Below are 113356 nucleotides of genomic sequence, written 5' to 3'. Positions count from 1 at the left end.
GTTTCCACTTGGGTAATTGTGTCTAACTGAGCTGAAGAGGTGCTGACTTGAGTGAACAATATTGAATGCTAGTGCTTTCTAAATGACAACATGGAGTAGGCAATGGGAAATGAAGGGATTGATGTGTAGAGTTTTGCAGTGACAGTTCAACAAATCTGACTTATGTGTCAAAACAGGGGAATAGTGTTTATAGTTTAGGGAAATGGTTGTGCTTTTTGATAAATGGTGTTATGGTTTTGAAATTTTAGTTCAAAAGCCTGGTTATAGTGTTTAAGCAATCAAGAAAAACGTACTTGGTTACTTACGTAACCTCGGTTCCCTTAGAGATAAGGGAACGAGTACTGCGTTGCAAACGCTGTGGGAAAACTCCTTTTCTCGAGAATATTGAAGCCTTTATTTTAAAACGCATTGCATGCAGCACAGGCGAGAGCATCAAGCTCGCGCGAGCGAGCTGATAGGCTGTGCTGTGGGCAACTGCACGAACCAATGGCGGATCGGCAGAGGCGCGCGAACCAATCAGGGAGCTTGGCACACTGCCAGTGTCAAGCGCGCGAAACTGCACGTGACCAAAGCATATAAATATAGACAATATTCCGCCATTTGACAGGTATAATCGACTGAAGCGAAAACACCTGACATAAGAGAGATTGCAAGGCAACGCAGTACTCGTTCCCTTATCTCTAAGGGAACCGAGGTTACGTAAGTAACCAAGTACGTTCCCTTACGAGAACGTTCTCTCGTACTGCGTTGCAAACGCTGTGGGAACGCTTATTTAAAACGCCGTGCAATTAATCTCTTATGGCCGCTCTGACTCACCAGAAGTTCCGGGAAGTTACAGAATAGCCAGGATAAAACGAGACCGAATTTCGGGCCCAGAAAATATCCAATAATAAAGATCTGGGCCAAGGGCCAGATTAACTTTACCAAAAGTCCAGTGACAACTGAGTGTCCAATTTCACAACTAGTCTGGGTCCACAGAGCCAAAGTCTAGAAGGAAAAATTGTGTCTGCAAAGCAGAGACATATAAGTTGTAAAAACTCACAAATGTGGACGGAGTGGACTTAGCCGGCCGCCACACAAATATCCTGTATAGGAACACTCACGTGTTCAGGTCTGAAGTCAGACTGAGTCCGCAGAGCCAGGTTCTGAACAGAAAAAAGCTCGTGCCTGCAGAGCAGGAACATCCAAGCTATAGAATCTAACAAATGTGGACGGAACGGACCAACCGGCCGCCGCACAAATGTCCAGATAAGAACACTCATGTGTCTAAGTCCTAAAGTCAGCCTGGGTCCGCAAAGCCAGGGTTTAGACAGAAAGAACTCGTGCCTGCAGGGCAGGAACGTCTAGGTTATAGAATCTGACAAATGTGGACGGAACGGACCAGCCGGCCGCCGCACAAATGTCCCCGATAGGAACACCACTCGACCAGGCCCACAAAGAGGCGACACCTCTCGTGGAGTGAGCTCTAACACCTATGGAACAGGAAAGGCCCAGTGAAGTGTAAGCCAGAGCAATGGCGTCAACTATCCACCTGGACAGCGTGAGCTTAGTAACAGGGAGGCCCTTGGTTCGGCCCCCGAAACAAACAAAGAGCTGTTCAGACTGTCTGAAAGAGGCTGAACGCTCCAGATAAATTCTCAAAGCTCTGACGGGGCAAAGCGTGAGAGAATCACTGTCCTCTTCGGAGGAGGGAAGAGCTGACAGAGAAATAACCTGGGCTCTGAACGGAGTTGAGAGCACCTTAGGAATATATCCATGTCTTGGCCTAAGGATGACCTTGGAGTCATTAGGGCCAAACTCCAGACAGGAAGCGCTAGTAGAGAGCGCCTGCAAGTCCCCTACTCTTTTAACTGACGCCAGTGCTAGAAGCAGGGCGGTCTTCAGAGAGAGGGGCTTGAGATCTGCCGACTGAAGTGGTTCAAAGGGAGGTCCCCTAAGAGCCCGCAGGGCCAGTGAAAGGTCCCAGGCCGGCACAGACGGTGGCCGAGGCGGGTTAAGCCTTCTGGCACCCTTAAGGAAACGAACTATAAGGTCGTTTTTACCTAAGGAGGCTCCGGCTTCCAATACGTGAAAAGCAGCGATGGCTGCCACGTACACTTTGAGAGTGGAGGAGGAGCGACCCGCGTCCAACATCTCCTGTAGAAAAGAAAGCACATTTGGCACTTCACAAGTGTGTGGGTCGAGGTTTCGAGCTAAACACCAGCTGGAAAACACTGACCATTTTAGGAGATAGAGGCGTCTAGTAGACGGAGCTCTAGCCTCCATAATAGTGCTTTGGGACACCTTCTGGGAGATCCTGGGGTACCCGTTGAGTGGCCATACATGTAGGGCCCACAAGTCGGGACGAGGATGCCAGATTGTCCTGTTGGCCTGAGCCAGAAGGTCGCACCTCAGTGGAATTGGCCAAGGGTCTGTTACAGACAGTTGCATCAACTCTGGGTTGATCCAAATCTGGATCAAATCTGGGTCCGCCAGAGAGGAGCCACCAAGAGGACCGCGCTTTTGGTGTTCCTGATCCGTTCGATGACCTGAGGGAGCATCGAGACCGGAGGAAACGCATAGAGAGGAAGGTTGGGCCAGTCGTGGGCCAACGCATCCCTGTTCTTTGAAAAGAATATTGGGCAGTGACAGTTGTCTTCTGAGGCGAAAAGATCTACTTCTGCCTTCCCGAAGACCTCCCAAAGCAGGAGAACCGTCTGAGGGTGGAGAGACCATTCCTCTGGGGGAACTCTGCCCCGAGAGAGCATGTCTGCTCCTGTGTTCAACGTGCCTGGCACTTGAGCTGCCCTGAGCGAGCGCAGGTTGGTGTGAGCCCATAGCAGGAGCTGCGTGGCTATGGCAAGCAGGTTGTGGGACCTGAGGCCGCCCTGGCGATTTATGTAGGAGACCACTGACATATTGTCCGTTCGGACCAGCACGTGGTGTCCAGCCAGGTGAGGGAGGAAGGTTTTCAGGGCTAGAAAAACTGCTCTCATTTCGAGGCAGTTGATGTGTAGGCGTTTCTCCGAGCTCGACCAGAGGCCGGAGGCAGGCCTGCCCTCGTACAGCGCTCCCCAACCTGAGTTGGAAGCGTCTGTTGAAATCACCCTCCTCTCTGAGACCACCCCCATGCTTACGCCCTGCTGGTACCAGCTGGCGTCTTCCCAAGGGGCCAGGGCTTGAACACAGCGCTGGTTCACCTTCATAACCAAGTGGCTTGAATGCCAGGCGTGGGGTGGCACCAGAGGTGCTAGCCACAGCTGAAGAGGACGTATACGCAGTAGGCCGAGTTGGAGTACTGATGATGCGGAGGCCTTGAGGCCAAGGATCCTCTGGAGCGCTCTGAGGGGTACATAAGAGCCCTCTGTGAACGATGCTGCGAGCTGCTGAATCGTTAGAGCACGGGCCGGTGTGGGCCATGCTCTCATAAGTACGGAGTCGAGAACTGTTCCCAGGAACGTGATACGTTGGCTGGGCAACAGAATACTCTTGGCAAAATTGACCTTGAGCCCTAGACATTCTAGATGTCTGAGGAGCCAGGCTCTGTGAGTATGTGACTCCGCCTCTGACTGGGTCAATATGAGCCAGTCGTCGAGGTAGTTCAGGATGCGCATTCCCCGCTGTCTCAGGGGGGAGAGAGCTGCATCCATGCACTTCGTGAATGTACGAGGTGCCAGTGCCAGTCCAAATGGTAGGACTGTGTACTGGTATGTCTGCCTCTCGAAGGCGAATCTCAAGAATGGCCTGTGGTGGGGGTTCACTTGAATGTGAAAGTAAGCGTCTTTTAGATCTATTGAGAAAAACCAGTCGCCTGGGCGAATTTGCGCCAGGATGTGTCTGGTCGTGAGCATTCTGAACGGCCGTGACATGAGAGCCTTGTTCAGATGTCTCAGATCTAAAATGGGTCTCAGGCCGCCGTCTTTCTTTGGAACAAGAAAGTAACGGCTGTAAAAACCTGACTCGCTCTGAGAAAGGGGGATCTTTTCGATGGCCCCTTTGGCCAGCAGACTTAACACTTCGGTGCGGAGGACATGACTCAGTGTGCTCCTTAACGTGGCTTGTATAACCGCACGGAAACGCGGTGGTCTGCGGGCGAACTGAAGCGAGTAACCACGCTTTATGATGTTCATTACCCATTCTGAATCTCCGGGGATAGCTTGCCAAGCTAGAGCCCGCAGAGACAGAGACATTATCATATCTGGAACGCCCAGTGTTGGGGGTTCGAACTGACATGTATGTGAGGGAGAAATTTTGCTCGATTTGTGCTTTTTGTGGGTCGCTGTTAAAACAGCGTTTGTGTGCAGGGGTGCGTGACAGGTGACGGGCCCATGTTCTGCATTTAATACTGCTCCAACCGCCTGAACTGAAGAGGGGGCTGAGAGTAGCACTCGAGCGATCTTCGGGGCTGGTCCGGCCGCGGCGGGACAATGACCCCTCTTTAAGCCGGTTAGGACGGCTTCTTGGGCTCGTGATCGAGCGTGAGCTTCGGCCGCGGGCCCTGGCGCTTAGGAAACGGGAACCGTTTTGCAGGCTTCATGCGCTGGCTAGTCTCAGCCACTGGGCGGGGCTGGAGGACTTGTGAAGCTACCCTCTCAGGTCGCAGCGTGCTCTTGGGGCGCCGTTGGACCGAACTGGAGCGTTTAGGGAGGAAATGCTTCATGGCGCTGGAGGCTTTCTGAGCCTCAGTGAAGCGTTCTGCGAAGCCGCTGACAGATGGGCCGAAGAGACCAGATGCTGTGACCGGAGAATCGAGGAAGGCAGTTTTGTCTGCGTCCCTGATTTCGGTCAATGTCAGCCATAGGTGGCGCTCTAAAACTACTAGGCTGGCCATGTTGCGGCCCAGTGCTTGAGCGGTGGTCTTAGTGGCCCGTAGCGCAGATCTGTCGCACTTCTGAGGTCCTTAAAAGTGTCTGGGTCAGGGCCTGACTCATCCATGGAGCGGAGGAGCTTTGCCTGAAACACTTGGAGGGTCGCCATGGCGTGGAGAGTAGAGGCGGCTTGACCGGCGGCAGCATAAGCGCGGCTGGCAATGGCCGAAGTAGTTCTGCACGGCTTAGATGGGTGCACAGTCTTAGACCTCCAACTTCCTGCAGTGGGAGGGCATAAGTGTGCAGCGACCGCTTCCTCCAGTGGGGGGAGACACACATAACCTTTTTCTTCAGCGCCGTCAACAGTGGAGGGCGTTGAAGAAGCAGATGAGCGCGTTCGCGCTGAAAAGGGCGCGCGCCAGCTTTTAGTGAGCTCTACGTGGACCTCAGGCAGAAATGGAGCGGAGCGCTGACGAGGGGCCTGTTGGCGCCCCGGCAGGTACCACTCGTCGAGGCGGCTTCTGGCAGGCTCAGCTGGAGAAAAACCAGTAGAGTGCCAGCTCGTTGACAGCGTGAGACATGACGCGGAAGAGTTCGGCGTCGATGTTCGCTCGAGTGTCAGAAGGGTCTAACTGAGACGGGGGGGAGGGGTCCGCGGAGCCCGACCAATCCTCGTTCTCAGATGCCGCCACGGAACTGCGTCATGCATTAACATCAGCAGATCCGTCAAAAGAGACGAATCCCGCCGCTTCAGACAAGGGGCGTTGGTCGCTCTGAGAGAACAGAACTGAGAAGAGCATGGGGGAAGCACGTGGAGAAAAGCCCAGCGTGCATCCGCTAAACTCACCGCGTTCAGGACGCCTCATGATCGCGCTGCTTCTTCCTACGGGGCTCGCGGGGCGCCGAAGACGGAAGATGGGCGAGATAACTCACCGACGACGCGAGAGCGAGTCTCGAGCGGAGAGTAGAAACAGGCATCCCGTCGCAGAGAAGGCAGCCGCCTATAGTGATCAGCGACGAGGTGAGTCGAGCTGAAGGAGATAAAATCTGTCAAATGGCGGAATATTGTCTATATTTATATGCTTTGGTCACGTGCAGTTTCGCGCGCTTGACACTGGCAGTGTGCCAAGCTCCCTGATTGGTTCGCGCGCCTCTGCCGATCCGCCATTGGTTCGTGCAGTTGCCCACAGCACAGCCTATCAGCTCGCTCGCGCGAGCTTGATGCTCTCGCCTGTGCTGCATGCAATGCGTTTTAAAATAAAGGCTTCAATATTCTCGAGAAAAGGAGTTTTCCCACAGCGTTTGCAACGCAGTACGAGAGAACGTTCTCGTAAGGGAACTATACTGTATATATACATATATACACAAAAAAATATATACATATATATTTACACTATACAAACAGAAATTCAAGGGGGTAAAAATAATTTATTTCTTTCTCAAAACACTGAGTTTCGATTTCTAAGTGATCAATCTATGTACAAGTGTTTTCACGTCATCAGTAAATGAGTGTGGCATTTAAATGGCAGCGTTTCACAAATTAAACAAAAGAGCTGTTAGTTTTGAATGATGTGTGAAATGAAAAGAAATGTGTTTAGACTTTTTCAAAAAGTTTGTTTTACACAAATGAAGTGCAAACTGAGTGTTAGCATGTAATGTGCTTGTAGTTTTGCAGATTTGGTCTGAAGATTCGGTACATGAGTGAATGGTTTCACTGAGTGAGCCTCAAGTTCCACTTTTAGTGTCTAAGCAATTTAAAAAAAAAAAAAAAAAAAAAAAAAACCTTTAATAGATCATAAAGTTTAATGGACTTCACATAAATATCAATATTGTTTCTGATGTTTCTCATTAGGCCTGCCTCAGGAGAAGAAAATAGACACAATAAAACTATAAAAACTCAGATAATTTGATCTTGCAAGAATTTGATGAGAAATGTTCGAGTTCATATTTGGATTTTGATTGTAGGCTCATTTAGTATTCGCGGTTCTATGAATATGCAGAATAGCCCCGCCTCCACTCACTCACTCTAGCTCAGAGATCCACTCGTTGACGATCACATGCTGATCTGATTGGTTACAAGGTAGTTTGTGACATCAGAAACACCAGCGTATATAAACACAGCTGTAACGAGGTTTAGATGTTATGGGAAGAAGGAGGCGGGAACCGGCGGACATTCAAACATATTTAATCAAAATAAAACAAATACAAAATGAAAGTAAAAGCCAGCAGCCCCTCACGGACGACTGCTGGCAACACCAAACAGAAAACAAAACACAACATCAAATAAAATCAGGCCTGTCCTCTCTCCCTCTTCACTGTCGTCGCTCCTCCTTTATGCTTCCGCTCCTCCGTGAGAGATGCGAGACCGGTGCGTCGCGCAGGTGTCGCTCATTTGCAATCACGCCACCGGCCTCGTGCCGTCCTCCCACGGCCCTCGACCTCGTCCTGCTCGCCACATACCCCCATCGCCCCTCGCAGGCCGGGGGGTACCACCGAGGCTGCGCCTACTCCCCCCCCCCCTCCCGTGGGGGGACCGATCACGGCGGCTGCGGTACCTGGGGGTATGGACAGACGAGGCGAGAGAAAAGGAGACGGAAGCATGAGGAGCGACAGAGACGAGAGAGGGGAGAGAGGAGAAACAAACAAACAAAAAAAAAAATTCTTGATCCGGTTCCCGGACACACTGCCGCTCGGTCCTCAACCAGCTGAGAGTCACTCGCGGTGCCATGCGATGGCACTGGACATCCGTTGGGGGACGGCTCGACGCTCCTCCGCCTCCTGGCGGACGGCGATGGCTCCTCCGATCGAGGGCAGCTGGCAGCGAGCCTCCCGTCCCCTGCTCCGCCCCCATCATGGCCGACGGCAACAGGCTCCGGCCCACGGCGAACGGGAGCGACTCCTCCGCTCCCTCGCGGATGGCAGCCATCCCTCCTCGACCCAGGAGGACGGCAGCGAGCTCTCCGTCCCACCAGATCTTCTTTCGATCCAGCACCATCGCCTCGGGCAGCAATCGGCGGCAGACGCTCCCTCGTGCTGCCCGACCTCCTCAGCACCGCGATACCTCCCAGCAGCGAGGGCTCTCCGACAGCGTGTCCCTCCTTCCTCCCGGGTTTCGGCACCAATGTAACGAGGTTTAGATGTTATGGGAAGAAGGAGGCGGGAACCGGCGGACATTCAAACATATTTAATCAAAATAAAACAAATACAAAATGAAAGTAAAAGCCAGCAGCCCCTCACGGACGACTGCTGGCAACACCAAACAGAAAACAAAACACAACATCAAATAAAATCAGGCCTGTCCTCTCTCCCTCTTCACTGTCGTCGCTCCTCCTTTATGCTTCCGCTCCTCCGTGAGAGATGCGAGACCGGTGCGTCGCGCAGGTGTCGCTCATTTGCAATCACGCCACCGGCCTCGTGCCGTCCTCCCACGGCCCTCGACCTCGTCCTGCTCGCCACAACAGCATATTACAGTTTTTCTCAATTGTTTACACACAAATTCTGGTACTTGAGACACAATGACCACAACATGTAACTCATTCACCAACCCCCCGAACCAATTCTGCTAAACTACAAGCACAATTCCTGCTTTACACTCAAATTGCAGTTCTAAAACACACTTTTTTTCAAAACACTACACACAATTCTCTGCTTTTGGCACACTTTTCATGCAGAAAATCTCTTGTTTTCACAAGGAACACACTGCCATTCAAATATGCACACTGACTCTTCACATGGGCAAACACCCGTCACACAGTTTTACAATTAGCAATCAGAGCTTTAGCATAAAAGGGCAACAGGTGAGCTCTTCAATGGAGCAATGGATGACAACATTGGATTTTTTATTTTTTTTTACTGTAACTGTATACAGTCAATTCTTCTGTTGTTTTGTATGTAGACCACTGTATGTACAACTTTGTGTTGGTTGGGATGTACACTGTGTACATTGTTTTTGTGGGGAAAATAAAATATATTTGTTACCATGTTTTTGTGTGTTCTGAGTATAAAAACAATATTCTCAAATATTTTACAACACATTTATGTATGTACTGTCTGTAGTAAGTGTAACACTGAACCAAAAAGGCCTAAATCATTATGATGAATGGAGAAGAAGTGTTTTCCATTCATCATAGTGTTTTACATTGAGCACATCAGTGTTCAACTGGTTCTTATAAATGTCTATTCATATGATGGTTTGTGTGTGTCATTTGAAAACAAAATACCATTTTGAGAAGAAAAAACATTGTTTTGAATGTAAAGCTTCATTTTGCAGGAGAATTGAGGGGTTTTGCCCATTGTGTGTGTGTTTTTTGATTTGTGTGTAGAGTTCTGAGAGTATGAGGCATGCTTTCAGAAAATGTGTGTAAACAATTAAGAAAAACTGTAAAACACCACAGAGACATATAAACAACATTAAAAGATTGATTTTCTCCACAAGGACTATTTTCAACTTTTTTTTTACAACTTAAACAAAATTCAACCAATTTTTTAAGACAGTTTAATGTAATTTAAGTTGAAATAACTTAAACATCTAAGTAGAATGTACGTAATTTTTTTTACGCAGCAACTTTTTTTTACAGTGTAGTTGACAGTTGTAAAAATTACTTAAAAACTAGAAAAAAAAAAAGAAATAGTATTGGTACAACACAGGGAAATGTGTTGGATAAGATATGTTATGTGGTTGTTAGCATTTATGTATTAGTTATGGTGCATCATCTACAGGTATTACAATACAACAATGCAAATATTTAAAATTTCTTCCCATTTTTGAAAGAAGGCAAAGCACATTTCTCACAACACTAATCTTTGCAATGTATCAACAATTAGTTAATTACAAATAAATTCCATTTGTATTTAGCATTTTTTTTGTGTGTGTGTGTGTGTGTGTGTGTGTGTGTGTGTGTGTGTGTGTGTGTGTGTGTGTGTGTGTGAGTATGTTTTAGTGCATTTACCCAATTTAAATGGATCTACGGATCATTTGCATGCGTATGTGTGTGTCTGCAGTGATAAATTGTTCCCAAAAAACAAGGTACACACAATGGCACCCAGTGCGCTATAACAGTGCTCATTATTGTCTCATCAGTGTCACAGTGAAATAGCCACCATTTACATCAAGAACAATTGCATTAAAACACAGATGATTCAAATGATAATGACACATTTCTATCTCTATTTGACATGATGATCTATAAAACTGCCAGCGCTACACGTTCCCCATTCAAACCGGTGCTGACAGAGGATCTATTTCTGCGAAGAAGCTTGTTTGCTATGAAGGGTGTAATTAACAAACAAGATGGCGTGATGTGCGTGCTGTTTTGGCAGATGCACAATAGGAGACACCTGTGACAGGCAATGGGCCCTTTAACAAGCCAGACAGTGGCGGAGCCCACGTCATTCGCTCCGCATGACCATGTCACATATACACACCTGCCTGATCAGATATTAGCAAAGTGCATCATTTGTATGAAAATATGTTTTTGGCAGACATTTTGGGATAATTGTGGGGTGATAAGTCAATAGAAGAGGGGATGTTTGGTGTTTGGTCTAAATATGTGGCGATGGTTGATGACAGTTGAATGACATCTTAATTTGTCAAAGTGAAGGGGTTAAGCAGATAGTATTGCACTTGGCTTCTAGTATTAGTAGTATTGCAATAGTGATTGCTAGGCATCAAGTACACGCAAGAAAGAAGACACAGTTTAGTGTCATCATTTTACTATGATGGTGTTTATAGTTGTCCGTTTGATTTTGAAGTGCAATGAAGTCAGTTGAATTTTGAATGGCAAAAATTAGAACATTTAATGTAATTTTGGCGATTAATTCATCATTACCGACTTGTTGGTTAGATTTTGAATGGCAAAATTGTAACTACAAATTCCATCAAATTAGGTAAATAGATTCATTGCTATTGATAAATGCATTGAGACTTTGCAAGTTAGATTTTGAACGGACATTTTTTTTTTTTTTTTTGGTAAGTATTTCTACCAATGAATTCCTTGAATTTATGCACATTTTGCTGTTTCAATACAGTATATATTTTTTTTTATGCAATATCCCAAAATTCACATAAAAATAGGTGGATGGAAACATAGTTACACTTACTATATCCACACACACACACACAAAATTGGAATGATATCTAGATTAGTCTGACAAAAAAAGTCACACTCTCAGTTTTTGAAATGAATGTACTATATCTTAGTTCGATAAGGTTTTTTTATTTAATATTTTGTATTTTTAGGAGATTTTTATCTTACTAAATTATATGTACGCTGTATTTATAATCCATTTATTCAGTTATTGAGCATAGACCTGAAAATTTAATTTCCAACTTTGTAAATCTTTGTAAATCTTGAATGTTTTAAAGCACAAACTTAAGTTTGATCTCTTTTCAAAGACAATACTTTGCAGATTATTGCTAAGGTGAATTTAAAAAAAAAAAAGCGAACTTAAAAAAGTTACAGAATTTTACGTTTATTGTGATAAAAAGTGCACAAAAATACTATTTTAAATTTTATATGAAATATATATTTTCAAAAACACATTTTACTCTAAAACTGCAAGAAAATCAAAGCCATAAATCTAATCAAGTTGTGTCCCAATCTTGAGGTTGATATTTCAAGAAATTAGCTTTCAGTAAGATTTAGTTTGGCCGCAGTACTAATAGTTTTCACTAGATGAAATTCGTCTCCCGTTTATTTCCAATGTGCTCATTTTTGACTGCGAGGAGCACAAACAAGTGAGACTATTTTTTCAGGACCATTTAACCTTTCCGAATCATGTCCATTATTTTTTTGTGTGTTCATTTTGTGAAGAGCATCAGAGGGTTAATTCAGCTAAGAGGCCTTGCTGTGACATTCACGAGTTTCTTTACCCATATAATCTTTAAGCTAATAAGGTTAAGCGTGTTTGGCTTGCTGTCTGCAATGGAGGGGCTCGAGGAAGCAGCTTTAACTCGAGCTTAGATAAACCCCCCAGTGGGACTGGTATATCCAATGCTTGGATGATGAGTACGGTAGCAAGATGCCTAAATTATGTTGGTGGAGTTGGAGATGTGGAGGGATGCCAAAACAGCTGATGCCAGAGCAAGGTGAGCGGCTGCAGTTAATTGAAAAGATTAGATGAGTTCCCTCCTCCCGAAATTAAGTTGTGACGTACGTATTTTACGAGGTGGCTAATTCGTACGAATTCGTACGAGTGAGGTTGTACGAATTCGTACGAATTAGCCACCTCGTAAAATACGTACGAATTGCCGCGAGATCAGGTTTTCAAAGATTTTTGCTAAATCGTACATATTTTACAAGTTGTCCAATTTGTTTGAATTCGTGACCTAACCCTGACCCCGCCCCTAAACCTACCCATCACTGGGGTTTAGACAAATTAGTACGAATTAGTACGTGTGAGGTCGTATGAATTCGTATGAATTAGCCATCTTGTAAAATAGGAAGTGGTCATTATATTGGAGTTTACCCAACTTGGTCGCATTGCAAAATTGCATGACATTGCTTTTCCAGTCTCCTGAATTTGCACGCGTATGAATGGAAGTCAATGGAACAAAATGTACGACACAAAACGACCCAGAAGCTGCATGTGCTGATGCTTGTTCGCAGCATGCGGAAAACCAGCACTATTCTTTTGCTTCCTTGCAGGATTTCCCTTCAGGAAATGCTAATTGTCTGTTGATTTATGTGAATGAATCCGTAAGGTTGAGGGTCGTACATTTGATAAACGGGACTTCTTCATCGCATTAGAAGTTCAAGAGATGGCAGGTTCCTCTGTTCCAGGGTCAGGTCAGACAGTAAGTACGCAGTTAGACTGTCTCAGATCCAATAAATACATTTGGCTCCGTTGACTCCCTGATGCGATAAAGGCTGCAAAAGCCCTCAAGCGCTGATGTCTGCGTGACCCTCGACTCCATTGGTCAGAGATGAGACTGAGATTGCGCCTTAACACACCCACCCTCTCCAGTCCTCCCTGCATATGCAATTGGAGAGAGGAGTACAATGAATGTCAGCCCAATTTATGTTTACTCGACCAAAATTGTTGACGGATGTGGAAATCGAAACCGTCTGGCAAATGTTGCCCGCCCTGTATATTCGCTGTTTTTACATCTAATGGTGGAATTGAGTTTGACTGAAGTGGGCAAACATGAGAGATCGGATTATTGATACAAACAGACTGTAGAGTATGAACTGCCTGTCTGTGCATCCCCTGGTCTCCATTAGGTCCTCTTCAGCCTAACTCTGCAGTAATGGCTTTTCTGGGAGACTTGATGAGCCCCCGAGCCACTTGTGTGAGTTTAGGGGGCTGGCGTGGACTCGTGCCACAGCTGCAACCATTATCGAGAGGAAGTGGACGTCGTTCAGTGAGAGCAACAACACCCATTGCTTCCACGTCACAGCCACAGACTGCCATGTTTACCGAAATGGCATTGATTCAGCTTTATGACGGCGTCAGCTCTCCGGTCACGGCACATTTCGGAGGCAATTTACTCGCATCTGCTCCGATAAGCAATTTGAGACACAATGTCTTATTTGTGTTGTGTCGTCTCACACATTCCATGACAGAAAGCCTTTTATCGCTACATGCAAACATCATTCTGCCCTCTGCTTTGGAAATGATCTGTCTTACCTTGTAATTCCTCACAATTGTTTTGTCACTCAAAACTGTTGGAATGCTAAAAGGATAAAGCATATTACCTAGTGAGACGTAGATGGTGTAAAAAGTTTTTTCTGTGTGTGAAAACTTTCATATAATGAAAGTCAGTGGGGTTCCAGTTGTTTTGGGCTTATTGACTTTCATGGACAAAACAGTTGAAACATTCTGCAGAATATTTTCTTTTGTGTTCCACTGAAGAAAGAAAGTCATGGTTTTGGGATGACGTGAGGGTGAGTATGGCAGAATCATTACATTTTTGGTTGAACTAGCAAGCAATATTCGTCATTTCACCGTCTAGGTTAACTATAGACCCAACAGTCCAGCTTTGAGTAACCCACTTCTAGCCAAAATAACCTCGAATTTGGTTACATGTAGTTTTTGCCAAAAATAACATGCGAGATGTATAATATTCCATCATGCAAGCAAAGTTTGGTTTCATTTCTTTGACATGTTCTATGCATAGCCTGTGCGTCTATTCTTGGGCTATAGTTATGTCTATTAAGCTTTCACTGACAGCCCAAATTTTGCCTTGTTTTAACCTAGACGACAGGACGACAGCTATTAGATGTCTTTTAAAAGCAAAATTGCTTGCTGGGATCCCTTTAACAATATGATTGTGCCACTTTTGTATTCGGTAAATCTGATGAGTAGCTTATTAGTGGTGTTTTCTAAGGCAAGCATGACCATTGTTCAAATTTAGGACTAGGAATTTGATAAAAAAAACTTTGCATGTAAAGCTTCCTGGACCATTTGTAGACATCAATGATGCCACCAATAATAGCAACAAACTCTATTAACCACATAGCAACATGTTAAATCCCTATATTTTCTGGTGTGGCTATTCTAAGGGCAAGCATCACCACATTTGCTTTATAAAACATACAGATATTCTTTAACTGGAATCGGTATGATTTGTGTCTTGGCTAATGTCACTGTCAATTCATGGCTTGAGGGTGAAAACTCATTCCTGTTATTCTTGAGAGCTGTAGATTTGTCTCTGTGAATTATGGCAGACATTTTCTTGGCTCATTAAAATTTCAAGAAAGGTATTAAAGAACATTTTTGTTGCTGTTTTGTCCTTGTTATCATCAGAGCTGATTTTGAGAACAAAGAGCAAGAGGGAGGTGATAAGACAGAGGAAAACAGTGTGTGTGTTGAGTGAAAATGTCAGAGTTTAATTAGGAGGTGCGTCTGTGGGTTTAGGGTGTTCGTAATTATCACATCCAGTTCCATCCTCGCCTGCGGCAGGGGCTGCACATGGTGCCATTACAAAAGGTAAATTCAATAACACGCTCCCTCTTGGAGAAGGTTTAGGACTAATGGGAGCCGGGAAGCAGTGCTGTTGTACCAAAATAAACCCTCAGGTGAGAGCTGTTGTACATATGATGTATCTTATGGGTTTAAGTTACAATGTGAATGTATTCAAAACAAGGTTTCTATTTCGAATGGATCCAGACAAGACAAAGAACATAAATCGGTCAAGTGTTGTAAATTTCTCTTGATTGATACATATTAATATGAGTTTTAGGCTATGTCAAAAATCTTGTCCCTGATCAAATATGACACATATCTATTAAACGTACTGTCATTTAGACACTAGACAGATCATCAGTGACATAAAGTTACACTAGAGCAAAATGCAAATCCCTGTGAAATATTTAAAGCTGCAGTCCGTAACTTTTTTGAGTTAAAATTTACAATTTTTTTATAATAAGAGAGTACATCATGAATCCATTTTCAAAAGCGTGTTTTTGTCTTATCCTGAATCACTACGGTACACCTATAATAAGTGTTTATATTGGGACTATTTTAGACTGGTTCGGGTTGTACTGCTGCCGTTAAAGGTACAATATGCAAGATTTTTTTTGCCGCTAGAGGGCGCTACATTCCAAACAACAACAACGGCGTAGCTTGATGACGATGTGGAGTGTGGAATGATGGGAAGTGTCGTTTTAAATTCCACCGTGGATGTAAATCAGTCAGACGGGAATCGAAAAATCATGTTCATGGATGAGGTAAAGTTCTATTTTTATAAATGTTGCGTTTAATGACATGCTTTTTGTGGCGAGCGGGGCGTGGCTCAGCACGGTCTGTGAGACGAGACGAGCGGGATGTAAATAGGTCAAGTGCAAATGACGAACACCTGTGTCTTATTGCAGTATTATTGGCGTGGAGAGACCGCTTATAAGCCGCGCTGGAACGAGAGAGAGACTGGAGAGAAAATTGGACGCAGAAAAAGAAAACCGGTGGATCCGAGCTCTCATTTTTGAACTGTTTTGTGCCGTCGCGGTTGCCCCGGTGAATGTGCGTTGTGCGCGACTTTTGTTTGTTTTGTTTTATTTTAATAAAGTCCCAGTCACGCCGATCCCTGTCTTCTTCCTTCCTGACTCTTGAACCTCATCACACTTTTATTTCATTAAAATGAATTAACCGCAAGAAAAGTAAGGTTTAATACTATATTGGTTATCATAGATGTTACTGTATGTCGAATTCATTGTTGTGATAACGCGGCGCAGTTTTACGTGTTCTAAACAATTGTAAAAGTACATTCGAACATACCCACATCATTTGTACATTATACCCACACATACTGATTAATCTTTATGTATAACACATGCTATATTTATTTACATTGCCATAAACACCAGATAAACAATGTCAATAAACTAAGGTTAAACACAAATCTAAAGCAATAATACTTTCCTTACATAAACATAACTATTACCGAATGCTACATTTGGAAAATATAAAATTAAGCATGCTTTTTCGACAGAACTAGCTGCAGTTGGTAAAGATAACTACAACTTCCGCATTTTGTCCAGGACTCCACGCAGCGAAAACCGAGGGTAACACGGATATGACGCAATTGACTGGCGACTCCCAGATCTCCCCTGCTCTAACGCCCCGTTTCCAATTTTCTCACGATTGAAAAATAGTTGGAAACATTTGGGATATTGTAAGTAATCAACTTAACAAAATATATAACACTGGCCTTGAGATTTTGGGATATTTTAATGCAAAATTCTAACATATTGTACCTTTAAGTAAAAAAATTAGAAAAAAAAGTTTTTAAAAAGTTTAAAGTAGAAGTACATGTAACATGGCAAGTTCCTAACACTAAATTTTAATCTTAATAAATGTATTTAATATATGTCATACATTTATCTTAATAAATATTAATCTTCATATTCAACAATGTTATTGATCTGCCTGCATTGACACCATATATGAGAACTGAACTGAGCTGGACAAGACATCACTGTTTTCTCCAGAGCGGCTGTATAGATAAATGAACTAAATTTATTACTTTTTTACAACAGAAATGAACCATCACTGAACTTACTTAAGATGGATGACACTATTTACTTCTAGATCTGCTGTACAGCCGAAACAAACTTTGTTGCATTATTTTCATCGGTGTAAAGCTGCTTTGAAACAATCTGTATTGTAAAAAGCCTCATATAAATAAAGGTGACTTGACTAGACTATTAATGAAAATAGAAGTAAATTATTATTCACAATTATTAAACCCTCAATTACTTCAATATATTACAATACATTTTATTTATTTATTTATTTTGAAATGCTCTATTGTGGGTTTCTCTATCTGTCTATGTCCGCTTAAATATAATCTTGCACTTTGGCTATACTCAAAATAGATGGCAGTTCAATCTCAAAAATAGAATCATCTCATTAAAGTCAAAATGAAAGGTTTCAGAAAAGTAATTACACAGTACACATTACAGTACTTCATGCTAATGCTTCAAAGAACATTGTGTTGTTTCCTTAAAGGTTTGCTGATAAAACCGGCACCAATCATACATAATGAGCATTAAATATATTCCCAATGTTTGAAATTTTTGTATATTTTACACTATACAAATAAACACAACAGTTACTACAGAGCATCAAACTGCTCTAATATCGACTACAAGGTCGTTTTTGAGACTTTAGGCCGTCACGACACAACCATAGTCACAGCTCAAACCACCTCTAACAAATTACATGTGCAAAAACTGACGGAGGTGCACTCTACGTGATTAGCCATTTTGCTTGGCAGCTGTATTTTGACACATTTAAGCGCAATTATGCCAATGGGTAATTACATCCACACCATAACCAGCAAAACACGCATCTATCTATAATCCATCCATCAATCTATCTCTTATTTCAAAATAGTTTCATTGCAAATTTTCTAATTAAAGGTGCTGTATGTAAGTTTTTGACCGTACTAAAGCATAAAAATAGCATAAAATGTAAATGCAGATATTTAGGAAACATGCTGAGTTCACATGATCGTCAAACAATGCTACAGCCAGTTATTTTACTTTGAAACATGCGTTCTGTGTCAGAATGTCTGTTTTTGTTTTGGTCTGTGCGATATCGCACGCTGCCAATTTACCCAATAGTATTTCAGCACCACAGGTTGCCAGTTGGCGGAAAACACAGCCTATTGCCCAGCGAACAAACTGGGTCAGAGATCGCAGATTATACCCAACCTAAAAAGCCTCAGTACCCATCTAAAAATCTCTATGACCGGGGGCACATCAGCTCATCATAAATCAATAAATCAACATATCAACTTACAGTGTGTAAGTCTCCTCGCACTCCATTGTCAATTGCGCTCATTCCTGTTGCATGTCCTCAAACTGGCAACCCGCGTGTGCGCTGAGTCTAAGCAGGAGGGGCCGGGGGAAACAACTCTCTCCAGTATTTGGGAGATAATATATTTTGGAGAATATATTAATTTGGACTGCAGTACCCATTTCAACCGCTAGCTGTCAATCTCACATACTGCATCTTTAAAGGCTTTTTGAACTTTTTGAACGATAACCAGATTGCTTGCTTTGCATTATTTATTACAATAGCCTCAGCAAGGTCCAAAGCACGCTTGCCTGTGGATGTAGTCTGACTACGTCAGACTTCGTACTTCCGTTCAATTTCAGTTCGCTTCGGTACTCAGTCTGAGACAGCGACCTATCTCCCAGTTTTCCTCCGGCCTCAAAACAGCCGGCCAATCAACGAACAGAGGGCGGGCTAAGAGCCGTGACGTAGACGCTAAGCGCCGAGTTTAAGATTGTAGTTTAGGTTAGGGAAATCGAAAACGAGCGCGGATATGGAGACACGGGATGCAATTCGCTCTGTTGTGGAGAATATTCCCGGCATTTGCAAACTGAAGCCCGAACAAGAAGAGTGTTTGTTAAACATTTTGAATGGAGGTGATGTTGTGGCCCTACTCCTGACAGGTTTTGGGAAAAGTTTAATTTATCAACTATTACCGATCATCAGCGAGAAACTGGGGAGGCCAAAGGCCGGCAAGGCGATAGTTGTGATTGCGTCCCCCTTGGTTGCACTCATGGAGGATCATTATGTGATTGGCTTACGGGTAACCAATGATTTTAAAATTCAGACAAGCGCCCCCCCCCCCCCCCCACACACACACACACACACCTGGCTACTGTGGATGGTCATCAGGGAAACTTTGCTGCCTATGTGGAGTGGGTGCTGGTGAATTGTGGATCACCTTTCATCGTCTGGAAGAAGACCCTGCCAGCCCCACTCCAGACCCAGAGCCCAGCCAGTCATCAACACTGCACAGACCGGACATACCACCCGAGCCAATCGCAGACCCGAGCCTGCCACGGAGCCTGAGCCGAGCAAAAGCCGAACGCCATCTTTGTCCCGGAGCTGAGCCCAACAGAGAGTCTGATCAGGTACAAGAGCCGGCAACAGCGTCAGTGTCAGTAGGTGTCCTCGTGGACACCTCTTTCGGCCCCACCTCCGCTAGTCCCTTTAGTCCCTCGGCTCTCCCTATGTTGACTCCACTCTGCTGTGTGGATCTGCCTTGGGTTTTACGGTCTCCAGCTCTCCGCTCCAGCTTTGCAGTTGGATCTCCTGTCTCCACCTCCAGCCACCGAGCCCATCACTCCATCTTGGCAAATCTGTATTAATGGCAGGTTATTTTAAATTTTTTACAGGTTATTTTTATTTTACATTTTACCTGAACATTTTACATTTTATCACTCGGCTTCACTTTGGCTTCTTCCTCCCTCGGCTCCACCTGAGACCATCGTCCTTACGGTTTCATCGGGCTCCCTCATCCCTTCGGCTCCACCTTGGTCAGTCGTCGCTCTGCTTATGCCGTGGACTTTCTGGTCTTCGGCTGCACCTTGTCCCTCCACCCCTTTGGCTCCGTCGGGCTTCGCCTTCCCTCTGACTCCTCCTTGTTCCTTGGCCCTAGCGTCTCTAGTTCTCCTGGGTTCATCGCTGGTGGTCAGACCCCTGACTCCACCGTGGCTCCTCCCACCATCAGTTACGCCATGGGTCTTCATCCTGGCTGTACTCTGGGTTGCTATTTGGATCCTCTCTCCATCAGCTCCTCTCTGACTCCGCCAGGTCATGTTTTTACCAAAAATGAACTTCTGGGAGGAGGATGTAATGTAAGGGTTATGTTTAGTTCTGTTAGTTCATTTGTGTTTTAGTTTGGCTTTCCCTGTTTCTGTTTTTCTGAATTCTAATTCCTCATTCATTTCTATGGTTTCTGATTAATCACACAGCTGTTCTAGTTCATTGGCTCTCCCTGTGTATTTAAACCCATAGTTTCCTTTGTTTGTTGTTTAGTCTTTAAGGTATCTATAGTGGTTGTGTTATTCTGTCATTTTCTCCTGCATGTTTGTTTTGTTTTTGAAGTGTTTCTTTTGGACATTCTATTCGTTGTGTGTTTGCTACAGCCACACACCTCATTACACAACGGCTTCATTTAAAATCGCATACTTCCCTACTATATAGTAGACGAAAAACAGTATGTGACAAAAGCAGTATGTCCGAAATCACAGTACTCTTTAAAGAGTAGGCAAAAAGTTCCCGGATGACATACTACTTCAGGCGAGATTCTTAAGTGTGCATATGATGGACACTGTACTATCCCATGAGGCCACAGGAGAGGATTTATGAATGAAAGTGAAATGACGCTACTGACGCTGGTAGGTCACATGATAATGACAACATGGTGAATAAAGTACGTCCAGATTGCATTCATACTACAGACATTCATACTGTGTAGAACATACTTTTTTTTTACCGGTTTTGAAGTAACTGTGAAGTAAAGTACAGTTATTCTGAATAAGTTCCTACTAAAGAGAGTATGCAATTTCGGACACAACCCCTGATGTGAAGTACCAACCTGATCTAATGATAATTCTAGTGTGCGATTTTATTTGAATTATTAGGTAAAACATGAAGGTCCACCCCTAAACCAAACCCTAATGTGGGCATGACCAGACTGACAAAAACGTACAAATGAGATCTTATGAATTCACAACCAATTTAAAGGTGCTCTAAGCGATGTCACATGTTTTTTAGGCCATAACATTTTTTGTCACATCCAGCAAACATCTCCTCACTATCCGCTAGCTGCCTGTCTCCTGAACACACTGTAAAAAAACGCGGTCTCTGTAGACAGCCCAGGCTCAACTTACGGCAAGAAAAACAAACTGGTCCAGCCTTGGCCACGAAACATAACAAACAGTGTTCCAGCCAATAACCGACAAGAATGATTTGAGGGTGGGGGTTGGAGGAGAGAGAAGCATGAAGAGGGAAGTTAGCTAGAAGAGAGATGTCCTAACAACGACTAACGTTAAAATTTTATATTTTTGAGAATTTTCAAGAAAGAGACGACGTTCCGATGAACAAATAACAAAGAAGAGGGAAAAGGAGAATGAACGCGAAGTCCTGAATTTACATTGGAAAAGCGTTCAAAAGGTGACGAGAACATTCGCTTCCAATCCGACATTCAGGTGGCTCTGTTTTTGCTGGACTGGTGGGTAAATCCAGTTTGTTTTTTCGAAATGGTTCGTGACTGTTTCAGGAAGCACGGAAGGGAGGTGGAGGGGACGGGATGAGGAGGAGGGAGGGTCGAGCTAGCCTCCGTTTTGTTTGACAATACTTCGAACGTCAACAAGAAGTGACGTCACACAACATCGCTTAGAGCACCTTTAACAAATTATTAAGTACTGACAAATTGTGATAATACTTTTCATTGTATGAAAAAGACCACCTGGGACATTCTGCTAAATGTCTCATTTTGTGTTCCACGAAAGAAAGAAAATAAGGGTTTGGAACCACATGAGTATGTATGGGTAAGAAAATGATGACCACATTTATATTTTATCCCTAAAAGTTTGTCTTTGAGTAAAGAAATTAAATCCTTCAAAATGAGTACTACAGTACAGAGTCACATTTGAATGCCTTAAAATATAGTAAAGAATGAGGTTTTGGTGGTGCAGGATGAAACTCACAGAAGAAATGTTTCCTCTATATTAAGTGCGGATGTTTCTGGAAAATTGATTTATGTGAACTTCCAAAGTGACCAAGACAAACCCACAACATAAAGTATGTCACCCAAAGGTCTCACAAATCTGATATTCGACATGAAACCTGTCACATTCATGCGCTATTGTCAGCATTTGTTTCAAAATACTCATTGTTATGGTTATTAAATAATGTAGTTGATTACATTTAATAGAATATTTATTTGTTGTCGCTCCCAATGACCCCTGTTGAGATGAAAGGTAACATTCAATGAAGAAAAATGAGAGAAAGGACGATGAAGGAAAGAGAAAAGAATTGTGGGGGACGAAGAATAATCGGCCAGCTGTGAGCGTGCTGCAATTACTCTGTCTGAAGTCTAACAATTATGCCGCGGGCCCCTTCGAGAGGAGGCTACCATCCAATCAATACGTAATTGTGATAATTGTTGTCAGTGTGCCGGTGTAGGTTCTTCTGTAACTTACAGAAAAGGGGGAAAAATGAATAAACAGTGCACATTGAATGCCAAAGTGGTGTCACCTAGTTTGGAACGGCATTTAGAACAAAGGCTCTCAATTTGCAGTGTGGAGAAATGGGTCGTGAACGACGGTGAGTCAGCGCAGGGTTGATGGGTAGCCATTGTTTCTACATCCGTCTGTTAATATCTGTGTGTTGTCCAGAGCAAACCGGGACATGTTCCATCAAGTGGTCTTAAGGATTGTTGAAATTTGATGCCATATATATATATATATATATATATATATATATATATATATATATATATATATATATATATATATATATATATATATATATATACAATTTTGGGGGTTTATATATTACGGTAATATTTATGTTGTGGACAGATCCATCAATATACAACACTTCGATAAAGTTAATATTATATATTTTTTGACTGTGCAATAAGTCCATTCGAATTTAAATTCAAAAGAAAGGCTTGTCACCATGTAATGATGGATCCTCCTTGGTGTGATGTAACCTGCAGAAAGAGCTAATACAATGCAAATCCTCACTATTAAAGTCCCCCTGTGGTGAAAATCAAGCTTTTAATATTGTTTATTTGTCTATGTGGTGTTTTTAATATGCTATAAGACAAACCATGTGTAAATTCATAAGTCAACACCATTGCTGAGTATTTACTCTTTAAAACTGTGGTTTGAAATCGCTGGTGTTTCTGACGTCACAAACTACCTTAACCAATCAGGGGTGCGTTTCCCGTACAACTATATAGCTCTCTGCTTAACTACCATAGTACGATGCATCGTTGGAGAAATCAACTAGCTAGTCACGACTGTTTCCCGAAACCGTATGTCGCAAAGTATCGTTCAACGTTGGTTTATGACGTCTCGCACGTGGTGGACTAATAACATATTTTAATTAATCTGTTTGAGATCGAATTAACGCTAGATTTTGTCATATAAGTTACAGACATGGCATCTGAAGACCATTTCTAATTTTTTTCAGTTTTCTAATTTTCTCAATTATTACCAGACTCAATATTTGGCTCGTTCTTACATAGTAGAGCACGTTCGCACATGCGCAGTCTTCAAAAACGGTGCTTTAAATCTCTTGACAAACGTAAAGACGTAAATTACATATGTATGTATTCTAAATAAATAACACGGGTTGTACTGAATGTCTGCTTGCTTATTTTGCTAAAGATAAGGATTTATTCAGTCTACATCTCATGTAAACTAGAAACTATGCTTCTAACCACAGCTCGAGAGCTGTCGTTCCAACCACACAAGTTTGCGATGCTGTTTGCGAACGTTCGTTGGAACGATGGTTTCGGGAAACACCAAATCGTTGAACTATGCTGATAACGACGGAACTTGCGACCATAGTTGGCTAACGATGCTTTCGGGAAACGCACCCCAGATCAACGTGTGATCGTCAACAAGTGGATCTCTGAGCTGGAGTGAGTGAGTGGAGGCGGGGCTCATTTGCATATTCATAGAACTGCATATACTAAATGAGGCATATGTAGAGTTACATTCAAGCAATTTCAAGACATGACGGATATTTTTTAAAGAAAAAAAGTTTAAATGTGTCATTTTGATGATCAAAGATGAGTTTTAAGGGATCAAATGATTGACTACAGGGGGACTTTAAGATTGACAGAACACATAAGATATAAGATGATATGATGCATTCAAGACCTCGTAGGAAGATTGTATTTATGAACTGGGAAGTCCTAAGTATAGTATTTTTATAAATTCTAAGTATAGTATTTTTTTTACAAATATGCTAGCATATGTGTACAGCCGAACGTAAAGTCTTTCAAAGTAAACTCAATTTGAAAGCATATGCAAACGGAGTATCATCATCGTTCAGTGTCTGTGCTATTTCTCTCCAGAAGTTATAACCAATAAAAATGCCTTTGTACTCATTTGAACTAGTTGCGTATATGTCTTAAACTTCTCATAACAATATGTCAATTTGGGCATTTTGTTGTTGGTTTGAAAAATCGAGCTATGTACAGTACATGAGTACTATGGTAACGAAAATTTATGTCACGTGCACTGCACTTGTAGCATAAGTTTTTGCGCTGATATTTTAATGTCAGTGGAAGTTAATGTCAATGACCCTTCTCTTTGACTCTACAGTTGCTGCTGTTCCTAAATGCTTCCACTTTCCAATAATACCACTCACTGTCGAATTATCTAGCAGGGATGAAATTTCACGAAGTTGAACTCACTGAACTCTTCAGAATGACCCATTTTCATTGAATTCAAGAATTAAGAGGTGTGTCCCAATACTTTTGTCCATATAATAAAACTGTAATTTCATACATTTCAACAAATTTGCCATCAACCACAGCCATTGCTTCCACCATGTTTTCTTACTGAAATATCCCCAACTCTGGGCTCAAAGACAATATTGAGTTTCCCACTCGTAATTACGGCTTTGTGGTGGCGTTCGTGCACGTTCATCTTCTAAATCCAATCAGTCTGTCATGACTTGAATGCAAACAAACAGAACAGAACTTGAACAAACAGTGATGTTTGACAGATTCAAGGTCCAGAACTAACTAAATGTGTTGTTTCATGATTCATTGAAGAACTTAAGTGAAACCCATTATCACTTTTTGAAGCCACAATTTGAAAACAGAAAACACTTAAATGTCTGCGAGACCTGTTATCCAAATCACTATCCAGTGCCTTCCATGGAGAGATCACTAGAGATCAGAGAAACACAAGTTCAGCTGCATTTCATACTCAAACTGACTGTGAACAATCCAGAAAATCTGTGTGCTTTCTTTTAATGTCACTAAGCGTTATCTTTTCCTGTCCTCCACCCCTCCCAGTGAAGAACACTCTTTCGGCACACAGCCCTGAGGGTACGCAAGTACTCTTTAGCATTTCATCTCATCCTAGAGACACAACCCCCCCTGTGACCGAGCGCTTTTCCAGCTGTTGCTGCATCTGAGGCTGGAACTGCTGGTAATCCGGACCGCAGGGCTCTGTGCATCATGACTTTAATCCATTTACACATCAAACTGTTCACGGCTGGATGGATCACTTGATGCTCAGGTAGAAGACAGAAAACAACTGGCAGGTTTTAATCGCAATTACATCTGCTGAGGAAAATGACAATGGATTTTCGGTTGAGCTGATAAAGTGACTCAATTTACCACAGTTGACTTTTGTTTCCTTTTGTTGGAAGGAAAGACATTTTATTAAGTGCTAGGCACGTTGCTTGATTTTGAATGTTGAATGGTGCATTAGAAGTGTGTTTTGTAAAACGGCACTTATCCTTTTTATTTAGATAAGGACAGGGGCGTAGCAGCCATTATAAAAGTGGGGGGGACAAAAGCTGTATGTGACCATAGGAGGTGACCCAAAGGTGATGTTCATTTTCCTGGCTCAAAACGAGGCGGAGGTGGTAAAATCCTAATAATGTTTAATAATAAGATAATTAAATGTGTATTTTTTTGTAGATCATCATATACCCTAATGTGTTTCCCACATTATTTTTGTTGGTGGAGCTTGGTACCTCTAGGGGGGTCCGGGGGCATGCCCCCCCGTAAGAAAATTTTGTACATTTTAAAGATAAATTCATTAATCTGGTGCACTTTGAGTCACCCGAATCCACTGTTAAAAATAAATAATCCACCCGCAAACCGCCCGATGATATTCTCTGATTTAGATATCTGCATCTGATCATCACATTACAATTATTCAAATTCTGGTATCAAATTATTCAAATTATGGTAACATATCACACTGAAGTAGGCTGATTTAAAATGAACATTTATTTAAAATAAAAGTTCTTCTTTTGGCAAAATTACATTTCCTTATAGCCTAAACAGAGGCTTTACTCCCTTCAAACTTAAATTGTCAATGTTTCATTACATCACTGTTTGAAAACACAATTTTTTTTGTACCTTTTATAAAGGCATTTTCCCCCTAATTTTATGCTCCATCTTTCATTTTAAATTCTTAAATTTGATCAATATATTCAATTAAAATAATAAGACACTAGGCTGTTACCAATCAAATTAAATAATTTACATTGAAAAAATATAACTGTATTAAATTAGATTATTTTAAATATTTTTGAATATACAAATAAGGCCGGTGACACACTGGATGCGTGGCGTTTCTGTTGCGTGTCAGCTGCGTGGCGGCTGCATCGCGTTTTCCATGTCTTTGCACACCAGAAGCGTGTCTGACGCGGCGCTGCTGCTGCTAGGTGACATATTGGTGACATGGGGAGAGAGTTGTGGAAGGCCTATACTTCATGTTAAACATAAATATATAGCAGCAAAGACAACGTCGGCAGTGTTGACGGCAATATAGACTATAGAATATTTCGTTCTGTATTGACAGGTGCAGTATTTGAAAATCGATAATATTTTTTAAATTGCATTTATATTTGCATTTATGTCAAACCCTAGACACTTTCAAACATCAAAATGACATTTATTAATATGTATTCGTGTCAAAATGTCATATAAACATCTTTTCCTATTCAATTTTGCCTGGAAACGCTTCCAAGACGCTTGCGTGTCGCGTGAAAAATAGGCGTCGGTTCTATTTCTAGTAGGCACGCGTTTTCCGCGCGGCTCGAGCCGCGCCTGAGACGCGCGTGTCACGCAGGCAGTGTGCAAGCTCTAACCTGTTAACATGGGAGCCGAAATAAAAACGGACACGCCACGCAGCTGAGACGCTCACGCCACGCATCCAGTGTGTCACCGGCCTAAGGAATGTTGAAAAGAATGATACTTTATGAAACTAAACCGCCAGTAGGAGGCGGCAGGCGACCGTCTTAATGAGCGAGTCATTGAGTCATTCATTCAAACGATTCGTTCAAACGGCTGATTTATTCAGAATGAGGCAGTTTATGAATGGGTAATTGAATCTTTGACTCAACCGATTTGTTCAAAACGCTGAATCATTCAGTAATGCAACGAGTGTTGCTGTGAGATGCGCGTTCTGCTGTGATCTTTGTTTGGGACTATTTTCGCTGATGAAACAGAGCAAAAACAGTCATTGCGACTAAAATGTAAGTGAGTACATTTTTGAGTACATCAAGTAAAATTATTGTAAGTTAATTTTAACTGTTTGTTTATTGAACTGTTATGAAACCAGTCACGGTTTCAATCTTGATGGCATTCAGGAAAACAGCTGGTCGTGTGTAGCCTAGCTATATATTGTTTCTTAACTAGGCTATATTGTTTCTAAAATGTTATAACTTCACGAGCCTCGACAGCGCACATTAGGCCTGTATTACCAACTATAGGCTATCAATCGCCACTTACATCAAATGAAATAAAACAGAATCATCCATTCCTCCACACGCATCCATCCATCCATCCACACACGTTTTCGGTGATTGCCTGGTTATTTTTTATTTTTATATTAAAAATTGTTTTAATCAGGGCATTTGTCCGAAAAAAAAAAAAAAATGCGGGGGACAGAATCACCGGTTTCTAAAAGTGAGGGGGACGTGTCCCCCCCGTCCCCCCCGGTTGCTACGCCCCTGGATAAGGAATATAATGAGCAACATAGTGTCAGCCCAGATCTGGCCCACATCTGGGCCGGATCTGGGCCGACACTATGTTGCTGTCCGTGATAGCTGAAGTGTGTACCATTTTTTTTTTATCTAAGTTGCAAACTGATTTGTATTCAGCAGGGTAACAGATTACATTTTAACGTTACCCAGTCGAGCTCTGGCTTATGTCATTTAACATAAATGTTAGACCCTCAGGGTGACTGGATAATGTTTGAGGGTCTGGGCTGCTAAAACAAAGGTTGGAGGTTCAATCCAAAGTACTGAGTCCTGTTCTATCATCATCATGCCCTTGACCACAGCTTGCTCCAGGCTGACTGTAATTGCAGTTGGTCACTTTAGATTAAAAATCTTAAATGCCAAGTATAAGACCTACAGAAGCATAACTAGAGCTGCATAGGCAAGATAAAAAAAAGGGGGAAATTAAACCAAGGCTTTAGTAAAAATGGATTGTGGAAGAGTTGTCAATTAATTGGTAAACGTCACAAAACTATTTATTTTTCAGATGTTTTATGCAGTAAATTAATTAAAAATAACATTAACAACAATAAACATTTCAGTTATTTTATTTAGCCACATACTGTACCTTCATTCCAAGTCTATAAGCTTTTCAGCACAATTTAGACAAAAAAGACAAGAAAAGAAACTATGAAACACAATTCACAACATGGCAATATAGCCCACAAATATTGTTAGACCAACAAAAATTACTATGAAATGAATAAATTCTATAAAATTACTTACTACAAAACCACTTCTAAAGCAAACAAACATTTTTGTCATTACATTTTTTTAAAGCTCAACAAAGCTCAAAAATATGTCAAAATGCTAACCTAAAAATGGTAACATCTAAATTAGCTGGTTTTATTTGAATTAGATAAAAAATATATATTATTTAGCACGTTTTAATGGATTAATTCAAGTACAATCGCTCTTTAAGGCAACAAGTGCAAGTTTTTCATTCATACACTAACAAGTGACAAATGTAAATGACAGACGGTTACGTAGCAAAGAATCGAATTATCAGCGAATGTGTTGTGAGGGGCTTCAAGATGTTCAATGACGGAGAAGGAGGGGGTCGGTTTGACGTCAGTCAAGAGAAATTATCTCTATAAATAAAGGGGAAAGAAAGCTACAGATGGAAGTAAGTGAGCAGTCCCAAGAGAGCACAGTAAGATACCTTGATCTGTCCCGTGCGCGCGTCATCTGAATATGCCGAATTCAAGCAGCTCCACGTCTTCCACGAAGAGCATCCGGAGAGCTGCGTCTGAACTCGAGCGCTCGGACTCTATCACGGTAAGAATCTTTAACTTCATTGTGCGCTCCTCCTAGCTTTAGAATGAAGAAAAAAAAAAAAAAAAAGAAAGCAAGAATAATTTGACATTTCCTCCTCGTCAATCTTTGTAATAAAATTGAGATGCGTTTACGCATTAAACTTCATGGGAGTTTGGTCATGAAAATCTACACTCTCTTCGATTAGATTAATTAATCTATACAGATGGCCAGATTTTGACACTTAAGACTCACTTTAAAATGTATGAATTTCATTTTATTAAAAAACAAGATACCAAACCAAGTGCCATTTATTTATTAGTTTAAAAAAACAAAACAAAATAAAGACAGATGTTTATAAATGGAATTATACATTATATTATACAAACATATTTCTGTATAATATACTAATATATATATATATATAATTTAAAAGTGAGAAAACTTTTAAGAAGTTAGAATTAAGTAAGTAAGAAAAAAAATCGTCCAGCATTTCTTTGCAGATGCCAGTTAGTTTGGTATCTGATGCAATTAAATTCATACATTTCATTAACTTAATTAATAATCTGAGAAATAATATAATTAACTTCTCGCATGTAATGTGTAGCATTTGAGATGCACCTACATCTCTTCCGTTTTGCTGAGTAAACAGAATTTCCGTTGAGAATTACGCACAGCATTACGCAGTAATTAGTAAAAGCAAACGCTTTGAAAATAAGTGGCTGTAACATTGGCTCAAGAGCAAATGATTAAGTCTGAGCTATATGGCAGGTTTACATAGACTGCATTGAAGTTCTTATGCGCTTTTGGAGATGTAAATCACCTCCATCCGATGTCCAACAGGTAAGCAGGTCTACGTTATTATTTATAGATTAGATGCATCTGAATAGACATGAATTTGCTCGTCTTCAATGATGTGCGGTGTTGTCTTCGAACAGTCTCAGAGGTTTGTGGGAAGGCGGCAGAGTTTGATCGAGGACGCGCGTAAGGAGCGCGAGGCGGCGGCGGCGGCAGCGGAGGTTGCGGGACTCAACGAGCAGATCGTGTTTGAGGAGAGCGATGGGAAAGCCTTGCTCAGTCTCTTCTTCTCTCTGAGGAGTTCAAAGAGCCCAGCGCTGTCCCGCACTCTCAAGGTTTTTGAGGTAAGACGGATGGGATTTGATTTTTTTTTGTTCGAAAAGATTTTAGACCAGATATCGTGAAGAAAGAAACGCTAAAATATGGATTTTGAAAATATCTTAATAAGAATCCTAATGGGCACAAATAAGAATCCATTGTGAATCAATTAAGATCCTGAATCAATTAAGAACAGCTATTTGGGGTTCTTATTCTAGCCTTAGATCCTTTAGGACCATTTCAAAGGAAGATGTTTCAAATTTAGTTAGGCTACTTTTTTCACTTGTTTTGACATTTTAAATAGTTATTCGTCAATTAGGTTAAATATCAGACAAAATTAATTTCAAAATGTATGGTACTAAATTGACATGAGTTACAAAACTAGAAAACTTAAAAAAAATACAATTCTAAATATCCCCAAATCTTTGTTTAAAATTGTCTACATGTACATTTAATCTACATTCTAAATATGTTTTTCTTCATATATAATGTTCTTGAGGAACAACAAAATGCAAGAATGTTGCAAATGAAATGATCTACTTATTAATGTATGACATTATATGTATTAATATTTAAAATAATAATATATCAATATGTATATTATGACATTTATTTATAAGTATTTAAATTGCTAATTCATCCAAAAATCAAATGTTATAAATAGTTTTGGTCACACTTTAGTTTGTGGAACATATTCACTATTAAATATGTCTTTTGCCTCAATAGACTCTTAATTACTGCTTATTAGATTAATGATCATGCAGAATAAGACATTAATATGTGCTTTATAAGTACTAATAAAGAGCCAATATTCAAGCTAATAAGCAACTATCAATGGTGAGAATTGGTCATCGTTTTCATATTTGAGAGTTCACTAGATTAAGAATTATTTTTTTTTTTTTTCACTTTCTTAATGGCATTACCACAATATGCGGATTAATTTTTTGTATTTTCTTTGGGATTTTATTGTAACGCTCAACTACTGAACACCACAGACGTTTGAAGCCAAGATCCACCATCTTGAGACCAGACCCAGCCGAAAACCAAAGGACGGCTTGGAGGATCTGGAGTATTATGTCCAGTGTGAGGTGCACCTGTCAGACGTCAGCACTCTGGTCAGCTCTCTGAAGAGGAGTGCAGAGGACGTCAAAACCACAAAAGAGGTCAAATGTGCGTCTATTAATACGTACGGTTGCTACAGTATGTTTTTCTTTTCCTTATTTGAATGTCATTTACGCTTTTTAACTTTTGTCTTTCTTCAGTTCATTGGTTTCCCAGAAAAATTACTGAATTAGATAGATGCCATCATCTTGTCACCAAATTTGATCCCGATCTGGATCAGGATCATCCAGTAAGTGTTGGAATAGTTCCTAGTAAAATATAACTACATTTGATTACCCAAACTCTGTCATGTGTTTCTTATATATGTTTCTTTATGTCTTTGCAGGGATTCACTGACCCTGTTTACAGGAAGCGACGGAAGATGATCGGAGACATTGCCTTCAAATATAAACAGTGTGTTGAAACAGCGTTTATAATGCAATGTTTGCCTCTCTGGACATGTAGGCACAGATATTTGACTGACACTTGTCTCTTTCCAGAGGAGAATCGATTCCTAGAGTTGAGTATACGGAAGAGGAGATCGGAACATGGTGCGTTGTGCTAAAATAAGCAACCTATCCTTGGTGAACAAATTAGTTCAAATTTCTCACATGCAACCAAATGTGTGTGCAGGCGAGAAGTGTACTCCACCCTCAGAGATCTGTACACGACCCACGCCTGTAGCGAACACTTAGAGGCTTTCCAGTTGCTGGAGAAACACTGTGGCTACAGTCCCGATAACATCCCTCAGCTGGAGGATGTGTCCCGCTTCTTAAAAGGTACCAATCAAATTATAGCTCAGCTAGACAACAGTGCAACCCGTGCGTCATTCAACATGTTATTGAATATAACAAATCATGTCTGGTTGCTGTAAATATTCTTCAGTATCTCCAGTAACAGAAAACACTAGCAATATGTTTAACGTTTCGGAAAACACCTCAGCAACCACCTAGAATACCTTAGCAACCACATTGCCATGCCACAGCAACCACCCAGCAACACCCTGGCAACCACTTAGAAGTCAACACTAACACCCATAGCAACCCCATAGCAATGCATAAGAAAACAACCTAGTAACCCAGACAGCAACATAGTGTCGGCCTAGATCTGGCCCACATCAGGAATGTGTGGATTCCAGATGTACCAGATGTGGGCCGGATTTGGGCCGACACTATGTTGCTGTCTGGGAATGCCAAAACGTCCACCTACAACACCCCAGCTACCACATATTCACCAATTCACACTGCACCGACAGACACAGACCAACGCCGAGAGTCACCAGATCACAGCACGTTCTTCTCAGCATGTCCTGATTTTGCCGATTTAGACACTTTCATATTTTGTTGATCCTGGCACAACATTCCTGTCCCAAAATGTAGTCCTAACCCTATCCTTACCCCTAAACCTAAGCCTGCCCATAACTTATGCCTAAAATCAGAGGGAAATGATAGGTGAATAACACTGATCTAGAAGCATGTAACCCTGGTTGTAATCCTAAACTTGACATAAATTGTAAACTTGTGCCTCAAATCTGATTGGTTGATTGGGATGTTGTACCAGGATCAACTAAGATGCAGGATCCAGAAACATGTTGTACTCTGTGAAATCAGGTTCTGTGTCAGTTGCCGTCTGTAGGTGCGTTGTGAATTAGCCTTTAGAGACCACCCAGAGCATCCACATAGCAACACCCTAGCAACCCACCCTGAGAATCCTAGGAACCACCCAAACACACCCTAGGATTCACATAGCAATGCCACAGAAACCACCCAGAAATCCTCATAGCTCATAGCTATCACATAGAACCACTGACCCACCCTAGTATCCACATACCCACACCCTGGAAACAACCCATAATACCTTAGGAACCAGCTAGAACACTGTAGCAACTCAGCAACTTCATCCTACTACAGTAACACCCTGGCAACCACCTCGAACACCTTAGCAAACCCATAGCAATGTGTTAGCATTCTCCTTGTAATAGTGTGCAACAGTGCAAAAAAACAAATTTAAAAAATACTTCCGGAACCTTTTTTATCGGCGCTGGTTCCAGAAGTATTTTTTCTATTTATTTTTCCTATAGGGATTTAAAAAAAGTCTTCGTTAAAGAGTTATAAGCAATGAAACACACCAACCAGCTATAATATATATGATAAATATGTATGAGACAGACTTGATGACATCATTTGCAATGCTTCATGGGAGTGGGTGGAGATCTTTTGGCACGTGTCGCTTGTTTCGACTCTCTGATTGATGTAATTTTCTGAACAGCATCATGGGTAATGTAGTTTTTCACCAGAAATTCTGTTGTTAAATATGATTATTTAAAAATAAATAAGCTGAAATATTTAGGGCAAACGTCTTCAACAGAGGCAAATACCATTGATTAACAACCTAGTAGCTAAAGGATTATACGTTTACGTTCAAAATCAGTTTCCCTATGGAGAACATGAATGGAGTTTTTACATCCAGAATCCGACTGTTGCAAAGTTGCCGGATCAACTACCCAGAACATCCTTGCAACCACATAGCCCATAGCGACCACCCAGATCATCCTCATAGCAACACCCTAGCAACCACCCAGAGCACCCTAGAAACTGCATAACAATGCCATAGTAACCACTCAGAACACCTATGTCATAACAGTCACCTAGATCACCCTAGCAACCACATAGCAACACCTTGGCAACCACCCAGAACTTCCTCACAACCACTTAGAACACCTTGGCAACCTCGTAGGCATTTCACAGCAACCACCCAGCAACTATACACCAAAAACCCTGGCAAACACTCAGGAAACCTTAGCGAATCCATTACCTAGTAATGCCATAGCAATCACCTAAAACACCCTAGCAACGAATATAAACTACCCAGTCCCAGAACATCCACATAGCAACGCCCTACCAACAACTCAAAATACCCTAGGAATGGCATAGCAATGGCAATACCATACCACTCAGAAAACCTGCATAGAAATGCCATAGCACCTAGGACACTCTAGCAACAGTATAGCAACACCCTAGCAACCAGACAGAAGGATGGTGATGAGTTTGGCACAGTCAAGCACCCTCTCTCTCTCTCTCTCTCTCTCTCTCTCTCTCTCTCTCTCTCTCTCTCTCTCTCTCTCTCTCTCTCTCTCTCTCTCTCTCTCTCTCTCTCTCTCTCTCTCTCTCTCTCTCTCTCTCTCTCTCTCTCTCTCTCTCTCTCTCTTCTAATGTATAAAGAGCGCACAGGTTTCCAGCTGAGGCCAGTGGCAGGTCTCCTCTCCGCTCGAGACTTTTTGGCCAGCTTGGCCTTCCGTGTGTTCCAGTGCACCCAGTACATCCGGCACGCTTCCTCCCCCATGCACTCGCCTGAACCGTAAGAGACTTACTGTCACACATTTTACATTTATGAAGACACTTCCTGTTTATTGAGCATTTGATTTACATCCAGATGTAGGCTGACTGCCTAGTACACGCTGATACACTACAACCCAATAAAATTGTATGTCAAATAAAATAAAGGAGCTTGTAGTGAAAAAGGAGTTCAATATACAGTAGCATACTTTTTAAAATAGTACTTATAACAGAATATTACTTTTTAAAAGAATATACTTAAGTGCGAACTGATTGCAATGTTTTTGGACACTTAACTGCATGTAATTAAAATTTAATTGCATATTACTCTTAAAAAAAAAAAAAAACTTAAATGTGAGTAGCTAAACTTTAGAGATTTTTCATGTGCACTGCTAAAATGATTATGTGGTAAGTAAATAAATACTACAGAAATGTACAGAAATTTCCACCTGATAAGTAATCAGGCAAGAATGAAAAAAAGCTACGTAAATTCTATACTCAATTTAAGCTTGTAGAAATTAAATTGTAAATATCAATGCTATAAAATGAAGTAAAACCTACTCAACTTTCTGATACTGGTGTTCCCATCATGCACTGGGGCATGAATAATTATAAGGTTGCATTTTTCAACAACATAGTCTTGCAATAAACTTCAACTATTAGTAGAAATGACTCCCCAAACTTTAACTGGCCAAGTTAAAGTTACTTATTTTCTTTGTTTATATTACTTAACTCAGTTAAGTAGATTTTACTTAATTCCATTTGTGAAAATAACTTAAAAATATGCGCGCAAAAAAAGAAAAAAAGTACATTTTACTTATTGTTTTCCATGTGATATGTATTTGTACATTGTATAAAGTGCATAATTGTCCATGCATTATATAAATACTGCAGCCCTTGTGAAAAAGAAGTGTACTTAATTGTTTTCAATATTCACTTGCAGCATACTTCAAATCTTAAAAGTATTTGTAAACAACTGTACTTGCAGATAATATAATATTAATGAAATAAAAGTCCTCTTAAATGTACTTAAAGAGAGAAGACATCCAGAACTGTTTCTTAACACGCTTACAGTAAGTACACATTTAAAAAGTGCACTTTATAACAATGTCAAATTAAAACTTTTACTTTAAAGTACATTTTAAAATCATTGTTGTAATCTTTTGTCACACTTTATTTGTTAACACTTTATTTTACAGTGTCCTTGTTACATATGTTACATATGTGCTTACCATAGTAATAACAGTAAATTATGCAAAATTATATGCAACTAACTCTAAACCAAATCCTAATCCACCCTAACCCTATAGTAAGTACATGTAGTTGCTTAATATAACCCAGTAATTAAATATATAATTGCACCTTAAAATAACCTAGGTGTCTTTGTTACAGTGTAATTATATATTTAAGTACTGAGTAATATTAATTAACTATATGTACGGGTGGATTAGGATTTGGTTGAGGGTTAGTTGCATATAATTATGCATAATTATGTGTATAACTACAGTAAGTACATGTAACAAGGACAATGTAAAATAGTGTTACCAAGAGCACAAATTTTGATGTGTTGACTGACATAATAAAGCACATGTATATAATTATAAAACTGCGTGTGTCGTTAACTTATACATTTAACATACATAACTTTCAAAAAATGACATTAAAGTGTATTTTAGTTTATCATAAATGCTTGTCAATACATTTGGCAGTACACTTTAACCATATTTCAACGATATAGTCCTACTTAAAAAAAGAAGTAAAGTCTGCTTTAATGAAAATGATGGCACAGTATAGTCACAAATAATCATAATTATTTTGTATCTTTTCCGTTCCAGGGATTGCGTTCATGAACTTCTTGGACATGTGCCGATATTGGCTGATAGAACATTTGCACAGTTTTCTCAGGTAAAAAACACAAAAACTGCTTTATGTACATATCCCATATTTCCTAACATCTTTGATCTTGGATCTATGTCCTGAAATGTCTCTGTTTTGTCAGAGTATCGGTCTGGCCTCTCTTGGAGCTTCTGATGAAGATATTGAGAAACTGTCAACAGTAAGTGCAAAGCATCTCATCAAACTCTGCCGCTGTACTGTACACACTCAAAACCCTGAATGTGTTTGTTCTGAATGTGTTTTCCAGCTGTACTGGTTCACGGTGGAGTTCGGACTGTGTAAGCAAGGAGGGAAGATCAAAGCGTATGGAGCGGGACTGCTGTCGTCTTTCGGCGAGCTGGTGGTTGGTGGCCTTTCTCGAACGAACTGTTTTGGCTGCTTTTTATGATGACATTTAAAGTTGCCCATTGTTTTCTCAGCATTCTCTCTCAGATGAGCCAGAGAGACGGGAATTTGACCCGGACATTGTGGCTGTTCAGCCGTACCAAGACCAGACGTACCAACCCGTCTATTTTGTGTCGGAGAGCTTCACAGTTGCTACAGAGAAACTGAGGTGAGCTGCATCAAAAATACTGTACGTTTGGCCATCATATTATTTTGGCCATCATATTATTTGTTTTAGTTTTAAAAAGTGTAAATAAACATTTTTCAAATTATTATAGTGGTCCATAAAACAAATGCTCGCCATAACAATAAAAATAGGATATTTATTGCATACATTTGCTTTTTTGTCTGTATTTTTATTTTATTTGCAAATAATATCAACTGTTACTTATTTATTGATTTATTAAAGGTGCTAAAATAAAAGATACTGTAAGCAATTTTATATAATGTATGTATGATGAACATATAGTACACAATTACATTCTCCGAATGAATTCATGAATTTATTTATTTATTATAAAATAAAAAAACAACTAAAATAAAAGATACTGTACTGTAAGCAATTTTACATAATGCATTTATGACAAGAAAATATATAACAGCGATTAATTACATTCTCTGTAATGAAAAATGTAATTAATTAATGAAAATACTTAAATATATATATATTTTTTTTATTTGTGTCAAACTAACTAACTAATTCAAATAGTCAATAAAACAAATGCTCACAAATAAAATAAAAATAGGATATTACATACATTTGCATAGTTTTTGTCTTTATTGTTTGCAATCAAGTAATTTACTGTTTGCTTATGGTACGAATTTTTTTTTTTATAAAAAAATGTATCAAAAAGTTTTTCATTAAAAAGTTCATGGAGACGTAATGCATTAAACAAACAAACGAACAAACAAACAAACAAACAAACAAACAAACAAACAAACAAACAAATAAATAAATAAATAAATAAATAAATAAATAAATAAATGTATTTATTTATTGCATTACATTTCCATTAACTTTTTAATGAAAATTTTTCATTAATATTTTAACCAAAATGAACAAGACTTTTGTTTAAAATATGAATGAAAATATAAGGCAAATTGTATATTTATGACTAATTTGAAATGAATGCTAATTAATATTTGAAATAGTTTTAGCTTGCATTTAGCATGTCACACCACAGGACATGGCAACTTTTAAAAGTATTTCATTCAGTCATTAATTCAACTTATTATACTCTATAAAACTCGGTTTAAAAAAAACATTTTGCAAAGATTAAATTATTCCTTAAAAATCTAGCAGGTATTGACTAATAAAAGAAGGAATTTACTGCATACATTTCATGTAATTTATTGCGTTAATTATTCGCTGTTAAATTAATTTCAGGTGTTTCTATAACGACAATAATTACTTCTTTTGTTTTTTGAAACAACAGAGCGTACGTGACCCGCATCAAGAGACCATTTTCTGTGCGGTTCGACCCGTACACAGACGGCATAGAAGTGCTGGACAACCCTCTGAAGATCCAGCAGGGGCTGGAGACCATTAAAGACGAGCTGAAGATCCTCACGGACGCCCTGAATGTGCTGGCTTAATCCTGTCTCCAGGAGCCGAACAACTCTCCTGTTCCTCTACGCTTCATATGTGACGTCTCATCGTTATGCTGTGCGTCTACGTCTACATCTGCTGCTATACTGGCGTCAATGCTATTAAAACACTGAGTGCTAGCCTCAAAACCTCATTTTGGAGCTCCATACCACAAACCTTAAAGGGATAGTTCACCCCAAAATGAAATTTACCATCAATTACTCACCCTCATGTTGCTCCAAACCTGTAGAACATCAAAAAGATATGTTGAAGAAAGTCTGTAACCAAACAGTTTTGGTTCGTATGGACGAAACATACAATGAAAGTCAATGGGAACCGAATCCAGCATTCTTCAAAATCTTCTTTAATGTTCCACAAAGAAAGTCACACAGATTTTTGGAACAATGAGGGCGATTAAATGATGACATCATTTTTATTTTTGATCTCTGGATTAATGGATCGCTCTGTAAATTAAGCTAATAAGGGGGGCGTTTACACGACAGCGTTTTTCAATTAAAAACGTAACACTTTTTATGCGTTTTGGCCGTTCGTTTACACAATAACGGCATTTTGGGGGCCTGAAAACTTTTGAAAACGGGATTCAACGAACGATACCGTGATCGTCTCTCTGTAAACTATAAATTTGAATTGTGAAAACGGTGACTTCATGCTTTACAAAGTGACATCGCCATCTACTGGCCTGGCATGAATAATACCGCGTTTTTAGCCGTTTTTGCGGATCCGTGTGAACGGGATCGTTAGGCGAATTCTTTTTTGGTAAATCGTTGTTGTGTAAACGTACCCTGAAGCTATTGAAGACAAAAGTTATTTATGAAATATCACAACAACAAAAAATTAAACGAATATGTACAATATATAATCAAATGTGTATAATCAATACAAATTGAATGTATTAGCATTCCAAATATATTCCTAAAATAATACATTGAGCTGATTCTTCTACAGATGGTAGAACTATTTTATTATTAACAGCAAATCGTTCATAAAAAGAAAATCCTGGCCTACTGATTGGTGCCTGTTTATTTTCAACTTTCTCCAGAAAATATGAAATATAAATATGAATAGTCTCTGCAAACAATGCATAAAAAGTGGACATACTATTGCTGTTATTAAGCGTAAATAAAGTTGCAAGAAAACTGTGTAGTGCAAATTGGATATGTGCTATTATAAAGAAATATATTTGAAAACATCCCAAACTGTTCTTGTGGTTTACTTTCTGAATTTACATTAAATCGACCCTTTCATAAATGCTTTTTACAGGGCAAGTATGCTGGTTTCAGAGGACTATTTGTCCGACCGAACCTTAAATAAAACAACCACCACCAGATGGTAGTCTAAGCATATATGTAGGTGAGGCGTCCAACACCAGCACTTTTTGATGAGGGACGGCATAATGACTAGGGATTTTGTAAGGGTCGTGTCATGAGGTTAGAGGTTAGGATCGGGATGAGGATTCTGATTTTGGATCCAAGTAGTGGGAAAGATCTACCATTTGAATACGCAACCAACCACTAAATACATTTTAAAAATCCCACAGTGGAATACGTCATGTAGTAAATCAGTAGGTGTAGGATATTACGCTAACGAAGACTGATATATTATTTTACATAATTTTAACAATTAAACTGAGGTCACTGAGTTTAAAACAGAGAGCTATTCAGGTCAAACACTGGATATTGCTGACTGCACATATTGGTTATCTCAAAACCTCCTGTGCTTTTTATTAATGACCTCTAATGTTTTGTTGTGGACTGGTTGGTCCTGTATCATGGGCAGTTTTATCCATTGTTGTGCATGGCGAGGTGAGTAAGATGAAAATGCAGCTTACTGAATGCAGTGAATGATTTATTGCAAGGCCCTACAGATCTTTTGGGTTTCCTGCTTCCTTCATCTGATGGATAATAGGAGACAGAGGAAGAGAGGTTTAATGTCTTTATAATGGTGCTTCCAGTAACAGAGTGCATTGATAATTCATGCCAGCAGCAGCAGGCCCCCCTTTTTTTTCACGCGCCGCTATTATTCATCTTACCAGCAGGGGCGCCATTTTAATCAAAGAATACAGGAGCATTGCTTTCCTCTAATTTTCTCATCAATTTCTACCAGACTTCGCGCTGTTTATCATCACTTTGCATATCTAAACGTTTCATTTGCGTTGTTTTTGGCAAGAAGCTGTTAATTTTACAATGCACGGTTTGTGATCTCCACATTTTGTCATTCTCGTGTTTGCCTATACGGAATATCATTTTTCCAACCCTGAAAATTTCAAGATTTCCAACCCTAAAATGAGTTTTCATCAAACATTTATTGGCCAATCCAATCACACCATTTAAAAGATAAAATAAAAAATAGCTTACATTAATCTTAATGATCATGACATTCAAAACAATGAACAATTTGCCATATCGTTAGCCTCATAGCATAATTGCCTAAGTTATATTTAAAGGCAATTATGCTATTAGGCTAACGATATGTTTATTGTGTATAGTATAGGCCTATATATTATATACATATATTATGTATTTAGTTATTATACTGTATTACATTGATATTATAGTCTATTATATTAGTTTCAATATATATATATGTGTGTGTGTGTGTGTGTGTGTGTGTGTGTGTATATATACATATATGTGTGTGTGTGTGTGTGTGTGTGTATATATATATATATATATATAGCCTATATATATGTATACCAATGACTTAAACATCCAACTTGATTATATTAAAAAATGTAAGGCAGAAATGTAAACTTTTTTTTACACACACACACACACACACACACACACACACACACACACACACACACACACACACACACACACACACACAATATATAAACAGGTGGAAATTGCTGAACTTCTTTTGATGTAAAAACATTATGTTTTCATAACGTATTGATCATATAATTTTATATAACCTATATATAATTTATTGTTCACATGATAATTATGATTTAAAACAATTTCAAAAGGTGTTTTAGTAAGGCAGTATTAGACATTTTGGACCCTGCACTTAATATCAGATGGAGACTAGTGTCCACGAAGAATAACATCTGCATCAAATAATGGCCCTTATTGCTTTGCCAGGTGATGGATGACATTTCCAAGTAATTCAATCAAACCAATTTAAGTTCAATTCAAGTCGAGCTAATTGTTCATTATCCTCTCAGTGCTCTGAATGGTCAGCCTGTAAAGTGAATTACCATCATTACAGCCACTATTCGCGTGAGGATCGATAAGGCAGGTGGAAATCAGAGGAAATGACGGCGTAAAGCGTTTCATCTTCACTCCTTATCATCCGGGCACTTTCCATTGTACAATTTTACACATCGACTGTCCTGCCAGAACTCTGTACACTGATACTGATGACGTGTGCGTTTCTGAAACCTCGAACGTTATCTTATTCATCAGTTTATTTAGGCTACATATGTTTTATGTATTTAGGCTATTAATGAACTTGGAACTTAACTTAAAATAATTTGTGAAATAACGATGTAGCCGTCTTAATATTTTAGGAAAGCATATAGGCTATATTTTAATGCTCATTGACCTTTTAGTGATCTGGGATTCTTGGAAAACTGCTGGAGATTCACTGACCACTTCGAGTTTTACCTCACGGACATGCGCACGAGAGGGGCGGGGGGTGGAGGGGGATGTTAAGGGGCGGGTTTGGGTATATAATAGTTCTCTCACAGAACTTTTGCCTGTCGCCTGATTTTTGGGACAGCTCCACACAACATCCTAACACCAACTGGGGAAACTAACAGACCTTTTCAACCAAATACAACAGCACCGCATTTTTGTACGTTGTCATGGAGGACCAACTAAAACATCATTCTGTTTGCCATACCTGCTTGAGAACGGACAGTTTGATAAATAAGGTAAAGGAAATATTTTGACAACCTTTATGAAATCTTGGACTATCTGAAGAAATTCTCTTAAATTGAAAAAGAATAAACATCAGAAATTGACACGTTTGCAAACGAAAAGAGATTGTTGATGCAGTCTTGTGCACGATCAATTCGCGTAATGCAACGGAGATGTTTTTGACACTCTAAACTGCTAACAGCTCTAAACATCTTGACAGCTCTAAATGTGAAATATAAGACATTATAGAAATTTACATAATGAATTTCTGTAAAGCTGATTTGAAACAATGTGTAGTAAAGCGCTTTACAAATAAAAATGGACTTGACACTTCATTCAGGATACGCGCGCACGGGGAAGAAGTTGCGCAAGGGGGCGACAGCACTTTAAATGAGCTGGGTTTAGGGAAATTATATGCTGAGTTGTGTGGAATGAGATAGCTGGGTATATTGAGCAGTCTTGCAACTTGTTGAACGTTGTGTAAGAGTGTAGCCTAAATAAGGGAGATAAAAGCTCTTTTTGACGTGGACAAGCAATGCATATTCTAGCGTTAATTAAAAAGTCGATGCATGCAAGTACAATCCCAGAGTGTTTGAAGAATTGCATTGGCGATTTGGAATGGACCGAAGGAACTAATGACTATTACCAGAGGAAGATCTTGATCAGCAGGTCTTTAGACTTTAAAATATCATCTTTTTAGTGAAAAATTAAATGCACAATTTCCCAGGGTGTATTAAGTATTAAGAAATAATGCTGCAGTTCCTCAAAAATCTGACCTTGTTTTGTTTGTTGCTAAAACAAAGGCTACATGCATCAGAGAGAGAAAAAACACGATTCCAGTGTTGCATGTATACATTTAACTTATTGTTAACTACACTGAATGTTTTCCACACTGTACATTGACATACTGGTTTAAACCATGTGATCAAGCAAGTCGATGGCCATGCATGCAGACATTTTATTGCATTACTAAATTCAATGCCTTGAGGAAGCTAATAGTAGTTGTTCAGTATTATGTTAAGTATTTAAGGTATACATGATATCTTTATATATAAAAATGGCATAAAAATCAGCTTTGTACATTACAAATGAAATGCACCATCTAAACTAACTAAACCACATTATCTCTGCAGGTCATAAAGATGTACTGGTCCGTACGGATGCCCATATGCATACTGTTTTTAACCCTGTCTGCCTTCGAAGTCGCTTCAGCTGAAACGTTATGTGGTGGAGAGCTGGTGGACGCGCTACAGTTTGTGTGCGAAGACAGAGGCTTCTATTTCAGTACGTACATTTGGACATCTCTGTGTTTTCTTTTCTTTGGTTGCAAACCCTGCCAATTGTATGTCACGAACGGCCAGAGTTACGAGCGAAGTCTCTGCAGATTGTGCTGACTGGGCGCATTCTCTCGCGATATCTGTGATTGCATATGAAAGGGATGCTAAATGAGCCACAATGGCCTGGTTGTTTACTTGCACATTCCGCCAGGGAAAGTAATAGTACCCAAGTGGCATTCCATTCACCTCTCCAGAAATGTTCCCAGGCTACACTCAATTGAAAAAAAGTTGTTTGTCCTCTTACACGGCTGGATGGATTGAGACAGCTTCATTACTAGTTTAGCGTAACAGATACTAACCAATTGATTTGCACTAGTTCGGTGCAATGATTGCCGGTCGTTCAATCCAGAACCAGATACATCTGCTGGTTGTACACCGTTCACATGCACGGAGGGGGTCGAGAGCACAACTTTTTAAATATTTGTCGTCTTCCTCACGCCAGCACTGACAAACAGACAAGGCCTTTGTGTTCTCTTGTCCACAGAAGCCTAACTACCCCGAAAGATCATTATCCAATTTGGGCCAGCGCAGATTTTCCCCCCTCTATCCACCAGATCCACTCTTCAATGTTTCCCATCCTACAATCAAGAACACCCTTTCAGATCATTGCGGTTGTGAGAAGCGCCAATCGTTCGCATAATATTTGATTGAAAATCAATTGTTCCTTCCTTTTCCCCGGTCTGGCTCCCCCACCTCCATTACTGTGTCCTGTATCTTCGCTCTTTCATGCCAAGTCTGTTCTTCTACCCCTCCCCCTTCCTCTCTTTCATGCTCTCTTTATCTCTGCTGAGCTGGCAAAGGACAAGGTCAAAGGATATCCACCATTTACTCATCCAAACAGAAGCGAAGACTTTTGCCCTTCAACACTCTAGCTGTCTTATTTGTAGGCTTTCGGTCTTCCAACCCAGTGTTGCTGGGTTGTCGGCGAATTCTTCGAAACCGATTTCGAACAGCTCAATTAGACGGCATAACGAGATCAGTCCGGGCGAGAAAACAAATAAACAGACTCCATTTTATGCCACAGATTTTGCCTTTATTATACACCGCGGATGCATCCCAGTCAAAACACAATGAATCGATAATGGAATCTGCTTTGACAATGGAATCAGGCCACTGTAGCTTGATTTACATTGACTTGTTTGTAGAGTTTGTTGAATGTGTTTGCATGTTTGATGGCAACTGTTTGGAGAGTTTGAGCCAAATCTCTTCTTCTTTCTTGCTTTTCCCCCCCTAGTCTTAACTGGTTTGAGATGGTCAAATGGCCTTTCAGCATGGCTATGTTGGTGTTCAGCTGGATCTCCAGCTGAAAAAATAAAATAAAAAATAAATCAGTCTATGCTAGTTGCTCGTCTGTTGGCTGGTTTTAATTAGGGATTTTTTTCCACCTTTCAGCTGTTCAGGCTGGATGCCTATTTACCCAGCTAAACACCAGCTTGACCAAGCTCAGTGATTGGGAACTTAAAACATGAATGATTATCAAACCAACTTTTTCAGTAGAGTTACCTGGTCAGCCAGTTGGAGCATTTGACAAGTGCCCCAAACCTGGGAAACCAGCAAACCAGTTTAGACTAGTATAGTTCAATCAACATTGTATAATCCTGTCAACATTTACTCCCCCTAATGTCCTTCCAAACCTGTATGACTTTCTGGAATACAAAGTAATATATTCTGAAAAACTGTTTTTGACCATGCAACAGAAGTCAATGGGGTCCAAAGCAACATTGGTCACCACTGACTTTCACTGCATGGACAAAAAAATGGTTTTGAACACAGGTTTGCAATGACATTTTTGGGTGAAATTAATCAATTTTGTCTGACATGTGACCATCTAAGCGCTTCAGCCGTAAACTTATGATCTTTATTTGTATCCCTGCAGGTCGACCAACTAGTAGGTCGAATAGTCGGCGTTCTCAAAATCGTGGGATTGTGGAAGAGTGTTGTTTTAGCAGTTGTAACCTAGCTCTACTGGAACAATACTGCGCTAAACCTGCCAAGTCAGAGAGGGACGTTTCAGCCACATCCCTACAGGTCATCCCGGTGATGCCCGCATTTAAACAGGTATGTTGACCGTGGGAAACAACAAAAAACTCTCCAGCACTTTATCACACGCACCATCTTGATTGTCCTGTGCTTTCTGCCAAACTTGTCCATCCTGGCATGTGGGTTTAAAGAAAACAATGAGCAAGAGTAAGGAACTAGTAAGCAAGTATTGCCCTAAAGCTGCTGACCAAGTGGAAAATGATATGATAGAAGTGAGAGGTCATATCTAGGTTGACATTTTCCTAAAGATTTACATCACATACTTGGATTGGGTTACGAAACCAGTGTCTCTCAAAATGACCTGGATGTTGACTAGCTGGTTGGACATTGGGGACAAATGGAACAATGCCCATATCTCCTTCCTTGTCATTCTTCAGTGTTGAGTTTTGTTCTTTGTCAGTTTTAGAAATTGATAGCACTTTAAATAACATCTGGTAAAGGATAGTTTGCACCAAAATTCATCATTTCCTCAACATCATGTCCTTCCAAACCTATATGAGTTTCTTCTGCGGAGCACAAAAGGAGATATTTTGAAGATTTTTTTTATCCATATAAAGAAAGTCAATGGGGTCCAAAATTACAGACTTTCATTGTATGGATTTTAAAAGGAGGAGACTGTTTGGAACGACATGAGAGTGAGTAAATAATGGTAGATTTTTCATTTTTGGGTGAACTAAGACTTTAAGAAAGACGAGGATTGGGCAAGAGAATTTCAAGTGGGGTGTTGTCTTGGTAGTTTAGGGTTTTTGGCAAAATATCTGCAAAATCATTCAAATCGTTAGTCAAAACTTTTGAGTTTCAGAGAGTTTAAAGTCATTTTTAGAGATCTTCCAAGCAATCGTAGAAGATATCTGTGAGAATTTCAAACTGTTTCAGGAGTCATTTTCTAACACTATTATTACTTTCGCAACAGGATGTCCCAAGAAAGCACGTGACCGTGAAATATTCCAAATATGACGTGTGGCAACAGAAGGCCGCCCAGAGGCTACGGAGGGGCGTCCCTGCCATCCTGCGGGCCAAGAAGTTTAGGCGGCAGGCGGAGAGAATCAAGGCCCAGGAGCAACTGCACCACCACAGGCCTCTCATCACACTTCCCAGCAAGCTGCCGCCCATCCTTCATCCCACAGAAAACTACGTCAGCCACAAGTGAAACCAGGATCATTTGCACAGAGTCGATAAAAAAAGACTAGGGGATCAAAGCTTTTTGTCTCTGACGTCATTTCTGTGGCAGTCCTCAACAACCCTTCTTCCTTCCCCACCAGACGTGCTCACACGCTCTTCAAGTTTCTATTCTTGCTGTTTCGTTCACCAACAAATCATAAATGAGAGGAACACAATTCAGGTGAAGAAGCAAAAGAAAGAGCGACGAAGCTGCGGAACGTCGCACGTTTTCGCCAGTTTGGAGGACGTCAGAACGCGAGGAACAGCTAGAGCTAGCATGAACGAACCCATTCCACTGTATTCTCCCGAGACAAAAGTATCTCTCTTTTAGTCCTTTTTAAATATTAGTTTGCACCTGTAACTATAAAGGGACATCCACACTGTAAGGAATTGTTGTAAAATTAGATTCCTGTTCCAGCACCTTGTAATCACAAATGAAAAGCAGAGAAGAATCTGCGAATTGCACATCGCCACGGATTACGTCAAAGTTCTTGTTAAGTAATAAAAAAGGCACTATTTTTTTATGGACTATGAACATGTAGCTCAAAAAATGTCATGGTGCTAGCTTTGGGAATGGACTCAAAGGAGAAGGGGTTGAAAAGCATGTTTTTTTTTCCTTTGAAACTTTATTAAACTTTCCGTTTTAAGGAAAGTGTGACTTTGGAAAGAGTAAACAAGAGCATATTGGCTGCGGGGATTTCAGCTGCGTATACGTAAGACACGCGACGTATGCCTTGGGTCCCGGCGCTGCCGTTGCGATAAAGGAAGGAGCTGTGTGGGGACGCTGAAGGGATCATGTTGAAATGCCTGGACGTGAAGAACTCGCCTCCTTTCGAGCGTCGCTGCACAAAACCCCTGCTTTGCACTGCAGGAAGAGGGACATTGTGACCTTGAAAAAGTGGGATGTTTGTATTTTCTATGTTCTTATTCGTTAAAACGCTTCAAGGAAAAAAAAAGAAAAAAAAAAGAAAAAAAATAAGCCCAGTTTGGTTTCTGGTACCGTGACATTCTTGTTGTTGCAAAATAGGCTTTGTGTTTTTGTAACGTTATTTTACAGTTCTGAAAAAAAGGCACAAATATCAATTCAAAGGGAAAAAACGCAATAATGTCAACTAACATATATTTTAAACGTTTATCCGTAGTATTCACATGCTTTTGCCTGAGAAACAAATACTTGAATATATATATATATATACATATATATAAATATATATAGAATAAATATGGAAATATATATTATAATTCGTTTCCAGGGACATCATGTAATATTCTTTTAGTCTGAGCTGTATCTTGCGTAATGAGCCGCCAAGCTTCTTTTTGTTTGTTTGTTTAAGTACAAATATGGGCACTGTATAAAGGCATTATTTATTTTGTTATAAAATTATATATTAAAATCAGTCCAAATACAGTAATATACATAGCACTGATGCTCAACTGATGATGGATTTTATTTTATATGCTCTCTTTTTTTCTTTACCCATTTTACATGTAAATGCTTTTTGTAGATGCTTTGTACCAAAAAAAAAATCCTTTTTTTTTTTTTCCTTTTGGTTGCCACAGAGCTATTTTAAAATCAATATTTTAACAGCAGCTGTAGCCTGGATTGCTTAGGCATGTTATAATACAAAAATAGGCACATACTCAGAATACTCTCTCTCTCTCTCTCTCCCTCCCGCATGGCTTTTTAATCTGCCAAATGGATTTCTGTTTGTAAAAAAAACAAAAACAACTACAAAAAAACTTGCGTTTAACTTTCCTCACGAGGCTCTGGATAAACCCGGTCTCTATATTCCACTATTGTACACAAAACCACTACAGTCTTCATTGTTGTATCATAATATTGGTATGCCATGTTTTGGAGGTTGAGAAGAGTCTGTCCCTGGTTCAAGGTTTGTTCCTGTTGCAGAGTAATTGAACTGCAGCCATAAGTTACAGTAAAAATCTTACAATAATATGCCCTAAATCCTCTCATCTCCTTTCGGTCGGGGTGTTTTTTCAAGTCGTCCATGTATCTTCATCTCAGTTGTTGAAGGGCTACCATACTTATTTACCCTAATACTCAGGAAATATCAGCGGATTTATGTGAAAAACCCAATACAAGGCCATTTTCTCAAACAAGGACAACAAGCCAACATCGTTTCTTGTATAAGCCCCATCTTAAGGTCCAAAAATTATACTATAGTATCGCTTAGTATCTTGAAACTTAAAGGTCTAAGTGCCTGCAGTGTATCCCTCTGCCTTGATAATCCAATATTTATCTGATTCGTATCAGTTGTGACTAAGCAGTGCAATTATTATAATTACTATCATTATTTTGTATTATTTAAACATCCCATATTTCCAGAGACATTGCCATTTGTCTATTATGTTATTCCTGCAAGGACTGCAGTCCTGTTGTTCTTTCCAAACTGGTTACTTATCTTTCCGTGCGAAACAAGGCGTGTGAGGAAAACACGTCCTTTTGCGCTAAAAATGAAGGGATCTTTTGTCTTTCATTGGCAACAGTTTAATATCAGTAGCCCCCGCAGCCTGTGTGTATTTTAATTGATTTAACCTCTGCACGCTAGAACGTCCGAAATGCACAATTCATGTACTTTCATTTTTAATATCAATAAAAACCATTTTATCAAACATGTTTCAGTCATGTGCAAGTGTACGTGTTTTTATTGCCGGGGTTGCACTGTAAATGATTTAGTAGACGCTGAGGCCTACAAAGAATTTCCTTGATGCTTTTAGCATCTTTTCTGCACTGGCTGATCTGCAGTGTGCCAACGAAGGAAAATGCACTAAAATGTGACCAAACAGTGAGCAACTGACATGGGAGCAGATGCACGCTAGGGTTCAGCTCAGATGAAGTCAAGCAAGCTCTTGAAAACTTTGTATCCAGCAGAATTCAAGCTAACATCCCCACGTTCAAGCAATGTAAAAAGTGGTAACCTGCAATATTTCTATAGGAGTAGTAATAGTTTGGTTGGCATAAATGAACTTATTTAGATTGATTCAGCGGTATTAAATAAATAGTTTAGACTTTTTCAAAAGTCAGCTTTTTTATATACAAACTGTTTCATTAGAAATGATAATATCAGCATGACATTTAGAATTTCAGAATTTATCATTTATTTGATCATCCAGGTTTGTGCAAAACCTGATTCATGTCATCCCGCATGAGAATGTTCCAAAGAGCACATTGTGCTTATTTGCTATACACATTTCCTTATTTGATTAGTGACAGTGCAGAACCTTATTTCTTATTATTTTACAACATAATATTGCTTTGTAATGTATTTCCAGGTATAAATAAGACTTTGAATTCCAGATTTTCACAGTGAGCTCAAACGTTTGAACCCCCACAGAATTTATCCACCTAAATCAAGTGATCATAATGGGGATGTTTAGATAATAAACCTAATTATGTGAAATTCATTTGCATGTGCTGCTGCTGAAGGTTACGGCCTGCTGTATAGGCCTCCAAGTAAACAGTATCTAAATTTGACCAAATTATGGTTACCATCTACACATGACTGATCATGTCTTCACCCTGCAAACGTGCAATAATCCGCGATAAGCGATTGTAGAAAGCAGCTTTAAATGGACTTGATTTCATTAAATCATTTATTATACTAAATGTAATCTTATTTCACCCGTGACAGACTGCTCTGTCATTATTTACTCACCCTCATGTCGTTCCAAACCCATATGCTTTTATTTTTTCCATGCAACACAAAACAAGAAAATTCACATTTCATAGTGACTATGTCGGTCAAGCTCCAAATAATAATAATAAAAAATAAAATATAAAAAAAATCATAAAAGCAGTATATACAACTGTCATCCACCAAACAAATGGTATTTTCCCATTAGCATAATAGTGCAATATAATGTCAGCTGTATATTTGAATAGTGTTTTTTGAAGCTTCATCACTATAAATGGCTGCCAAGGTAAAGATGTGGACACAACCTTTTTCAGTGAAATTTAATTGGCAAAAAAAGTTCATTTTCTTTTGTTAATCAATAGTGTAGAGATATATGAAGCAAAACTTACACAGACGAAGTTCACTTTGACGAAGTGAACCTGATCTGAAATCTGCATGAGGATAAATTTGACATAATTCTCTTCTCACTGGGCCAGGAAATGTGAAAAGGGTCCAATCAAATAACTGGATTTCACCCATGAAAATTTGCCAAACAACAGTAAATGTGACTGCACCTTAAAGATGTTTTTGCTTGTGTGCTCCACAAAAAAATAAAAAATAAAATAAAATAAAACAAGATAAGGGTGAGTAAATAATGATAATGCTGAGCTGCTCCTTTAAGATGAGGAATGCCCATGAACCTACAGAGAATATACCACACCATATTTTACTTCATCATATTTTACTTATTTACATTTCAGTTTCTTTCGTGTCAACTTACAAATGAATGAGAGATGTATAAGAGAAATGAAAAGTGTGGTTTAAAGTCATGAAACAGAAGTTGTGATAGTCTTTTCTTCCCGAAAAGTAAATGTCTTTTCGAACAAGAAAAATGTAGGGCGGGACTTGATTTTGTCCACCTGTAATTGATTGGATTGTTATGGTTTGCTCTTGCTGTGATCCATGTGTGACAGGCTATTGTCCCGCCCTCGCGCCAGTAAACACGTCATCAGAGGGAAGGTAAGTATTTTGATTTAAGATTACAAGGGCACTGTTAAAGGGGGTTAATTTTGGTGACTTTAGTGGCATTTAATTTTAGGTGCAATATTCCTTTAAGATGAATCAGCTTTGGTTCAGGTAATCCCGCCGGTCGGCCTTGTCCTGAACAGCTGACTAAGGAGTAGGAGCGCTTCCTTGATGCCTTTCAGATTCATTTTAGCTGTCAGAGGCTGCACATTAACGCACAGAGCACTAGTGTGTGACACATCAACTAGTGAACCATGACGGAAGGCAACCTGGCGTGTGTTAGTGAGTATTTGTGTCTGCTATGATGGAAGCACTCGATGCATCCCCTCAAGACGCCACGTGAATGTCGTTAAAGAAAACGTTAAATGTTGCACGACGTTAACCTGCTTGTTTAATTTAGTGCACTGTGGTGGTTTAAATATTAACAGCCACTTCTACAAAATTCCATTTCCCTGCAATAGATTTCAATCGGAGAAGTCTTTACAACATGAATGAATATTTTAAGATGTAAACTGTCATTCAAGCTCACGTGAGTACGCTCACCGTGAACTCAATGAACCTGTGCAAGTAGCTGGAAAAATTTTACTCATAATTTTCCATCATGTTGATTTAAACAGATAAATTAATTACACGCACTATGTTATAACAGCTATTTTTAACTTTTCTGAAAATTGTTAATGTTTCTTGTCCATTTTTAGGGTATTGTGTGTGGTTGTCAGGATGTTGCATTATGGTTGTGTGGGAATGTCTGGGTAGTTGTTAGGGTTTTACAAGGTGGTGGCCAAGGTGTTGCTAGCGTGTTTCCAGGTTGCTATGTGTTTGTTAGGGTGTTAGAAGCCAGTTGCCAAAGCATTTTTCTTGGTGGTTGCCAGGTTGTTAATGCAGTTGCTAATGAGTGATTTTACCATATTGTTATAAGGTTTCTTTAGGTGGTCGCTAGGTGTTAGTTATGGTGTAACTAGGTGGTTGCTAGGTTGTTGCTATGCCCTTTCCAGTTCATTTATGTAGGTTTATTCAGGGGGGTTGCTAGGTGTATTTTATGGTGTTAGTATGCGTTTGCCAGGTAGTTGTTGTTACACGGCCATACTTGCCCACTGCGGCACAACCCCCACTGTCGTTTCGTAGTTTATTCATGTTCACAGCACAAACTGCGAGTGTATAACTTTAATACTTATTTAATATTTAATGTGTTTGTTCAAATTCCCAAGCTTATGTTGTAATAGTGATACTGGCCTTATAGCAAACCTTCTGTACTGACCCTACTGTTACCCTGCTGTGTTTAACCTATTGTATCTTTTACAAGGGCATGACCCAATAAACATAAAGACAGCATCATAACAACCTCTGCCAGCATATGTCATGCCCCATAGCGCTCAAAGATAATTCAAAAATACTGAATGTCCATCTATTGTTTACAAGTCAGAAACTATGGTTACATAATTAGAAAGCCTTTCTCACATTACTGGTTGATTAGGAACTGACAATTAGATCGCTTTTTGGAGCACTGAAGAAACACAATCTCTTCTTTATGTGGTGCTCCTGCTGTAACAAACAGCATCGGCTGGGATGTGGAGTGAAATTGATTTCATTATGAAATTAGGCCCATTGGAAAAAGGAAAAGAAACAAAAACAAGAAATTTGAGGCATTAATCTTTAAACAAAGCGGAAGAGCATAAAAAAAACATGGCGGTTTGAAGAGTTTGCTCGGTTCAAGGAAGTGACCCCCTTTTGCTTCCTTTCAGACTGGAGTAATTAGAGGAGTTGTTGCTTGTACAGGAATGCCTGGCCACGCTCTACCCAATAAAACTGGCATTGGCCTTTCTGGCCAGTCCAAGACCTGTCCACCGCCGCTGCCAATCCACTTTCAATAGTTGGCTGGAACTCCTATGCATCCCGTGCATCCGACCAACCACAAGTAATGCTTCTCAGAGTTTGCACTTTGGCCAAGTCTTATCAGTGGCCAGAGCTTCTATGCCACAGCCTCAAGTTGACAGAAATTGCGATGGTTCATGCTGCCCATATGCGTGCATTAGTGGCCGCTTCTGTTTGTTTTCCATACAAAGAACTGGTGCAACTTTTCTATATGAAGCCAGCCTTCCAACTACTATGAAGAACGGAAAATTTTGTCCACTAGCTCTTTTATGGGGACGTGTCACTTTCACAGGTACACTGAGCGTAGTATGCACCTGTGATAAACAGGTGTGGAATACTTCTAGTAACCTAATCAGCAGTTTTAAATCTAAATGTGCTGCAAGGTACAACCAAAAAGAACATGCTGAGCAGGGGAGTTTTTCTCCAGTGGCAAGAGAGGTAGTGGCTTGTCAAAAGAATTTGGATGAAAAAAAAATCTCTGAAAAAACATGCAATGTTACCAACCATTCTGCAAATATTTTTAGTTGTAGTGTGTACACACTACTGTTCAAAAGATTTGGGTCATTTAAGGTTTTTTTTTTTTTTTAAAAAAGAAGTCTATTATGCTCAACAAGGCTGCATTCATTTTAATAAAAATAAAAAGTAAAAAGATTTAAATTGTTAAATATTACTACAATTTAAAATAAATGTTTTCTATTTTAATATTTTTTAAAATGTGATATTAAAGCTGAATTTTCAGCATCATTACTCCAGTCTTCAATGTCACATGATCCTTCAGAAATCATTCTAATATTTCTATTTTGCTGCTTTCTATTTTTAAGGAAGCCCTAATTCAGCTATACAAATAGGTTTTGTTGACTAATGTTCCAACAGGTTTTAGTAAAAAATAAAAGATAATTTTGTTACTGCATTATTGTAATTATTAACAACAACAACAACAACAACAAAAACTTAATATATTTGTATATAATATTTTATATACAAAAATATGTTATTATTGGTAGTTTGTTGATAGAGAAGATAAAATTGTATTCTGTATGGAACATGAATTTACAAAAAAACCTAAATGCAGAGAGTATAATTTGCCTCCTCATTTCATAAGTCCACTACACCACTGATGTTAATCTAGCGCTAACCTAAAATTCAACCACAAGATTAGTTATCGTCTACCTGCCATGCTGTGGTTAAATAACCGGGAATTGTTTTGATACGAGAAATGAAATGTAGGTGAACATGCCAAACATGGTCAAAATATTTACAGTAACCATAGTTTTGGCCACCAACTCAAAAACACTATGATTAAAAATGATGCTGTGGAAATACGAAACTAACCACAATCAAAATACCAGCCGCGAATGAAGGATCTATATGGGTTCTGGAAAAGAAAAAACTTAGTAGTACAAAAGCAAAGCGTCACACATGAAATTGAAACATTTCTTGTCATTGCCAACAGTGTGCGTGACAGCTATATGAGCTAACTATGTTTACGAGTTCACTTAACTGCAACTACTGAAGATTATACTGTACAGTTGTTCAGTGGCTCGATGCCAGGAGGGCTACAAGGTCACAGAGCAACACGTGCAATTCCAAAGATATCACCATCTGGTTTATAGTCTAACCATTACCCTGATAAACAGGTGAGATGAAAGGGTAGATTTCCTAATAGAGTTATTGTGTAAAGCTATACAGAATGTGCAATTGAAATTGAGCGATTGTATTTCAAGAAGTATTTTGCAACTTTTAGCGGGAACTAGAGACCGCCTGATTGTTAGGAAGGCATTCATTTTTATTTTGTTCAGGTTGGACACACAGTTTGCTTGAACTGTAAGATGAATTGCATTTTGGTGCCCACATACTGACCCGAGAAGAACATTGTGTTGCTCAGAGTTTGCTCATTCATAGCTCCAGAGAATTAATGAGGCTCTCAGATATGTTAAATTTAAGTATGAACTTTGTCCCAGATGTTTCTTCTGAAATAGGGGAAATATAAACCCCACAAATTAGACAATTGTTGACATACACTTAGACATTTGGTCTTGTGAGAACAAGATGAGAAATTTTACAGAGTTCATTTTGAATTCTTTGTCTCTTGTTTGCAGACTTTGGTATCTTGGTGAATTTGAAAATAGTTTGAATATCCTAATGAGATGTCAGTTGAATATAGTTGTTTCTTAAAAAAAAAACTAAAAAACAAAACAAAGCAAGGCTCCATTTGGTTTCTTCGTATTCTAGAGAAGCAATGATATTTTAAAGTTGTTTTTATGGAAGATGCTGATAAGTGAATTAATCAGCTAGCAGAGTCTAGTATTATGCACCACATTCTAAATTAATCTAAATTAAATTGGATTGAATATCAACATGCCTCTTGAGCTGTGAAGGGTACCGTAGTGATGGGTATCTGTTCTGATTGTGTGCATAACCTTGGCCAGTTGGCAGCAAACCGATTCATTAAGTGGACAAAATAAAGTTGATAAGGTAGTCGGCCAATCTGTTATGATTGTACAGAAACTTAGAGTATCCAGTAACTTTCTAAAAGCTTTTTTTAATCTTTCAGTGACAGTGTTAAGATATTAGATAAATATAAAAAAGCCATGAGTTGTGTAACTCCGTTTAAGGTCATGAAATGTTTAAAACAAAATTGTAAGATAGATATTATGGCTGTTTCCTCTACTTTACCAGCTTAGCAATGAGTAGTAAAATGGTATTTTAAAATGTCTTAGCTCAGTTTAAATTGTCAAACCACAACCCATGTGGTCACTGGACGAGTCATTAATAATTTTGGTGCAACCAAGAACTTGTGCAAAACCTTACACATCTCTTTTATAGTTCCATGTCTGTGGTTTTCTTCTCTTCCCATATTTTTCCTCAGTCTCTTGACATTCGAACCATTTCAAAATTTAGGGAACTATGGTATGGAATGAAAAATCCATATGGAGTTCTGATCCAGAGTCCTCCAGAGTCTAAAGCCATGTTGCGTATATTAGAGGTGTCGCAATGTAGGGCTGCATGATATTGAAGAAAAGTGTGATATGCGATAACTCATTAAATTATGCGATACGATAATGCTTAAAGTGTGTAAAATAAACTTAAATTATCTTTAAAATATATTTAAAATTATATAACCTACATACTTGTTTCACATTCTTTTTGCTGTGGTGTTTTACTGTAGCATAAGAAGTGTTATTTTAACATCAGTGTAAACCACTGGGTTTAGGGTTTCAGGTTATCCTACATTAGGTTTATTTAACAACAAAAACTGAATAATCAAATGTAAAAATAAAACACTGCTTAGTTTTCACTGCATGAATTAAATACTGATTCTCATTAAAGCTACAAAAGTTATTCAGCCAAGAGCAGTGAGTGATTTTCTCTTTGTCTTTTTTTCATGACCCCAGTTATTGCAAGCTGTTGCGATATGCATATCACGATATATACATTTGCGATATTTTGATAATTTCGATATGTTGTGCAGCCCTATCGCAATGTACAACACTCTTAAAAACTCGGGGCTATTTTTTTCAACCCAAGCACTGGGTTGTGACTGTTGGGTAAGGAAGCTGGTTTGATTTGACCCGGCAGAAAGGGATCTTTGAAGGCCTATATGTATGTTTTTGACCGTACTAAAGCATAAAAATACCATAATATGTTTGCAGATATTTAGGAAAATTTACTGAAAAACAGTGCTATATCCAGTTATTTTACTTTGAAATGTGCGATCTGTGTCAGAATGTCTGTTTTTGTTTTGGTCTGTGCAATACCGGATGTTGCCAATTTACCCAATAGTATTTTGCCACCACATGTTGCCAGGTGGCCGAAAACACAGTGTATTGCAGTCATGGATGTCAGCGAACAAACTTGGTCAGAGATCGCAAATTCTACCCAGTCTAAAAAGCCTCAGCACCCATCTAAAAATCTCTATGAACGGGAGCATGCTAATGCATATTCAACTCACCATAAATCAATAAATCGACTCATCAATTTACAGTGTGTAAGTCTTTTAGCCTTCCATTGTCAATTGCGCTCATTCCTGTTGCGTGTCCTCAAAGTGGCAACCCGCATATGCTTCAAGTCTGATGAGGAGGGGGCGAAGGAAACAACTCTCTCCAATATTTTGAATTAGGACTGCAGTACCCATATCAACCGCTATCTGTCAATCTTATACTGCACACTTAAAGTAGTTCAAAGCCAGATGAAACTGCGCTGACATTCTCAAAAACACTGACATGGAAAGCAGGAGAAACATTGTGCCACATGGCTTTTTAATCCCAAAATCACCAACATTTGCCAATCTGAACTGTGCCAGAGCATGTTTGACCCCCCAACAGTCTAGTGCCCTGGCCTGCTTGAAGAAGTGGGATCTAATTAGTTAAACCCAGGTTACCCATTCAAAACTCACTGTCAGATGTGCCTGACTATCATTCTTACTCAAAACAAGCCAATATCCATGAGTGTATAATAGAGCACAACACATTCAGCACTCCAGTTAGTTCAAACAATACACTGAACTGAACAGTACGGACATGTACACGATATGCTGAGAACTTTCTGCCTGGGGTTTCATTAAGGGGGCAAAAATTAATTTTTCTGTTGTCTTTTTTTTTCTGAAAAGAATGAAGTATAACAAATAAAACATATTGGAAATATAACCGTGATCTTATGGCAGTAGTTCTTGAGTTAAGAGTTCTCGAGTCACCAGTACACTGAACTGATGAAACAGTTCGGACTCGGACATGTCTGTGGAGAAACGATGAGCTGCTGATACGAGCATTAGGTAAACTGAGAATTTAGGGGGCAAAAGGATTATGTTTTTATGGTTTCTTATGGTCTATGTAAAAGGTGAGTTTTATATATATTTGGTGTTTTATTAATACAATTGCTTATATGTGACGTCATTGCATGATTATGTAAACCAATGTAAATCGTTTTTTTAACCAGTTCATTGAAACTAACTTTCTGAAAAAAAAGAAGGAAAAAAAACTGTTCATGGTAAAGAATCAGCCTTCCCATCTTTCACAAGTGTATTAGTTTTATTGTGTTTTAGTTTGGTTCTGTTCTGTTCGTGTTTGCTTGTATTCCCGATCCTAGTTTGTTTTGGTTATTGATGATGTTAAGCACCCTTCTCTAGTTTGTTCAGTTTTTTTTGTGTTGTTTTTTTTCTGCTACGTTTTTTTTTTGGACCCGAAGCCCACCATGGAAGCTGAGCCAATACCCATCACAGACACAGAGCTGATGACCACCCCAGAGCCAGAATCTGAAGTCATGTCCGTCCCGGAGTTGATGCCCGCTGACCAGGTGTGTGAAATGATATGTCCGTCCCCCTGGGGTTATTAGTGGAGTTGGATACTGAGTAGTTCGGCAGAGCTAGTTCCCACCCTTTTCCCCACAAACCTCTTCCTCCTCTGGTGGTCCTTCTGGCTAGGTGGATGCCCTGGTCCCATCTGAAGTCCTCCCTCCTCCACTGGTCCCGTTCAACCTTCAGTCTCCTTTGTTGCCCAGCTCCAAGTCTTCTTCGTCGCCCCTGGTTCTGCCCACCACCAACTCTGTTTTGTTGCTGATGGCCCCACCCAGCCTCCCACTCCCTCCACCTCTGCCAATCACATCCAGTTCCTCTTCCCCACCTCTGTTTGGCTACTCGGATCAGCCTTGGGCTTCTCAGTCTCCAGCTCCGCCTTGGTGTAGTGATCTCCTGGCTCTGCCTCGGGCCTCCCAACCCGTTGCTTTACCTCGGCCCGTCGACCAGTCTTCTCGACCTGGGCTTCTCCCTCCCTCGGCTCCACCTGGGAGCACCATCCACACGGCTCCACCGGGCTCCCTCATCCCTCCAGCTCCGCCTTGGTGTAGTGATCTCCTGGTTCTGCCTTGGCCCCCCCCCGTTGCTTTACCTCGGCCCGTCGACCAGTCAGTTCCGCCTTGGCTTCTCCCTCCCTCGGCTCCACCTGGGAGCACACCGGGCTCCCTCATCCCTCCAGCTTCGCCTTGGTAAGTCATCACTCTTCCTAGGCCACGGACTTCTGCGCCTTCTGCTGTGCCTCATCCCTCCACATATTGGCTCCATTGGGCTCATTCGTCCCTCTGGCTTCGCCTCAGTCCTCCAGCACCCTGGCTCCAGCTCAGCTGCTCATCACCACGTCTCCACGGTCTAATTGGCTCTGTCTTGGTATCCAGATCTCCTGGCTCCACCGCTGGTGGTCGCATCTTTGACTCTTCCCTGGCTCCTCCAGCTAGAGTCCTGCACTTTCGCGGGACCTGACGCAAAACAGAGCGGCGCGGGACAAATTTTAAAAGGTCATTGCGGGAGCGGGCGAGATGATGAAGGTGCACTTGCGGGTGCGGGCGGGGGGGGGATGATACGCTGCACTCCCGCGAATTAAATATGAGTGTAAAGTAAAATATATAAATGATTAAAGTAGCGTACATAATTTGTAGTTGTGAGGGAGATTCTGTTTGGCAGCAATAAAAACGTTTTAAGCAGCCTAAACTTGGATGTTGCCGTTTAGGGTAGGGCGGGGCCTAATCTCACGCACACTTGTTTAGAGACAATTCCTTCATGTTGCTCCGTGTTCGAATTCGAAAGCTTCAAGTTCAAAATAGACAGCATGGACGAGGAAAAGAGCACCTCTAGTGCTTCAGATGTAAGCACTTCTCTAAAGAAAGGCACATTTAGGCTACTACAAAACAAATATCACGAAACATCATATCAGACATTTGGCATTCTTTTTCGGTTGTGCATGATGGAGAGGGGAATCAACTACCTTTTACCTGCTGCCATAAATGCCAAAAGGTGTTAACATACAAAGGACACAAATCGAATTTTTTTTCCAAGACCTTTCGTGAGACAGTTCGTGAACATACATCCTGCCTGCCGTCTTGCGGGCATTTGCGGGCGGGAGCGGGACATAATATCACAGATGCGGACGGGAGCGTGACTAAAAATAACAAATCTTTGTGGGAGTGGGCGGGAGCGGGACTGAACACTGCGGGAGCGGGCGGGAGCGGGACTGAAAATTGTGTCCCGCGCAGGTCTCTACCTCCAGCCATTGGTTATGCTATGGGCCTTCGTACTGGTTACACTGGATTGCCAGCTGGCTTTTCCCTCCATTGTCTCTTCCATGATGGTTTCCTCTGACAGCCTCTCTCCAACTCCATGTCTTCCTCCAGAGCACCCTGGCCTCCCTCCACTTTTGGACTTAAGTTACGATACAAGGACGTGCCTTCTGGGAGTGGCTAGTTTCATTGTGTTTTGGTTTAGATTGGTTCTGTTCTAGTTTGCCTGAGTTCCCGATCCTAGTTTGTTTCCATGGTTACTGATTATGTTAAATGCCTGTCTCTAGTTCATTTAATTAGCTTTTCTAATTTTCTAATTATATAGTGTATATAATGCCCTCAGTTTATTGAGTTCTTTGTCTTCTGTTGTTTTTCCTGCCACGTTTTTGCTCCTGTGATTTCTGCTATTTGGATTATCTTCTTAGCTTTTTTTGGTATTGACAAAACTGTTTAGATCCTTTCTTCTTATCTTCATTGCCTGTTCAGACATGAGTTCAGCTTCACTGCACCATTACTGTAACCATGTTATTGTGGCCGAAATGTGGGATATTCGTGATATCAAATCTTGTTATTTTGTTAATGTGGAGTAACGTGAAGTAATATTACTTATGCTACTGTATAGCAGTTTTGTGAATTTGTATTTATACTAAATGTGTCAGGACTCAAGTTTGGTCATTCCTTTTTTTTTTCTCTTGTTTTGTTTCTCTCTCTTCCGTGTCTGACCGCGCTCAAATGATCACGCTCTGCAATCAGCGTGGCCGCTCGTTATCGTTATCGATTCTTTGTTTTTTTTTATTCTCTGCTATAAATATCCTTTGTTTCACTCTGATTCCTGCAAGTGTGTTTTGTGTTTCCAGCCTCTTTTCCCGTTATTTTAAGTTTGGGATCCCTGTTTGTTTTGCTTAGTTTTTCTCTTCTGCCCAGTTGTGTTGTGGGTTGCCTGTTTGCCCCCCAGAACTCTCTGGTCTTGTACAGCTCTCTTGGTTTTGACCATCTGATCTGGTTCTGGCTTTGGAGTCTGGATTCTCTCTCAGTACACTGCTTACCTGCATTTACTGTTTTACCTAAACTGTGAGCTTGGATTTCTCTGATACTGTCTGCCCCTTTTTTGATCTCACTGTTCGTCTGACCTCGACTCTCGCCTCACAACTGGATATTATATGCTAATGGACTGATCTGGATTTCGACCCCAGCCTGTTTGATTTTCTTTTTGCCTATTGCACAGTTGGTTCAGAGCCCAGTGGCTCACGCTGTTTTTTGTGTTGTTATAATAAGTTGAGCATTTTTCTGCTTTTGGGTCTTTCCTTTCTGGGAATGTAATGAAATGTGTTTAGACTAAATAACATGGAACAATTCTAAATACCATAGAAATTCCATAGGAAACCATCATATTGTCCCTTTTTTTTGTTACCATGATACAGTGAGATGCGATGCATGGGTTTACCAGTTGTGTTGCATGATCTATGTATGATACTATGGAAGACCAGAGGATATTTTTTTAGTAGAGTTCTGAGTGTTAAATAAAAAAAAAATACCCTATAAAAATTCGGTTACAACTTTTACAGATGCTACGATTTAAAATAAAAAAAATAAATTAATAATAATAATAAAAAAATACATCCCCACCACCCTGAAAAAATCAGGTACCAAATATTTTGGTGCCACCAGTGCCACTGCTCTCAGATGTTTGTCTGGATTGCTAAAAAGCAATGTAAGCTATATAACTGTAAGTCAAGTCACCTTTATTTATATAGCGCTTTTTACAATACAGATTGTATCAAAGCAGCTTCACAGTGATAACATGAAAATAATACAACAAAGTTTGTTTCTAGAAGAAAATTGCGTCATCGTCCACCTTAAGTAAGGCAGATCAATAATATTGTTGAATATTAAATGTCCCCAAAACTCCATCAGGTGACAGAATGGAGAAAAAAACTTTGGGAGAACCCAGGCTCAGTCGGGGGCCAGTTCTCCTCTGGCCAACGAGTAAACAGTGCATGATTATGATTCAAGCAGCATTACAGGTCAGAAGTCAGATTGGATCAGAACATTCAGAATATTTATCCAGTTCCATCTAGTTGGAAGTTGGAGTCATCACGCCAGTATGGAGAGGAGTTTGTTGAGGGTCAGTGCCAATGGCTGTCGTGTTATTGAGGCCTTCGCAGGGCTGATGAGGCTGGCACTTCAGGAATGCGTTGTGGATGGATCCAGGCGCAGGTCCACCATCTGATCTGGATACAGCCCGGATCCGGCTGACTTCAGTAAGCTATATAATTAGAATAATATCCTTTAAAAGATGCCTTTTCCCCTGTGTGTTTCTGGATGCAGTCGTTCCCTGTGCTGGTCCTTCTGCAAATGCACAAGGCTGCAACTCATCCTCCCATTGTCCACTGTGGTATTCCCTGACTGAGGCACTCGGCATGGACGCACTGACACATAGTTGGCCCCGGGATCTGCTCATATATGCTTTTCTCCTAGTGAGTGTACTTGCACAGACATTGTGCAGGCTCAGGGAGGACAAAGAACTGGTCTTCTTGGTTGTGCCACATTGGACCACCTGGTCTTGGTTCTCAGAGCTTTTGCTCTTTACAACTGCTCCTCCCTGGTGAATCCCCATAGGAATGACCTCCTTTCTCAGGCATAGGGCACAATCTAGCACCCGTGCCCAGACCTCTGGAACCTCTAGGTTTTTGCCCCTGAACGGACATGGAAGACTTGAGTGGAGTGATTCCTTGGCAGAGGAATTCAACGGTAGGCCCAGTACTCGTGATGCATACCCTTCCAGGTGCTCCATATGTAGTGATTTCCTGATGGTAAACCAATATGATGTATTGCCCACGATAATGGTTTCCCTGACGGTAAACCTGTGTCTTCCCCTAGGCAGAGCGCTGTCTCTGCCACCAGTCACTGCATTTGTAGAAGATCCTCCCTTTTCAGGTAGGACTTATTTCCATGTGTGGTACTTCCTGGGTGGTAAGTCCATGTGATGTATTCTCCACATTTTAACCCTCTGGGGTCTGAGGTGTATTCTGGGACCTGGAGGTGTTCTGACTTGGTCTGACATTTGTGCTTATTTCAGTTACTTGTAATATTTCCATGGATAAAGTCTGATTACTCTGTATTCAGCACAAACTCTGCTACACTAATATGTCAACAGCAATTATGTAAAAGTTTGAAGTTTTGAGAAAATTGTTTATGTGGGGTTTGTGAAAAAACAAAAACAAAATTGTCACTGAAAATTGTCACTGAAATATGTCATGAAACCCAATGACCCAAAACCCCATTCAAACTTTTGAAAATTGTCACTGAAATATGTCATGAAACCCAATGACCCAAAACCCCATTCAAACTTTTGAAATTTGTATCACGCAGCCTAGAATATTTATTCTACAGGTTCATTATCTTATTTTTATTTGAATGAATCCTGAGAGTCCATGAAAAATAAACACCAAACAAAAGTTAATTGTTACTCAAAAAAATAATTTTCTCTTCAGTGGGGAATTGTTGTAGCCTGGTAATACCAAACTCTGCTACTTCGCTTTGCTTCGTAGACAGAATCTGGCATGGCATAATTGAAAAGCGTTTTCTTTCTCGCGGGGGGAGGGGGGGCACTTGTCTGAAGTTTAAGATCATTGGTTACCTGTAAGCCAATCACATAACGTTTGGTTATGGCATGTGTTATGCGCATGCTCAGCCGCATCTAACTTCCACTGTAAACACATGTATGATGCGAAAACAAAACCATCGAGCGAAATACCGGAGTGGACATGGCTGTGAACGACTTTTGCAGATTATGTGAAGTAAATCTACACATCCACGGTACAATCAGCGTCTACGTCACGGCTCTCAGCCCGCCCTCTGTTCGTTGATTGGCCGGCTGTTTTCAGGCCGGAGGAAAACGGAAAGCTATTACGCTGTCTCAGACTGAGTACAGAAGCGAAATGAAATTGAGCGGAAGTACGAAGTCTGACGTAGTCAGGCTAGAATTGTCATGTCAGTATTTCAAAACGCGGTAAAACTGTAAAATGGAATTCTGAGTCATCTATCTATTCGCTATCGATTACTCGATAACTAGAGAGCGTGAGATAGTCAGATCTGCGCGATTTCAAAGAAGCCTGTGTACAATTAACGAGGCTCTTCAAAAAGTGTATTACGTTATTTTGTGCAGTAAGTTGTGAATAAATAACTATCTTCCAAAATGGTTATGCAAGTGTTTCTATTTCAGATCAAAACTGACATGCGAAATAAACTTCAATGAGAGCACCTTGCTGCATGCTTAAGGATTAGTATAAACAGGCCTGCCCCTGAAGCCTATCCATACAGGCCAGCCTTAGAATTATGTTGTTTTTTTCAAAGCAGAGAAAAATTAATTTCTCAGACAGAAACTGTCAACTTTGTAAATGGTTTTGGAAATCTGAAGATTTCACTATGAAAATATTTTGTTCATGCTTGTAGTATAATTTTATGAATATGAATTTATGCATAATATTAATTTCTACATTATTTCTAAATTGTTTTTTAATGATATTGAGTATTTTCTGTAATAAAGTTTATAAATCTTTGATTGACTAGTTTATTTTGAACCTGCTCAATTAGCACCATGCCACACCGCCCTGCTCTGCGCCACTCGACTTCGCCCTGCCCACCACCACAAGTAATTTCTTAACCTACGGGAAACACTGAATATTGAGGTGTTTCACACCTGGAAAAACATAGACCCTCCCCTAATGGCCCTATCAGGTGGGACTGTGAGGGAACTAGAACAAAGAGTGAGGAGAGATTTAAAAAATAATGGCTTTTTGATTGTTTGGATTTATTTACAACACAACATAATCCAAAGATGCATAACAAAGGACAAAAAAGCACATTATTTAACACACTGATCTAAAGACAGACGCTTGAACAGTCACACACCTTTGTGCCATTCCTGATAGTACATGCCTGTAATTTCCAAGGTGTTTGATTTTCATTTTACTATGTAGAGAGACTCGTGTGAATGTTTAAGTCAGCAGCACTCATCAGTGGCATCTGGTCCCTGTAAAAAAGAACAAAAAAACAACTTTAAACATGCTGATATCAAGAGAAGCTATAGGGCTGTGCGATTTTGTAAAGAAATTTTAGATTTTTCTGGTTAAAATTGTGATTTACAGTGTGTGTGTGTGTGTGTGTGTGTGTGTATATATATATGTGAACACCAGGTTTGTTGTGCCTTGTAGACATATACTTGTAGGGCTGCATAAAATAATAATAACAATTTTAACGATAAATCGTTAAAAAGGAACACTTCTGCTTTTCAAACGCACAGCCGGAGTGACTCAAACTCACAGCGCGTGCAGAGAACATTTACTGAAGCGATCGAGCCGCTCCAAACTATGAAACATTATTATTTACATTGATTATTATTCACGCCGGCACTAATGATGTTCGACCTCGCCAGTCAGAGATCACTAAAATTAACGTTAAAGAGGTGTGTGAACCCGCAAGTACGATGTCAGGCACTGTAATTTGCTCTGGCCCCCTTCCTGTTGGCCGCAGTGATGAGATGCTTAGTAGACTGTCCTCACTCAATGGCTTGCTGTCTAAGTGGTGTCTGCAAAATAATAAATAAGAATTCATAGACAATTGGAAAAGTGTTTGGGGCAGACCTGACCTGTTGAAAAGATATGGTATTCATCCCTCCTGGGATGTTGCTGCTCTTCTCTCTAGTAACATGGCACATAGTCTTAGAGATCAAACATGACAATCTGGGGCTCAGGTCAGGAAGCAGACAGACTGCCTAAACCGACCATCTGCTTGCTGTCTCACGTCGATCAGTTCAGATAAATCCCATAAAATAATGAAGAGATGTCTTATCGATCACAAGTTCAGTATGGTGTACCACAAGCCTCAGTACTAGGACCGTTGCTGTTCACTCTGTACATGCTACCATTAGGAGATATCATTAGAAAGCATGGCATTAGTTTTCACTGTTATGCTGATGATACTCCGCTCTATATTTCTTCACGGCCTGACGAAACTTACCAATTCACAAAATTAACGGAATGCATAGCTGATATAAAATATTGGATGGCTAGTAATTTCCTACTACTTAATTCTGAAAAAACATTCTAATTCTAGATTCTAATTATTGGACAAAAAACATCCTCACGTAATAACCTAGAATACTGTCTAACACTTGATGGCTGCTCTGTCAAGTCTTCGTCGTTGGTTAGGAACCTGGGTGTGCTCTTTGATACCAATCTTTCATTTGAAAGTCACGTGTATCTGTAAAACCGCATTTTTCCATCTTAAAAATATCTAAATTACGTCATATGCTCTCATTGATAAATGTGGAACTATTCGTTCAAGCGCTCATGACATCAAGGCTAGATTATTGTAATGCTGTTATGGGTGGTTGCCCTACACGCTTAATAAACAAACTACAGCTGGTCCAAAACACAGCAGCTCGAATTCTTACCAGAACCAGGAAGTATGACCATATTAGCCCCATTCTGTCAACACTGCATTGGCTCCCTATTAAACATTGGATAAATTTAAAAATATTGCTGAATACTTACAAATCACTAAATGGTTTAGCTCCGCAGTACTTGAGTGAACTCTTAACGCATTATAGTTCTTGATATATCCAGAATAATACCTAGAATATCAAAATCGACTGCTGGTGGTAGATCCTTTTCCTATTTAGCACCAAAACTTTGGAACAGTCTTCCTAACATTGTCGGGGAAGTAGACACACTCTGTCAGTTCAAATCTAGAATAAAAACACATCTCTTTGACCTAGTATACACATAACACATAATAGACTTCTATAATTCAATTTTAGGCTGCATCATAAGGATGGCGGCGTCTACGCTAATATTAGTCTGTCTGTTTATCCCGAGGTTTCCGGATGAAGGACCTGCGCCTGGACACGACGACAACGCAGTTCTTAAGTTTCAAGTAGTCACTCCCCTGTGAAGGCCTCCTTCCCATCCCTTTACCTCTTTATAGATAAAACATTGTTGGGATAATTACTGTTCACGTGGCTACACTGAAGCGATAAATTCTGTATTATACATTTTTCAAGGCTTGTACCTTGGATCCTATTTCATGGTTTGCGTTCTCGAGCCATCAGGTACTGTTTCGTGCAAACAAGTGGCCGGATCGCATTAAGGGTCTTCTGTTAGAAGGATGTTGTGTTAGTGGCCCCTAAGTTAATAATGATCATTGCGATGGAAATGAATCAATCAAAACTAACTTTAGCTGGACAATAGCTTTATTCTAGATCTGCTGTAAAGCCAAAACAATCTCTGTTACTTTAATTTTCTATTATCACTGTAAAGCTGCTTTGAAACAATCTATATTTTTAAAAGCGCTATATAAATGAAGGTGACGTGACTACTGATGGCAGGATGTTTTTTTCTTCAGTGCATGGCAAAGAAAAAGCAAACACCTTGGAAATGCACTAATGTCAGTGTATGTCAAAACACCTCAGACCCCAGAGGGTTAACCTTTCCTAAGGCAGGATGTGGTCTCCGTAGTGTTCTTTCTCCCATCTGGGAGGAAAAACGCTTCCTCTGTGCTCTGATCTAAACAGCTGTGGATTGTTTAAAAAAAAAAAAATGAAAGAAGAACAGAAAAGGTCAAAAGGAAGTCTGGCTGAAGTGAAGTACTGTCCTTTCAGTCCCCGACTGATACGAAGGACTTCACGGCTTATGTGGGCTGCTAGGTAGGTTATGATGTTGTGAGTGCACTTGTTAAACGGCATGCAGTGGTTTTCCGACATCTGCATTTCCAAAACCTCGTAACTCATTTCAGCAGTTGTGGCGCTTTCCAAAGAGACCCCTAGTGTCAGTCTTCGACACCATGACGAAGTGACTGTCAGATAGGGAATATCTCAGTTACTGTTGTAACCTCCGTTCTCTGATGGAGGAAACGAGATGTGGTGTCCCTCCTGCCACAATGCTGGACTACCTGCTGGATGGCTGGGACATGCTCTCAGCTCCTCTGCACAAACCTGAATGAGTGGTTGCATGCTATCTCTTTTTATACCTCTCTGTCCGGGGGAGTGGCACATGCAAATTTCGCTCGCTAATTCTCACTGGCCTTTTCTGAAGTGTCAGAGGTGTTTGGGGCTCTCAGGTGTGACCCCTAGTGTCAGTTTTTGACACCACGTCTCTTTCATAAGCAATGCTTTTATTACTTGTTTCTGCTGCTTCTTCGTCTGTGTTTTGATCTGGAGATCTACTCTTTCAGAAGATGAGTACATCAGTGAAAACATGGATAACTGGAAAATTCAATCAGTGGTGGGGAAGCGTTGTGTCATAAATGACGGAAAATTCCATCAGTGATGGGTAAAGGCAAATATAAATTCTGTATTTGGCTCTTGCAATTTCAAACTTTGTGACCCAATGATTTAATTTTTTTTTTCAATCAAAAAACACGGAAATAAATTATCAGTTGGTACAATTATAGCTGTTAATTACAAAATAAAGGTCTAGGTCTAGAGTAGAATAATATGATTTATGAATTCACTAGCTCATATAATCCTAGTGTACAATGAAGCTAAAGAGATTTGGTTTGCTGCCCAAGATAGAGGTTGAGCTTGAGAATCAACTGGAGCTGTAAATACCCCCTAATAAAGTTAATAATTTAATATAAGTAAAAGTTAAATTCTAAGTCACTACAGGCTACAAGTCTGAGTTTAGATATCTACGTTTTTTTTTTTTTTTTTTTTTCACTTTTAATGTCATCTTTCTCCTGATCCCTGTGTTATTTCTTACTGTGGTAATAATTTTTTGAAAAGATATGTTGATACCATTGTGTCCCTTGATCAAAACAACTTGCTTATTGGTCAGGCTCATGATGCTAGCTAACTGGACAGTTTTGGATTTTTCCCCCCCCTGCACCAACCCTTTCTCTGAAAACTGTCAGTTTCACTTTAATGCCCCATTAATGTAGATGGGACAGCATCCAAAACTGCTCTTGTACAGGGTCGGCCAGTACACTTGCACACCACAAATTACAATGTCTTTTCTGTTTGTAAGCTGTACACAAGACTTTGTGACTAATGATGAGTGGCAGTGCAGTATCTATGTGTCCCAGAGCAATTGGCGCTATTAGAATAGGGAAATCATCAGCCAACCACAAGAGAGGCAATTAACGAGCCAACTATATGCAGTTGACAAAATGATCTAAAAATGGAGCTCAAGATCACAGTAGTCAATTGTAAGTCAATGTAATTGTAATGTCCCTTAAACAGTATCGAAATGCATTACTGACAATGACAAAGTATAAGTACTGTCATTATTTGTCACTTTATACTGTATATCACCATAATGCATTTGACAGACAAAGATACTTACATAGCATTCAATGAATGCATTTTATCAGTCAATGGGAATTTAACCCATGACTTGGGTGTTGATAGCACAGGGAATGTGAATGTTCAACAAGTAGCCTATTCAGTAGGCTATATATCAAAATGTTAAAGTTGCGGTAAGGCCATGGTTAATTTAACAAGCTAATGCAAGACATAATGAGTGCTTCCGACACTACTTTAGATGTCAGGATCAGAGCAGATAAAAGCACACTACATAAAAATTTTAAGAGTTGGGAAGTTAAAATAATTTTCATGCATCAGTTCTTCTGAACTGTTTCAATTATTGGGCTCAAGTTGGATCAGGTACAAGTGCTTGTTGAACTCAGGATAGGTATCTTGACCAAACTATGTGAATTCATTTGAATCGAGGGCAAACAGCATTATTGTTTAAGGTATCAAAATCCGCTTAACAATACATTACGTGTTTCTTGACAATATTGCCCAGGGGGAGTGTGTACAAGCATTCCACAAAGGGCCTAATACAGAACCTTGTGGCACTACGTACCCCAGACCTTATCAAAATAATTATCTGAAGTATATGACCTTCCAACACCTCTTGATACAAACAGACAATAATCAGATATTAAAAGTGAGCACCCTGACAAGTGTTGTCTTTGTATTAAACTGCCACTTTGAATTATGAATTATCATTATTAAAATTAGTCTAATTCATCTTTGCAGTGATACCAGCAAACATATCATAAAGAGGCATACACAGTTATCAACCTTTGCGCAACTAATGAATAATTTTATTTTGCTTTAAAGTTTCTCACAAACCACATTCACCCAATGATATTAAAAATCTTCTTGAGTTTTCATTGAGCTTTCAGTACCCAACGGCAGTTGTGTTATTAAGCCAATCAATCCAAAATGTGACTGGATTTTCAGGGCAGGTAAACATGTATTATTTCCTGCATAGCAGACAGACTGTGCGTGTGTACAGTTCATGTGGCGTATAATTTTGGGCCTTAAGTGAACATTTACTCGTCTCCACCAAACCTACGCTGTGTTATTTATGTTTGAGTAGGTCAGCCAGTGCTGTCGTAGATGGTATTAAATGTGAATGAGAACCAGACAGTCAAAAACTGCTGATTCTTACACATCAGTCTCAGCATGCTACAGTCAGTCAGTTTAACTCTGAGGGACAAGGGACAACTAAATCACAGTGGTCATTTCCTTCTTTTTTGCAAAGCATGTTGTTTTGTGCCATGGCATTCCTTAATGGTAAAGCATAACATTTTAAACTCAAGGTTGCTTGGGTATTGGCCAATTTTGTATTTTCCTTAATTTAATTTTCTAAATACTTAGACAGTGGTAGACAGCTCATTATAAACTGTCTGAAATAAAAATCCTTTATACTGATCTATCTGTCTGTCTGTCTGTCTGTCTGTCTGTCTGTCTGTCTGCCAGACTCACTCACTCACTCACTCACTCACTCACTCACTCACTCACTCACTCACTCACTCACTCACTCACTCACTCACTCACTCACTCACTCACTCACTCTCTCATCCACTCACTCACTCTCTCATCCACTCACTCACTCTCTCATCCACTCACTCACTCACTCACTCACTCACTCACTCACTCACTCACTCACTCACTCACTCACTCACTCACTCACTCACTCACTCACTCACTCTCTCATCCACTCTCTCATCCACTCACTCACTCTCTCACTCACTCACTCACTCACTCACTCACTCACTCACTCACTCACTCACTCATCCACTCACTCACTCTCTCATCCACTCACTCACTCACTCACTCACTCACTCACTCACTCACTCACTCACTCACTCACTCACTCACTCATCCACTCATCCACTCACTCACTCACTCACTCACTCACTCACTCACTCACTCACTCACTCACTCACTCACTCACTCACTCACCCAATCACTCACTCTCTCATCCACTCACTCACTCACTCACTCACTCACTCACTCACTCACTCACTCACTCACTCACTCACTCACTCACTCACTCACTCACTCACTCACTCACTCACTCACTCACTCACCCAATCACTCACTCTCTCATCCACTCACTCACTCACTCACTCACTCACTCACTCACACTCATTTACAGTGCAGAATCACAGTGTTAATAGTGTTTTGTTTTATTAAATCATTGCCTTAAAACATTCACCAATCACAAACCCATTGTATACCTAAGAATATGTTAGGGGCCTATTTGTAGACATTTTAAGCTGTATACACGCTTTTATATTGTAAATCTCTTGATTTATGATGTAAATTTGATGGTTTCACAATAAACAAGAACTGAAGATCAGTAGAATGGAGCACTTTAGAAAATGGTGATCAGGGCCATTTCATTCGCAACTCACTTTTAAATTGTTTAGGTTGCAGTTCAGTATTTTATCCTGTGGCTCTGATGATATCTGTATATATTAAAAAAAAAATTTTTTTAAATCTGGTGCTAATATTCACATCTTGGTTTTCAACCCCGTCTGCACATATAGGTAACATTTAAACACTGTGTAAATGAGGTAATATATTTAAAAGACCGATACATAAATGCTTAAAGTGACAGGTTTACTGGTAGTACAATGACATATAACCTTAAAATTAGCATCGGTGTCATATATTCCTATGGTGGGGCTGTCAAAATTCACAACTTGAATCAGGTCCCGATGTGCAAGCGGTTCTGTTATACTCATTATAGACTGTACCTTTAAAACCCATTAGAAAGAAAATTAAACTGCTGCAAAGGACAATTTTTCAGACTAGCTTCATAAAGAGTTAATGTTGTTGCCAGTATATGTGTGTTTTTTTCTTACTTTAATTTGTCTTGAAAATATTGTTTTGTTGTGACGTGGATTCCAGTAACAAAGCCAGAAAAAAGATCATTTCGTGCATTGAAAAAAATTGCCCCCCACAAATTATCGTCAAAACAAGTAAAATCCATCCATAATGCACAACTATTTCTGTAAAAACATTACATTTTAACGTTAGCCAAAAAATAAATAAATAATATCAGGCATGTTGAAAAAATGTTGGCCCTTCTGTGAAAACAATCAGTGGTAGCCAAGAAGAAAAACATATTACTCAGCGAATATCCTCACATTCTCAGGAGTCCTATCAGTTTTCCGTGTTTTCCTTTCCAGTAGTGCACGGATAAGGGTGACTTGCTTTTGCACATCACTTTCTCGAAACGTTCGGCTTCACATTCCTGAGCGGCCAAAAGTTCCAGTAATGCCAGCGTCAGTCACCGTTTCGAAATCTGGAATTCAGAACATCATCCATGATCCCTCGCAGATTTCAACAATTAAAGAATGTGAAGGAAACGAGGGGAAAACAACTCGGGATAGCATAGAGGATCAGAGAAAATATGAGGAGAATTCTCATTTTATATTTGTTTCGTAAATGTAGTATTCGACAGGTGCCAAGAGAAACACATTAAGGTCATGGGTGGAGCAGATGAGCTCCAAACCGCTCTACTATATCTCTAACTGGCAAAACACAGCATTTAAAGTCACCTCTAAGATTCATTATTCATATTCTCAGTGTTTAGCTGTTATCAGATGCTTTAAGTAAATATTTGAGGTTTCCACAGTGTTATTTCTCATAACAAATGTAGCTTAGTTTTAAGTCATACATACGTACAGTTCAAATGAGGGAACTGATTTCAGTTGGTCTGAAGGACTGTGGCGCCTACGGGTCAATTTCGTTCTCTCTCTGAAATGTGATTTAACATTTCTTGATTTAACAAGAGGAACTGTAAGGTGGCTTCTGTTTGTCTGCCATTCTCGCTCTGTGATTCTATCAATGGGAATCCACTGATAACCTGTGATGTCTGAGGTATGCAAATACATAGGTTGACAGGCAGATAGGACATCTTATCATTGCATTCAGACCGATTTCGGCCAAGCTGTTGCTGTCGGAGAGATGGCCTCACATTTGACCCTAGAATACTTTGGTTTACAGAGGAGTTCATAGTCGACTTAATAACTGCAAGGTGCCCAGGTCCTGTGACTGCAAAACAAGCCAAAAATCATTGGCAGCTGGTATGAGGTGTTTAGTTTCTGACTAACTTGGTGCTGTGCATTAAGGGCAAACATCTCCACTTTGGTCTCGTCTGTCCGAAGGACATTGTTCCAGAAGTCTTGAGGTTTGTTCAGATGCAACTTTGCAAACCTAAGCCTTGCTGCCATGTTCTTTTAGAGAGAATAAGCTTTCTCCTGGCAACCCTTCCATGTCATTCTTGTCCTGTCTTTTTCTAATTGCACTGTCATGGACTTTAACATTGAGTCTGAGGTGTATCTCTTGGATGTTTTGCCATTTCTCTGAGCATTGCACAGTTTGACCTTGGGGTGAATTTGCAGGGACGTCCACTCCCGGGTAAATCGGCAACCGTCTTGAATGTTTTCCACTTGTGAATAATATTCCTCACTGTAGAATAATGGACTTCAAATTGTTTGGAAATGGCCTTGTTACCATTCTCAGATTGATGGCAGCAACAATTGCTTCAAGATCATTGCTGATGTCTTTCCTCCTCGGCATTGTGTTAACACACGGCATTGTGTTAATGCTCCAGACCAGCGAACTGCCAAAACTTCTTCTTTTATAGAGGTGATCACTCTTGCTTATGATCAGTTAATCAAAGACATTTGATTAGCAGCGCCTGACTGCTACTTATGCTATTAATTCCCATGGAAACAGTAAGAGTGTACTTTGTCACCCATGGCTTTTCCATTTTGGCTTAATTTTTGTGTAATATGTCTTTTTGTGTACACATTATTATTATTATTATTATTATTATTACACTATTAGTGTAATCTAAGGCTATATTGACCTAATGTAAGACCTGCCAAGGACCAGCTGATACATCAAACCATAGAATTCAATTAGGGTGTCCTATCTTTTTCACATGACTATATATATACACCGTATAAGCATTTATGAAAAATATTGCACAACCCACCTTTAACTATTGACATGGTTATAATGTATTCAAACTACTGCTTCTTATTTGGTTATGTAAAGAAATTGACCAATGGCATTTGGTAATTTCAGTTTCTAATAATATTTTATGTGTATTTCAGTTTCTAATAATATTTTATGTGTATTTTCTTGGAGTCAGTAAGATATATATCTAGTAAGATATCAATATTCTATTGAATTTTAGAAATTTCTAATAATCAAAGAATCTTGAAAAAAAAAAGTATCACAGTTTTCCCAACAAGTATCACTGTTTATTGAGCAGCAAATCAAATATAATACTGATTTCTGAATGATCATGTGACACTGAAGACTGGAGTAATGATGCTGAAAATTCAGCTTTGATTACAGGAATACACTGTATTTTAAAATATATTTAAATAGAAAACTTATTTTAAATTATATTTCACATTTCACACTTTTACTGTTTAATTGTATTTTTAATCAAATAAATGCAGCCTTGGTGAGCAGAAGAGACTTCTTTCAAAGACATAAAAAAATCTTACCAACCCCAAACTTTTGAACGTTATAAAGCTCAATAGTGTCCATCCCATTTCAGTTTCATTGTATTGAAAATAGCAGCCAGGACATTATCTAAAACCTTTCCTCCTCTTCCTAAAACCTCTCCTTTTTCACCTTTTTGATAAGACTCAACCCTGGGTCGCAGCTGCTCCATATGTCAGGCACAAGGCTTTTACCCCATTCATATTCTACGGAACAAATAGAACTGAATCCACGTGATGGTGTGTAATGGATGTCAGAAACCTTTTAAAATATTTTATGATAAAGTTCCCTATAGTGATATCATGATTCTAGTTTTCCGCTCCATTACTCCAGCGATAAAACCACTTGTTTTCCCATTGCTGGTCTTGACAGAAAACGTTCTTGCCCTCCTGTGCTGACAATTGAAGGCCCATTACCCCTGTTAAGAGGTCATAATTCAGTCACTCTGTTATTGCACAACCTTGCCAGTCTTGCCTCTTGGCAAGCATGCCAGGGCTTGGATATTTCAGCCAACAAAGACAGCTCTGTGCCACTCCAAATCAAGAGAGGAGATTAAAGAAGGGATAGATTGAAAGTGTCCTGGCCCAGTGAAAGAAATGCAAACTGCACCGTGGAAAATAATGAAGTAATGATATAAAGTGGCTCTTTTCTGCCATTCAACCCCCTCCCTCATCCAATCCTCACTAATGAATCAGCAACCTGCTATCATACAGGCCACTGGCCCAGTTCTGCAGAGGAATGTGACCTATGACATCAGTCAGTCTGTTTCAGAGAGGGCAAAGTCTGCGGTAGGCTCTCCAAATCTCCATTCGTCCCTTTAAATGGGAAAGCATGCTTTGAAGACTCGAGTTTCCTAAATGAGTGACCTTTGACCGCTTTTTTTCTTCCTTGTTTCATTGTCTGACACACAATCCAGGCGGCTGAAAAGGAGACAAAAGCTGGAGGAAAGGGAAAAATGCAGAAGAACTGAAAACCTGAGAACAGAGCAGAGACTAAGTAATCCTGTCTTTGGTCCTGGTTTCTTTAGACCGGGCTTAAGAGCCCTCCCTTTTCTGAGGAGATGATCTTCACATGACATTTTTATTATTAACAGCTTCTTATTTGGGGGGAATCTCACGACACCTGTCAAGAACTTGCACACATTTCATTCTAAAATAAATAGATGAACTAAAATATAATGTTGATTGATCATGAGTTGATCATTAATACAATGCAAAAAAGATTTTGAAATTAATTTCTGCTGATTTAAATAAAACGAATTGAATTTTTCACTAATACACTATTTGCACACAGAGAATCTGATCAAACTAATGACAATTATACATCCAGATGCATTACATACGAATTTGTCATGCAAATAAAGACAATGCAAAAAATCGTAATTTTTTAAATATATAATTTCTGTAATTAAGTATAATTTCCTTAATTTTTTTTGGTGAAATGTACTGTATGGAAGCACATTTCTACTTCAGAGTAAAGAAGAAAAAGGTAATTGTGACTTTATTTCTTGTAATTGTTACTTCTCTTAATTTTGACTTTATGGGCCCTATTTTAACGATCTGAAACGCAAGTGTCAAAGCGCAAAGCGCAAGTAACTTTGTGGGCGGGTCTTGGCGCTGTTGCTATTTTCCCGGCGGGATAAATGACTCTTGCACCCGGCGCAAATCTAAAAGGGGTTGGTCTGAAGTAGCTTCATTATTCATAGGTGTGGTTTGGGCGTAACGTGAAATAAACCAATCAGAGCGTCATCTCACATTCCCTTTAAGAGCAGACGTGCTTTTTCCATAGCGGATTGCTATTGTAACGGCGGATTTGCCAGGCGCGCGCCAGGAGCGGTTCACAGCCAAGGAGAGCAATGCTCTCGTCACGACCGTAAAAGAGAGAGAAGTTAAATTGAAATGGAGAAACCCACCCAAATTAACTTCGGTTAAACAGGCGTATGATAATTTGGGTAAATGTGTAAGATAGATGTATGCTTTTATAATAAATTATCTATCTATCTATCTATCTATCTATCTATCTATCTATCTATCTATCATCTATCATCTATCATCTATCATCTATCATCTATCATCTATCATCTATCGTAATAATGTATGATTTGCAAAAATGAAAACTGCTGCTTGTGTAGATGAGAGAATCAAAGTGTATTCGCGTTGTGCACACGCTACATTGATTATGGCCAAGCATGCGCCCTTAGAATAGCATATGAATAACATGCGCAACGCGCCACTGACTTTAAACTATTTTTTCCTGGTTAGTGGCGCAATTGTTTTCTAAACCTGCAAAATAGCATGAAGGAACGTTTGCGCCGGAACACGCCTCCTCTTTGCGCTGAACCGCCCTGGGGAGCGCAAGTGTATTTCCTAACTTACCGACGTGCGTCTGTGGAGGGAAAAGTCCGCTGTGCGCGGGTGCAAAATAGGAATGATACATGCGTCGGTGTACAAAGTCAATTGCGCTGGGTGCAAGATAGGGCCCTAAATCTGACCATTACAACTTCATTTCACACAATTACAACTTATTATAATACATTTTATGCAGAATGCAAGCTTTCATTGAAATGTGACCTGGAAATATTTTTTTGTGCAATTCAATTTGTTAAATGCTCAAAAAAAACAGGTGAGACAAGACTTAACAATTTGTCCCAAACTTTTGTCAGCCACTCATTATTTATCTAAGTGAATGAGCGTCCTGTGTGTTTTTTGATAATATGTTCGTCTCTAGCCGCCAATCCAGTTTCAAATACATTCAGGAATCCATCCAAAAGTTAAGAAAATTGGCCTTTGTGTCCTAAATTCCACTTTAGGAACAGAAAACAAAAATATTTTTGTAGTACACGCTGTGCCTTTCATGTTTTAGTGGACAAATACAACCCATAGTTAATGAATGGTAATAAATCTCTCTGTTCCTGTGGTTATCCAGAGGAACTAAAGTTTCATGTAACCTTGTAGGGTTTCCATTAAAAACCATCACACGATGTTGTTTTTGAGTTGCATGGCCTTTGCGCCATTATAAATACTTTTCGTATTATTTAAGTGTTGTTTTCGGGTGATTTACGAGGCGAGTGATGATCTCGCTGGTTTTTTTCTTCGCCCTTTGAAGGTTATCTGAACCCTACCGACTGAGACATGTCTTTTCCATCAGGTGGCATCGTTAAATGCTCGTCCACATCAGCAGCCTCGTTATTTTTTTCGAGAAATTACATCACTTTTCCCGAGTTTGAACCCACCTCAGCTGGAGTTGGAAACATGAAGGAATGTTTTCTCTCTCTCTCCAGAGGGTAGCGAAAGGGGAAATGAGAGTGAAATGGCTCGAGTGTTTGCCACAGTGTAAACACCAGATCACAGGGGCCTGACCCGAGCTTATCAGGAGCGAAACGGGAAAAACGTCTCTCTTTTTGACTGTCTTGAGGGAATGCGGGTCACTTCCCAGCATCTTTTTTGGCCGTTCTCCATTGTTCACGCGCATTTCTGTTGTAAACGTGACAGGCGGTATAGCTCTTTCCAGGGAAAGTAAACAGTCGTGTTTGGCTGTGCTAAAGAATTCAAATGCGTTTTTAAGACCCTGCTTTGTTAGTCAAAGTAGTAGACGTTATTTGGCCCTGTTAACAAAAGGACATGTTAGCGCAGTGTGTTTGTAAACACTCCCAGGTTTGCGAGATGCGAGAATTTGCGGAATGCTTTTCAGGCTCGCTCTTACGTCAACAGAAGACGTCTTGAAAACATCTCGTTCACATTGTAGTGATCAGACAGAAGGATTGTGGATTGCTCTCTCACAGAGGCTCTTGTGTTTTGATCCATAGCGTGGCTCTGACTCCGCGTTGACATGTCGTGTATCATCGGCATCTTCTGAGCTAATAAAGATGGACGCTGACATGCCGTTCAGTTGGGCAACACTGTCATAATACATGCAGCAGTCAGCGTGTTATTGGGTGCAGATGTTCAGCGGTAATGAATCCAGCGCCGGTTTCTGCTCACAAAGAGCTACAATGTCTGATAAAATGAGTAAATTGTGCTCTCCGAGCCAGTAAAAGGTTTGGGGAAACTAATGCAGGTGCGGTTTTGCTTATATCTGGAGAAGCACCACCTGTGAGGTTACAGTAGCCGTCTGTGCCATTTGCTCATCTGTAATATAGATGGACCACTGTGTGTATTTAAGGTTCATACAAGGAAATGCTGTGAACGCTTGCAATAAAGAGGGCAAGGTTGGAAATAGTGCCAGATGTTGACTTGGATTTGGACTTTAAATTAAAGTGACAGTTCACCCAAAAAACGACGATTCATTCGTCATTTACTCGCGTTTGTTCCAAAGCTGTATGACTTTCTTTCTTGTGTTGAACACCGAAGCAGAATCATGCAAGTTGTTCTCAAACCAGGACCTTTTTGCTGTGAGACTGTGCTGAAAGATCTGAATCATTATTATTGAGGCTTTTATGCTTTTATGATGCTTTTTGCCATTTTGAAGCCGCGGCCCTCATTCACTCTCATTAAGCCAGGATTTAAGTGGAGGAAAGAAAGGCATATGGTTTTGGAATAACATGATGGTCAATAAATAATGATGGAATTTACATTTTTTTTTTTGGCTTTTTTAACTATTTTTAGCTTTTAACTTTTCATTAAATAATGATCTATTTTTTCCCAGTTGTTTCCATTCCATACTGATTAAGATTAAATAAATACCCGAAAATGCTTTTATAGAAAGAGTGGAAAATAATGTCACTAGATTTGTCTATGTTCAATTTTCCGATAAATGGCTTTGATTTGTTTTATTTATTTCAAATAAAACTAATTTAAGTTAAAATAAAGGTCCTGGTCCTTTTGCTAAGTTGTGCAATAGAAATCCACCCTTCTTTAAACATAAGCCAGCACTTTCACTTCCTCTTAGAGGCTTAATTTAGTCTAACTTAAATCAAAGTGTGCTGAAGTTCAGCGTGGGCGCTTTTTGGAAAGTTTTGCAGAATGTCAAAAGTTGTTTACGAAGTTCTGAAATCTTAATGCGTCAGGAATATTTTGCTTTTAATGTAACATGCCAGTCCTTATAAAAAAAAAAAAACACTTTTAATAAATAGCTCGAAGGAAGTGCAATGATGATTACCTGAATTTGATATAGTCCTTTTTATACCCACTTAATTAGGACTTAAGTACATCTTGTACTGACAAGCATTTAAGTAATCTAAAATACTTTTATATAGAAAAATATAATCTTTAATGTCATTTCTATTGAAATTTGTGTCATGTGTTTAAATATATCTGTAATTACACATTTGTAATGATGAATTTGCAGTGTATTGTATTTTGAATATTTTGACTTTAAATGTAATATAGAATAACATGATTAACATGATATAGAATGTAAAAATTAAAATCAAGTACTCTGTGCTCAAGTATTTTCGTCAACACATCAAAAGCAACTTGTATAACTTTTAAAAAGCAATTATTCCAAATGTATTTTGAAGTGAAACTTTTAATTTGATATTACAAAATTCACATTTTAAAAGGTGTTCTTTAGTGTGTTTTTTCATCAATATTATATTATCTTCAAGTACAGTTTAAAAAAAATATATCCTTTTAAGATTTGAAGTACACTACAAGTGCACATTCAATACAATTGAGTGAACTTCTTATACGCAAGGGTCATTTGTGTCAGTTTCAAAATTAGAAATCCACCCCATAAACATTGGGTTAGACTTCAGTGCGGCTGTCTTATCAAACCCTCGTCCTGGCTCACCTTGACCTGTCTGTCAATGTTGATGGGATGTGAATATTTAAGGACTGGTGTGACGGCCCATCAGAGGAAGATGTATGTGAAATGTCAGCACGGCTCTGCTCTGTGTTCCCTCACACTTTCCTGTTTGTTCCCGTTCTCTCTCACTTGCTTTGAAACGGATAGGTTCACTCAAGGAATGCTTTTTTTTCAATACTAACTACTATCTGTCCGTCCCCCTATCTATCTATCTGTCTGTCTGTCTGTCTGTCTGTCTAGATAAATATTATATTCATTTATATTTCTCCATGAAACTAATTTTAAGCATTTACTTATGCTTTTAAATAAATGTTATTAAGATTATGTATATTTTAGAGCTTAAAGGAACACTTCGACTTTTTGGGACTTTAGCTTATTCACCGTATACCCCAGAGTTAGATAAGTCCATACATACCTTTTTCATCTCCGTGAGTGCTATAAGTCTGTTTGACGCACCCACCGCTAGCCTAGCTTAACACAAAGACTGGATGTAAATGGCTACAGCTAGCATACTAATCCCAATAAGTGACAAAATAATGCCAACATTTTCCTATTTACATGTTGTGATTTGTATAGTCACAGTGTGTACAAATAACAAGGTCATATGAGACACAGCCGTTTTTTAAACATTTAAATACTGGGAACTATTTTCTCAGAAGGTGAAGCACTGCTACTTGGGCGGAGTGATTAGCGCAGCACACGAGAAGCGCCGTTCCGTCAACAAAACCAACGTGACTAACCCAATAGAGCAGTGGTTGCCAATCCTGGTCCTGGGGACCCACAGCTCTGCACAGTTTGTATGTCTCCCTCATTTGACACACCTGATTCAGATCATCATCTCGTTAGGAAAGAGCTCTGAACTGAACTGGGTGTGTCAAATAAAGGAGACATATAAAATGTGCAGAGCTGTGGGTCCCCAGGACCAGGATTGGGAACCACTGCAATAGAGGAAGCGCTGGTGTCTGAGCGTGCATGTCTGGGAGTGCAAGTGCAGGTCTGCAGCCAGACCCTTCTCGGAACAACTGTAATAGTAGGGAGCACCCTATTCATGTAATAGTGTCACTAAGGTTACATTACATCTAGCTAATGGCACTGTAACAGTAGGCTAGTCATCTAAAAACATACCGGAACACTTACCGCAGCCGCAGGTGATCCACTTTGTCCTGTCTTTACTATCGTAGATGGTATGGCCGTATCCTTCAGCACACGTTTCATGGTCCGTGTGGCAAATTCCATTTTTTTTCAAAATAGTCGTCTTCAGTGAAATGTTCTGAGCAAACGCGATGATGTCCTTGATGATGTCTACAGGTGTGTTTGGATCTATATCCAGAGCAAGTAGCCATGATTCATCAGGTCAGCGTTTTTGGTTGGAATTCTATGAAACATCATGGTATTACCTGATCTCCCCTGTATATTGTCGCAGCTCTTTACAATACAGCGAACACCCATGATTGTAAACTTTGCATTTACTATCTAGTAATTGCTGACTCTATTACTCCAACTCTGAGCGAACTCTCTGCTCCTCACCACGGCGCTTCTCGGGTGCTGCGCTAATCACTCCGCCCAAGTAGCAATGCTTCGCCTTCTGAGAAAATAGTTCCCAGTATTTAAACGTTTAAAAAATGGCTGTGTCTCATATGACCTTGTTATTTGTACATGCTGTGACTATACAAATCACAACATGTAAATAGGAAAATGTTGGTGTTATTTTGTCACTTATTGGGATTACTATGCTAGCTGTAGCCATTTACATCCAGTCTTTGTGCTAAGCTAGGCTAGCGGTGGGTGCGTCAAACAGACTTATAGCACGCACGGAGATGAAAAAGGTATGTATGGACTTGTCTAACTCTGGGGGATACAGTGAATAAGCTAAAGTCCCAAAAAGTCGAAGTGTTCCTTTAATCCAATACATTTACTGATTACCAATTATTATTTTTTTTTTACTTGTATACCATTTTTGGATTAAAACATGACAAATCTGAAAAAGATCCGCACACGAAAATAGGCCAAAAAGCTCACACGATTGTATTGTCCACAGGCCACAAATGAAGTGCAAAGTCCAAGAAAGTGCAAGGTGCGCAAAACGTTTTCGGGTTCAACCCTTCATCAGTGCCATGTGTTACCAAGCATACACCTGAGGTAATTTACAAACTTATTACCATAATCAATGTAATTTACCGGTATCTGACTTTATCCCATAAAAAAATAATTACATAAATAGTCTACATAATTATACATACCACAATGTCCTGATATGTCCTTTAATATTCTGAATGTTCTGATCCAATCTGACTTCTGACCTGTAATGCTGCCTGGATCATAATCATACACTGATCGCTCGTTGGCCAGAGGAGAACTGGCCCCCGACTGAGCCTGGTTTCTCCCAAGGTTTCTTTCTCCATTCTGTCACTGATGGAGTTTTGGTTCCTTGCCACTGTCGCCTTTGGCTTGCTTAGTTGGGGACATTTAATATTCAACAATATCATTGATCTGCCTTACTTAAGGTGGACATGTCACATGATTAGACTTTGAAAAGCATAGTCATCCAACCAACATTTATAGAAAACAATTTAGAGTTAATTCCTCATTCATGCCCAAAGGATATAGACATTTTAGGTCAATAATCCATTTATTTCCTCATTAAAAACATGGCAATATTTTCACATTTTACAGTTTTTCTCAGTCGCTTTGGTACATTTAATTTTGTGCATTTTACATTTCATTTGGTACATTACATTTGCAAACCAGTAAGCGCATTTCTCAAAACAATTCGTACAAACTGCACCACACAATGGATTACCTGTAAAAACCTGTAACTTACTCAAAATCTTTACTTCAGTAGCAGGTATTTCTGTCAATGAACGTGTCATTGTTCACATACGAGATAGTCAAAATGCTTAGCCATGTTGTCAATATAACAGTATGGCCTGACCAATTATTGAAAATGCTCAAGGCTGCACTTCCTCTGTATGGCATATCAATTTCAACAGTACAAATTTACACATTACTGTATGTGGAATATTGATTGAAAGTGACCTGTGGCTGGCGATCATAGACCTTCCCCCTCCATGCTGAATATAACTCCTCAGCTGGGTTAAGGAATGGGAAATAGGGTGGGAGGAATTCCATCAGCATCCTGTAGTGGATCACAAACCATTGTCTGATGATGTTTGAGCGATGGAAACTCACATTTTCCCAAATTACCACATACTTTGGTAAATCATCTTGAAATGGACCCCTCTCATCATCGGGGATGTGAGCCCTGTAGAGGGTCTCTAAGAATGTGAGGAACTGCTGTCTGTTGTATGGCCCTGTAAGGGGAATATGAGTTAGCTCAACATAATAGCAGCACACATAGTTATATTCCAACGCTATCTCTCAACCAATACGTACGAATTTGTATGAGGTGTATGAGGTGGCTAATTCGTACGACCTCACTCGTACTAATTCGTACGATTTTTCTAAACCCCAGTGATGGGTAGGGTTTAGGGGCGGGGTCAGGGGTAGGTTATTTGTACGAATTGGGCAAGTCGTAAAATATGTACGATTTAGCAAAAATCGTACGAATTCGTACAATAGAGGTCGTATGAATTCATACGAATTAGCCACCTCGTAAAATACGTACGAATTGCCGTGAGATCGGATTGGATATTCCCTGGCAAATCAACAGTAGCTCTGTGGCCAATGACATCTCGACCACCTTCTGCTTCTGGTCAGGTTGAAGCCGGCCTCATCCACATATATATGAAGATGTGAGATGGTTCCCTTGACTCCAATTCCATTATATGCTATATCCCATAAGACACTAAATTAGTTTTATGAATAACATGCATTTTCATAAAAAAAAAGATAGTTACATCAAACTTGTACATATTGCATGTTCTTTTCTACAGTCATAGCAAACGTGTACAAACCACACTTTATATACTATATATATTACTATAAAATGTTGCTTTAAAGTTGTTACTGTGTGCACATAGATGTTTTACCTGTACATACTCGTATTCCTTTCAAATGGTACTCTGTAAAGCTGTTTCATGCTCGTGTAGTGACTCTTCAGCACCCTGTTGATACTTAACAGACGGTTGATAGTCAGCACCCTGTCGATAGATGCTAACAGATTGGATGTTTTCAAAGACATTGTTGTAATGGCACTCTGTATCTCCCTTAGTCTAATGGCATTGTTTGCTCTGACCATAGTGCAAATGGCCTTCTCCTGTTGAGGTGTGAAAGTGGGTCCTCTGCCACCCCTGTGAGGGAATCTTGCAGTCCTATCTAGGAAAAAATGCAGTAATGCAAAACACACTATTTTTCACACACACACACACACACACACACACACACACACACACACACACACACACACACACACACACACACACACACACACACACACACACACACACACACACACACACACACACACACACACACACACACACACACACACACACGTATATATACACGTATATACGTACACTGTATTTATACTGTACAGTATGTATATGCGTGTGTGTGTTTGCATTGCACATTGGTGGATATACCTATTCTGTCAACAAAACGTGTGAATTATTGAGGACACGATTGTTCTCCCAACATTCGGCTGCACCCTCTGGGTTGCCTCTGCCTTTGTAAGGCCATGATTTACAACACAGTTGTGGCCCTTATTTCATCTGATCGAGCGTAGCTGAAAGAAAACAAAACAAGGTATTTCGCTTTTCATGCAAGGAAAGTGTTATTGCATACAGAAAGGCCTTAAACACTGCTGGATCTGCTTACTTTTCGACTCTCTTAGAAGACAGCACAACCCTAGGAATTTATTTTATGCAGTGGCTAAATTAATGAGAAATAAAGCTTCAACTTCAGGTGTTTCCAAACAGCACAGCAGTAATGACTTTATGAATTTCTTTACTTGCAAGACTGATACTATTATAGCGAAAATTATAACCGTGCAACCGTCTACTACAGTATCGCATGAGACATTGTGCTATAGACCTCCTGAGGAACAATTCTATTCATTCCTTGCTGTAGGAGAGGAATTGTCTAAATTTGTTAAATCACAAAAAACAACAACACGCATGTTAGACCCTATAATGACTAAGCTACTGAAAGAGATGCTTCCAGAAGTCATAGATCCACTTCTTAATATCATTAATTCATCTTTGTCATTAGGATACGTACAGAAAACTTTTAAGCTGGCTATTATTAAACCTCTTGTTAAAAAATGCAAATTGATCCTAAAGAATTAGTTAATTACAGACCAATCTCGAATCTACATTTTCAGTCAAAAATACTAGAAAAGGCAGTATCCTCACAACTGTGTTCCTTTTTTAGAAAGAAATGTTATCTGCGAGGATTTTCAGTCAGGATTTAGAGCGTACCATTGTACTGAGACAGCTCTCATAAGAGTCACAAATGATTTGCTCTTATCATCCGATTGTGGTTGTATCTCTCTAATAATGTTACTGGATCTTAGTACTGCATTTACAGTAATACTATAACATTCTTTTGAATAGACTTGAAAACTATGTTGGCATTAGTGGAATTGCATTGGCATGGATCAAATGATCCTTGTCTGACTGTTACCAATTTGTAGCAGTGAATGAAGAGATGTCTTATCGATCACTAGTTCAGTATGGAGTACCGCAAGGCTCAGTTCTAGGACCGCTGTTTTTCACCCTGTACATGCTACCCTTGGTAGATACTGTATAATTAGGAAGCATGGCGTTAGTTTTATCTGTTAAGCTGATGATACTCGGCTCTATATTTCTTTGCGCCCCGACGAAACATACCAATTCACAACATTAATGGAATGCATAGTTGATATGTTTTGATCATCGTTCTGAATCCGATCTAGATGTAGTATTTGACAAATGTTTTTTTTCCCAGCTTTTTTCTCAAAATGTTGCTTTTTATGAAGTTTACCCAGAACTTCTCTTAACCCAAATCTATTGTGATCTCACAATTCTGGCCAGTTGATAATGCATAGAATATCGAAATCGACTTCAGGCGATAGATTCTTTTTCTATTTAGCACCTAAACTCTGGAACAGTCTTCCTTGCATGTTTTGAGAAGCAGACTGGGAGAGACTGTCAGTTTAAATCCAGACTAAAAACAGATCTCATTCACCTGGCATACACATAACACATTATAAATTTCTATCATTCAAATCAGTTAAATGATTGTTAGGCTGCATAAATTAGGTAAACCGGAACCGGGAACGCTTCCTGTAACACCTCCTGTAACACCTGATGTACTTGTTAGATCGTAAGAAGACTGGCATCTATTTTAATGTTAGTCTGTCTGTCTTATCCTTAACCCGAGGTTACCGTAGTCAGCTGGATCCAGTCGATATTCAGATCATATGGCGGACCTGTAACTAGACACGACCAAAGCGCAGCCCTGAATGCCTCGTCGACATGACAGCCATCGGCACTGATTATGGCGGCAAATCAATGACAAAATTAACGTAGCGCACAACCGATGCTGGTGCGCGCAGTAAATGACATTCGCGAGAGGATAACAGATCTACACGCGAGGAAACGGGAACTCGCAAGCTAATTCAAACCCTGCGAGCGCGCATGACATCTCATCTGCACGCAATACAAGCCCTCGCGCGCGCATGATCATTCCCCACGCTCTCGCGCTTGATCTCCTCTCGCCTGCTGCTTTTGCTCGCTCAAACTATTTTATTTTTGGCAGTCGAGGGGCAGGACTGTTACTGTTTTAATAACCTCAAATGTCATTTGCACTGATCCTCAACAAAGACCACAAGAACCAGACAGGTCCTCCTCACAGAACTGGACTGAGCTGGATGATGACATAATTTTTTTCAGAACTGCTTTATAGATGAAATGAACTTATTTCATCATTGATGATCTTTACAACGGAACTGAATATAAATGTGCGCAGGCGTGTAGTCTTTCTTTACAAATTGACCTAAACAAATGACTGGTCTGGCCTTAAACATTTATAATACAGAATTATTTATCGTTTCCGAGTAGCCATGTGAATCGGAACTATTTTATCTGTACAGAGGTAAAGGGAAGGAGAAGGGGGCCTTCACAGGGGAGAGACTAGTTGACACTTCAGGACTGTGTTGTCGTCCTCTCCAGGCACAGGTCCTACATCAAATCTGGATGTGCCTACGTCCTTCTGCCTCTTCCTCTGTTTTACCTCCCTACCCTTCCTCCACGCATCCTTACTCCTCTTCTTCCACCCGGCTGTTGACCCTGTTCGTTTCCTGGTTGTTCATCCATTGTCAGAAATTGTAACAGTGTTGTGCTGTCTATATATGCTTGCCAACTGATGGTTCATGAGATGCACCTTTGAGCAATTTTAGAGAACTGGTTGATCATTGATCTCATACTCTACATTCCCTTCATTGGTGTTAAGATTCACCAATTCATTAATTCAAGACACATTTGAATTGTACAGTGTGTAGAAAATACGCTTGACAGATTATGACAACTGGTTCAACCATTTTGCACTTAAAGGAGAACTCCGGTCAATTTTAACATTGAGCTAATTTTTTTGTACATATGGAGTGCTGTCAATACAGAGAACAACGACAAAAATCGGTGTTGCCTACACCGAGTTATTCTATTTTTAAAATTTGCACCCTGTTGACTTCAATGGGGCAAGTACTAAACCTGCTTTTAGGCTCTTAACATCCTTGATGTGTCATTACAAGTGCACAGAAAATGTGAGTGATTCCTTCTGAGTGAACACGAGTGGATCTGACTGCAGTAGATGTGAAAGATATGTATAAAAATGATGTTAAGCCAGCGCAAATACCTGTTTACATCCTGTTTTTCGGTTGAAGTCCAAAGTAGTCGATTGCCGAGTTCACGCGCATAGGTTTAGTTACCTATGATCACGCGCGTGAACTCGGCAATCGACTACTTTGGACTTCACCCGAAAACAGGATGTAAACAGGTATTTGCGCTGGCTTAAATAACATAATTTTTATACATATCTTTTACATCTACTGCAGTCAGATTCACCCGTGTTCACTCTGAAGGAATCACTCACATTTTCTGTGCACTTGTAATGACACATCAAGGATGTTAAGAGCCTAAAAGCAGGTTTAGTACTTGCCCCATTGAAGTCAACAGGGTGCAAATTTTTAAAATAGAATAACTCGGTGTAGGCAACACCGATTTTTGTAGTTGTTCTCTGTATTGACAGCACTCCAAATGTACAAAAAAATGAGCTCAATGTTAAAATTGACCGGAGTTCTCCTTTAATGACTAACGCAATGAACTAATGCCTTGATATTTTGGAGGGTAAGACTATTCAACAAAGAACCAGTATAATATATATAATTTTGATCAACATGACATAAGCAATTGATAATGTAGGAAACAGCAGACAATTGTACATAATCAATGTACCAAAGCATTAGCAATTTGTTCAAATTAATGAGAAATGTTCCAAAGTGACTGAGAAAAACTGTAGTATGTATTATTCTGATGTTTTTAAATTGAAAAAATATATAATATACTAAATCTGTTCTTTAAAAACTTGTAACTCTATGTTGTAATATGAAATAGATTATGAATGTAACTTTTCAATATCTAGATTTTTTTTTAAATATATGTTAATAATCACATATTTAATAGCATATCTAAACATATTTTTTTTTTCCAAAACTTGCGATGCAAAAAAATAGTTGCAATAATGTATGTAATTAACTGGTAAAGTTTCAGTGCAAGATCTTCACAAAAAACAATAAATGACAAAAGTCCCCTATTTACCTGCAGTATCTGGCCTTAATGAAAGGTATATTTTTGATGTATAACTTGTTTAAATTAATAATTTTATTTAAGACTGAAGCCTCTTCACTTGCCTCTTCTCGCCGTTGAATTATTTAACATGTTTCAATCCTTCCCCATTGCATTACTCCCATGGAAACAGTCAAACTCCTGACAGACAGCTCTAGTGTATCCTTCAGCAGTCAAACTAATATGCGCTGTCCGTGGTTCTGAACACGTCTCCACAAAATTCCCGCCTGGGCAGTCTGGCTCCCGCGTTTACACAGCGTGTCTTTAAATACCAGCATGCCAGTGTTTTCATTCACATTCTATGGTCTGAGGCAGGACCTACCATCGGTTGCACACTTTTTTTTTGGTATGCAAAATACAGTCTACACCTCTGAATTTCCAGTGTCCGGGCCAGTTTTCTTAGATAATTCATAGTAAAAAGGAACAGTAGGCAAAAATGCTCTCATTCACCCGTGGATTGCCCTAGGGAGACTAACATCCTGTTGACATATGGTAGGTTGGGCAGAGAGGAACAGGGATCAAATGCTTTGCATAATGCTCTTCATAAAGAGATCTCCTGAGTAGATTACAGTACAGGAAGTGAATGCCACTTCTGATGACCCTTTGAAAACCAAATCAAATGGCCTTGATATATTATCATAAAGAAGATCGTGCACAAACAGTCATTGTATCTGCTCAGTGAAAACTGGGTGTTACTGTCCAGTTTACGTCAAAGAATAATTGTCATTTGTACATCCCTTTATGCCATTTTTCCCCTGCTGTAAACCGTGTAATCAAACTGGGTCTTAAAGGCCCCCTGACATCAAAATGTACGTTTTTTAGCTTTTAGTATGAATATGTTAGCCTTAAGGTTGAATAAGCTGGTGTGTTCCAAAACAATGACAAAATTTGCATTTAGGAGATATACGTAAGCATTCAAAACTTACAGTCTCTCACTTTCCCCTAAAATGGATCACAGATTGACATCCCCGCAGACTTCAGCTTCTCATCACATCTTCTGTCCTATCAAATGCCCCTTGAATCTAAAGCGTCCCGCCCCCTATGCTATAAACACCACATGGCCAAAGCAAGCGTTGACACAGAGCAATATGGGTTTGAGATGTGTGTTCGGTTGCTCAAATGCTCAAGTTTTATTCCTGTTTCCAACTGTACAATGGTTAATGAATGGCTAGAATTTATTCACACCTCTACTATTGAATCCAGCATATCATCAGCGCTTGGATTTGCTTCCATGGAGCTGTCAAGTACGACTTGCAGTCTGTGAGGTAAACTAAACGCTATTGGTATTTAAAAAGGTGGAGGAGCCATTCAATATGTCCAGCCTTAAAGGTCCCATTCCATGGATTATTTTATTATTTTATAATGTTTCCTGGGGTGCCCTTATAATGTTAGTATGTTTTTTAGATCAATTTTTTTTATAATTTAGAAATAAAAGGCATTTTTCCTAGCCTGTTTTCATCACCTGATTTGAACGCTCTGTTTGAAGGGGCGTGTCTGCTGTGAGACTTCAATGTAAACGCCCTCTGCTGTGATTGGCTGACATGCTTGCATATTAAATATCTGGCATTACATGTGGAACTATCTGGAAAACTTTTACTATTACAGCTATTATACGTTTTTACTATTACAGCTATCGGGATTAACAAATTGTGAGAAGTTTTTTAAGTATTTAGATCTGTTTCAATCACATAAAAGGTTGAAGTGATGAGCATTGAGCAGATGACAGCCTGTTGATCGCGTGAAAAAAGATCTTATCATTGCAACGCAGTTTCTGCACTCACTAATGATTTCACCAATGCAAACATGAGGTATATAAATACAGTAAGAGATTCGTTGTGCAGTGTAACAGCGTCATTGATTTCATAACGAGTTTTGGCAAGTGTCCAGATAAACTCGCGCTGTGTGATTGACAGCTTGGGCGATTGGAAAGGGATTGTTCTTTGATCGCTTTCTGTATATTAATCACATTTTAAGTAAGATTATTTTCATCCTACTAAGAGAAACGATGTGAAGTTGATCGCTACTTCCATAGTAAATCACTACTTACCGCTTGCTGGAATATAGTTGAAATTGTCCCCTTCGTCAGTATGAAACGCTGAGAGAAGCCTGCTTGATATTATCCCAGGTTAGAAAAACAGTCCGTGGTGAAATGGACAGAGCAAACTAACAACTTCGAATTAAACTTTTGCGGTATCCGATTATAGATAAACATCAACCACGCCTGTTGACATTTCGCCATCAAGACGCCTGGGCGGAGGTTAGTCAAAACACGGTTTTAATGACGTCATTAAAGAAGGAAGTAGAGGGATGTAGTCCAATCCAGCCGTTTTTTGTAGGCGACTTCTGTTAAATAAAATATCTTGCTTGGCATTGAACTTTGAGCTTTATAATTTTACAGATATTATTTATACTCTAACAACAACGTTACACACTAACTAAAGTTTGAAACATGGGATCACGAAGAACGGGACCTTTAACTTCCTGTTTCAGTGGAAATCATGTCAATGCATCAAAGTTCAGTGGTCCCTTAAAGTTAATAGTTGTTTTAGTGGCACATATTTTTCTATTTTAATATAAGAAAAAGTATAAAATTATAATTGTATTGGTGTCTTGATGTCATTGGCATGACACTCATCTTTAGTTCACCCCTCAAAAAATTATATTCTTACGGGGATTCCCCCGTTTCCCGTCGGTAGACTGATGCTATGCGTGCAGGAAGTGGAAGAGGCACTTTCTGCCTAAGAGAGCCAGCTACACTGCAGCCTCCAGTCACCCCAATACGGCACCGCAAACCATGCTTCCACTCGGCCATTCGCTACCCTTTTCCGAAGTGTCAAGGGCCTAGCCCCAGACTGGAGTTAGACCTGGTGCAGCCAAGCAGTCCTGAGGCCTCAGGATGGAGGAGAAAGGGGTTAAGTCTAGCCAAAGCCGGACTCCACCCAAAACATCCCCATTTACCAGTCCCCTTTTCAGTTCAGGGTGCTGGAAATGCTGTTTGTTGCCGGTTTTGGGACCACCCTGCCATTTTGCGCACACAAACCGTTTCCCGCTGTTAAAGCGCACCAAATAAATTCTTTACATTTTCACAAAAAGAGCATTTCTCCTCCTCTCAATGCTGTAGCAGGCGCTGTTCTCCACGCCTCAGCGTGAGATGCAGCCTGTAGTTCTTCATCCATTTGCCACTCGACTCCGGATGTCTGAATCGTGCCCTCATGAGACGGCCCTTCAGAATGTTAAATATCAAACAAAACCTTATGCAAATTGGTTTGTATCGGGAATTGGATTGGGAATTGGTTTCATATCCAGATAGCTCCACATCACAGGCCTTTCTTGAGATTTGTGTTCAAAATACCATTATAAAGTCCTTCCGTTCGGACTCTCTCTAGCACTGCGTACTTTTACGAGGTAGAGGGGAATCTTTATATTCAATTATCTCAACGATTGGCTTCTCATAGCCTAGTCGAAACAGGAGCTATGCACCGACAAGTCCCAGCTACTCAGTCAAATGAACGAGCTGGGCTTCAATTTTGGCAAGAGCTCGCTACTCCCCAGACAACGAATTTTGTTTCTGGGGTGGTCTTCGACTCTGGTCAGAAGAAGGCTTTCACAAGAGCGTGCCCTGTAAGTCAGGAGTATGGCGACCCTGTTTAAAGTAGGGTCTTTCCATCCCCTCAAGAGGTTCCAGAGACTGTTAGGCCTCATGACAGCAGCCTCCTCAGTCATTACGCTGAGCCTGCTCCACATGCGACCACTCCAGCACTGGTTGAAAGACCTCGTCCCACCCAATGAGTGGCGCGTAGGCCGATATACTATCAAGGTGGCCCACAGCTGTGTCAGAGCTATGGCACCTTGGAGATCTCCCTGCTTCTACCAGAACGGGGTAAGACTGGGCTCAGTTTCCAGGAGGAAAGACGGGCCTGGGTGCCCTGTGCGACGGCAAGATAGCCTTTGGCTTATGGGACAAAATTGGCATGTCAATCACCTAGAAATGATGGCGGTTAGTGCTGGCCTTCAAACAGTTCCGCTCAGTACTCAGGGGCCATCGTGTCTTAGTCCGAATGGACCACAGGGTGGTGGTTGTCTTTATATTGCGTAGCTTGCTGTGCTACTGCGCTGCCTCAGTCGAAAGATCTGACAAGTGGGCATTTCTGCGCATATTTATAGGCAGCTGAGCCCGCCCGCTTTGAAGGGCTGAAATGCCATTTGTCTGTGAAATTTATAGACGTGAACCAATCAGGCTTCAGAATTCTGAGAAAACAGGAGATTCCCCCCATAATGCTCGTTCCCGTTATCTCAGGGAACCTAGGTTACATAAGTGACGTTATCATGTGACAAAACCAAAAATAAAATAAAATGAAAAGCAGAGAGGATTCTTTTAGACCCTTATGATTGTGTCTGTTTATGAATTAATTAATTTATTCTTTGTATGACCTGGCAAGCTTAGTTCACGTTTTCAAATGTGAAATGGAATAACCCACCCAAAATTTCTCATTTCAATTTACTGGGAAAATATGTTTGAAATCTCTTTGAAAATAATGATTGAGGCGCACATTTTTGTATATCGAGATGGTGCAAGTAATGATGTGTATATATACAGTAATGAGCCGAATATTGTATACAGGTGAAGCGAATATTGTTGATTATCTCCTAACAAGGCCACATATTAAGGTCTGGGTAGGTTAGATAAGTAAACAATCAGTTCTTGTGATCAGTGTGTTGGATGCAGGAGAAATAGGCAGGAATAAAAATCAGAGCGACCTCGGCAAGGGCCAAATTATTATGGCAAGGCGACTGGGTCAGAATATCTCTGAAACGGTGAGGCTTGTGGGTTGATCCCGGTCAGCAGTGGTGAGAATATACCAACTGTGGTCCGAGGAGGGACAAACCAAAAACCGGCAACAGGGTGTTGGGCGCCCAAGGCTCATCGATGCACAAGGGCAACAAAGGCTATCCAGTCTGGTCTGAGCCAACAGAAGGTCTACTGTGGCACAAGCCACACAAAAGGTTAATGATGGTTATGAGAGAAATGTGTCTTAACACTCACCCTGCTGCGTATGGGGCTGTGTAGCCACAGAGCAATCAGAGTGCCTATGATGACCCCTGTCCACCGTTGAAAGCGACTACAATGGGCATGTGAGCGGCAGAAGGTTGCCTGGTCTGATGAGTCTCGTTTTTTTTTTTTTACATCACATGGACGACAGTGTGTGCGGCATTTACCTGGGGAAGTTATGGCACCAGGATACACTGTGGGACGACGACCAGCTGGTGGAGGAAGTGTGATGCTCTAGGCAATGTTCTGCTGGGAAACCCTGAGTCTGGCCATTCATGTGGACGTAAATTTGACTTGTCACCTTCCTAAACACCTTCATGACAATTGTTCCCTGGTGGAAGTGGTAGCTCTTAGCAGAATAATGCAATCTGACACACTGCACACATTGTTCAGGAATGGTTTGAGGAACATGATGAAAAGTTCAAGGTGTTGCCCTGGCCTCCAAAATCAGAAATTAAGTTACATTTATATTTATATATATATATATATATATATATATATATATATATATATATATATATATATATATATATATATATATATATATATATATATATATATATATATATAAATATAAATGTAACTTAATTTCTGATTGTACAAATGATTACATAATTTTGACAGCTCTTGTTTCACTGATTGGAAAGCCTGCTGTTCTCATCAGCATTCAACTTTTAGATGTCAGTGAATTAAATACTCCTGATATTTCCACTGAAACTGACAAAGATTTGTTAACATTGACATTGAATCTTCAAACTGCTGTTCATTCTGTGGTTGCTGGCGATATAAGAGGACCTAATGGAGACTGACATTTGGTCAGTCAATGTTTTAGCCGAATGGATCTGTAACATTTTAACTCGGTAGAGATAACTTTAAGAGAAAGAGCACAGATAAGGGCTCAACTCAAACACTGCAGCGGAGCATTGACATCTACATGATGTTATGAAATACTCTTTCTAGTTTGAAGCAGTAGACAGTGTGCCGTCATCCACATTGCATGTTCTTCACGCTTCCCATACACAAAAGAAATGTATTTGAAATATATTTTCAGTATATATTTTGGAATATATGCAAATATTTAAAATTGGCCCAATAAATATATTTCATCATATATTTTTGTTATATTTCAGAATATATTTCAATGTATTTGGAATATATGCCACATATATCTTGAAACTTTTGGGGACCCATACAGAAAAAAAAATACATTGAAATATATTCTGAAATATAACAAACATATATGATGTTAAGTGTGAAATATATTTATTGGGCCAATTTCAAATATTTGCATATATTCCAAAATATATACTGAAAATATATTTCAAATATATTTCTTTTGTGTATGGGTTAACCACACATTTATTAGATGTATCCCTTGTTCTTATTACTATACATTTCATCCACACTCTATAAACATGTATCATTCATTGTAAACTATTAACAATTACTTTACAACAAAAGAACTTCTGAAATATATTTCACTACTAATAAAAGTATCGAAATTAGTTTAGCAGAAATGTAAGCAAATATATGAAATGCAGAATATATATAATGCAATAAATACATTTAAAATAAAAACTACTTAATAGTAAAAATGTATTTAAATTCTTAACTTATAATGAAATAATTATATTAATATCATTAAATAAAATGTATTTCTTGTCAATAATATTTTATGTACATTTTAGTTATTTTTATTTCATTCTTCATTTTAATAATCAGATATTTTATACATTTTATAATTAATAGTGTTCATTTCCAAAAAAAGAAAGAAAAGAATTATATGTTATGTATAGAGATATTTAGGTTTGTCACTTTGCAGCTTTTATGTTAAATTAAATGAAAATTATTAAATTTTTTGCTGTTTAGCCACTGTAAATAATACTTATATTGCTATAAACATGTTTTCATCAATTGGTTGTTTAATTTTTTAAATAAATAAATGCTGTGCACTGTTTGTGAATAGTCCACATTTATGTATATGATTATGATAATTCTTCTTATTATTTTTATTATCATATTTATTAATATTATTTGCATACAGCGTGCAAAGTATTTGCTTCCTAAATATGAGGCATCTATCCAAATGTAGAGATTTTTTATTGGATGTTTGATTATACCGTGAAATGGGTTTATTCAGAAAGGCAAACCTCCAATATCTACTGATTATCAACTTCCAGTGAAAGTAACAAAAATTGTCCTTGACTGTGATTGGTCCAACATCACACAGTCATTCATAAACTCAGTGAACCAAGCTGAATGGTGAACAGGAACATATTTAAACTGACAAAGTCATCAAGTTCAAACTGAATGAAAGAAACATGAAAATGAAAATCTGAATGGCTGCTATACGAGACATTTACATATTTATCCTGCCCTGATACTGATGTGCAAGATATTCATGTGTAGCAGCTAAGGTTTGTTTTTACTGTAAATGTTAATATGTTTTCCCCCAAGCACGTATTAAAATTTAACCATAATTGCACTGAAATTATTTTTGCCGTTGAACACGTTCAGGAGGGAAAATAGCATAATTTATTTAGGGAATGCACAGAAATGATTCACAATATATTTGAATTATCATGAAAGAAGAATAAATCTTATCAATGTATGCATGACACAAGAATAATCAAACCATGAATTAGAAAGGAACTGACAGATTTAATAAACTACACATCTATAATAAAAAATAAAAAAACATTAAAATGCTTCTTTTCTTTTTTCCCCCCCCAAAACAGGTCAATTTAAAAGAATAAGGTGGGATCTAGTAAATTAAAATAAATACAAATTTCTGTTTTCTGAATGTTTGCTAGATTGAAACTGTCTTAATAATAGTGTTTTTATCCACTGCTATCTAAATTGAGCAATGTGCTACCATCTGCAGTTATTGAAATTGCAACATTTCATGATATATATCAGTTGTTCCTTTAAGGCTGACTTCAATTATAGTTCTTTTTAGTACAATGTGCTTTCAAAAAGAAATGCAGACATGCAAGAACACAATGGGAAAGACAGATTGAGCAGTGAATAAAAAACACACGGTAAACAATCATAATAGAGAATCAAAAGGTGCCTAACACCGACCCTTGCTACACACCATCAAGGATTTATTATTAAAACATATTCAATAAAGAATTTAAGGAAGTCCTCTCTACCTAAAAGAATGTCTATGTGGAGGACATTAAAGAAATGGTGTGGTTTCCCAGTCGGTGCATGGGTTTACAGTAAATCTGGGTTACTCCAGACTGTTGAACCATGTTCAAATCCTCAAGAATGCCAGTAAAGTAATTGTTTATTTGTATCGAGTGCAAATGGATCGCATGCCACATGTCTGTGACTTGTTTACGCTTTGCATTTAGTTAACCATACCTAATTGCTTTGCATTTTATTATTAAAATGTGATCCATAAAAACAGCATGTTTGACTGTGTCTTGTTTTCAGAGAAGTCATCATGTCCTGCTCGGCAATTGTGGGACACACAAACATTTGTAGGATCATAAATTTCCATCTTCATTCTTTGTTAGTTTTCAGTCCAGACCTGTGGTCAAATTTTCAACAGCTGAAATAACAATTTCTCCTTGACCAAACGTTAAATTAAATAAAAGTCCTCTGTTTGTGGAGTATTTTGACATTTGAAGTCACAATGACATTCTAGATTTTATAGACAGGCAGTTAATGTGGAAGCAATTATGACGTGCACACACCCAGCTGTTGACAACGCATAATTCAACAGTTTTTGTAAAGTATAATTCATTGTAGATTTTTAAGAAGACAGTAATATGTTGTTTGAATTTTGTCTTCAATACTTTTTTTTTTTTTTTTTTTTCAGGAGTTACTCTTTCAGGGAAGACCCATACAGAACTGTTCCTCAAGCCAAGATGGATTTCTTAAAGGAGACCAAATTAAAGAAAATATTGATCCTGTTTTAAGGTGATTATTTATTTTTCAGTTATTTTGCTGATGAAATACTTTCACCCATTCATGTTTATTTCAATGAAAAGTGTAAAACAAAAATGCAGCTATGTGAGGTCATCAAAACTAATTTTACATTTACATTTAATCATTTAGCAGACGCTTTTATCCAAAGCGACTTACAAATGAGGAGAACAATAGAAGCTATCAGACCAACAAGAGGGCAACAGTATACAAGTGTTGTAACAGGTCTCAGTTAGTCTAGCACAGTACACTGCAAGGTTTTATCAGACAAACAAAACAAATAGAATAGAAAAGATAAGAGCTAGTATTAATTGGTCAGGTGCTGACGAAAAATATACCTTTAGACATTTTTCGTGCCTCTTTGGGATGGCACCATGAGGCGTCGTTCACTTGCAGAACGCAAGCTTCTGGAGGGCGCATGAGTCTGAACTAGCGAGTTTAGGTATATTGGTGCAGAGCCAGTGGTTGTTTTGTAGGCGAACATCAGTGCCTTTAATTTGATGCGAGAGGCTATTGGCAGCCAGTGCAAACTGATGAAGAGAGGTGTGAAGTGGGCTTTCTTCGGCTCGTTGAAGACCACCCTCGCCGCCGCATTCTGGATCAGTTGCAAAAGCTTAGGCCCGCTTAGAGAGCATTACAATAGTCGAGTCTGGAGAGAACTAATTCAGAAATTAATATAATATAATATAATATAATATAATATAATATAATATAATATAATATAATATAATATAATATAATATGTTTTCCCTAATTGGTTAATACAATTAAAGTTCCCTCACATAATATCGATACCAAGTATTTAATTAAGAATTGTTTGAAAATGACTGTGTAAAATAAACTTTGAAAAATAATCAACAGCCAAGAGAGGAAAATCAGAGAAAAAATGTAGTTGTTTCTCATGAATAAAGAATTAGCTAAATAAGACATTTATTATTTTTGGTTGGTAATTAGTTGTTTTATTCTCAAAATGTGAAGTAAAAAAAAAAACTATTTAACAAAGGTGTTGGCAATGGTAGCGTTGATAATCGCAGAAACATGTTTTTGTGTACATTTCCCTGAATTTCATTATTTTTTTATTCTAACTGAAATTGAACTAAATTGAAATTCTGCATTCTGATTGCAAATTAAATTTAAATTCAGTATTGAAAAACTACAGGATTTAAATGCACAACCCTGATTTAGACAAATTACTTATACAATAATTATATTGGTCATGGAGTCATTTCACGGCACACATTTGAACCATCAACTTTTTCTTACATAACTGGCTTTGATCTTCGGCGGTGTATCTGCACTGTTGTTTTACTACTCACTGTTTAAGCGATGTTGTTCATGTCATTGTTGCGCATGGTCGAGGGCTCAGCCGTATGTCTGATCCTGTAATGATTAATTATTCAAATCTTGTTTGTCACATTCCTGTGCATTCAACTGGGACATGAACATGCTTTGGCGGTCAACAGTACGTGATTTATCGCAAAGGATTGTTATTTATTCAAAACATGATGCCAAGTAAGCTAACAGCTTAACGGCAGTCGATCTGATTCGTTTAATCAGTGGTGAAATAATCATCGAAAATGATCTTTCAACACTTGTGTGATTACATGACTGTGGACCATTTGGTTGTTATTTGCTACCAACCAGCCTTAAAACAAATTACTTTGTCCCTCCTTTACAAGTGCGATCTTTACTCTGAAGTTTTGTTGTGTTTATTTCTCATAGACTTCTTTAATCTTGTTGCATCTGGCCACATATAATTTTTCCCTAAGTGGACCCAAATGTTGGATTAGGACTCACCAAAAACATTTCCAGTAAATGTAAGATATATAAAGAGTGATTGTACAAAAGAGACAAATTCATGTAATGTGTTAATGTAGTGTGACCAATGTGCGTAAGAACCAGGGAAGCTATGAGTGTTAGATCATTTCAGAACGTGTAAAATATTCCTTGTGGGACTTCAGCCATGACTCGTTTTTTCTCTGGATGGCATTAAAGGCCCTTACAGCCAATGAGGACTGTCAGATCTCAATTACACTCACCTTTTAAGAAGCTGTGAACATTTGCATGGAGTCCAATGAATCATTTCAGACTGTGGGGGTGCACTGACTTGTGGGAAAACAGACAATGAGTGTGACAACATGCAGTTAACAATGAGTAGAAAGACAAATGTTTCCGTTTTATGTGGCACTTGATATTTTTAGTGGTTTTGCCACATTGGTCAGACCAGACATGACACGGATGGGGGAAAGTTGAGTGTTCTTCCAGGTAGAACTGGCCTCCTTTTATCGTTGTCTGGCTTTGCCAACCCAAAGACATTGCGAAAGCAACTACAAGCGCATCTCCCACAGCTGAACGACAACAACATTAGTGCCCATTTTTGTCTGTGCGTGTCTTGGTCAGGAGTGGATAGACAGTCTTGTGTGGTTTTTAGTGAATCATCCAGTCAACATCCTGACTCTGGTTTGTATCTGTGAAAGCTGCGCTATGTCAGGAACTGACCAGTAGTGTCTTAACAATGTTGAGCTAGTTGACAACAGACATAGAAGCTCAGTCTTTCGAAGTTAAATACCCCCCTGTGGTGAAGTTTTTAATGTTGTTTATGTCTCTGTGGTGTTTTAATATGCTTTTAAGGCAACCAATGTGCAAATTCATAAGTCAACACCATTGTTGAGTATTTTCTCCTTAAACCAGTGAACCAAAGACAGTCTCAAAAACGTGGTTTGAAATTGCAGTTGGTCTCTATGTCCCAAAACTGTTGTAACCAATCCTGTCACGAGGGGGGCGGGCTTTAGCATATAATTAACTATAGAGCTGGTAAGTCCCGCCCCTTCCGCTAACGCCACTGGACCTCTAGATTGAAAAATCGTCAACGCAAGTGAATGTGAGAAAATAATTCTTTTCTGGTCCCGTTTGAATTTTGCCATGAATGTGAACATATGTTGTCTGTGAATTTTTTATATAATTTTTCGTGTGAAGAATGCTACAATTTAGCGGGTAGAAGTTTGATACGGTTAGACTTTGTGTGAGAGCACTTTGTGGACTACAACTCTTTTTACATCAGACGGGAATCTGAAGAAAGAACAGCCCATTTGGTTTGAATGGTGACATTTGGGTACAAAACACACAGGCATCTCGATATGTCTCCATAGATTATCGCAGCATTAGCACCGTGATTTGGCAAGTGGAGGGAAAATGTGTTATGGGGTGACGTCACATAGGCGACATGTAGTTTTTCTCGTTATGTCTTTTCCACAACTGCTAGCCAAAGAATCATACAATATACTGTCAAACTCGTAACATGAAAAATTATATTAAAAATTCACAGACAACATATGTTCACATTCATGGCACAATTCAAACGGGACCAGAAAATAATTATTTTCTCACATTCACTTGTATTGACGATTTTTCAACCTAGAGGTCCACTTGGGGTTTTACGGATGGGCGGGACTTACCAGCTCTATGCTGAGAAGCAGGGAGTCTCAAGAGAATATGAAAAATCAGGTACATTTAGAAATACATAGTATTTGAAAAACAGTATGTGAAATGTCCCCGAATTACATATTACTTCCGCCGAGATTCTGAAGTGACACTTCAATGTCCCACTCAGCCTTTGAAATCTATGTCCTTCAAAGGATGCTGCCTCTGAACTGGGACACTACAGCTATTCTAATGGATATTTAATAACAGGTGCTTCAGGGTGTTGAAATAGCATTTTAGCTTAGCATAAAGCTAAACATTGACAAAGATAGTAGTCAACATTTGAAGTGGATCAAAAAGTTGTCTTAAGACAAGAACGGGTGTTGTTCAAAATTCATGTAGAACTTTGATGAAAGGTTTTGATCCACTTCAAATGTTGACTACTGTATTTCTAGTCAAGTCAAGTCCCTTATATTTAAGATACAGACTGCTTCAAAGAATCTTCACAGAATGATGCAAACTTCATCAAATCTGAGACAAATTCAACTTCTGCTCTAAAGCAGCTCTACAGAAGACAATAGTGTTGTTATGCAGCTGAAGTCAGTTAATTCTTTATTCAATTCAGTTCAATAAGTGTTAATTTTTTTCCAGTTTTGTCAATTATGAAACAAAGTCGATTAAATTATAAAGCAGCTATATAGAAGAGAGCAATGTCATCATCCAGCTCAGTTCAGTTCAAGTTTTTGTTTTCATCCAATAGTGTTCAATAGTGTCAGTGCAGTCAAATTACTAAATATTAAAAATGAAAAGTCTGTCATTAATTACTAATTAATCTGTCATTCCAAACCCATAAGAATTTCGTTCATATATATATATATTTTTTTTTGATATTTTATTAATTGAATACCAACGTTTTAAATTATAATTAACATAATTTGTTCAAATATTTTGTATTACAAAATATGTAACAACAGTATATGTTTTGATTATGAAGATGATTTGATGGCACTAACCTGGCAAAGTTTGGAAAACTCAGTTACTATTTCATTTTCAAAAGAGCTTACTGCATCCCCTCAGTACCTTGGAAACATAGTCTTGTTTTCAAGCAGATTGATGAAAAAACCTCCCTGCATTCTTACTCATGGAAGCCAGCCAATCAGATTACAGCTTGCCAGATTGTGAAAGTGCTTTCCAATTATGTGTGCTCAATATGCATCAGACTGTGGGTGTGCAGTCTCGCGCTGAAAATATTCTACGATTGGCCTACTTACGGTCTCTAAACATAAAACCGGGATATGAGAAAGTATTATTACATCGACGAAATTACTCACATCTGCTTCAAGTAGGCTACGTAAATGACAGATGGGTTGAAAGACACTATTTATATCATTAATTTATACCAGAAAACTTCAAGAGGACCTGTAGGAGTAATTGCTCGTTTAATGGATTTCCTCCTAATTGATCAGAAGGAAACGACGCCTCCTTGATAGTGTGATTTATCTCGATGTGGCAGTAGCCAAGTGCTTATAAGGCCTAGATGACCATTGCAGAAGCCTTGAGCATGTGGGTAAGTGCTTATGTGAACTGTCAAGGGTTTGGCTCACCCACCGGCTGGAGTCCCCAGTTCATTTGTTGAGTGTAGGGGCAAATGTTAAGCCCATCAGTGACCTGGACAGCCTGTTCTCTAGGAAGTTAGCCCACCCCAAAGCTGTGTTGAATGACTTACTGCAAATAGCTTTTACCAGGCCTTTCTAATCTACTTACCTCTATGAAATATTTTAATTTCCCATGTGGAAGTTTGAAGGATAGAAATGTTCTGTAGATTACATCCACCCAAGCAGGGGACGGCGGATTATTTGTATATTATAATGGAGCTGATTGTCAAGGGATCGGCTCCAACATACGTTCTCAGAGGGAATGCGGGCATGTTGTTTTTTTTTTTTTTTTTTGCGCTATAGTCACAGTGCAAAATTATTGGCTAGATCATCAACCTGAAATGTTTAATTCGGCTAAGAGGATTAAGATTCTTTACACTGTTCAGTGGCTCAGCCGGCATTTGGATTACCTGCACCTCAGACTTACTGTACGAAGTTGGAAAATAAACCTTGATAAAGATCCAGGGCCCAAACAAAGCAAACTCATTACCTGCAATGCTGAAATTATGAAATTTCTGCTACTTCTGCAACCCTTAATTATCCCTAGAAAACTGAGGTGTAGGCAGGTTTTCTTTGTTTTGACTAAGACATAAATTGACGTATTCAAAATATGGACCTTCTGTGATTTATCTCCTGAATTTCCCAAGACCGTAAGATCTTATTGCAAAGTACTTTTGTTTTCCAGAAAAAAAATCCTCTTCGGCATGATTACAGGAGATTTGGTTTTCTAAGATGTCCAAGTCACAGGTAATACCGCGAAGCAGACAATAAACACAACAAAGGCATAGTATCCAAAGCAAATCCATTTGAGCCTTGCCCAAAGGAACTCTTAGAGTCTCCTGGAAAAGACTTCTCTTCTGATACCTCGGAGAGTTCACGTACGCAGCGGGAGCCGCGAGTGGCCGCGGCCGGAGACAAGGACAAAAGATCAAACTAAGAGAACCACACATGACCTGATGAAAACAACAGCTTCATTGTGTCCTTATCGGGACCCCCTCTCATTTGCCGCTTCCTCCTTCTTTTCCTCCCCCACTTACTGCGTTTTTCATGTGGTAACAAATGTATAAGGAAGCAATGATTTGAAAGATTCTTCGGTTGGGGAAAAAAACTCGATTTGAAGCTTTGTAATTGAAAACACACATTGAGTCAGAGAAGCTGAGCTACCAGGGGAGGGCAGAGAAAGCCCCAATGAACAAAGGTTTGAATTGCGAAAGAGACAAACTAGACTCTGCGTGACATCTGACTAAATACTCTCATTGTTTTTCTCCCCAAAAACAAGTATCGCATAACCGGTGGAGGAAAAGAACAGAGGAGAGGGATGTCTGCCGAGCCCAGACCTGCTGCCTTGACTTCCCCCAGCGAGCTTCAGAAACAATCCGTCCGGTATTACGGAGACGTGCCCTTGAAAACTGTTTATCCGTCTGACTCTGTGCAACAATATAAACTTGTGAACCGTGTTTTGGAAGCATCTGTGTTTTTCAAAAGCTATGAATGGTTTCAGACCTCCTTCAAGGAAGGTTTAAGCCCTCAAAGTTAGATAATAGGGTAAGTCACAAGTGTTTATATTGTAGCGGTTGCATCAATCTGTTGCACATTGCTAGAGAGGCATAACAGGACACTGACTCTGAGCTTAAATTTCATGGATATTGGTTCCAGATTTTGTTCATTCATGGAGCTACGACTCAAATCGTGCAGCATGTTGAGGAGAGGGGTGCTATTTTCAAAGCCATCAGACCTGCAATTTTTGCCCGTCGGACAATAAAACGTTATATCTAGAGACCAGAGTATCATAGAGACTGGAGGGTAGGCTTTTCTGCTTTAGGACGGAAAACAATGGGTTAACAACACCCTAGCAACCACTCAAAACACTAGCAACCACTCAGACTGGAAGAACCACTCAGAATCCATTAGCAAATAAGGAGAAAGCTGACTACAACATTATTTCTTTTTTTAATTGTTTTTAATAAAAATGTTATATGATATATTCTATTAGTTTATATCTTTGCATGGAGGCCAAATGAAATGCAAAATAAGTAAATTAAAAAAAAAAATTCTCTAATTTTTAAATTCAGCATTATTTTTTTTATATATATATTTTATTTATTTTCTAAATTCTTATTTTTTTGGCTGATATAAATTATGAAAAATGTCAAGGGTGATGCAACTTTCCTGATATTATGAAGAAAAAAGGCCTCATTAAAGGAATTAAAGTCTTGAAAAGAATTGCTTAAGTAGTTTGGCTTAATCTATTATTTAATTAGATTTTTAATACTTGTTTTGCCATTTTATTTTTGTTTTTCCTCAAACAATAAAATTAACCAAAGTGCTATGATGTTTAATATCTGAAAAACATTTGTCTGATTTTGTCACAGTCCAACCAACTTGCAGGAAAAAAGACAAAACTGGAAATTCGATCATAGAACTGCATACCATGCAGGTCAGCAATTCTCTTAAAATATAATTTAATAATCATTTTAAGATAATTTGGTGAGGCAAGGGTAATTCAGGTTTTAAAATGTCATGTGGTTTGACTTACCATAAACTTGAGAGTTAATAATTCATGATATTTGGTAAACAAAATACTTTTAAAAAAGTGTTTTAATATGTACATTGAAATGTATTCAATGTGTAAGAAAGAAATGCTTAGGCTACTTTTTCTTATTAGTCTTTCTGTCACAAGACGAAGATGAAGACGAAGATAGACAGGATCCAATACAAAGTGATTATAATATTACAACGAACACAGGAACAGACAGATGGTTTAACAGTGTGTGAAACATGGGGTAAACACACAAACATCGACCGACCGAAACTGAGTGAACAGAAAGGAACTAAGTACATGGTGGTGATGCTGTGATGAATGAATGTCCATGGTTATTCCAGAGACTATGACCACTCTGGAGCCTAGTTCTGGAAATGGAGAGGATACCAAGAGTGCTAGATCTCAAGGACCTATTTGGTTTGTGGGTGAAGATCACTTATGAAAGATGTGACAACCTGGCAACCAACAACCTGGCAACAGCATTTTGAACCATCTGGAGACACATTAGACAGGACTGACTTACTCTATAGTATAGAGAGTTGCAATAGTCTAGGCGAAATAAGATAAGTAAATGAATGATTTCCTCAAAATGTCTAGCTGAAAGAAGACTTGATTTTCTCTAAAAGTCGTAGATGGAAAAAACATGATTTGACCACAGCACTAATTTGCTTCTCAAATTTCAGGTTGCATTCAAAAAGAACACCTAGGGTTTTTGCACAAGGTGTAATATAACAAGGAAGATAGCCGAGATTAATGGCACTTTAAACCAAATAAATTAACTTCAGTATTGTTTTCATTTAGCACCAAAAGGTTTGTTTTAATGATATTTGTGGTTCGTTTAAACAGGCTAACAGTGGTCCTAAAGATTCTTTGTTTCTATGTTGCAAAGGAAGATGTAACTGAGTGTCATCAGCATAAAGATGAAATTACACTATCTTAAAAATCCACTAAAGACACATTTCTGTCAGGACCACTACCGTCAAATATGATTGACAGTTAGCATACAGTTTGGATTGGCGGTATGGTTCCGTTCTGGGCGAGAACTCCCTGCGCATCCATGCAGCCTAGCATGGAAAAGAGCAGGGAGAGCAGCAATAACCCCCCTTGGTGTAAACAGAACAGAACCAACATGAACGTTTGCAAATATATTTAATTCAAGATTTTAAAGTACAGCATAATTCAAGAATTTATTCTGATTCAAGGGGAATCAGAATGCCAAATACTGACTGGGCGAGAGGAGGAGCTGGTGATGGAGGAGGGTAATTAGCTCCTGAGAAACGAGATAGCTGCTGATAACACTGAAGGAGCTTATATATGTATTCGGTGATAGGCATCGTATTCCTATAGGTAGATAGGTGAGGGTCAGCTGATGCAAGCTTGACTAACGTGACCTGCCAGAACTAACGGTACGCTTGATATTTCTTAAAAATAGCACCCATAGGCAACATACTGAAAATAGAATCGGACCAAGAATTAATCCCTGGGGTACACCGCATGCAAGAGGACATGAGGAATAAATATATAGACCAATAGAAACACTGAACCTTCTGTTTGAACAAAAAAAAGAAGAACAAAACCATTTTAACACAGATCTGCAGTCCAACACAACTCTCCAGCCAGGAAATGAGAGCTTTTAGCGTAAGCTCTACCAGGAAGATTCTAATGCGATATCATTCATTCATACAAATAGGTCTGGCCAATCATTGCTTGGTACCTGGAGTACATAAGCACTTAACTCTCTGTTTCACGTTTACAGTTGATGATGCTGACGTTCCCCTTCATCCTCCCCGCCACCACCAGGTTGGCCCCTGTCCATCCATCGGGGTAGGCTCCACCCCTGCCTTCGTCTTCAGGTAGGATCAGTTGAATATGCATCCCCCAGGATTTAGACTAAGGAAGGTGCCTACGCCAAAGAACTTTGCTATACAACTAAACCGGAATCATTGTAGCTCACAATAAGAAAATAAGAATATTGTGGTCGACCATGTCTAAAGCAGAGCTTAAATCTAGAAGCACCAAAGCAATGGCATTCCCCTTTGTCAGTTTCCAATAAAATGTAATTTAAGACTTTTAAAAGAGCGGATTCAGTGCTGTGGTGAGATTTCTTGGATTCGACTTCAGATGAGATTGCAACTGGGTCAGTACAATTTTTTCAAAAATTTTAGAAATAAATGGAAGGTTAGATAAAGACCTAAAATTAGTAAAATCAGCAAAACCAAGATTGGGCCTCTTTAACACTGGAGTTACTGTAGCATTTTTTTAGACAGCCAGGAACTATTTCTGCACTAATACTCTTATTTAAGATAGTTATTAGATCATGCTTAAATGTGTCAAACATTTATTTTAGGAATCAAGATGGAACAGTATCTTGAGACAAATAAGTTGGTCTCAGATGTTCAACGATGCTTTTACAGGTTTGAAATGAAACGGGCTCAAAATCACAGCCGAACTGTTTAAGCTGAGTTATTAGCAGAGTCTATTAAGGGAAACTTTGATTTTAAAATAACAATTTCTTAGTAAAGAATGTACAGAATTGTTCACACAGAGAGATAGAAGGTTCAGGATAGGTATTAAAGGGATAGTTCACTTTGAAATTAATTTTTGATATGTTTTAGCTTACCTCAAGGGCATCCAAGATGTAGGTGTCTTTTTTTCCGCAGTAGTTTCAATTTTGATATTTTTAGGTCAAACCGTTCTTGTCTGTCAGTCATATAATGCAGGTCTGTGGTCACTGTCTCAAAACACAAGCACAGAGTCCAAATTAAAACAATTCCCCATCGTCCAAATGAAACAATTCCCCATCATAAGTACACATTGATGGCCTAAGACACAAAACGAGCGGTTTGTGTGAGAAAACGAACAGTATTTATATCGTTTTTACCTCTTGAAAACAGCACACGTCTAAATGATCTGACGGCGCAGGCGGGTATAGATGTATACGTAGATGTCGCCTTGGCTACTGCAGTTCATTGGAACGAAACCGTAGCAAAGCGACATCTAGTGTATATATCTATGCGGGTATAGATGTATACACTAGATGTCGCCTTCGCTACTGCAGTTCATTGGAACGAAACCGTAGCCAAGGCGACATCTATGAATATATCTATACCCGCCCGCGCCGTCAGACCATTTGGACGTGTGCTGTTTTCAAGAGCTAAAAACGATATAAATACTGTTCGTTTTCTCACACAAACCGCTCGTTTCGTGTCTTAGGCCATCAATGTGTACTTATGATGGGGAATTGTTTCATTTGGACGATGGGGAATTGTTTTAATTTGGACTCTGTGCTTGTGTTTTGAGACAGTGACCATCGACCTGCATTATATGACTGACAGACAAGAACGGTTTGACCTAAAAATATCAAAATTGAAACTACTGCGGAAACAAAGACACCTACATCTTGGATGCCCTTGAGGTAAGCTAAAACATATCAAAAATTAATTTCAAAGTGAACTATCCCTTTAACAGAGGGGTTGATCACGGAGTCAATGACAGAGAAAAGGATAATACATACATGTACATAATACATGATTGTCACCAATGATCTCAGATAGATATTTAGACTTAGCAGTCTTAACAAGTTTCTGATAAACATGTTAAGAATCGTTCAACATTTCATAGGAGACCTGTAGCTTGTCCTTACACCTTTTATGCTCCACTCTGCTGCAAGCCTTTCTGAGCAACCGAGTAATGGAGCAATGGAGCTTAATGGAGCAATGAGATTCAGAAGAGTCAAACATTTCTGATTAAAACAACTAAGAAGTGTTTTTGCATCAGGAAAAAGGGGAGGTGCTAATGGCCTGTCAGCCATAGAGTAAAGGGCAGCAAATCTCACATTATTGAGTGGAGAAAAGCAATTCCAACAGACCATGGAAGGTGTATTACCAGCTCGGCCAGGGAGGAGAGGAGAAAATTGTTTAGATTTATGGTCTAAAAAACGTATGAGATTGGTTTCAATTTCCGAAATTTGAAATCCATGTCAAAGAACCAAATCCAGCGTATGACCATGGCCATGTTGCACCCACTGTACAAAATCAAATGAATCAATAAGATTTTAAAAAAAACTTTTACCAGAGGTTTAGTGGGGCAACATAAATGAGTATTAAAATCACCCAACTAGTCTTCTCAATAGATCAGCAAATTCATCTAATAAGATGTTGTTAATTTGAGGGGGGCGATAGACAGTAAAGCATAGAACTGGACACACCAGATCTATCTGAAAGCGCTGTACCTCGAAGCTAGAATAAACATCAGTTGGGATGATACGTGTAATGTACTTGTACTTGTAATGTACTACAGACATTGTGCAGTCATGAGGGACAAGTTCAGAAAAGGGACTAGAGTCTCCCTCTTTAACCCAGGTTTCAGTTATAAATATGATATCCAAGATCTCTGCAGTGAAGAAATCATGCTGAATGAAAGTCTTAAAGTCTTAAGTCTTGACCAGAGATCGAACATTAATTAATGCAATTCTGATCGGCTTGCTAGGCAAATGGCGAGCTTGATTTAACAAATGGAGAACTCCATGGTTCATTCCTCCACCGTGAATCTGGGGAAAAACGGGATGCACAGGCTCATCCAGGAAGCCGGGGACAATCGGTCGAATCCACTGATGAGGCAGATCCAACGAGCGCCTTGCCACATGGTGGCCAAAAACAGTCTCAAACACCGGTGAAGAGAAATCCAGACTGGGCTTTACCCTAATGGCAACACCTGCCTGCTTCCCTCATCTCCTGCTGCTCCTCCTCCGAAGAACGTCAAAAGGCCGTCAACACAGAAAGTCAGGAATGTTTGAGAAGAACAGCAGTGGGCAGGTATGGGATTCACTCCATACGGCATCAGTCGAAAAAGAGACTAAGTTTTCGATTTCAAGCAGGGCTTGACGGCCATAGATTAATGAAGTAGAACTAGTATATTAAAAATAACATAAAAATGGTCAACAACAGCACACAGGACAGATGGCTAGACACAAACACCAGCGCCATTTTGCTCATAAGCTGCCTGGTAACCGTTACACCGCATGACAGTTTTTAGAATCATTAAATGTAAACATACCTTGAAATCGGTACGAGAAACCAACATGCATCATGTTCTTAGAAATGTATTCATGTTAAACTAGATTTTCCCTTGTTGTGGTCACTCTTATATGGCATTGAGTCCTATTGCTGTAGCCTTCAGCTTATTGTATTAATACTCATTCACTCATTAAAAAGCTTTTCTTCTTTTTTTTCAGGAGACCAGTTTCTTATTTCATTCCTGTTTGCTGACTGAAAGCCTGGTATTTCTTTGGCATCTGTCCTAGGATGCATTGGATTTTTTTTTTTTTTTTTTTGGTCTCTAAACATCCTATTGAAATGCATGAGTCAGATTTTGATGGTTTGGCAGACCAATGAGACAGCTTGTTCCCGCCTCTAAAACGAAGCACCATTGTAACGTTGGTCTAATTGCCCTGGTATACGCTAGAACTGCATCTGAAAGGAAGTGGACAAAAGTTCACAGTGGGTCATTTTGGCTAGCTAAGATGAAAGCCGCTTCCATTTTTAATGAGGATTAACCCAAAAGGTCCCTTTTACTCACAACTTGGAGGCTGGCAGTGTCTTATGCATGTCCTCTCTCACGCAGAAGTCCCCTGAGCTGTTGGAGGCCCCAACTCCATGTGACCCTCTCCCCCATATTGGGCCGTGCGGCCCCCTGCACATCATACACAACGCGAGTTAAATGAGTTCAGTGCCCAAATAGGGGCCTTTCATCTTGGCCTCGCAGTCCCATACTTGTTTGGAGGTCAATGTGTCAATTCGTGTAATGGAGGTCCTCCATGATCCTGTATGTGAAAAGTGTGTTAAATTCCGTGTGTGAAAAACAAATACTGACACTTGTTTTGCAACAGTGATATGATGAATAGCACATTGAATTATGTGTCAGACGTGACTACGGGTAATAAATCGTATTTAATTACTCATAAGTTTGGATCTTCTCTGATCTTCCATATGAGTGCAATATCTTTCCTCTTGAGTAAGAGATGACAATTATTCATTTAAAAGAGAAGGTGGGTGGAAATGTATTTATTGAAAATAATGTGACATTCAGACATTTATTAGCATTGCTTCCTAAGGCAAACATCACTTTAATTGCTCATAATTTGAGTTATATGTTTGAACCTCAAATATTCAACTTCAACATGTAACTGTAACATGTAATAGTCCTATATACATTCAACTTCGACATGGAAATTGACAAACGGGACCTTTTCATGAAAAACTATAAACTGACAATTTCTGCTAAACCATTAAGATCCTTAGCCCATTCTTAACCTTAATCTAACCTATACTACAATGTTAAACCAAAAACTAACCCTTATCCTCACTTTGGCAATGTTCAAAAGGAAAGTGTTCATCCAGAAAATCGGGTCAGACCGACCCCCAAACCAAATCCCAGCACACACACACTCTCTCTCGATTGAGGGATGGACCTCAAGTGTACAGAAGGGAAGGGGGAGTTTGTTTATGGAGGGAAAGACTTGAAATGCAAATGTTCACCACAACAGTGCCACAAGACATCAGGACACAAACTCCGCCTGACCAGTTGAGACTTGTTTACATCAATTTTCTACTGCTGCTCATCTAATAAGTAATAAGATTACCTAGCCCGATTTCACATTAGCGTTATATTGTTCTCTATTATGTTAATTTACTTTGGCACAGTATCCATCCTTCCATCCATTCTTTCATCCATCCATCCATCCATCCATCAAGCCAGCCATCTGAAAAATCCACCATTATTGGCTCGTTTCCACCGAGTGGTACGGTACGCAATTATTTGTTTCCACTGTCAAAAGTTGTGAATGGTACCAAAATGCCGAACCACTTTTTCGGTACCTAAAGGGAGGAGCTAGACTCACTGCAGAACGTTGATTGGT

At 39.4% G+C, this 113356-nt stretch overlaps 2 protein-coding genes and 1 long non-coding RNA gene across 5 annotated transcripts; all 3 read left to right on the top strand.

Moving 5' to 3' along the window:
* Positions 1-28997: 28997 nt before the first annotated feature.
* Positions 28998-38485, top strand: th (tyrosine hydroxylase; the record flags this gene model as incomplete). Its single annotated transcript, XM_081355762.1, has 13 exons — positions 28998-29081; positions 29996-30199; positions 31169-31343; positions 31436-31524; positions 31621-31688; positions 31775-31825; positions 31908-32053; positions 34496-34631; positions 36445-36514; positions 36609-36665; positions 36753-36848; positions 36925-37058; positions 38326-38485. 13 exons carry the CDS (start codon positions 28998-29000, stop codon positions 38483-38485), a joined length of 1470 nt encoding a protein of 489 aa, XP_081211888.1.
* Positions 38486-41734: 3249 nt separating this feature from the next.
* On the top strand, positions 41735-47964 carry igf2b (insulin-like growth factor 2b). 2 transcript variants are annotated; one of them, XM_081355434.1, is made up of 4 exons: positions 41735-42378; positions 43498-43648; positions 45578-45759; positions 46655-47964. In XM_081355434.1, the coding sequence occupies exons 1-4, from the start codon at positions 42310-42312 to the stop codon at positions 46889-46891; spliced, it is 639 nt and encodes a 212-aa protein (XP_081211560.1). In that variant the 5' UTR covers positions 41735-42309; the 3' UTR covers positions 46892-47964. The 2 variants fall into 2 exon arrangements, with proteins under 2 accessions (XP_081211560.1, XP_081211561.1); XM_081355435.1 differs by lacking the exon at positions 41735-42378 and adding an exon at positions 42781-43033 and having other exon boundaries at positions 46655-47849.
* Positions 47965-51584: 3620 nt separating this feature from the next.
* LOC308685113 lies at positions 51585-112400 on the top strand. Of its 2 annotated transcripts, XR_014029426.1 has the most exons (6): positions 51585-51842; positions 83090-83190; positions 98717-98817; positions 108197-108293; positions 110929-111254; positions 111674-112400. It is a non-coding gene; the product is annotated as an uncharacterized lncRNA (long non-coding RNA). The 2 variants fall into 2 exon arrangements; XR_014029427.1 differs by lacking the exon at positions 83090-83190 and having other exon boundaries at positions 51595-51842.
* Positions 112401-113356: the final 956 nt, after the last annotated feature.

Source organism: Scardinius erythrophthalmus (assembly GCF_964197995.2).
Source record: "Scardinius erythrophthalmus genome assembly, chromosome: 24".
Taxonomy (NCBI): Eukaryota; Metazoa; Chordata; class Actinopteri; order Cypriniformes; family Leuciscidae; genus Scardinius; species Scardinius erythrophthalmus.
The sequence above is the reverse complement of the archived record's forward strand: the minus strand, read 5'-3'. Positions and strand labels throughout refer to the sequence as shown.

Excerpts from the sequence above, each read along its gene's own strand:
- igf2b (XM_081355434.1), top strand. The coding sequence starts at position 42,310 with ATGGAGGACCAACTAAAACATCATTCTGTTTGCCATACCTGCTTGAGA. Across the intron at positions 42,379-43,497 it reads CGGACAGTTTGATAAATAAG|GTCATAAAGATGTACTGGTC; the intron begins GTAAAGGAAATA and ends TTATCTCTGCAG. Across the intron at positions 43,649-45,577 it reads AGACAGAGGCTTCTATTTCA|GTCGACCAACTAGTAGGTCG; the intron begins GTACGTACATTT and ends GTATCCCTGCAG.